The 144,179-nt window shown below is 43.5% G+C and overlaps 2 protein-coding genes and 1 long non-coding RNA gene across 3 annotated transcripts; all 3 read left to right on the forward strand.

The window, feature by feature from the left end:
- Positions 1 to 1,308: 1,308 nt before the first annotated feature.
- Positions 1,309 to 8,578, forward strand: LOC135976410 (uncharacterized). The gene is made up of 7 exons (XM_065571847.1): positions 1,309 to 1,496; positions 3,010 to 3,060; positions 3,655 to 3,945; positions 4,935 to 4,979; positions 6,201 to 6,302; positions 7,412 to 7,436; positions 8,470 to 8,578. The coding sequence occupies exons 1-7, from the start codon at positions 1,451 to 1,453 to the stop codon at positions 8,576 to 8,578; spliced, it is 669 nt and encodes a 222-aa protein (XP_065427919.1). The 5' UTR covers positions 1,309 to 1,450.
- Positions 8,579 to 8,970: 392 nt separating this feature from the next.
- LOC135976302 (uncharacterized) lies at positions 8,971 to 18,892 on the forward strand. The gene is made up of 4 exons (XR_010593465.1): positions 8,971 to 9,100; positions 9,800 to 9,831; positions 12,048 to 12,159; positions 18,404 to 18,892. It is a non-coding gene; the product is annotated as an uncharacterized LOC135976302 (long non-coding RNA).
- Positions 18,893 to 24,845: 5,953 nt separating this feature from the next.
- Positions 24,846 to 49,594, forward strand: LOC135976342 (uncharacterized). Its single transcript, XM_065571530.1, has 12 exons — positions 24,846 to 25,440; positions 26,248 to 26,301; positions 27,438 to 27,731; positions 33,139 to 33,189; positions 36,772 to 36,849; positions 37,750 to 37,774; positions 38,974 to 39,026; positions 40,809 to 40,840; positions 43,287 to 43,416; positions 45,406 to 45,437; positions 46,957 to 47,086; positions 49,412 to 49,594. The coding sequence occupies exons 1-11, from the start codon at positions 25,395 to 25,397 to the stop codon at positions 47,053 to 47,055; spliced, it is 894 nt and encodes a 297-aa protein (XP_065427602.1). The 5' UTR covers positions 24,846 to 25,394; the 3' UTR covers positions 47,056 to 47,086; positions 49,412 to 49,594.
- The last annotated feature ends 94,585 nt before the right edge of the window (positions 49,595 to 144,179 follow it).

Genomic DNA, 144,179 nt, shown 5'->3' on the forward strand with positions numbered 1-144,179 from the left:
ATCTGACCTCCTGTATAAGGCAGGCCAGAGAATTTCCCTGAATTCCCAGAGCAGATATTTTAGAAAAACATCCAATCTCAATTTAAAAATGGTCAGTGATGGAGAATCCACCACTGCCCATGGTAAATTGTTCCAGTGGGTAATTACCCTCACCTTTAAAAATTTACGCTTTATCTCCAGGCTGAATTTGTCTAGCTTCAGTTTCCAGCCATTAGATCATGTTATCTCTTTCTCTACTGGATTGAAGTCCCGATTATTAAATATTTGTTCCCCATGTAGCTACTTAACGACTAGGATCATGACCCCTTAACCTTCTCCTTGTTATGCTAAATAGATTGAGCTCCTTGAGTGCATCCATATAAGGCAGGTTTTCTAATCCATTAATCATTCTCCTGGCTCTTCTCTGAATCCTCTCCAATTTATCAACATCCTTCTTGAATAGTGGGCATCAGAACTGGACACTGCAGCAGTGTCACCAGTGTCAAATAAAGAGGTAAAATAACCTCTCTACTGCTATTCAGAATTCCCCTGTTTATGCATCCCAGGAACACATTGGCTCTTTTGAACATGGTATCACATTGGGAGCTCATGTTTAGATGATTATCCACCCTCTTTCTCCCCTACCCCAATTTTTTTCAGTCACTGCTTCCCAGGATAGAGTCCTGTCATCTAGTCTGACCTCCTGTATAACACAAGCCATAGAACTTCCCTGAATTAATTCCTATTTGAACTAGAGCACATGTTAGGAAAATGTCCAATCTTGATTTCGAGCAACTCCTGATTTATATAAGGGAGTACAAAAGGAGACCCAAGCTCAGTATGTGCAAAGAATTTAGGTGTGAGAAAGTCCATGTGAGTCTCATGGAGTGAAAGGCAGTAAGCGTCTTTCTGTTCTTAGTCTGAGTGGGGGACATAGGCCACAGACAATATAGGCCAGCAGCAGAAGTGGACTCACCTGAGCAGAGAGCGACTGAAGCCTCTTTTCTCATGACAACCTAAAGGAGAAGAAACAGCCTGTATGTGGAGAGCTCTCCACTGCAACCATCCTGCACAGAGAGGGATTGAGAGAGAGACTGCACATTCTCCTTCCAAACTGTTATAAGCAAGAGCAGGCTCAGAGCTCAGGCCTGCAGCAGCATCCGCACTGCTTCACCCCAAGAAGGAGAGAGATCAGTGTGGGAAGAAACTGTGGGTTTTCTTGCACCTACTCAAGGGAGCAGGGCGGAGAGGCTGCTGCTGAGCTGCACAAGCCTCCAGGAGAAGAGGGAGGTGCAGAGCAGACAGCTGAGGTGCACCTTATCCACCCACGACCAGAAGAGCAGAGGGTCAGAGCAAGGCTCAGAGCAGCTGCAGTTTCTCCACATCGTGATGCTCTGGAGGAGCTGGAGCAGGACGCAAGCCCTGCCGTGGGGAGCAGAGACCACTCCAGAGTTCTCAGGCTGCGCAGCCGATGGCGAATCTCGCAGGGCTTCTCGCACCGTGTCTGTGGCTTCTCTGTGAGTATCGTGACACTTGGCTGTGTTGTGTATGTGTGGACTGGATTCTGCTTTACACTAATGCCCCTTACACTAATGAGGTGTGCAAAGAACCTGTGAAGTGGGAGTGGGTGCATCTCTCTGGGGCCCCTGTGCCCTGCCAGAGGGCCATAGTGTAAATGAGAGGCTGGCCCTGCACCCTGGAGTGGGACGCTCTGCGATGCAGAGTTTAAAGAGTCACCAGTTAGAAGTGAGGTGAGGCTTGAACAGGCTGGATACAGCTGCTCACATGGGCCTGGCTCAGTCTATTTGATCCATTAACCCTCAAGTCAAATGCAAAGGCTCCAGCTTGGGCAGAATAGAGCATCTGCCTCCTCTGTGGGATGGGCACATCACCTCCATTCCAGTCCCCCCGGCTCCCAACCTGCATTCAGTGCCTGCCACGGGCTTGTCTTCAAAGCCACTAATGGAGCAGGTCCCAGCTACATCCTCGGCTGCTTCTCCATCCATCTCCCTCCAGGGGAGCCATGCTTCCTGGGACAACTAGCCCAGGGCAGGGTGTGGGAGAGCTGGAGACACGACATTGTCTGGCAACAGGACTCTGTGGGATGAGATCAGAGTAATACAAAGTCTGGTCACCTTTGGGCCTCTCCTCTTTGGTAAATTTTCCCACCATAACCAAAATGAAGGAGAAACTATCTTATACTCCCAGCAGAGCTCCCTAGAGCAAGGGAAGAAAAAAGAGCAGAGGCTACACAACAATTCTTCCTTTCCTTAAAAGGGTGCTTTTGAGGGACGTGAAGCAATCAAGTACCATGGTGATTAGTGCCATTGTGATAAGAGCTGGAGGGTTGTTTGGCTTTTTGGGGGGTGGGTTTGGTGGAAAATTCCACATAAAATGAAACAATATAGAGAGAGAAAGTTTGTCAAAAGTTTCCATGTAAAATGTCACCTTTTCATTAAAAAACAAAATGCCAGCACCAAAAAGGTTTATCTGAAAGAGTTTGGATTTTCAGATTTTTGGATTTGTCATGAAAGTCAAAATTTTCTGTCAAAATAACACATTTTCTGCAGAAAATTGCATTGAGCTAAAATCCCAATTTTCCATTGAACAGCTTTGATGGAAATTTTTCAACTAGCTACATCGATGTTGTATCATTCTTATCTTTCTTTTTGTCTAATTAAAGTATTTTTAGTTTAACTGACAATATGATTAACTTACTGGACATTATAATGAGAAATTTGCTGTTGAAAAGGATGAGGAAAAACATATTTCTCTGTGTAAAAAAAAGACTGAACATTTAATTTAAAAGATCAACATGTATAAAATGTGACCAATTCTAGATGTAGTTTAATAGCTACACTTCCTAAAGAACAGACAGTGGGGGTGAAATATCTTAGTGAATCTTAGTTTCTCTCATAAACTTCATTTCACTTGCACTTCAGGGAAGTTCTACCTTGTAAAATAAAATAAAATGTTTCTTCTTTTGTTTGTTTTCCTTTCCCTAAAATAAATTTGCTTTTCTTTCCCAAGCTCTGAGCTTTGCCTCGCAGCAATGGCAGGATTCCAGCTGCACTTCTTCTGGTGAGTGTTTGCTCAAAGCAGCTGAAGAAGTAAAACCAACTAATGAAACACAGTTAACCTCAGTGAGGTTTCTCCAGTGTGAGAGTAAAATTTGACCAAGTGCCAGATAAGCTCCAGATCCTGTTGTGAACTCTGTGAAGTTCATGGAGTCCCATTAATGTCAATGGACTCCACACAGGTGCAGAAGGCTGCCCCCGTGCAACTCATTGCAAGATCGGGACATAAAACTAAAGTAGAATATTACATTTCCAAAAGAAACTAAGGGCCCGATTTGCAAAGGTATTTAGTAACACTGGACATAGGACTGGAAAGATCCTCCTGGGTCATGGCCTCCAATGCCCTACTATCAAAGGAAACCCCATTAAAGAGACCTGTGAGGTTTAGGCCCCCAATTTCCAATCCATTTGAAGGCAATTTGAGCACCTAAGTCCTTTAGGCTACTTTGAAAATCTCAGTCTAAAGATTTTCTCTCTGACAATTAGACCAGTAATTCTAGCAGAGTGTGATCCTGCACTCATTCATGTCAATGGGCCCTTGGTTATGTGAAAATGAACTATTTAAGGATGTTGAGTCACTGAGTTTTTATTTTTCCAGGCACACTTCCTGCCGCGGAGATATTCCTGGGGACAGTCTCTGCTAATGAGGGGGACACTGTCAGTGGCAGATGTTTAATCCCCGCAGGAGCCCCTGTCACCATTGTTTTCTTTTGTAAGGATGGGATGGAAATTTCAAGGCTGCAAGCCAGGAGAGGAAAATTCTCTTACGATTTAGTTTACAGAGTGGCTGGCAGCTCAGGCAATATTTCCTGTGGATACATGTACAGAAAGGACAATAACCAGATGTTAAATTCTCTGCTGAGCATCGCTCGGTACGTGAAGATCACAGGTAAGACAGTGCTAATTACTTAAAGGATAAAACATTGCACTTATTTGTTATCAGAAATTAAAATGACTGTGAACTATTTTTTACAGGCAGTTTTGAATACTTTTCAGTTATTTCAAAATTTCCTGTGAAACGTTTCCAGTTTTTTTTATGAAAAAACAGAAATCAAAGATTTTGCTGGTAACATTTTTTGGTTTCAGTTATCTTTTTTTAACCAAATAATGACAGTTTTTAGCAAAACTCAAACATGATTACTGAAATTTTCATTGTTAAATGAAAAAATATTTCACTTTCAAAATGTTCACTTTGGTCGCAAAGGCATTTTTCATGAAGAAAAACATTTTCAGGGAAAAACATTATAGCAGCTCTAACATGTTGTAAATGTGGATGTTTAGGGACACACTTTGGTAACATGGGGACAGGTGAGCACCCAGTGTGCTCCCAATAAGCTTCAGTCTTTTTGGTAAACAGGCCACTTATTACCGTGTATAAATGGGAGCTGTGCTGTTTTGAAAATCTAGCCCATTCTGGCAACCTTGACTCTCCTATGCTGAGGGGGCAGTTCCCCCTCTTGCCCTAAGCACTGTGGGAAATCCAGCATAAAGTTAATATGGCCTGAGGCTACAAAACATTTCTCCAGTTCCTCTGCCTCATCTGGAAACACCCCCATTAAGACAAGGAGAGGATTAAGGGGCTGGCTCAGCATTTCCAAGGAAGGTCACTTATAGGATCATGGGGCACAGGACTAGACGGGGCCTCCTTCCGCAGCAAATCTAGCTCCTGCTATTGCAGATAACCCCATCTTATCATAGACTTACCAAGCTCTGTCTTCAAACTAGTGAACGTGTTTGCTCCCCATTCTTCTCATTGGGAGGCTCCCTCCTCTGATGATTAGAAACCTTCTTTACATTTCCAGCCTGAATTTGTTCCTGACCACTTGTCCCCATTTGTTCTTGTACCAACTATTTTCTGCTTTTGCATTATCTGCCCAGGTGCCAGTTCCAGGAGCAGCACGACTGAGAATCCACTTTATCAAGGTAACTGATTTGTATTTACTCTGATGCAGTCAGTAATTTTTATTATGGGCTAAGAGGCTGGAGCCCATTCTGGGGCTTAGTCTACACTACAAAGGTCTGCCAGCACAGCCATCTCAGCTTGGAGAGTGAAAAATTCACACACCCCGCTGGCAAAACCCTGGTGTAGATGCAACTATGCCAATAAAAGTGTGCTTCTGTCAGCCTGTCATTCGGGGAAGTGGTGTAGCTATAGCAGCCGAAGAACGACTTCTGTCAGCATTCAGTGCAGTTGTAGCCATGCTGGAACCAGGATATTATAAAGACAAGGTGGGTGAGGTAATATCTTTTATTGGACCAACTTCTGTTGGGGGGAGAGACCTGAAGAAGAGCTCCATCTGGCTCGAAAGCTTGTCTCTCACCAACAGAAGCTGGTCCAATAAAAGATATTACCTCATCCACCTTGTCCTTCTATCAGCTCACTCTGTGTCTCCACTGGACATGTTGCTGGCATAGCTACACTGGCCATGGCTCTGTAATGCAGACAAGCCCTGAGTGTCATGTTCCTTTCTCTTCACTCGCCTCTCACTTTCTTGAATATTAAAAGGATGGTTTTCCCTGCATGCCACTTAATAAGCACCATTTAGACAGTTTGGTGCATGGTGGGTAGTCACCCTAAGCCAGAGCAGATGTTGTTTCTACTGCTGCTCTCCCGTCTGGTTGATTCCCAGGGACTCTAAAAGAGCTGTGCCAGAACTTCATCCCTGTGAAATAGGGAAATATTGTCCCCATTTTACAGATGGGAATCTGAGGCCCAGAGTATATTACATGACTTGCTCAAGGTCACAGAGATACCTTTTGGCTGACTAAGGCAAACACGGGTCTCTTGATGCCCCATCCGCTGGTTACCCACAAAACCAACCTCCCCCCCCCCCCACTTTATCAATTATTGAAGGCCAGAAAGGACCATTATGATCATCTCATCTGACCTCCTGTGTAACACAGGCCATAGGACCTCCCTGAAGTCATTCCTGTTTCAACTAGAGCAAATCTTTTAGGAAAGAGTTCAATCCTGACCAAAAAACTGCCAGTAATGGACAATCCACCACAATCCTTGGCAAATTGTTCCAGTGATTAATTACTCTGACTGTTAAAAATGTGCACCTCTTGATCAAGTTTTTCCTGCCCTTCCTCTCCCTTGTTGTCTAATGCAATGTGAGTATCCATGTTCTTTTCATTTTCTAGGACTGGAAAATGATACAATATTGGCAATTACAATTCCTGTTTTGGTGGGTGTGATTTTGGCTCTTGTTCTGCCCCTGGTGTATTACCTTAAGAAGAAGAAAGGTATGTAAACATGGAAACCTCATTGTGTTCACAAATGAACAGGTATATGAAGCAAGCAAAAGACATAAAAAAGAGATTCCCACCTCACATGGTATTCTCAGATATGGGAAACCTGAAGAGAATAACATTTAAATAATTGCCATAGAGAAAATCTAAATCTGAAATGTGAACCTTTTCAGACGTTGAGGGTAAAGAGAGCAAAAGAAGGGTTAAACCCCAGCTCTGAACTAGAATCATAAGTCTGGAAAGGACCTCAAAAGATTATCTAGTCCATCCATGCAGGACCATGTAAACCTAGATGATCCCTGGCAGATGTTTATCTAACCTCTTCTTAAAATCCTCCGATGAAGGGGCTTCCACTACTTATCTAGGTAACCTATTCCAGTGCTTGACTATCCTTAGAGTTAGAAAGTTTTCCTAATACCTAACCTTAGAGTTCCCTTGCTGCAGATTAAGACCATTACTTGATGTTTTACTTAACAAACATGGAGAACAATTTATCACCGCCTCTTCATAACATGTACCTACAGTTTTGGTTTGAGATATATTTTCTGGATCTGATTTGGATTTGGCTTGACATGGAAGAAATCTTGCAAGAACAGCTGATTTTGTGAGACTTGCATGATTTGAGACCAAAATCATATGACCCACAGCTTGTCATATTTCACCACTGACCTTGAGTCTGAACTTAGGAGCTGGTCAATATTTTTCAAATGTCAAAAATTGGATGAAAATCCACCTTTTGATATTTGAAACATAAACTAGAAAAACATTCACAAAACATTTTTTCTTGATTTTTTTTATCAACTCTAAGGCCAGATGAAAGTATATGAATTTCAAAATTTTATATTTCAAAAAATCAGGAAAAAATCTAAATGAGTTTGTGAATTCTTCTCCAATGTTTGTGATAAGCTCTGATGAACTCTTCGCCTAGCCCTAACCCTAACCTAAATCTTAACAGAACTCCAGAAACAAACCCCTGTCTCCTTATCCCTTAAGTAGTTTGTTTAACATCCTCTCCCTCTCATTGATATTCTGGGGAGAGGCAAAGAATTTTTCTCTAAACCTTTCTAGTTTTTTTTTTTTTTTTTTTTTTTTTTTTTTTGCAGTTGTAACTAAAAGGAGAAAAGAAAGGTAAGAATGGGGTAATTCCATCATATCTTTCATGTTACAGACAGAAAGAAATTACTCCCACGTAATATATCAACTTGTGTCAAGTCAGAGGATTTGGTACCTACAGCAGCCCCCTATAAATGGTGATGCTGTTGTGGGATATATGGGGTACTTCAGCTGTTTACCTGGATTATGTTATGGCTCCCCATCATCACTATACTATCTAAGGTAATGATGATGCTTAATAGCTAGTGACTTCATTCATGAAATCAGGGTCCCTTTGGGTTGGTCACTGAACAAACAGGTAACAGAGAAGACTGTCCCTGCCACAGACAGTTTAAAGTCTACATATTGTTATTAATCATTAATAGTATGGTTGTTCTTGCTATTGTTATGATTAATCATTGCTATTGCAACAATGTCTAGAGGCCTCAAACAGGCTGGGTCCCATTGTGCTTGGTGCTGTACAAGCACAGCGTATATGACAGTCCCTGACTCTAAGAGTTGCAGTATAAAAGGGTGTGAACAAAGACAGAGATTAGCTCCATTAGTGATCTGGTGGCTGTGTCCACCTGTGAGAGTCCTTCCCCACCAAGAAAACTCCAGCTAGCCTAGGGCAAAATCCACTAACAAGTGGTAAGCTTTGCCCATGCAGTTCACCAGTTGTTACATACAGGTTGTCAGTGCAGAGGATGATGTGGCTATGAGCTGCCTCCCATTCCAACCCCCCTTCTGGTCAGAGGGAACAAGATAAGTTGCCTTCTCCTAATCCAGCGATACTGGGTTGCAAACCACTCATCAGAAAACAAAATTTCCATTGCACAGGAAATTCCAATATTTCAACATTTGTTTTCATGTCAAATAGGAATGAAAAATTAAAATGTTGATGTTTTCTGCAAAACCAAAATTCCCACAAAATCATTTTGGAAACATCAAAAGGTTTTGTTTTCATAACATCGAAACATTATACTATACTATGACATATTAGCTGTACGATTTGTAAATATAGCATATATAATAAACCATTAAAATTAATATTTTAACAATATAAAAGTCACAATCAAATGAATCAAAACAAAGTTGAAATGAAACGTGTTGGCCTTATTGAAGCTAAACTTGAAGTTATTGAAACAAAAAGTTTTAACAGTATTGAAATAAAATGAAAAAGTTGGACTAATTCATTTTGACTTCCTCCAGTCAAAAATTTTGTCAAATCCACATCTTCCCATGAAACCCTTTCTAGTTCAACATAACTGAATTTTCCAAGCAACTAATTGCTAAGGCATGGCATGGTAAGTGTGTGGCTCTATAGCAGCCTCTGTGTCACTTTTCTTGCATATACTTCTTAAAGAGAGATGGCCCTTAATTTCAAAATTCAGATGTGCAGCCGGAACACTCCATAGTTTGGGACTGTGGTGCTTCGATGCAGGGTTACATTCAGCATCCTGATGAGACAGGGACTCCTTGTGCAGGTCAGATGTGGATGCAGATTTGGATTCTAACTCTACACAGCCTCTATATTCAGTCTGCCTGAATTTCAGGATTTTGAGCCAAGTCCATCTCTTATTTTAGACTATAAATATGATTCACGTCTCCTGTTCACTTGTGCAACTTTTCTCTTGTTTTTATTAGGTTGCAAAGCCTCCGTGAGAGGAATGATAATCCCCCTGAAGATCAGTACACAGGTATGAAAATCAGACACATTAATCACTTCTTGCTCTGAACTACAGATACATTTGCTGTTTGTTTTTTGAAGGAAAGGGGAGTTTGGTGAAGTTTATGTGGTAATTCAGGGGCCAGGATCTCTGACAAGTCAGTTAAGAGATCATATTGTAATAATTACGGAAATTATTTCCACCAGCAGCAATTTTTAACTACCAGTGGTTCTGATTAACCTCGGTACTTAATTTATCAGCATGGTACCTAATGCCTTCCTCAATGATTAGAAAACATAACATCCTATTTTGCTCTCTATTAGCAGCTGAGTGGAGGAACTAGGACTAATCCCAGGTCTCTTGACTTTAACAGTAGCGACCAGTTCTCTGGGCCACATTGCCATTTTAAAGCTATGTTGATTATAACTGATTTCAGAAGTAGCTCTGTATGAATGTGCATCTGGCACAAATCGGGTCTGGAGTACAAATCCATCCCAAATGACCTCTTCCGGATGTATAGCTCAACAGGTTGATTTCAATAAGCAGCTCTGAGTTTAAATATTTTTAAAAAATCTTTTGGGGAACTATGTTGTGCCTATTACATTTGCTGAGACACCAGTTAAACATATTGTAAGGGGACAAATTCACTTTTTAAATCTCCTTACAGCAAAATCTTACCAGAAACCATGTTATAACAAAAATTGTTATAAATGTGACCTTTTTTTACAGATAACAATGGGGTTGCATATTCCCATGGCATGGTAAGTGATTATGCTGTGCTGTTAAGCCATAACAATACACTGAAAGTCTGACATATTACACAGCAATGGTTTCCTGTTTAAATGTATTTTCCTTAAAAAATTTCTAATAAATTATAATTTCTATTATGATAGTGCTTCAAGGCCCCAGCTGTGATCAGAGCCATTAGGCACTATACAGATACATAAGTAGAGACAGTAAATTTGTTGAAACAGCTTTTTCGTTTGAGAAATTATACACAAAATTAAAAATATAAAAAATGGTCAAAATTGAAACAAAGTGTTTCAGATTTATTGAAAGAAAACATTTGTTTGCCCCCAAACAATGTTTTCCCAGAATTGTGTGTCACAAAAAAAATCTGCAAATTTTTTGTTTTTCATCTTGATTCTGGATGAAAAAAAATTGAAGTCTCAAAATTTTCCATAGGACAGAAAACCTGTTTTCTGGCCAGCTCTATTTACCAGCAAGGTTTTTATCTCGGGGGGGGGGGGGGGGGGGGGAAGTTCCATTGGGATATCATGTGTTCAGGGGAATTAAGCAGTTTAGAGATATATCTCTTGCTATTTAGATATGTAAAAATGATCCTACTGTAATAGCAAGAAAACAGCACCCTGCTATAATTCCTCAGCTACCAATACATGTATTAGTATATTGCCAGGGTTTCCATGACTAATACAAAAATAATTAACATTGATATCCATTTTGTGGTCAATGCTTCATAGATGGAAATGTTAATATACTAATGAATACATCTACAGGGCGATCTAGGGTGATCTTAGTGATGGGCATTTTCAAACATGTATGAAGACAACAGGTTAGGTGAGATTGAATTTCCTTCTCTCCAATAACTAGTACTTATCCACAGAGTTTTTTTCACTTATACTCCACGGCAGGACTATATATTCTTATTTCATTTTTCAAGCCAGAAAGATACAAATCTGTACAGAGAAGCATCTCCTTCTGTGCTGAATTCAGCTGAATTCACCAAAGGATTGGCTATTTATCTGGTTAACGAGGACACATAGAATTACAGTAGTCAAGTTTTTTGGAAGAAATATAGCTGCCTGCTTCAGACCATCAACCATCCTGGAACAACTGAGGCTTAGAAGAGACTTTCCCTATGGGAAGATTATTTGCTAGCTGCCTCTTGCAGGATTTCATTTTTATTATTATTATAGCTGGTTGAAAATTTTGTGACAGGACAGTTTTCCATCAGAAAATGCTGATTCAACAAAATCAAAATATTTCATGGGAATTTTGTTGAAATTTTTGAAAGATTGTTATCAAAACATTTCATTTCAATATAGTAAAAAATGTGTTTCAACTTTATGGTTTCAACTTTTATGTTAGAATAGAATAGAATAGTCTAGGCATTTAAGCATTAATTATATTAATTATATTATATTATATTTAAGAGTCAAAATGATTAAGTCACAATGAATCATTCCAGCTTTTCAGAAACGAAACATTTTGCTAATGCCATTTCAATATTTCTGGAATGAAAAATTTCAGATATTTAATGTCTTGGTCAATTTTCCCATTTTGACTTTTCATTCCAGTTTTGAACAAAAATAAATTTCAAAATGTCTCAATTTCCCAAGGGACAGAAATCCAGTTTTCTGGCCAGTTCAATGATGCAGTAATGCCTTGAAGCTCTGAGCACTGATCAGCACTGCGCTCTGTACACACACATAACAAACAGATGGCCACTGAGCTGAGGAGCTTACAATCTAAGGCCTCCATCCTGCAAATTCTTATGCACATGCTTAACTTTATGCTGTGTGTACAGCCCTATTGAGGTCAATGGAGATGCTTGCAATGTATAATGTAAAACAATACATTCATCTTTGCAGACTGTGTAATATCCATTTTCCTCTGAAGCTTCTGCTGCCGGCGTCAGATTTGACTAGTTATAAAGTACACATGGGGTTGTTGGGGTTGATTAGCTACAGTTTGTACAGTATTCTGAGATCCTCAAGTGAAAGTCACAATGCGGTTTTGTCATTGACTTCAGTGGAATCAGTATTTCACCCAGTATGTTCATTATTTAGTTATTATCAATGAACAAAATTCCCCCTTTGCATTTAATAATGGGTATGTTCGATCACTCTCTGAGAGGCTACTTTGGCTGTGCCTTTAAATCTCAGCTTTCTGACAGTATTTCAACCAGAAAATAGCACCTTTGCACCCGGTATAATATGCCCCCATTGATTTAAAGGGCAAAGAAGCCCCGGAGCCGATCTATCAAAATTTTGATCTAGAGGATGTGCCTCATTCTACACGTCACTCGAAACAGAAGTATGAATCTGCCTTTCCGCTATATGTGAATGGTAAGTGATCCAGCCTACTGACAGCCTCAGCCCAGACTCAGCAAGGGACTTAAACACTCATATACATTTCACCAGGTATGTAATTAGTGGGATTGTTCATGTGCTTCAAATTATGCATATGCTTAATTACCAGGGCCTGGATCCTTGTCACTTATTCATACTGATGTAGAGCTTTCTCCACTGGGAGAACTGGGGTGAAATTGACCCCTTCTGCCCTAAGCTTGAGGAATCTGATTTTCTGTAGAAGTGGCGCAGGAAATAGAACGAGAACAATCAGAGGCAGATACAGGTCTCGCTCCCTGACCCATGGAGGAATGCATTCTAACATTCAGAAGGGTAAACTGGTGGGGAAAATGTTTCCTGTAGGCTGACTTCCACCAGTCAGAGATTTTGAAATCTCTGATTAAATGCAAACTGGAAATAAGGTTTTCATTTTGACGATGAGGGTGACTCACCTTTAAACCAAACTCCTCAGGGAAATGGTGGATTCTCCATCACTTGATATCTTCAGGTCAAGACTGGACACCTCTATGGATGATGCTTTAGCCAAACAAAAGTTATTGGGCTCAACTGAGAGGTAACTGGGTGAAATTCATGGGTCTGTGCTATACAGGAGGTCAGATTAGATGATCTAATGGTCCCTTTTTGCCTTAAGCTCTATGAATCAAGGAAACTTTGATCCAAGAAAGAGAAGAGAGACTATAAATATCAGACTGAATGGGTTTTGCTTCCTGGCACTTGGAGTCTTTTGGTCCTGATCAATGGAAAGGCTAGCAATAATTAGAATGAGTTCTGGGTCTTTGAAAACTCATGGTGACTGGGGGAGGTCCCGGATGATTGGAAAAAGGCTAATGTAGTGCCCATCTTTAAAAAAGGGAAGAAGGAGGATCCGGGGAACTACAGGCCAGTCAGCCTCACCTCAGTCCCTGGAAAAATCATGGAGCAGGTCCTCAAGGAATCAATTCTGAAGCACTTAGAGGAGAGGAAAGTGATCAGGAACAGTCAGCATGGATTCACCAAGGGGAAGTCGTGCCTACACGAACCTAATTGCCTTCTATGTTGAGATAACTGGCTCTGTGGATGAGGGGAAAGCAGTGGATGTGTTATTCCTTGACTTTAGCAAAGCTTTTGATACAGTCTCCCACAGTATTCTTGCCGCCAAGTTAAAGAAGTATGGGCTGGATGAATGGACTGTAAGGTGGATAGAAAGCTGGCTAGATCGTCGGGCTCAACGGGTAGTGATCAATGGCTCCGTGTCTAGTTGGCAGCTGGTTTCAAGCGGAGTGCCCCAAGCGACCCTTTCCTCCTCTAAGTGCTTCAGAATTGATTCCTTGAGGACCTGCTCCATGATTGGGGCCGGTTTTGTTTAATATCTTTATTAATGATCTGGAGGATGGTGTGGACTGCACTCTCAGCAAGTTTGCAGATGACACTAAACTGGGAGGCATGGTAGATACACTGGAGGGTAGGGATCGGATACAGAGGGACCTAGACAAATTAGAGGATTGGGCCAAAAAATCCAGATGAGGTTCAAAGTAAGTACAAGTGCAGAGTCCTGTACTTAGGACGGAAGAATCCTATGCACTGCTACAGACTAGGGACCGAATGGTTAGGTAGCAGTTCTGCAGAAAAGGACCTAGGAGTCACAGTGGACGAGAAGCTGGATATGAGTCAACAGTGTGCTCTTGTTGCCAAGAAGGCTAACGGCATTTTGGGCTGTATAAGTATGGGCATTGCCAGCAGATCGAGGAACGTGATCGTTCCCCTTTATTCGACATTGGTGAGGCCTCATCTGGAGTACTGTGTCCAGTTTTGGGCCCCACACTACAAGAAGGATGTGGAAAAATTGGAAAGAATCCAGCGGAGAGCAACAAAAATGATTAGGGGTCTGGAGCACATGACTTATGAGGAGAGGCTGAGGGAACTGGGATTGTTTAGTCTCCAGAAGAGAAGAATGAGGGAGGATTTGATAGCTGCTTTCAACTACCTGAAGGGGGGTTCCGAAGAGGATGGAGCTCGGCTGTTCTCAGTGGTGGCAGATGACAGAACAAGGAGCAATGGTCTCAAATTGCAGTGGGGGAGGTCTAGGTTGGATATTAGGAAACACTATTTCACTAGGAGGGTGGTGAAACACTGGAATGCGTTACCTAGGGAGGTGGTGGAAACTCCTTCCTTGGAGGTTTTTAAGGCCCGGCTTGACAAAGCCCTGGCTGGGATGATTTAGTTGGGAATTGGTCCTGCTTTGAGCAGGGGGTTGGATTAGATGACCTCCTGAGGTCCCTTCCAACCCTGATATTCTATGATTCTATGATTCTATGGGTAAGGCCCGTTACCACTAGAAGTGTTGCAATTTCCAATTAAACTGAATTTTGGATACCCTGGAATTTCATAATACAAAAACCAGCCTCCAAATCACAGATATGAACCTGCAATTCCTATATCATCATAAAATGTGTTCTACTGCCTTTGTGAAACAGGCTGGGATTCCTGTGTATTTTTTAGCGGATAAGTGGTAAAATTAGACCTGAGCTAATATCTAAAAATAGTGGTATTTGGTTGTTGTTTTTTTCCAAATATTTGCTCAGAAAAAAACTCTGGATTTTCCTTGATGGCATTCTCATCCGTCATACGTTTGCTTCCTGCACCACTCCATTGATGAGTTTGCTTCAGTACGCAAGAGTCAGAGAGAGAGAATTTCTAATTCAGCCATGAATGTTCACACTGCAAACCTGACTGTGTTACCCTCAACCAACCACTGAAGAGATTAAAATGATCTGTTAGATTTATATTATCAAATGCAATGAACTTCATATAAATGGGCTATGCACCAAGAATATTTAATTGAAATTGTTTAATTAATAAGTTCATGTTATTAATACATTTGAGATAATCACAATCTGTTTAGCCAATTTGTAAACAGAAAAAAAATTGTCTAACAAGTTAAAACTAATTTTTTAAAAGTGGCTCACAATTTTGGGCACCTACACTGATGCATCTTAGAAAAACCTGATTTTCACACAATCAGGCCCTTTTAAGGTGTCTTAATATGTGCTCCTAAAATTGCTAGCCATTTTTGAAACTTTAGGCCCAATGTTCTATAAATATCTGCCCCAGATTTAGCCATAAATCAGGAGACCCACCTCCACATTCAGCATGATTGTTTGTAGTCTCAACAAAGAGTTTACACTTAGAATGGGCAAATGCACTGAAATAGGGCTAGATTCTGCCCTTTTACTTATAGGGAGCAATCACATGCTATGTTCATAACTGACTTGTAGAGCAAGGTACAAGAACCAGGCCTGCAATCTCAGAGAATCATAGAACCATGGGGTCAGAAAGGACTGCAGGGGTCACCTAATCTAACCTCTGCCAAGATGCAGGATTTTTTGTGACTAAACCATCCAAGACTGATGGCTACCCAGCCTCTTTTTGAAAACCTCCAGTGAAGGAGATTCCACAACTTCCCTAGGCAGCCTGTTCCATTTTCCTACTGATCATACAGTTAGGAAGTTGTTCCTGAGATTTAATCTATTCTTCTATGCTATAACATCCCATCAGGTGGTCTCTGTGCGGGAAGGTTGAAGATAGATAATGTGATGGGTTGGATCACAAAACCCCCCTTGGGAACTGCCACCTGATGTGCCAAGACTACTTCTGCCCCTACTTTCCCGGGAATCCAGCACCGTGTCTTGCTGAGCCAGACACACCCGTCTGCTCCAACACAGACCTAGGGTCTGAACCAAGTGCCCAAAAGCTGCAGACTTAACTGAAAACAGTTTACAGAAGTGTTCTTGTCTTTAACACTCAGATGCCCAACTCCCAATGGGGTCTAAACCTAAATAAATCCACCCTCTATAACACTGATAGAGAGATATGCACAGCTGTTTGCCCACCCAGGTATTAACACATACTCTGAGTTAATTAATAGTTGAGGGGGAGGGATAGCTAAGTGGTTTGAGCATTAACCTGCTAAATCTACAGTTGTAAGTTCAATCATTGAGGGGGGCCATTTAAGTATCTGGGGCAAAAATCAGTCTGGGGATCAGTCCTGCTTTGAGCCAGGGGTTGGACTAGATGAGCTCCCCTCCAACCCTGATATTCTTAAAAAGTGATTTTATTAAATACAGAAAGTAGGATTTAAGTGGTTCCAAGTCATAACAGACAGAACAAAGTAAGTCACCAAGCAAAATAAAATAGAACATGCAAATCTATGTCTAATCAAACTGAATACAGATAATCTCACCCTCAGAGATGCATCAGTAGGTTTTTTCCTCAGACTGGACACCTTCCAGGCCTGGGCACAATTCTTTCCCAGGGTACAACTCTTGTTCCAGCTCAGGTGTAGTTAGAGGATTCTTCATGATGGCTCCTCCCGCTTTGTTCTGTTCCACCCATTTATATATCTTTTGCATAAGGCAGGAATCCTTTGTCCCTCTCTGGGTTCCCACCCCCTTCTTCTCAATGGAAAGACACCAGGGTAAAGATGGATTCCAGTTCAGGTGACATGATCACATGTCACTGCAAGACTTCATTATCCACTTGCCAGCACATACGTATACAGGAAGACTTACAGGTAAAACACAGCCATCTGCAGTCAATTGTCCTGGTTAATGGGAGTCATCAAGACTCCCACACTTTGCATAATTACAATAGGCCCTCAGAGTTATATTTCATATTTCTAGTTTCAGATACAAGAGTGGTACATTTATATAAATAGGATGATCACACTCAGTAGATTATAAGCTTTGTAATGATACCTTACACGAGACCTTTTGCATGAAGCATATTCCAGTTACATTATATTCACTCATTAGCATATTTTTATAAAATCATATAGACTGCAACATCATAGATAGATAGATAGATAGATAGATAGATAGTTTTTAAAGGAAATTGCATTGCTTCTGTATTGTTTATGCAGAGAGAGGATTTCATTCTTTAGGGACTGCATCATGCACCAATTTTACATTCACCTCCAAATAACTATAAACCAATTGCCACACTAAAATTGGCAAAAACTGGGGTTTGGCTCCTAGACCAGAATTTATTGCAGAGGTGGCTGATTTGATGTGCACATGGGGTGAATAAGGACAGACACGGGGATGGGATTTTGCATGGCAGGCTGCAACTTTATTAAACTTAACACAGGGGAGGGGCGCTATCTGCCATGTCATCCATACTCTCACTCACCAGGCATTTTAAGTGGTTACAGTGCAATGATTATAGGCTCCTACCACGTAACACATAACTCGGGGTAGACTCTCCTCAGCCGATCCCTAAGATTCAGGTTTCTCCTCTGAGTGTTACCACCACCACCCTGGTGAGGGGGACAGAGGGTCCTAGAAGGGGGACCTCAGCCCACAAAGGCCAAAAAATCCTCTCTCATGAACCCAAGGCCCCTCAGCAAATTCCCAGGTCTTTTACTTCTAGGAACCTTCCCTTTTAGCCTGTTAACCCCACTGGAAAATGGCTTCAAGTTGCAATGAACTAATATCCCTGACAAATACTAGCACAAATTACTAAATCCCATTCCTAATTAACCTAACTGTGCCTCTCAGGTGCTGAGAAGAAGGCAACAATCCCACCCTACCTCTGCTAATTTGGCCTGGGAAGAAAAATTCCTTCCTGACCCCCAAACAGGCCATCGGTCAGACCCACAGCACTGGCAAGACACAGCTCCGAAACTACCATTACAGGGGTGGGGCTGGGGCTGCTGAAATGGAGAAAAAGAGGCTCCACATTGCCCAGGCTAGGGCTTAAATTAACCAAAGGTGACAGCAAGGGACCAATCAACTTCCCTCTGTCCCCAGCTGTCCAAGAGGTGGAAAGAACCTCTGAAGTGAGTGCTCTCCTCCCACTTTCTACTGGGGCTGTCCCAATCACCCCTGGTCCCATCAAGTTTTCCACCCATTGAGGCAGGTGGGTGGCATCATCTCTCTCTCTCTCTCTCTCATTTTTGCATGGAACACTGGACACTGGAACCAATGTCCAGATAGCCATTGCAGGGGTCTGAGAGTCCATCTCGTCTCCTATTCCAGTGTCCAGTCCAAGTCACAATTAAACCTGTAATATTTACATTCTGTCTCTGGAATACAGGTTGTACAAATCATATCTCTCTCAGCAACCTTCACTTAAATCAACGGCGTGTTTTGTTTGGGATAGGGTGAAATTCCATGGGGATCAATGGTGTGAGATCTGCAGGTGGCTAATATGTTTTCCATGTTTCCTTCTCATTTTCCTGTAGACGTGTACAGGCCATGAGAGGTACAGGATGTTGGAAGATAAGCGTCTCAGTTTAGCTTTTTCAAAGTTTGATTTCAATGCGTCAGAGCCAGCAGAAGAGGAAAGAAGAGGACACTCAGACACTAAAGGAACATTTCAGAAATTTGGAAATATGCAGAATTTTTGGTTTTTGAAGAGAGAAATAAAGAGCAACATGAGTTTAACCTATCTGATTTCTTAACTGGGCATGAGGATGTGTGTCAATTTCAGACTAGTTCCTCCTGTGCAAAAGGAAACTGTGTTTGATGTAAATAGATGGTGCTGTATTATAAATCATAATTTTATTTCTGTTACATGTATACTGAATTGGAATGTATGAGAGGGCTCACTTTATTATTTGATCATATGAGTCAGAATTTTCTTTTTGTTATCTTTATCTCTATACAACTATTAATTTCAATTTCCTTTTTTTAATATATACAAAATAAAATTAAAATTAAAAAAAGAAAAACAAGTATTGTGCAGTAATGTGTATAGAACTGAGCAAATAATTGATTTTTTTCATCTCAGGAACCAAATAAAAAATTTAGTTATTTCAAACCAAAACTGATTTTTTGTTGTTTTTTTCACCAAAGCAAAAAAAAAAAAAGTTGTTGTTGGGGTTTGTTTGTTTGTTTTCCATTTTGGATGGAAAACATCCAAAACTATATGAAATGAAAAATCTGAATCTAAACTAATTGGGTGAGGATTATTTCTGGTTTTTGTTTTAATTCTGAGGTGTTTTTTATTGGAGATGAAACTTTTTTATTTATTTATTTAATTTAGTTTTCAAGTGTTTTTGCATCCCTTAAAAAATAAATATTACTAAAGTTCAAAATTAAAATGTCATTTTGAAATGAAAAGACACAATGTTTCATTTTGAAATGGTTGAAACAAACTGTTTTGACATTTTTTAAAAATCCATTTTTTCAGCCAAAAGTATTTGCCACATTCAATCCAAATTCATGAATAGTTTCAGTGCCTCCCCCATGCATTTTTTTCAGTTTATGTACTATTCCCCAAAAAAACTTTCACCCAGCTCTGAACACATGAGCATATTCACAGTTCCTCTGCTTTGTAAAAAACATATAGCTCTATTGATTTCATTGGCGCTTCACCACTTTTGTCCTTTTGAGTATTTTCCCCTTCACCAATTTCTTCCATTTGAGCATGTGGTCCGTAGAGGGTAAAACGCTAGATTAATTCTTAGCTTGCACTCCCTTCTGCTGTGACAAAACATGCACCCTTCTGCAGGTGGGTTATACAGCTCAGCACTGGGAAGACACCCACTCATTTCAAGTACCACAGTGAAGAAGAGGCAGCGTCAGACCTGGAGGGGTCAAAAGAGGAGTTTCTGGAGTAAGCTGATAAATTAGGGCCTTATCTAAAGCTTACTGAAATCAATGGAAAGACTCAACTGCCTTCAATGGGTTCAGGATCAGGTCCTCAAAGAGCAGCAAATTCCCGCCCCTGGGCAGGACACGACAGAGACCTGAAAGGACCATTGTGATCATAGATTCATAGATTCCAAGGCCCGAAGGGGCCACTGTGTTCATCTAGTGTGACCTCCTGTAGAACACAGGCCAGAGAACTTCTCCACAATAATTCTGAGAGCAGATCTTTCAGAAAAACATCCAATCTGGATTTTAAAATTGTTAATGATGGAAAATCCACCACAAACCTTGGTAAATTGTTTCAATGGTTAATTACTCTCACGGTTAAACATTTATACCTTATTTCCGGTCTGAATTAGTCGAGCTTTAACTCCCAGCCATTGGATCATGTTAGACTGTTCTCTGCTAGATTGACGAGCCCATTAGTAATCTTTGTTCCCCAGGCAGGTACTTATTGACTGTGATCAAGTCACCTCTTAACCTTCTCTTTGATAAACTAAAGAGATTGAGCTCCTTGAGTCTCTCACTATCAGGCATGTTTTCTAATACTCAGGATTCTTCTCTGACCCCTCTCCAATTTATCAACATTATTCTTAAATTGTGGACACCAGAACTGGGGACAGTATTCCAGCAGCAGTCGCACTGCCGCCAAATTTAAAGATATAATAACCTCTCTATTTCTATTCAAGATTCCCCATTTTATGCATTAGCCCTATTGGCCATAGCATTGCACTGGGAGCTCATGTTCAGCTGATTATTGGTCCTGCTGGTGTTGGTGTTGGTCCTGCTTTGAGCAGGGGATTGGACTAGATTACCTCCTGAGGTCTCTTCCAACCCTAATATTCTATGAAGGGGGAGAAATTGATGGCCAGCAGAGAAAAGCACATTTTTGAAGGCAAGAAAACATTTGAGAAACCAATATATTTGGTGAAAGGGAGGGCAAGTTTAATTAGTGCTCTCAAAAGAAGAATGGCGGTAGAACTAGATAAAACATGGTGTTATCTGGAAACAGGACTTTTGCAAGTTTCTTCCACACAGCTCTGCCAATCCAATAGCACCCTTACTATTTCAGTCTTGGATGTCTCCTAAAGAGAGAAGGCAGCAGCTGGGAGAAGGCAGCAGAGGCAGTTCTCAGTGGTGGCAGATAACAGAACAAGGAGCAATGGTCTCAAGTTGCAGTGGAGGAGGTCTAGGTTGGATATTAGGAAACACTATTTCATTAGTAGGGTGGTGAAGCACTGGAATGGGTTACCTAGGGAGGTGGTGGAATCTCCATCCTTAGAGGTTTTTAAGGCCTGGCTGGCTTCACAATGCCCTGGATGGGATGATTTAGTTGGTGTTGGTCCTGCCTTGAATGGGGGTTGGACTAGATGACCTCCTGAGGTTTCTTCCAACCCTAATCTTCTATGATTCTATGATTGTCCACCATGATCCTGAAATCTTTTTTCAGTCACTGCTTCCCAGGAAAAAGCCCCCCACATCCTTTGTTCCTAGATGTATACATTTACATTTAGATGATCTGGGTGTAATAGACCAGTGAGCCTCACTTTCTTACCTGGTTACACAAGTGGAAATTATAATTATAAAAAGAATTATAGGCCACCTTCATGATCATGACATGGTAGGGACTAGCCATCACGGCTTCTGCAATGGAATAGCATGTCTTTCTAATCCACTAGATAGTGGATAAAGGAGAACCAATTAATATAATTTATTTGGCCTTTCAATAGCCTTTGACAAAATCCCTTTTAGATGGTTAGTAAAGAAACTAAGTAAGGCTATCGATTAATTTCAGTTAACTCACGTGATTAACTCAAAAAAATTAATCACAATTAAAAAAATTAATCACGATTAATCGCAGTTTTAATTTCACTGTTAAACAATAGAATACCAATTGAAATGTATTAAATATTTTGGATGATTTTCTACATTTTCATATACATTGTATTCTATGTTGTAATTGAAATCAAGGTGTATATTATTTTTGATTACAAATATTTTCACAGTAAAAATAATAAAAGAAATAGTATTTTTCAATTCACCTCATACAAGTACTGTAGTGCAATCTCTTAATCATGAATGTAGATTCAACTTACAAATGTAGATTTTTTTTTGTTACATAACTGCATTCAAAACCAAAACAATGTAAAACTTCAACGCCTACAAGTCCACTCAGTCCTACTTGTTCAGACAATCTCTTAGACAAACAAGTTTGTTTACATTTACAGGAGATAGTGCAACCCTCTTCTTATTTACAATGCCACCAGAAAGTGAGAACAGGCATTTGCATAGCACTTTTGTAGCTGGCATTGCAAGGTATTTACTTGTTAAATATGCTAAACAATCAATTGGACCTTCATGCTTCAGCCACCATCCCGGAAGGCATGCTTCCATGCTGATGATGCTCGTTAAAAAAATAATGTGTTATTTAAATTTGTGACTGAACTCCTTGGGGAAGGATTGTATGTCCTCTATGCTGTTGTACCTACATTCTGCCACATATTTCATGTTTTAGCAGTCATAGACTATCAGGGCTGGACAGGACCTCACCTAGTCCAACCCCCTGCTCAAAGTAAGGCCAATCCCCAACTTTTTTTTTTGGCCCCAGCTCCCTAAATGGCCCTCTCAAGGATTGAATTCACAACTCTGGGCTTAGCAGACCAATGCTCAAACCACTGGGCTATCCCTGGCTCAGCTGATGACCTAGCTAGCACATGTTCATTTTAAGAACACTTTCACTGTAGATTTCACAAAATGCAAAGAAGGTACCAATGTGAGATTTCTAACTGACCCAAGGTTTAAGAATCTGAAGTGCCTTCCAGAATCTGAGAGGGATGAGGTGTGGAGCATGCTTTCAGAAGTTTTAAAAGAACAACACTCCGATGCGGAAACTACAGAACCTGAACCACCAAAAAAGAAAATCAACCTTCTGCTGATGGGATCTGACTCAGATAATGAAAATGAAAATGCATTAGTCTGCATTGCTTTGGATTGTTATTGAGCAGAAACCATCAACAGCGTGGACGCATGTCCTCTGGAATGATGGCTGTACCATACAGGCCCATAAGGGGGGAGGAATAGCTCAGTGGTTTGAGCATTGACCTGCTAAACGCAGGGTTGTGAGCTCAATCCTTGAAGGGGCCACTTACGGATCTGGGGCAAATTCAGTACTTAGTCCTGCTAGTGAAGGTAGGGAGCTGGACTCACTGACTTTTCAGAGTCCCTTCCAGTTCTAGGAGATAGGATATCTCCATATTTTTTATATGAATCTTTAGCACATCTAGCATGTAAATATCTTGCGATGCTGGCTACAACAGTGCCATGCAAACACCTGTTCTCACTTTCAGGTGACATTGTAAACAAGAAGCAGGCAGCATTATCTCCTGCAAATGTAAACAAACTTGTTTGTCTTAGCGACTGGCTGAATAAGAAGTAAGACTGAGTGGACTTGCAGGCTCTAAAATTTTACATTGTTTTATTTTTGAATGCATTCTTTGTACATAATTCTACATTTGTGAGTTCAACTTTCATGATAAAGAGATTGTACTACAGTACTTGTATTAGGTGAATTGAAAAATAATATTTCTTTTGTTTTTTACAGTGCAAATATTTATAATAAAAATAAATTTAAAGTGAGCATTGTACACTTTTTTATTTTGTGTTGTAACTGAAATCAATATATTTGAAAATGTATAAAACATCCAAAAATATTTAAATAAATGGTATTCTATTGTTGTTTAACAGTGCGATTAATCGCGATAAAGTTTTTTTAATCATGCGATTAATCTTGATTATTCTTTTTAATTGCTTGACAGCCCTAAAACTAAATAATCATTGGGTAGGAGGCAAAGTTCTGTCATGGGGCAGAAACTGGCTCAAAGATAGAAAGAATAGGACTAAATGATCAATTAAGAAGAATAGAGGGTGCCTAATGGGTCTGTACTAGGCCCTCTGTTGTTTAATATGTTTATTAATTATGTGAAAAGGGGAGTGAACAGTGAAGTAGCAAAAAAGGCAGATTGCATAATATGCTCAGGGTCTAGCAGGTTGCAATGTATGGGGTCAGGAAGGAATTTTTCCCGGGTCAGATTGCCAGGGATTGGGAGGGGTGAGAGTTGCTTGCTGGGATTATCTGGGTATTTCTCACCTAATCAGTTCCCAGCCATTGCAGCAGCCTTGGGCGCTGATGCACTACTATCCTTCCTATTGTCTGCCTGTGGCACACAACTTTCTAAGTCTCTTGCAGACTGTAATACTTTCGTCTGATTTTGTTTGTTGGGTTTAGTATGCTGGTGCTGGGTGGAGCTGGTGGCTTGTGATATACAGGAGCTCAAACTGGATAATCTGATGACTCCTTTTGGCCTGAACCTCTGTGACTCTTCTCAGAATAGCCAAGCCCAGAGAAGATTGTGAGGAACTTCAGAAGGGCCTATCAGAGCTGAGGGAATTTGTGGCTCAATAGTAAATAAATTCCATGTTGAGGCGATGCTTGAGGGGAAACAAGGCAGCGCACATTGGAGGGAATAGCTGGACCCACTTATACCCTTGCAGGGAGCTAGATTCGCTGTAACCAGAGCCCTGGGAAGCACTGGGCCCAGCTCAACAAAGCCCCTGTTCAACGTGCGCTCAGAAAACAGAAGCAAATGTTACATTGTGTAAATAAGTCGCTAGAAGAGACTAGTAAGAATATTAGAGTGTCGCTCTATGAACCAATGAGATGGTCCCACCTTGACAGATGTGCCCCAGGCTGGCAGGTCATGAGCATGCCATCTAAATGGTGCCTGGGCCTGAGGTTGGGGGAATTTGACCCCTAATGAATGGAGCCCCTGTCTCAGTCTCCGATGGTGAAAAGCTGTTTCTATTCTCATCCCGAGACAGCGGGAACCCTGTCTGGCTCACACAGACAGCAGAGAAGTGGAGACGCTAGAGCACAGAGCGACTGTGGCTTTCTGTCTATTTTAGCGCAAAGGAACAGAAACAACCACTCAGCTGAGAGCAGCCGCCACTTATGTGTTGGACTGACCATAGCAAGAGAACAGGGAGAGCAGCTGGGGACTGCAGTTTCCCCTTTACTGAGACCAGAATGAGCAGAGATGGTCTGGGAACAGGAAGCCTGATTTTCTGATATCCTGATCCTTGTGCTCTCATTTGCACCAGTACAAAGTGAGTGTGATACATTACCATCCTCTTTTAGCAGCCCTTTGCCCTGATGCAAACACAGCACCAGGTGCAGGGCAATAACAATTCAGGCCCGGAGAGCCACTGAAGCTGGTCCCTATCTAAACCTGAGGAGCAGAAGAGAGAGGTCACTGGAGAGAGCATCTAAACCTCAAGGAGCAAAGCAGAACACAGCAGCGACCAGCTGTGGCTTCCCATTGGCCTGAATCCTGCAGAGAAGAAGGCGACCCACAGCACCAAGTCACTGCAGCTCCTAGGCTGTGAGGAGCATCAGACAGAAAGGAGACTGGAGAACAGAGCTAGTCCTTTGTCTGAGACCCAAGGACTTGGAGGAGATTCAGAGCAGATCCCTTTGTTCTTGGGGAGCAGAAGCCACTGCAGAATTTGAAGGCAGTTGAATGAATGCTGATTCCAGCAATGATTCTTGCACTGTGTCTGTGGCTTGTTTGTGAGTACTGGGCTTTGTTTCCCCCTTAAGAAAAGTATGAGTAAAATTGTCCTGTCATGACAGAGCTGTTATATGCTACTGCAGAGCTGAGAGCTTGCCTCAGAAACTGTTCTGTGCTGTTAAGGCATGAACAAGGCCCTGCTCTCCTTATCTGTTGTGCGGTGTGCTGGAATGGCTCCCTTGTGTTTCTATAGCTTAACTCTTTTATGAGGCTAGGTTGGCTTCTTGCTCAACCACCGAGGTGGAGGACCAGTGTGCTACTTTTTGTCTGGTTCCTAGTGTGGCATATTGAAAATTCTGCTAAAATTGTGGCTGTCATTTAAAATGTCAGGGGTTTTTCCTGGTCCTGATTGCAGGCAGGGGGATCTGTAGAGAAGTGTGCAATCTGGGTCCAGCAGCAATCAGTCTGCAAAGACACAGCATACAGCAAGGTGGGGTGAGTTGGGCCTTTGTGCCTCAGGGAGCAGCCTGCTTTTTCTCTCTCTGTTTTTGGTTCTTGTGTATTAGGGTTCTGGATTCTAAGAAATAAATGGTATAATGTTGCAACCTTCCAACAAGAGTATTATGCCTTTATCTAATTTCTCTGTTTGTGTGCCATGAAACAGGACACACAAGCTTTCCCATCGCATCTAAGTGTTGTCCCCAGGTAGACAGTTCCCGGAATGCCCCAGCAAGGATTCTCCAGCCTCGTCCACAACCCTAACTGAATTGGCACCTTTTGGACATTCTGCAGCTATGAATCATTTTCAGATGAAAGGGGAAATGATGCTGTTTTTCCCTAAAGTAACTTTATTTTTTCTCCCAAAGCTTTGAGTTTTACATCCCAGCAGCAGCTAGCCTCCAACTGCATTTCCTCATCAGGTGAGCACTGACTTGAGTTGACTATGAAAATAAGGCTGCCTCTTGTATTCGTGCCATCCTTTTCTGACCACAGCTACATCTGTGTAATTGTAGAGTGGCCCAATGACATCCACTGGCCCTGCTTCTCCACTACCTGGCATCTTGTGTCATAGTTTAACCCTGAGAAATTGATTGTAAAATGCTGCCTTTCTGATCTGATAGAGCTTCATACCTACATTGTACTTGTGTGAATAGCTATACGAGAGACCTGGAAACGGAGAACTTACTTCAGCTAAGCTACGGCAGATTTAAACAATGTAACTGGGATACCCCTGAAAATCACAAAAAACTATCTCAGATTTTCTAAATTTTACCTTGATAATTGTGCAGTCTTGACCAGCTATTCTAGTCTAGTCTTTATAGTTTATTATACCATTCTCATCACCACAGTGTGTAAGCCCCTTCTTTAATCATCACACTAATGAAATTGTTTTTCAAAAGTGTTGAATATCCACAACTCTAAATGAAGTCCATGGTATCTGCAGAGGCTCATTGTCCAAGGTGCTGAATAGAAATAGAAGTTTCTTCAGTGAACAGCAAATTCACTGGGACACGGAATCTATCTGCAAATTTGGGTCAAACTCAGTGAATAGTTTTAACCCAAAAAGTTGAAATGGTTCATGTCATCTTTTTATTTTGAAATGGCATTTTGTTTCAAAAGTTAGCTAGTTTAAGAAAAAAAAGGGGGAGGGAGTTGAAAAATACCAAAAAAAATCCTAAAATGAAACAAAAAATGAAAAGAAAATGCTTGATTTGACCCAAAAGAAGTTTGTTTGTTTGTTTGAGAGCAAAAAAAGCAAAAAGAAAATTCAGCTTTGGTTCAAACTGAACTATTTCCCCCCCGCAGATTTTTCAGTTTTCCCCTCAAAACCAAAAATCAATTATTCGCTCAGGTCTAGCACTGAGCCCTTGCAGATCCCAAGGATTTCATTTCAAGCCCTGTGTGCTCAGGACTTTTGAAAATCAGGACTCTACAGACCCAATGTAGGCCCCAAGTTGGGTTGGGCCCTTTCTCTTCCACAGGAACTGGATTAGGCCCTAATCATCGGAAAGGGAAATCACTCATGTTGGGTGTTTTATGGTCTCTGTTTTTCCAGGGGATCTCCCTGCTCCTGAACTATATCGGGACAAGTCATTGGCTTATGTGGGCGACACTGTTCTTTATCGGTGTCTCACCCCCTCGGACGCCCCCGTGAGCTTCGCTTTCCTTTGCAAGGATGGCAAGGAAATGACCAGGAAACCAGCTGTGCCAGGGAAATTGTCCTTTGACTTTCCCCATCATGTGTCTGGGCAGAGTTCGGGCAACTATTCCTGTGGGTATCAGCACAAGAGCCTCCATAACCAAGTGCAGAGTTCTCACCTCAGCATCACCCGCTACCTGAGTGTCACAAGTGAGTAGGCGTCCATTGTGCAGAGGATAAAAATGCTTCCATTGTTTAGTATTTTGTTTAGTAGCATATTGTGATAACACAGGGCCCATTCCTGCACCCCTTGCTCCAGCAAGCAACTCTTTCAGTGGGGACACTCAGCATTGTATTGTTGGTTCACGAGAGTTTCAGAACTGAAGCATAGCAAGTATCTGTTCCTCAGAGGAGCTCAGTGTGGCTGGTGTGGTGCAGAGAACCCTTAATTGCCATGAGAGTGAATGGGAGTTTCAGATGACAAATATTTCTCACTCATCACTCAGCTGCTTTGCAGGACTGGGTCTGAAATGTCCATGTACTCTGGGATCTCCTCTTCAACAATGGCCAATGCTGGGCACTTCAGAGGAGGGTTGAAAACTACAGAGCTGGTTGAATAATATTTGTTGAATCATTTTTCCAATTACTTTTGTGATATTTTGCCAATCTATTATGTGAAAAATATTCACTAGGCTTTCTGCTGGGCGAAGGATGGCTCTGTGCTTAAAACCGTGGCTATAGCTTCAAGGCAGGTGGGTTTAAATCCCGCATTGGAAATTTTTTAATACATCTGATGTCTCAATCCATAAAAGGGAGAAATAATATTTCCCTATGCTCTGTCAGAGATATGTCATCAGGCTACATTTAAAATTACTTAGATACTCCCATGATAGGAGATGTTCCAGCTGTCGATAGGACAGGTCAGATAGAATCGTCCAATTATTTAATTAACTATTTTTGTGAAATATTTTATATGACATATTCAATGAATAACAAGTCCTATTTGCCCACCTTTGTGCATAATTTCAAAGGCCGGCACTGACGGCAGAATTAGGACCACAGAGTCGTATACTGAATTTGGATATATTTTTAATCATGCTTAGCTGTTGTACAGCACTTCCCATCTGTAGATCTTGTAGCACTTCAAACAGGACAGTGAATGTTATTGGGAAACTGAGGCACAGAGCGGGGAAGGGAGTTGCTTAAGCTCATAAATCAGGTCGGTGGCAAAGCTAAGATTGGAATCCAGGTCTGCTAATCCCTGGAACTCACCACTTCCACATGGGAGGCTCGTGAGTGGCTATGATATCTAGTGCTGAGCAGGGCCAGATTTACACCTTACGCGCCCCTATGAATTCTAGTGCTGAGGGAACTGAGCTGGTCAAAGATTTTTCATTGAAATGTGTTTTTGACAGAAAATGACATTTCCATCTAAACTGAAACATTTCAAAATGTGTCACATTTGATGAAAATTCCTGTAGAAAAAAAAATGTAAATGAGATTTGTTTGTTTTGAAATGTAAAGAGTCCCCCATGGAGCTGATTGAAACTCAGAATTACCAGTTCATGGGATTTCAACATTCTGAAATGTCTTTTTTCTTTCCCATTTGAATCAAAACCAAAAAAAAAAATCATAATTTCATTTTAGATTTTTAGAATTTCATTCAAACTCTTTCATTGTGACACAGACAGGAGACACTTTATCTAGAAAAGAAGAAAAGCTGTTCCAATCAGTACTAAGTAGCAGCTACCCTTAATAAGAACATAAGAATGGTCATACTGGGTCAGACCAAAGGTCCATCCAGCCCAGTATCCTCTCTTCCAACAGTGGCCAATGCCAGGTGCCCCAGAGGGAGTGAACCTAACAGGCATAGGTGTGCGCATGGGGTGTGCCGGGTGTGCCCTGACACACCCTAATGCAGGGGTGGGCAAATGACTCCACTCCCTGGCGCGGCAAGCCGCGGGGTCCGCGCTCCCGGGCCGGAGTGCCCGGCCGAACACAGCAAGCCACCGGCCCCTCCTACACCTTCCCCCCTCCCCTGGAGCCATGCCGCCGTGTGCACTGCTCTGGGGGCCAGGGCTCCGCAGGGAATCAGACACGCTCCCCCCTCCCCTGGAGACATGCCGCCATGCGCACAGTGCTCTGGGGGCCGGGGCTGTGCGCTCCCGTGGGGTAGTGTTTGGCTCCACGGGGAGGCTAGAAGCATCATCTCATGGTAAGATGTCTGAGGCCGGGGGGTTGGATAAGGGGTGGGATCCTGGGGGGTGGTGGTGGTTAGAGGCAGGGGTCCCTGGAGGGGGCAGTCAGGGAGCAGGGGGGATTGGATGGGGCATGAGAGTCCCGGGATCTCTCAGGAGGCAGGGGCTAGATAGGGGTCAGTGCAGTCAGGGGACAGGGAGCAAGGAGGGTCCTGGGGGGGCAGTTAGTGGGTGGGTCTCTGGAGGGGGTGGTCAGGGGACAAGGAGCTGGGGGGGTTGGATGAGTCAGGAGTTCTGGGGGGGCTGTCAGGAGGCAGGGGTGTTGAGAGGGGCTGGGGGAGGCAGGGAGCAGGGGGGTTGTATGGGTCGGGAGTTCTGGGGGTCCTGTCAGTGGGTGGGTAGCAGTTGAATAGGTGTGGGAGTCCCGGGGGTCTGTCTGGGGAAGGGGGTGTGGATAAGGGTCAGGGCAGTCAGGGGACAGGTAGGGGGTAGGGTCCTAGGGGGGCAGTCAGGGGACAAGGAGCAGGGAGGCTTAGGTAGGGGCTGGAGTCCTGGGGGGCAGTCAGGGGCAGGGGTCCCAGGAGGGGTAGTCAGGGCGGGACAAGGAGCAGGGGGGTTGGGGGTTCTGAGGGGGAAAGTGAGGGGGCGGGAAGTAGGAGGGAGGGGATGGGGGCAGGACTAGGGCAGGGGCAGGGCTAAGGCGGGGCTCCCTGGGTGCACACCCTAATGAAATGGGCTGCACATGCCTATGCTAACAGGTAATGATCAAGTGATCGCTCTTCTGCCATCCATCTCCACCCTCTGACAAACAGAGGCTAGGGATACCACTCCTTACCCATCCTGGCTAATAGCCATTAGTGGACTTAACCTCCATGAATTTATCCAGTTCTCTTTTAAACCCTGTTATAGTCCTAGCCTTCACAACTTCCTCAGGCAAGGAGTTCCACAGGTTGACTGTGCGCTGTGTGAAGAAGAACTTCCTTTTATTTGTTTTAAACCTGCTGCCCATTAATTTCATTTGGTGGCCCCTAGTTCTTGTATTATGGGAATAAGTAAATAACTTTTCCGAATTCACTTTCTCCACACCACTCATGATTTTATATACCTCTATCATATCCCCCCTTAGTCTCCTCTTTTCCAAGCTGAAAAGTCCTAGCCTCTTTAATCTCTCCTCATATGGGACCTGTCCCAAACCCCTAATCATTTTAGTTGCCCTTTGCTGAACCTTTTCTCATGCCAGTATATCTTTTTTGAGATGAGGAGACCACATCTGTGCACAGTATTTAAGATGTGGGCATACCATGGATTTATATAAGGGCAATAAGATATTCTCCATCTTATTCTCTATCCCTTTTTTAATGATTCCTAACATCCTGTTTGCATTTTTGACTGCATAGAAGTCTTCAGAGAACCATCCATGATGACTCCAAGATCTTTTTCCTGATTAGTTGTAGCTAAATTATCCCCATCATGTTGTATATATAGTTGGGGTTATTTTTTCCAATGTGCATTACTTTACATTTATCCACATTAAATTTCAGTTGCCATTTTGTTGCCCAATCATTTAGTTTTGTGAGATCTTTTTGAAGTTCTTCACAGTCTGCTTTGGTCATAACTATCTTTAGCAGTTTCGTATCATCTGCAAACTTTGCCACCTCATTGTTTACCCCTTTCTCCAGATCATTTATAAATAAGTTGAATAGGATTGGTCCTAGGACTGACCCTTGGGGAACACCACTAGTTACCCCTCTCCATTCTGAAAATTTAATGATTTTAAAATACAATAAAAATAACAGTATTTTTCAACTATTATCTAGTCATATAATGACTTGTCAGTAGTAATAGGAGTAGTGCAAAATGTCATTAAATTATGTAAAAATAGTATAAAAATAGTATAAAAATGAAACAAAATAAAATAAATTCCCCTCCAAAATGAAATTTCAAAATTCCAACACAAGCCTTTCTCAAATCCAAAATTCAGTATTTCCAGTTTATAGGGATTTTTTTTAATGTTTTTTTCCATATAGGAACAAAAAAGAAATTTCAAAATGTCAAAGTCCCATGAGTAGGTAATTCATACGTTCAATGCACTGTATGAGTAGTAGTAGATTAGGATGAAAGAATTAGATTTTTATCAGTAAATGTCAGTAAATGTTGATTTCACCATACACACACACACAAATAGATGAAACAAATATTGTCATTGATAATATCAAAATTTACAGATAGATAAAGTAAGAAAAATGCTCCTTCAGAACTTATTAGAGTTTGATGTAAGGATATTTACTGTATATATTTTGACTTGTGATGTTGACAGTTTGTGTTTTAATGGTATAAAGCTTTAACTTTTTGAATATCAGTATTTATGTCATTATATACTTGTCTGACCCTAACCCATAATTTCTTGTAACAGTGAAAATTTAAATTGGTAACAATAGAAAAAATGCTATAACGGAGTGAGACTCACCCCTGTGGCACCTCCTGCTGGTGTCCTGGGAATTAGCTCTTTTTCTAGCCTCCAGAGCGCCCTCTGCAGGCCGATGTCCTGCTGCCGCTGGCCCCCGTGTCCCTCCCGGGACCCGGTGCCTCTTTCCACTGGGGTGCTGCCCCCTGGCAGTAACCCCACAGTCTCAGGGTCTCCCCACTTCCAGGGGAACCCCCACCCCCTATCCCCACCTCCATCTTTGGCTACTGCCCAGTCTCCATCTAGCCCCCGTTCACTGGGGCAGACTGCAGTATATAAGCCATTCATCACAGGCAAGGGGGGTTTGGACCTGCTGCCTCTGCCTACCCATGGGCTGCCCCCTGCAATCCCAGTACCCAGTTGGCCTTCCACTAGGCCTGCAACCTGCGGGGTTTCCAGGCCAGAGCTCCCCAGCTCCTCTTGCTTTCCCCCAGTCCTGCTCCACCTTAGGTACCCAGGTACGCTCCCTAGCAGCCAGGCCCTTCTCCCTCTAAAGGCAGAAGGAGAGTGTCTGTGCTCCTAGCCCACTGCCCTCTTATAAGGACCAGCTGGGCCCTGATTGGGGCATGGCCACAGCTGAGGCTGCTTCTCCAATCAGCCTGGGGCTATTTGCCCCAGCCACAGCCCTCTCCCAGGGCTGATTTCAACCCTTTAGGCGAGGAGCAGGTGACCACCCCGCTACAATACTTAACACCCATAATTTGGTGCAACTGTGAAAATGTAAATGGATAAGTATAAAAATTCTTCAAAGTAAATACTGATATTATCGGATGAAATTATTTAAAAAAATCAGATTCTGCCAAGCCTAACTATGAGGGTCTCTTTGCATTTCAAAACAATGATTTGTTACCCTCTTCCCCAACATGGGAAACAAGAGACTGCCTCACTGTTAGCATATCTAAGAGAGTTTCCTGCTTTTGCTTTAACATTTTCTGCTCTTGTAATTTTTGAACAGACAAAACCACCAATTCCCACAGCCGTGATCCAGGGACGACCTCTCCCCATGGTAAATCATCTCATTTAGTCATGATTTAGGAGACTTCTACAGTGCCCGCTAGGATGTGAATTCCAGAAAAACAGAGCTCCTTCCTGTAGGAGCTTCTATCTTTTCCTCTCACTCACTTCCCTTCTTCTTGAAGAGTATACACACAGGACATCCATTGAATGGGCTGCATTCAGTTAGCCTGGTGCAATGGGGTATAAATCACCACCACCGCCATTCCCACAGTAAGACTGTTCCCCAGCAGGATTCACTTCAAGGGAGGGCAGACGGTGTTTCCCCAACCTCCAGCTTCCACCAGGGTGCTCCATGGTAGCTCTGCCAGCGGGAGCTCTAAGGGGAGTTAAAGCCTTCCTGGATCACTCTGAACCAGAATAAAGGACCTTGTGGCCAATTTGGGCTGCCACAGCCTCTGTCCCAAGCAGAGTTTCCAGTGCTAGAAACTCCAGCCAGATCTGGTCTGGCACAGAACTGGGCCCAGAATATGCCTTCCAACCAAGAGACACCTGGACAACACTGCTACTGAATTGGTTCTGTCCACTCAACAGGGGGCAGGCAAGGCACTCACACTCCAGTCATCAGCTTCTGAACTCTCCTTAGGCTTCCCACCTGACTTTGCCAGCTTACAAGAAGAAGTGGGGCCGCTTAAGACTGTAGATGGAGTGGAGATTAAGGATAATCTAGGCATGGCACAATATCTAAACGAATATTTTGCATCGGTCTTTAATGAGGCTATTGAAGGGCTTAGGAATAGTGGCAGCGTGACTGCTGGGAATAAAGGAGGGGGGGTTGACATTACCGTATCTGAGGTAGAAGCCAAACTCGAACAGCTTAATGGGACTAAATCGGGCGGACCAGATGATCTTCATCCGAGAATATTAAAGGAAGTGGCGCGTGAAATTGCAAGCCCATTAGTGGTAATTTTTAATGAATCTGTAAACTCGGGGGTGGTACCGTTTGACTGGAGAATAGCCAATGTGGTTCCTATTTTCAAGAAGGGGAAAAAAAGTGACCTGGGTAACTACAGGTCTGTTAGTTTAACATCTGTAATATGCAAGGTCTTAGAAAAATTTTTGGAGGAGAAAGTAGTTAAGGATCTTGAGGTCAATGGCAATTGGGACAAATTACAACATGGTTTTACGAAAGGTAGATCGTGCCAAACCAACCTGATCACCTTCTTTGAGAAAGTAACAGAATTTTTAGATAAAGGAAATGTGGTGGATCTAATATACCTCGATTTCAGTAAAGCGTTTGATATGGTACCACATGAGGAATTATTGGTTAAATTGGAAAAGATGGGGATCGATATGAAAATCCAGAGGTGGATAAAGAACTGGTTAAAGGGGAGACTGCAGCGGGTCGTACTGAAAGGTGAACTATCAGGTTGGAGGGAGGTTACCAGTGGAGTTCCTCAAGGTTCGGTTTTGGGTCCGATTTTATTTAATCTATTTATTACTGACCTCAGAACCAAATTTAGGAGTGGGCTGATAAAGTTTGCGGATGACACAAAGTTGGGAGGTATTGCCAATTCGGAAAAGAATCGAGATATCCTGCAGGGAGATTTGGATGACCTTGTAAACTGGAGTAATAGTAATAGGATGAAATTTAATAGTGAGAAGTATAAGGTTATGCATTTAGGGATAACTAGCAAGAATTTTAGTTATAAGCTGGGGATGCATCAGTTGAAAGTAATGGAAGAGGAGAAAGACCTCGGAGTCCTATGAGTCGGCAATGTGACGTGGCCGTGAAAAAAGCTAATGCTTTCTTGGGCTGCATTAGGCGAGGTATTTCTAGTAGGGATAAGGAGGTGCTGATTCCGTTATACAAGTCACTGGTGAGACCTCATTTGGAGTACTGTGTGCAGTTCTGGTCTCCCATGTTTAAAAAGGATGAATTGAAACTGGAACGGGTACAGAGAAGGGCCACTAGGATGATCCGAGGAATGGAAAACCTGTCGTATGAAAGGAGACTCGAGGAGTTCGGTTTGTTTACCTTAACCAAAAGAAGGCTGAGGGGGGATATGATTGCTCTCTTTAAATATATCAGAGGGATAAATACCAGGGAGGGAGAGGAATTATTTCAGCTGAGTACTAATGTGGACACGAGAACAAATGGATATAAATTGGCTGTCGGGAAGTTTAGGCTTGAAATTAGACGAAGGTTTCTAACCATCAGAGGGGTGAAGTTCTGGAACAGCCTTACGAGGGAAACAGTGGGGGCGAAAGACCCCTCTGGCTTTAAGATTAAGCTTGATAAGTTTATGGAGGGGATGGTTTGATTGGATAACGTGATTTTAGTCAGTAGGTCAATAATGTGCCATCACTGGTAATTAGTAACAATGATCAATGATGGGATATTAAAATTTACTACAGAGAACTTTTTCCGGAGGGTCTGGCTGGAGAATCTTGCTCGCATGCTCGGGGTTCAGCTGATCGCCATATTTGAGGTCGGGAAGGAATTTTCCTCCAGGGTAGATTGGCAGAGGCCCTGGAGGTTTTTCGCCTTCCTCCGCAGCATGGGGCAGGGGTAGCTTGCTGGAGGATTCTCTGCGACTTGAAGTCTTTAAATCATGATTTGGGGACTTTAACAGCTGAGTCAAGGGAGAGAATTATTCCAGGAGTGGGTGGGTCAACTTTTGTGGCCCGCATCATGCGGGAGGTCAGACTAGATGACCATAATGGTCCCTTCTGACCTTAAAGTCTATGAGTCTATGAGTAATGTAAACGTCCACCTGCACTAAGTGCCTGTCAGAACCAGGGCCAGATGTAGTAGCAGCTGTAGCTCAGGTGATCTCCTTGCTCTTTGCAGACTGGGTTGAAACCAACAATAAATCACTGGTCTCCTGGTACTACTGATGGAAAGGTCAATGTTTAATTGGGGTGTGTGTGTTTGTTTTCTGTCCCCAGCAGCACGTAGTGAGTGTCTCATATTTCAGGATATTTGCAAATGGGAACATGAAAACAAATAGAGCTCGTTGAAACAAAACAAAACAAAATTACAGAACAGTTTTTTTATTGAAAAACTCAGATTTGTCAAAATCAGAATGTTTCATGGGAAAGTATCAGTTCTGATGACATTTTGAAGGGAAAACATCCAGATGAATCATTTTGACTTTCACATTATATTAAATAAATATTGATTTTAACATAGTTTATTTATGATTTGTATTTAATATTATATTGAATATATTACAATGATTCAACCTATCTTTTACCTTAACAAAAACAATATCATTTAACATTATCGAAGCAAAATATTTCAGTAGTTTAGAATCAATGTTTTTAGCAATTTTCTTTTTGCAGGACATTTAAAATGTGTGGCTTTTTGTTCCAATCTGGAATGAAAATAAATTTTGAAAGGTTAGAATTTCCCACAGAATGGAAATTCTGGTGTCTGAGCTGCTCTAAAAATTCATTCTATCATTCAGTGAGTGGCCTGTGACAGACGTCTCTATAATATTAGATACTTATTTTTGGTCTAGCTGTTGAGGGGCCAGCCATCTTCAACATATTCTAGATTCCCTTTCCCTTTATTTCTAGTCTAATGTTATTGTTTTCCATAAATATTCATGTTGCTTTGGTTTTCTAGGACTGCAAATGATACTTGGAATTACAATTCCTTCCACCCTGGGTCTGTGCTTGGTTCTGTATCTAGTAATAACGAAAGGTATGTAAACACCTACACCTGTTAGAAGGTAGATAAGACAAACTTCAGAAGAAATCCCCAGATTCCATAACGTTCTGAAACAGGGACAGAGAGCCAGGATAGAATCACTGTTAGATGTTTGCATCACGTTTCTTTTAGAGAAGGGCCAAAGTCAGAACTTCAAATGTGAATCCAGCCCAAATTCAGGGGTTTGTGATTTGAATCCTATAATATTCTGGCAGCGTTGGCCTGAAAATTCCACCCGTTAGCAGGTGAAGATTCTGCTACAAAACATTAATGCATCTTTCTGATTCACTGTTGCAGGGGGCTTTTTACCCCACCTAGATGGAACAGAAGTGGGAGTGGCTCTAGAAAGAGATGACCTAGGGTGTGAACTAAGCGGTCCTTGCGGAGGAGCCCTGAAAGCAAAAAGGTTAAAGGAGGAGGCTTGGGCTGGATTTTGTTTATCCTTTATGAATAAAGCTCAATGCCAGGAAGGGGTTACATTCTGGCCAACTGCAATCAGCATGAACTGTAGCTTTGAGGTGAAGTAACTTGATCGCAAATTGCCAGTTTGGAATCTGTCCCTACAGCTTTGATATGTAGAAAGAGCCTAACCCAGAAGGGGATCTGTCTCTGATTTGGCCCAAGAGATCAGAAATTTCACAAGCCCAATTTCTCTTGTGAAATTTGTGACATTTTGGACCAAATTCTTATGAGAACAGCTGGTGAAACTCACACTGATATCTGGAGTGACCTGAAACTTGCACCCACAGCCCTAGCCTAAATCTAGATGAGGTCAGAACTATAGACTCTGCCTCCTTACCCCATACCTGGTTTGCTTTATGTTCCCTTTTTTCTTTACTAATGTTGTAGCTAGTCATTTAGACTATTTCACTAACATTTTCTCTGTCTTTTCAGCTGCATGTCAATGTAAAAACCAAAGGTAAGAGGATACTATTTCTTAACACATCCGATAGTAGGTACAGGAATACAGTATTTGATTTAGAATTACCCTGCCCTAAAGATGAAGATGCTGTTTCATGCAAACACTGATTATGACTGAAAAACAAAGAAGATAGGTTATGACTCAAATCACGGATTAACTCCACTGGAAATCTGGTAGCCATTATAAATGAATCCCTCTGTGAAGGTCCTTTCCCAGCTAGAGAACCCTCAGAAATAGTGGTCTTTGTTCATGTAGCTCTGTGCTAGTGAGAGGCAGTGGATAGTGGATAGCACACTAGCCCGGGACTTAGACGCTGTGGGGTCTGTCCCTAGTTCTGCATCTGGGTGACCATGGGTGAGTCATTTCCCCTCTATGTGCCTTAGTTTCCCCATCTATACAATGGGGATAACGATGCTGTCTTACTTTGTAAAGCACTTTGAGATCTACTGAAGAAAAGCACTTTATAAGCACTAGGTGCTATTAGCTGTTTGGGAAGCTGGCTCTAAAATTTTGAGGGTTTCCAGAAGATACATGAATACAAAATCGGCCTGTGCAAGGCAGTTCCTTTTCAGTCCCACTGGTAATTGGGGCAGAATAAGGCCTTACATCTTGTGTTGTGGTCCAGCTGCTGGAAGGGACGACTGGGTTTGAACTAGTATGCGTGGCCACAAACGAGGCCCAGTCAGTTACTTTTTTTTGTATGTTCTTAAATCCACCGCTGAAGATTTTAAAGATAAAGAGGCCCAGGCCTCAAAATTCAGACCCGGATCACCCGAAATTCTGGATGTGTTTGGATCCAGGACCTTGCTTTGATCTATTAAAAGGATATGAGTTGTTTGTGAAACTGAGGTCCAGCCCTGGGTTTGGATTCCAGGTCCATCCTCCACCAAAGATCAGAGGCATTTGTGTAACTTACTGTAGACACACAAACATACCATGGTCATCAGTGGGGTTTGCGCCCTGAAATGCCAGTGGAATAATCCTCTCCATTTGAGCCAAAGGAAAAACCATTACCTTAAGTAGCAAGCTGTTGTAAGTGCTGAGAACAGCCATTAGAGGGAGACATAGTCACATTCGCTAAGGCAGAGCATCACATTGGTGGATGGGATGTTAGTCCAGGCCTCTCTTGTTTTAACACAGTAAATACAGGTGACTTTCCACATTCACTCATGTAGCTTTTCTCTCATTTTCTATAGGGAGCAAAATGCAAAGGAGAGCACAGACAAAACTGCAGCAGGGAAGCTTATTGGTATGAAGTTCAAACATATTATTACCTTACCCCTGTGATCATAGAATCATAGAATATCAGGGTTGGAAGGGACCTCAGGAGGTCAGCTAGTCCAACCCCCTGCTCAATGCAGGACCAATTCCCAACTAAATCATCCCAGCCAGGGCTTTGTCAAGCCCGACCTTAAAAACCTCTAAGGAAGGAGATTCCACCACATCCCTAGGTAACCCATTGATCTACTGTTTCACCTAGTATATTTTGATTTTCAAGGCAAAACATGGGGAAAATGAGTTCAGTCTTTTAATTAATTCACAGGCCCAGGACACTGTAATATCAGCCTGCAATATAAACTGTTTTTCTCATCATCAACACATTTCTAACCACAGATCAGAGGATGAATATATTCTGCGATGTATGATGTAACTGTAGGAGCAGTGGCTGGAGGCTGGGATTTCTTCTGAAAAGCAGGTGGACAATGACTCATTACCTAGGCCTATTCTGTTCCATTGCAATGAGTCATAGATTCATAGATTCCAAGGCCAGAAGGGACCATTGTGATCATCTAGTCTGACCTCCTGTATAACACAAGCCAGAGAACTGCCATGAAGTAATTCCTAGAGTGGATCATTTAGGAAAAAAAGCTTCCAATCTTGATTTAAAAATAGCCAGTGATGGAGAATCCCCAATGACCCAAATCTAAATCCATGATCCTAGGTTCCATTTTTCGTGAAATGGATGCTCTCCAAAGATTCCAAAGTCACCCCAAATCACCTCTCCCATACATGTTTCAGGGTAGCAGCCGTGTTAGTCTGTATCCTCAAAAAGAACAGGAGTACTTGTGGCACCTTAGAGACTAACAAATTTATTAGAGCATAAGCTTTCGTGGGCTACAACCCACTTCTTCGGATGCATATAGAGTGAAACATATATTGAGGAGATATATATACACACATACAGAGAGCATGAACAGGTGGGAGTTGTCTTACCAACTCTGAGAGGCCAATTAAGTAAGAGAAAAAAAACTTTTGAAGTGATAATCAAGATAGCTCAGTACAGACAGTTTGATAAGAAGCAAGTGTGAGAATACTTACAAGGGGAGATAGATTCAATGTTTGTAATGGCTCAGCCATTCCCAGTCCTTATTTAATCCTGAGTTGATTAAACTAGACATTTTTTCTCTTACTTAATTGGCCTCTCAGAGTTGGTAAGACAACTCCCACCTGTTCATGCTCTCTGTATGTGTGTATATATATCTCCTCAATATATGTTTCACTCTAAATAAATAAATAAATAAATTGATGGAGATATCCCATCTCCTAGAACTGGAAGGGACCTTGAAAAGTCATTGAGTCCAGCCCCCTGCCTTCACTAGCAGGACCAAGTACTGATTTTGCCCCAGATCCCTAAGTGGCCCCCTCAAGGATTGAACTCACAACCCTGGGTTTAGCAGGCCAATGCTCAAACCACTGAGCTATCCCTTCCCCCCATCTGAAGAAGTGGGTTGTAGCCCACGAAAGCTTATGCTCTAATAAATTTGTTAGTCTCTAAGGTTCCACAAGTACTCCTGTTCTTCTCCCATACATGTGCTTCAAATGGTAGATTTATTGTTTAAATTGCTATTTATTCCTCTCAGAGCTTAGGTACTGAAAAGCAGTGTTTAGAAATGTCATCCCCATGATGTCTGAATCCTTCAGCACTACTCACACCTATAACAGGGATTGAAGAGATGTTTAAAATTCAGATGCTATTTGACCTGAACAATTACTTATAAAAATGGCTATAAATGCAGTATATATTTTTCAGATGCATCATCTGCTGGATGTTCCCATTACACAGTAAGTAAAAAGAGACGACTAAGGGGGAATAGGATAGAGGCCTATAAAATCATGAATGGTGTGGGAAAAGAGAATCGAGAAGTGTTATTCACCCTTCCACATAATACAAAAACCAGAGATCACCCGATGATATTAATAGGAAGCAAGTTTAATACAAACAGGAAGCACTTTTTCACACAATGCACATCTAACCTGTGGAACTCACTGCCATGGGATGTTGTGGTGGCCAAAAATATAACTGGGTTCAAAAAAGAACTTGATAAGTTCATGTCCATTAATGGCTATTAACCAAGATGGTCAAGGATGCAGCCACATGCTTGAGGCAACCCTAAATCTTTGCCAGAAACCGAGAGGGCAAGACAAGAGTGGATCTCTCCAAAAATGCCCTGTTATGTACACTCACCCTGAAGCTCTGATACTGGCCACCATGCAAGACAGGATACTGAGCTAGATGGATCCTTGGTCTGACCCAGGATGGCAGCACTTATGTTCTTCTCCCATAATAACCTCTGGTTTCCGGTAAGAATCTTTAGGATTTGGGGTTTGTTCTGGAGCTCATTTTGTCATTAACACCCCCTAAAAACTAACTAAATAACTAACCAACTAACTAAAAAAAACCAAAACAAAAAAGAATAGGTGTTTGCTCCTCCCACAGGTTTATGATCACAATACAAACTTGCATTCACAGTTCAATGACTTTACCTGCCTAAGAGAGACAAGCTGGGTGAGCTAATATGGCTACAACACTGCAAACGTTTACCTGCCTACAATAATCCTGCTCCCATTGAAATGAAAGCTCCAACAGGCTTCAGAGTTACAGGACCTTAATCTAAATGTTGTGTCTGGCTAATGTCTAATTTAGAGAGGGTTTAATATCAGTGATTATGAAATTTTGGTGGGGAAGAAAGTTACTGAGTAAATTTTTGTTTATTAAAAGTCCTTGCCCAATATCTGTTCCAACATATTAAAGACTTGAGGAGACCTAGCAAATGTCCAATACCCTACCCCCTGCTTACACTACCTTAGTGCTAGTAAAAGAAAAATCTTTAAATTGGCCCCTTCTTGTATAATTTCTGAGTTAGGATTTGATTTAAAGTCCATTGAAGTCAATGGAAAGACTTCCATTGACCTCAGTGGGCTATGGATGAGGCCTTTACACAGTGAGTTCAAGAGTCCTTTCCCCATAGATTCAGTAGAGCAGGGTCTAGTGTTTACAGAAGAGGTATGGATAGAGAGACAGAACTCCTGGGTTCTGTGCCCAGCTTTGAGAAGGGAGTGGGCTCTAATGGTCAGAGCAGGGTGGACATGACCAAAATGTTTTGAGTTGGAAGCTTTTTCAATTTGCCACAAAAAAAAAATGACGTTTTTGGTTCTAACCCAAAACTAAGTTATATTTTGATTTTTCAGAATTACCATTGAAGTGAAAAATCCATTATTCACTTAGCTCTGCTCCTGGGATCTGTTCCCAGCTCTGGGAGGGGAGCAGTGTTTAATGGGAGAACTGGGAACCAAGACTTGTGGGTTCTATCCCCAGCTCTCGGAGGGGAGTGGTGTCCAATGGTCAGGGCCAGCTCTAGCATTTTTGCTGCCCCAAGCAGCAAAAAAAAAAAAAAAAAAGCCATGATCGGCAGCAGCTCTACCGCCGCTTCATTCTAGGGCGGCAATTCGGCAGCAGGTCCTTCACTCCCAGAGGGAGTGACGGCCCCGCCGCCAAAGGGCCGGATGTGCCGACCCCCTCTTCATTGGCCGGCCCAGGCACCTGCTTGCTGTGCTGGTGCCTGGAGCTGGCCCTGCCACTGGTTAGAGCATAAAGGGCTGGGAACCAGGACTTCTGGGTTCTATCCCCACTTCTGGGAACGGAGTGGGGTCTAATGGGTTAGAGCAGGAGGAGCAGAGAATCAGGACTCATGGGGTCTAGTGATTAGATCAGAAAGAGCAGGATTCTATGTGGAAATTTGGTTTAACAGCTACTACAGGGTTTGGGGATGTGTCCTATCTATGGCTCTGCTATTAAATTGCTGCGTGATATGGAACATGTCATCTTTCTATGTCTCAATTCATGTATTTTATAGAGTGTACAATAATATACTACAACATCTGATAATAACCACAGGGATATTTGGACTTAATTAATTCTGGTTTGGTAAAGCTGTGAGATCACCAGACAGAAATTTCAACATACAGTAGAGCTGGGCAAATACTTTAAAAAAATTGATGACTGTGTCAGGGATTTGGTTCATTTTCACTATGTTCATGCCATTTTGTATCCCTGAATCCCACAGTTATTTATTAAACCAGTTTGGAAACTCACCTGTTGTGTTTATCAATGATGATTGATTATTATTTTTCTCTCCTCAGAATAACTGGGTTCTGCCATTAAATCTCAGCTTTCTCAGAAAGACACCAGCTCCTTTGCTTCATGTTAATATGCGTGTTTTATTTCCAGGGACCCCGGGGGAAAGACATGGATACAAAGACCTATGAATCTCTAAACACCAGAGCCCTGGAGATCTCTCCTTATTCTACACTTCATCTGCAACAGAAGAGTGAACCTGCTGTCTCTGCATCTGGGCTCAGTAAGTGACCCACTGCCTTAGGCTGGGATTATCAAAGGAATGTAAGGGACAGAGGCCCAGGTGCTTAAACCTATTTAGGCATTGCTGTGTTCAGTGTCACAGCACCCAGCTGATTTCAGAGCCTACATCTCATCTTCACAAGGGATTCAGGCCCTGAAGAGTCGAAGTTTCACTGACAGTGGATTTAACTCCCAAAGATTCTTTACAAATTCCAGGCAGGTCACTTACACTCAGAATAGTCTCATCTCCCAGCATCACTAACCTTGTCCAGTCATTGGTGACACTGGATCTTGTCTATTTCTTCCTGTCACATGGACACTGTGGTACAGATTGTCAGAGAGTGTGAATCAGCAAAGTGCCATTGACTCCAGGGGAGCGGGTCTGATTTACACCATCTGGGGATCTGGCCCATTGATTCCAGTGCAGTGACACCGGTTTATACCAGCTGGGGTATGGGCCCTATAACTGTACTTTGCATTTTCTGTAATTTCTGAAATCCCATCTAGCAGAGACATGTTCCCCCCTCTCCCCTGTTTCCCTGGACCACAATCCAATATGCCTCTACCAGCTTTAGTTGTTACTTCCCCTTGTTTAAGGCTGGAATAATCAGGGTTGTTCTGTGACAGCGCAGCTCTGGGGCCTGAGTGACATGCCCACGCAAGGAAGCAACAAGAACTAAAGCAGCCCTTACTCCATGGTTTCAGAGAAGCAGCCGTGTTAGTCTGTATCCACAAAAAGAACAGGAGTACTTGTGGCACCTTAGAGACTAACAAATTTATTAGAGCATAAGCTTTCGTGGGCTACAGCCCACTTCTTCGGATATATATATATATATATGTGCATCCGAAGAAGTGTGCTGTAGCCCACGAAAGCTTATGCTCTAATAAATTTGTTAGTCTCTAAGGTGCCACAAGTACTCCTGTTCTTTTTACTCCATGGTGTGTTCTACCAGCATCCCTGGGAGAGAGCAGCCACTATTTACCCTCCTGTGTGGGGGGGTGTCTGGGAAGTGGGCAGGCATAGTCCGGGAGTGGGTGGAGCTGTGGCCCCTCGACCAGCACAGCTGAGCCAGAACATGTGGGGAAGAACCAGCAACCACAGATTACTTCCCCACCCCCGGCAGGGGGAACCCACAAAGTAGAGTGTGCCCTGTGCTCAGGGTTTGTGGCAAAGCCAAAACAGAGCCGTCTTTATTTTTATATCTGTCTCTTCCTGCTCTTGTTCTCCTCTTCACGGTGGCTGTGGCCTCTGCTGAAATTACCCTTCTACTCGGAAAAGGAACTCTGCCTGGGGAATTCTCAGCCTGGTGCCTGCATCCAGCTCCTGCCTGCTTTGCTTTGCTGAGGCAGTACAAAGGGGTCAGAGCAGGGGCAGAGGATCTGTCCATGTGCCTGGTACTTAAATACAAAGTTTGGAAATGCACAGTCCAGGCATGCAAACAATCTTAACTCACCAGCCTCCAGCCTGCCTGTGTTTGTTCCTTTCACATGTACTTGGTAAAATGTTTTGGTCTTGGATCAAGGCCTTTTTCCAAGGGCTTTAAAAAGCCCATAGGCTGTGAGATCACGACTGATGTCAGAATCTGATAAAGTGTCAATTTTTCAAAGAGCACCTATGTGATTTAGGAGGTTAATTCCCACTGAGAGTGAATGGGACTTAGGCGCCTAATTGACTTGGACGCCTTTGAAAATTTGAGCCTTTACGGTTTTGATTCTAGCAAAAATCAGACTTGAGGTACGAACTGATTCCAAGCAGCCCTGTCTATATTTACTGCACAGAGGGGGTGTGTATTGTTACAACTGTTATTTAGTCCATTTTCCATTTAAATACTTTAAAAAATATTTAGAAATATTTCTTGCCTTTTATGTCTGCTTGGCTCCACTCACACACATTAGCAGGGACTAAACACACTTGTAAAGCTGGGCCAATGTTTAACTTACAGGTGCCAGAGCTACTAAAATTGATTACAAATAAAGTATTCTTTTCCAGATGCTTCATCTATTGGATGTTTCCACGAGATGGTAAGTACATAAGAATGCCTATATTAGGTCAGACTAATGGTCCATCTAGCCCAGAATGCTGTCTTCTGACAGTGGCCAGTGCCAGATGCTACAGAGGAAATGAACAGAATAGGGCAGTAGGGACATCTGGAATATGGGGTTGCATCCATCACCATCTTGGCTAATAGCCATTGATGGACCTATCCTCCAGGAACTTATCTAATTCTTTTCAGAACCCATTTATACTTTTGGCCTTCACACCATCCTCTGGAAAAGAGTTCAACAGGTTGACTGTGCGCTGTGTAAAGAAATACTTTCTTTTGTTTGTTTTAAATCTGCTGCCTATTAATTTCATCAGGTGATCCCTAGTTCTTGTGTTATGTGAAAGGTAAATAACACTTCCCTATTCACTTTCTCCACAGCAGTCATGATTTTATAGACCTCTATCCTATCCCCCCTTAGTCATCTCTTTTCTAAGCTGAACAGTACCGATTTTTTAAATCTATCCTCATATGGAAGCTGTTCCATACTGCTCATCATTTTTGTTGCCCTTCTCTGTACCTTTTCCAGTTCCAATAAGTGATGTTAATGACACTTCACTCTCTCAAGCTGCTCCAGAAAATGCAAGTCTGCAAGGAAAAGGATGGAGAAAGGGTCACAGAGGTGTTGAGAACATCACACAAATGCGAGCATCACAACCTGAGGGCAACTGCCAGAGTCTTAGGAACAGATTCTCATCTCCTTGCTCACACTGAGCAGTACTGTGATCCGTAACTAGCCCATTGATTTCAAAGAGAGAATTCCCAGAGTAAAGTACAATTCAGCGTGGGAGAGGGTATCAGAGAAACTGGTCCTTAATTACTACAAAAGAAGGCTGTGCTTCTACACAACCCAGCCAGGCCCTTTTCTGTATGAATTAGACACACTGCTCCCTTTGGGAGTCAATTTCAAGGGGAGAGGACTGGCTAAGCCCCTTATCCTAAGCTGCATCCTACCCTTACTATCTGGAGTCAGGGGGGACTGGGAGTCAAGACTCCAGGAGTCTGTTCCTGGCTCAGGGAGGGGAGTGCAGTCCAGGGATTAGAACAAGGATGTCTAGGAACCAGGACTCCTGGGTTCTGTTTCTTGCTCTGATTGGTGGCTGTGATCTTGGGGTAAGCACAAGGTAGATGAGGAGTCAGGACTCCTGGTTCTAATCTCAGCTCAGGAAAGTGATGTTGTTAGAGCAGAAGTTAAGATTTTGGGGATTAACTTGCTGCATAGCCTGGGACATACCACGAGTGTTAAAGTGTCTCTACTAATGAAAAGTCTGTGGAAGCTGCATGAACTATGATGTGCATAGTGCTTTGAGATCCTCAGCTATACATAGGCAGTAAGTGTTATTCCAGTGTATGGCATTCACCTATATGGCTCATATTACTTATTATCAATTTCCAAAGGGCTGCTTGGCTGTGTCTCTAACCGTCAGCTTTCAAACCGGTTCTCAGAAGGAGTGCAGCCCTGGTTGCTTTCTGTTAACATGTACATGTTCTGTTTAAAGGAACCAGCAGACAAAGAAGTGGCAGGTGAGGGGTATGAAATGTTAAACCCCAAGTCAGTGCAGAATGTGCTTTATTCTACACTTCATCGCGAACAGTGAGATGCTGCTATCTTATCCCCGTGTAAGCTCGGTAAGTGAGTCACTCCCCTCTGGAAAGAAGCTTTCTCAGCAAATCCTATTGATGCTAGAGCTTTCTCTAGGCTGAATTTCCCCCTCCTGGTCAAAGCTTGAGTAACTGAGTTTTGCATGAGTCAGGGCAGGGATGGGGGTCAGGAGCAAGGTGGACATTTGAGGAATGAGGATTATTTCAGTTGCATTCAACACTGTCCCACTCCCTGACCAATTCTCCTACACTCCAGAGAGTCTCCTTCCAGAGAGCAGCTGCACATTCGGGTTCCTGTCTAACATTCCTGAGTGTACATCGTTGTAACCATACTAGTCCCAGCCTAGCACCTTGTCTAATCACTTAGAGCCAGTGCAAAATGGACGTATATTGTAGAGAAACATTCCCAGTGAAAAGGAGATGTAGGCAAGGGCATTTCCTGAGGGCAGGACACTGCAGCCAGTCAACACTTTTTTGCTACAAAATGTGTGGGTCAAAAAATGGAGGGAAAAAACTTGTGGAAATTTTCTTCTTTTTTATGACAAATTTTGGGGATACTGTTCAAAACTGTGTCTTTTTTTTCAGTTTTCTGGATTTTGGTTAAAACCAACATTTTTCTGCAGAGAAGAAAAAGAAACATTTCCCAGCCAGCACTATATGACAGTCAAGTGTAAGTTAGAGCAGCCCTAAGGCTACTCTGATTTATGCCTGTTACAGATCCACAGGCTCTGTGTTACACCACAGCTTTTAAACAGTCCCTTGGAGGAATCCCTTCAGTGTTCCAGGCCCTCAAACGGTCCCACTTTTCCTTCAGGGTAGGCCACACAGCCTCACTGCCTCTGAGCCTGAGCCCTTGGGCTCTAGTACTCCTGTTTCACACCATGAGCTCTGCCCAGCGAGTCCAACTGAGATAGATTCCTGGTCCTGATATACACTCCTGGGACTAATGCACCTCAGCAGTGTTTACAAAGCAGTGATTATTACTCATCTGGGTGATCACATTGGAAGTCTTTAGGTTAGCACACAGCAACACAGGTTAAGATATAGTCCATCTGACAATACCAGTGCCATCTGCCAGTCAAGCTGCTACAGGCGTCATTTCAGGTTCTGTCTCTGGTTCCTTTTTCAATCCAAGGTGACAGCCCTGTCTCTCTCCCATGAGCAGAACTTAGCCCCATGACTGGACACTTTTCTCTTTGTTCCCAAGCTGGGGCCATTGCTGGGGAGAAAACCACCTTCCCCTGGGTCGCTGGGTGTGAATGTTCTGATCATTGGGGGGTTCCCATTGTCTTTTTCAGATTCTCCATAGATATGGGTCGGTTTCAGCAGGTTCCAGCCAGTTTCTTAACTATCCATTCATTCTGCCCCACACAGCAGCATGACACACACATCTCATGTCTCATGCTTTGCCCCAAGGACAGACTTAAGTCTTTATTCCACACTGGATAGCAATGCAAAATACAGAGGAAAACTGAGGCACACATAGGATTCTTGAAAATATTACAGAAAATTCCCACTTCATCAGTGCCAGTGCCTAAGTTAGCCACTGATTGGCCCCAGGGTCATGAAGCATAAAGATACCTCACAGGCACCTTTCCACACCTTTCTCATCCTGTGCCAAGCACAGTTTAGTGTGAGCAGAGAATCAGACTAATTGGATTCTCTTTGATTGTGTTAACAATCCATCTGGGTTCACTTTTCGCTAACATAGCAGAGAATGCATTTAGAGTGGGACATTCAAAGGATTTAGGGGAGTTCCGCATGAAATTCAATGGGATTTGGGCACTTAAGTTCTTCAAACTCTTTTGAAAATCCCAACCTTCCTGTTGGAGAAACCAGAGAATTTTCAGCTACTGTCAGGGAATGGCACAGAAATATATATATATTTTTTAATCAGTGCAAGTATTTGAGCCAGAAACTTGATTTAAAAAAAATACCACTTGTTTAGGCCTTAGATTACAAAGCTCTTAAACATTGTGCTTGGATTTAAGCACATGGATAGTCCCATTAAAGTCAATGGGATTACACATAGGCATAACTTTAAGAGCTTTACTGAATTGGGGCCCCGATCAGGGAACAGAAACAATAACATGTGATCTATGTGTCTAATCAACATGAACCAACACAGCTGAAATTTCAAATATCTGAAATCTGTGAGCAGGTCATTCCTGTGTTTTAATTTCTCTTCCAACCCTGCAAACTCAGCCTGGGAACTGAAAGTCTATCCAGCATACCTCAAATTGATGCCTCATCACCAATAATAAACTGCCTGTGATATCTGTATAGGCTTCTTTATGAGATACTAAAAGAATCTGGCATTATGTTGGCTGATTCCCTCTTATTTCCCCACAGATCCTTAAATGAAGAGTTTGGAGGAAAAGTGTTTCAGAGATTGAGTTCAATATGTGGGCCCCTGAACCACAGGAAAGAAGACACAGAGATGATGGAGAAATGTTTAAGAAATTTGAAAATATACAGAACAGAACTTGTCCATTTGTTGATTGAATGGAGAAATAAAGATTGACACAGATTTAACCTGTTTGTTTTCTTAAATGGCAGTGAGACTCCAGACCTATGTGGAAAGGACATGTGTGGTTCATATGGATAGTTAATGTAATTTTAAAAAAAATCTATGGTACGTCTATATGGATTATATGTAGCATACGAAAAGAACACTATCATTTCATTTGAAATAATATGAAAAAATAATAAAAAATCCAATATATAAAACATATGTAATCTACATGTTAATGTTACAAATGTCTTTGCTTCATAGACTAATAGGAATTGCCAGACCAGATCAGACCGGGGTTAGAAATTTTAGAAAAACTTCTCCCCCCCCCCCCCTAAAAAATTTTTTTCAAACAAAAAATGTTCATCTGAAATTTTTCATTTGAAATATTTCATGGGAAATTTTCAAAATTAAACAACATAAAATTTTCATTTCAAGTCAAACAGAAATACTTGTTTCAATTCATCTTGAATATTTTTTTAATTTGTCCTCAATCAAAAGTTTCATTTCATTTCGGTCTCCAAACCTTGCAAAGTTTTCAAAATTTTGAATTTTTATTTTTTCCTTTCTCCATTTTACCGCAACAAAATGCTTTCCACGGTTGCTTCCCCCCCCCCTTTTTTTTTTTTCAATTTTTTTTTCCTTTTTCCATTCTTAGGTTTTCAAAATATCTCCAACTTTCAAAAAGTTACAGAAGCAAAAGACAAAATGAGACTCCATGACTCTACCACTTAACTTATCCAAAGTTAGAGAAATTTGAAAAGTTAGAGTGGTGAACAAAAGGAAAAAGTGTGGTGAGATGGGAGAGGAACTAGGTGTCATTCATTCTGTTTATTCAGTTGCTAAAAAGGGAGAAGGAAAAAATTTCTAAACTCAAAAATTGTTCAGCTTTCAAAAACTAAAACAAAAACAAAATTTCAATTAAAAAGTAAATGAAACAAAAATGTTTGCAGTTAAGATGTTGGCAAAGAATTTCAGCAAAAATAACTGAGTGTCAGGACAATATTAATTCGTTGTGGGGCACTTACAGGACTCATCATATATGATATGTAGGAAAATGATCCCGGGTAATTACACATATAGACACTGTTTAGACCAGGTGCCTGCCTGTAGGAGATGACAATGTAAGGCCTTGATCCTGCAAACACACCACCTAACAAGTTCATGCTTAACTTTACCAATGCAAATATTTCCACTGAAACCAACTTTCCACTGAAATCAAATTAAGCATGATTACCAGACTGGAGACTAAGCAGATAGGGCCATGGTTAGCTCGGTGGACTTCAGTGGAGCTGCAGCCATTTACACTAGCTAAGGATCTGGACCCCCATGAAGAGGTGACGGCTCAGGGATGGGGCAGTGACATTTAGAGTGAAGTTTCCTTGTCTGGGGGAGGAGGGGTTATGTATATATCCTCTGGTAGCTATTTTATACAACCTGCTCTTGATAGGGGCCAACATTTTAAAAGGTTCTGGCAGAGGTGTGTTTAAGGAGGGACTTGAAGACAAAATTGGCTTTCTCTGTAGTATTGAAGAAAGGGCTTGTCCACGCAGGGACTGTAACTGTTGCAGAATAACTCCATGTGTGGACACGCTTATTCTAGAATGAATGCCTTTTTTCAAATTAACGAAATGTCTGGATTAAGCTAGTACAGAAAAAGCAACTCTTCTTTTGGAATAAAAGGGTCTATACATGCTATTATTCCAAAATAGCAAATCCCCTGCAAATTCACACTTTACCTTATTCCAGAATCACTTTCATGTGTAGAGAAGCCTTAGACAATGACCATGAGCATACAGTACTGTTCAATAAGAACAAATCTGTCTGTGTGGGAGGGGAATTTGATGAGAGTAGTGTCTTGGGGAGAGCACAGCTATTTCCAGAGGCAATAAGTTCCTTCACTGACTCTCGTATATTTTTTATTGTCCTCTAACCACATCCTGTAGCTGGGTTTCTGAGCGTGAATTATTGTGCAGTCAGCTTGTGTCTTCTGTACAGTTACATCAACTCTTCAAAACCACCACTCAGCTCAGATCTCTTTAGAGGGTTCCTGTTATTTCCACCACATTTTCATTTCAAACCTGATCATGGACATTTTTTACTCCTCTATATAAAGAGCAAAAAGAGGGGCTCTCATTGTTCACAATTAGGAAACTTACCTTTTTACCCCATTGTGGAACATAAAAGTAGCTGAGGAAATGTTGCTAGGAACTTCCTAACAAAACAAAGGATAAAGAAAAAGCATCTTTTGGTTTGAACCCAATCATGGAAAATTCTAGTGCAGCCCTGTGTTTTTCAGTGATGTACAAGCAGCATAATTAAATTATTAAATTTCTTCACCGAGGCTTTTTTTTTAATTGAAAAATGCATTTTGACTAAAACAAGCATATTTTTTGCAGAAAATTTTCATTCTTGTCTAAATTTTCTGGTTTTACAGCAAAAAGATAGAGACTGAAAATTTGTAGGCAAAAATGTTTGTTTGTTTTTTAAAAATCCTATTTTCAGTACAATTTTTTTTTTTTTTTTTTTTTTTTATGGCTGAAAATACCGAATGAAAGAGTTTGGTGGAACTTTGTATGCTCATAAGGGAGGACGGATTGCTTGTGGCTGGGAGTCATGAGTTCTGGCGGCAGCGGCTCTATGTATTTTGCCGCCTCAAGCACGGCAGTCAGGCAGCTTTCGGCGGCATGCCTGTGGGAGGTCCGACGGTCCCCGCCGCCAAATTGCCGCTGAAACCGCCCCCTGTGGCTTGCCGCTCCAGGCACGCGCTTGGTGCCCTGGTGCCTGGAGCTGCCCCTGAGTTCTGGATTCAGTTTCTGGCTCTGCCACAAACTCCCTGGGCATCTTTGGGGCAAGGCACAAACTGTTTATGTGACCAACAAAACCATCATGTCTGGGCACATTGCTGAGACATACAAAACAGAGGCACAGACTAGCTCCCCTGTGAGGAAGCACTGTTATCCCCACTGTACAGATGGGGAACGGAAGTTCAGAGAGACTGATCAGGCCAGCATTTTCACAAGGGTCCATTGACTTTGGGCTCCCAATTTCTGGAACATGAAGACAGATTTTCAGCATGTGCACGTCTAGATTTTCACATGCTCAGCACCCCCACTACGGGCCATATTTTCACAAAAGCTCAGCACCCATTTAAGCACCTAAATCAGGCACAGATTTTCAGAAATGCTTTGTACTCATTATTATTTCTACTACGATAGGGCCCAGGCACTGTACATTATTTATTACATGTATTACAGTACGGCCCAAGATCCCGAATCATGGCCCAGGACCCCGTTATGTTAGGTGCTGTACGTTATTTATTAGGAGTATAATGGTTGCATTAGGAGCCACAGTCAAGTCTGAGTGCACCATTGTGCTAGGTGCTGTACATTATTTATTAGGTGTATTACAGTAATGCCTAGGAGCCCGAGTCATGGCCCAGGACCACACTGTGCCAGGCCCTGTACAAACACAGAACAAAAAGACAGTTCCTGCCCCAAAGAGTTTACAATCTAACGATCAGACAGGAGACACCAGATATAGACAGACAAACATCCAGTCCCTTAATTAAGTATCTGAAGGGGAGGTGAGCTACAATAGGACCCCTAGGGGCCTGATCCTCAGACCGTTTGAGCACTCACAGCTGCTAATAACCATTGCAGCCTGGACATTTTCATCCTGGAGCTTGGAGCATCTGCCCCATTGCTAGAAATATGTGGCAGAAGGATGACCCGGTGCTTAGGGGAGTAGCCAAGCACTTGGGAGTCCTTGGTTCATGCCCTACCATAAAATGACACTTTTTTCTAAATTTCCCATGAAAAAATAATTGGTGCTTTTCCACCAGCTCTGATACTTTCCTGTCTAACACAAGAGACCTGATATTTTTCTGGTGGATTCTCTTTTGTCTTGGGATAAACATAAAATGACCACATGCTCTCTGCTCTAAACGCATCTTTTGGCTGGGGGCCCAGTGTTCTTTTTTTGGCTGCGCAGCAGAAACAATTCTCCTCATTCTCCTCAGTCGCTTGCAGCACAGAGCAAGGTTCACCAGTAGGCTATCTTCTTAGCTTTTCATGCATCAAGTTTGGGCTCAGGGGTGGGGTAGAGCAGAGTAGTGTGAATGCTTGAACGTGGCAAGTGGTGACAGATATCAGGGGGGCAGCTGCCCAAGAAGAGAGCATGACACCAGTCTGCAACCCTGAGGAGCAGAAGACTCGCAGCCAAGTATAAGCTGCTGCCTTGTACCTGCAGCCCAGAAAGTGCAAGGCAAACCACATCAGAGGGACTGTATCTGATCTTCTGTGAATCCCCTGGGGCAGAAGGAGGCTCAGAAACGAGACTCTGGACTTGTCTCTTAACCTGCACCCCAAGTGGCAGAAGCCACCGCAGAAATTTCCTGGCTGGTCAGTTGCCACCGATTCTCCCAATGATCCTGCCACTAGGACTCTGGCTTTGCTGTGAGTATGTGAAGAACGCTCTTTATTTCTAAGAAGAGACTGAGAACAAAACACTAGAAAATTGTTCCTTTAACTAATGAGCAAGATGTTAACGACAGGTCTAAATTAGACATTGGGAGAAGGATTTTCAAAAGTACCTAACTGATTTAGGAGCACAACTCCCATTGAAAGTTGGCAGTTATTGTACTCCCAAATCCCCCAGGGCCATGTTTTGAAGGTATTTAGGTGCCTCAAGTTGTAGATAAGTGAAAGTGGGATTCACAAAAGCACCTAACTAGGTACCCGGGCACATTTGACAATCCCAGTAGGCACATACATATCTGTATCTTCAAATGCATAAATGCCCCTGAAAATTTGGCCTTTGGGCACTTCTGAAAACTCCACCTTTTGTTTAGAAAACAAACTACAATTGTGCAGTATATTTAGGCTTGGAGGGCTTAGATTTTTATTGATAAAACTCAATTTCACTGTACGCTCACAAACTAATGAAAAAAATATTTCCATCAATACGTCAATAATCAAAATTTGCATACACTTGTAAGAAAAGTGCTGCTTGTAAACTTTAATTAGAGTTTGATTTAAGGATATCTATTATGCATATTTTGGCATGTGATGTTGACAATTTATGTTATAATGGCTAAAAGCTTCTTTTGAATCTCAACATCTACTGTCATTAAATAATTATTGTCTGACCGCTCCTATTGTCTGACCCACTCTCTAGAATTCCCACAACTGTGAAAATTCAAATTAACTTAAAAATTAAATGCTTTAAAAAAATTGATATTATCCATCAAAAGGATATTATTATTGAACCTTTAATGCATATATTTATATCCGTTTTGTCATTTAATATTTTCTTAATTCTGGAACTGATGGCAGAAGTCCATTGGGAAGATACAAATGAAACCTGGCTTAGACAAACCTAATCAGAGCGCATGAAATTCATGTGACTAGTTGAGTGTGTGAGAGATGAACAGAGCGGGTTGAAAAATTATTGGTGTAAAATAATTTGAATAAAAATTATCAAAATTCATCATGTAAATTATTTGAGATGAATTTGCTACAAACAAAAGCTGTAAGATGCCAATCAATGCTCTTATCATTTTCACGATATTTCTTTTTAGAAAAAGAAATCCACAGCTTACTATGAATATTAAGCTATTGTTCTGACAATGCAATCATGTGTATTTTATATGTATTTAATTATAAACATAACCATTTTTAAATTAATTTAATTTTTATTCAATTTCAACCAAGTCTACTGGAGTTATTTTGGATTTACATCAATGTAACTTTGATCAGAATCCAACCTGAACTCCACTGCAGTCAATTAGCGACTGTGGATTTATCCTAGGGTCAGTGCAGTCAACAGGTGACTCTGGGTTTAGCCAGGGGTAACTGGGATCAGAATTTGGGCCTCTGCATGCACCTGGCACTAAAATCTATGAATTGTGTGTTTATTTTGAAGGTATTGGTTTCACAAGCCAACAACACTGCAGCTCTCCAGGTGCGTATTTACCCCATGTACCTAGAGCAGAAATACAGAGATACAGCAGGAGAGAATATGAGTTCTGAGTGTTGGGAATAGAAATAAATATGGTGCTTTTCAGAGGGGCTGGAAGAGCAGAGAAAAGGACTTCATGGATTATAAGATAAATTTTGCTAAATTGGGAGATGGATTTATTTGCCATCGAGAGCTGGCTGAACACCATAGACAACTATCTGGCCAATAATTTATTTGTCAGGTAGCACACCCACTGATGGGCTGATCCGGCTCCTTTGAACTCAGTTGACTTTAATGGGAGCAAGTTCCAGCCCTGAATGCTATTCACCGAACAGCAATGTGCCAAGGGCTTGATCCAAAGACCAGGGCTGCAGTGGGCCTTGGATCAGGCCTGGCTGAATTGCGCTGAGTCAGCAAGAAAACCTTTGTATATATAGAAAGGATCATTTTTAAAACCAAAAAGAACAATTCTGGGACTGACACTTGAATCAGTGGGAGATTTGCCTGAGGCAGGGCAGCAGATTCCGGCCCTCTGCTCTTATCTTAAATAGAGCTTAGGCCTAAATATATCAAGAGGCAGATTTTAAAGACCCAGTTCTGCAGGATGCTGAACATCTCATGAGCATCCTCATCTCCTATTAATGTCGAGTGGGCCTGGGAGGCACTCAGCAATTGCCAGGAATAGGTCAGTGGCTCATAGGGCTGGGCCAGCTACTGGAGTAATTATGGTGTAATGCTGATGGGCCCCAGTCATTGGTGGGCGGGATCGAACCTGGGACCTCTGAAGTTTAGTGTATGAGCCTTTACTGCATGAGCTAAAAAGCCATAGGCATCTTAGCTAAGGCTGCAGCAGACTCCTCAATCTCTAGATGGTCTAGGTGTCACCCAAGGGGGACAGAGCGCCACACAAGCAGGCCTGGGTTACAGTAGCGTGCGCCTAAATAGACGCAGAAGCCAGACTGTTCAAAGTAGCTCAGTTCCCACATGTATGGCCAGAGGACTCAGCATCCTGAGGTCACATTGGGTGCTGAGTCCTTGAAAATCTGGCTCTGAGCTCTTGTGAAAATCTGGCTCTGAGCCCTTTTGAAAATCTGGCCCCCGATCCTGCAATCTGGATTTTATTGGCTCTGACCTTTAAATGACATTTACAGGCCTTTGTTTCTAATCCATCCAAATAGCTCAATAATGTTCTAAAAAGAACCCCAAGTGACTGAGCTAGCGACATTTTAAAGTTAGCCTCGCTGCTGGGCCCCTTTGCCATGGCAGTTGCACTGTGTAGCACTGTTTGAAGCATGACGACTTTTTTTAGGTTCTCAGCTGTTTAAAGTGGGCTCGGCCCACCCGCTGATGCTCCTGGGATCACGCTGTCCTGGGCCTCCTGAGACACCATGAAGTGGCCTGGATTTCAGAAAGTGCTGAGCACCCACTCCCTGGAAATCAGCCCCTTTGAAAGTGTGCCCAGTTGGGAGTTTTGGCCAGACAGTCTTTATTAGTATGCATTCCTTTTCCAGTGGCAATTAAGGACCCCAGCCAAGATCAGAGCTGTGTTGTGTTGAGCACTGTGCCAAACACAGAGCAAGAGCCAATCCCTGACGAGGTAGCAATTTAAATAGCAAGACAGGGTTAGGGGCTGACACCTCCTAGTATTTTCTTTGTTCCCCAAGGCCAAAGGGCTGGGAGGAGCAGGGAACCACAGAGGTCCTGGAGCCCCGGAAAGGGGGTGTAGGCTGCTCTGCACGGCTTTGGATCCAGGTTATTACTCCTGCCTCTGGGTCCCTTCCCTGTTCCAGCCTCTCTTACTCCCCAGCTTCTGAAAGGAAATCAGCCCGCCAGACAGAGTGCCATCAGCCGCATGTTCTGCGGGCATCAGCTTTTCAAAGCGATGGACTGGGCTCAGAGAGAATTGGACGACGCAAACATGAAAAAAAATCACTAAAATTTTCAAACACCACAAAATCCTTTTGCTGAAAATCTTTTCTCGACATTTTCTCAGAATATTTTTAATTAGAATCATAGAATCAAAGAATATCAGGGTTAGTCATCTAGTCCAACCCTCTGCTCAAAGCAGGACCAATCCCCAACTAAATCATCCCAGCCAGGGTTTTGTCAAGCCTGAACTTAAAAACCTCTAAGGAAGGGGATTCCACCACCTAGCCTAGGTAAGCCATTCCAGTGCTTCACCACCCTCCTAGTGAAAAAGTTTTTCCTAATATCCAACCTCCCCAACTGCAACTTGAGACCATTGTTCCTTGTTCTGTCATCTGCTACCACTGAGAACATCCTAGATCAATCTTCTTTGGAACCCCCTTTCAGGTAGTTGAAAGCAGCTATCAAATCTCCCCTCATTCTTCTCTTCTGCAGACTAAATAATCCCAGGTCCCTCAGCCTCTCCTCATAAGTCATGTGCTCCAGCCCCCTAATCATTGTTGTTGCCCTCCCTCGCTGGACTCTTTCCAATTTTTTTACATCCTTCTTGTAGTGTGGGGCCCAAAACTGGACACAGTACTCCAGATGAGGCCTCACCAATGCCGAATAGAGGGGAATGATCACGTCCCTCGATCTGCTGGCAATGCCCCTACTTATACAGCCCAAAATGCTGTTAGCCTTCTTGGCAACAAGGGCATACTGTTGACTTATATCCAGCTTCTCATCCACTGTGACCCCTAGGTCCTTTTCTGCAGAACTGCTGCCTAACCACTTGGTCCCTAGTCTTTAGTAGTGCATGGGATTCTTCCGTCCTAAGTGCAGGACTCTGCACTTGTTGAACCTCATCAGATTTCTTTTGGCCTAATCATCTAATTTGTCTAGGTCCCTCTGTATCCTATTCCTACCCTCCAGCATATCTACCACCCCTCCCAGTTTAGTGTCATCTGGAAACTTGCTGAGGGTGCAATCCACCCCATCCTCCAGATCATTAATGAAGATATTGAACAAAACCGGCCCCAGCACGGACCCTTGGGGCACTCCGCTTGATACCGGCTGCCAACTAGACATGGAGCCATTGATCACTACCGTTGAGCCCGACAATCAAAAGTTTTGTTTCTCCTTTTCAGTTTTTAAATAAAAGATTAATTAAAAAGTCTACTGTCAGTGTGCCCTGATCCTGTGAACACTCATACACATTACTCACTCTACCATTGCAGTAGTAGAATAAAGCACATGCCACAATCTTTGCAGGATAGGGCCTAAGTGTGTATGTGCACAGGGGTTAATTATTTCAAAATTTTAAAAAGCCATCTTTGAAATTTATCATTTAAAAGTGTCTTTTGCCCTTTATGCAACAATAATAATATGAAGGAACCACAGGGGCATCATGAGGCCCAAATTACTGTACTTACTGACTACACATAACTTCTCAGGCCTGTACTGCTGCTCAGACTGGTGTCTAAAAACACAGAACACAGTGAGTGTCACTAGAAGGCTCACAAGCTATATAAAGAGACACTACCCAATTCCTATACACTGCAATAAGCACCAAATTAAAAATGGTAAATTTTCAATCAAATTTTAATACAATTTCATGATGAATTCTGAAATGATTATTCAGAAAAAATTTCAGTGTCAAAAAATGTATTCCTCCCTCCCCCCCACCCCCCCAGCTGCATCTCTTCAAAACATTTCAACCAGCTGCAATTTGGCTGAATTTATCCCAGCAATGAATGGTATTTTAGGCGTTTAATATAATATATTTTCCCCATAGGTAGTCTCCCTGCTCCTCAGATATTTCTTGACACGGTGTCCAGTCACCCAGGAGACACAGTTTTGCTTAAATGTAAAGTACCTGCCTTGTCCCGTTTTACCTACGTTATCTTCTGTAAAGATGGGCAGGATCTTACAGTCCAGCCGATGATGGAAAGCAGATTTGCCTATAACCTACATTACAAAGTGAGTGCAAACAGCTCTGGAAACTTTGCTTGTTTGTATCAGCACAGAGATGGCCAGATGAAGAATTCGTTTCTCAGTGCAGCCTGGTACCTGAATGTCGCAGGTAAGAAACTGAACACCCCTGCTTAAGAAAAAGATATTTGTTATTCACAGAGCTGACCACAGAAAATGAAACCATATTTGGTGAAAAAGTTTGAAAATCGTTATCATCTATTCTAAGGCCATATGGGATCATTGCAACCAGCTAGAAGAAAAGGGGAAATCTTGATCTTGAATTATTACAGCTCTCGGCTGAACCCAAACTGTGCTATGTTCAGCCTGAACAGTGATAAATAAGGGGAAGATAAGAAGATGCAGGATGATGGGAATGAAATTAGGGACAGTAGTGATCATTCTATTCCTCTTCACAATGTGTATGAAACGTGATCCCTTTCTGAATGTAATAGATGGGCAGTTGTCCTGTGCTCCTAACTCTCAGGAAATTGTTAGACCCCAATCGCAGCACTAAATGAGGTGAGTGAATTTTTTCTTTAATTAGTAAATTCATAGAAGAATGCATTTTGGGGGGCACCAAAACTATTCACAAATTCAGGCTGAATTTGGCAAATATTTACAGCTGAAAAAAATGGAAATAAAAATTTGACTTCATTTCAAGGTGGCTTTTTGTTTTGAAATTTCACTAATTTTTTAACAGAAGGAAAAAAGGTGGAAAACAACCACAAGTGATATGAAAACTTTAAAACAATTTTGTTTCGAGAAAAACAAAACATTTTGGTGAACCCAATATGCATTTTTTCTTTGTTTTTTGTTTGGGTAGGAAAAAAACTAAAAATAAAAATCACTTTTGGTTTGAATTGAACCAAATTTATTTTCCAGTGTTTTGGTTCAATCTCCCCCCCCCCCCCCCGCCCCCGCAAAGGAAATCAATTATTCACTCAGCTTTAATTATCATTACCGTAGTGGCTACAGGTTTCTACTAAGATTGGGGCCCCATTGCCCTGGCTGATACACAAATGCATAGCAAGAGACAGACTTTACCCTGAAAAGCCACCATTCGGGGTGATGCAGTGGGGGTTCCGGAGCTAAACACGTGAACTGCTGCAGCTTGAGCTAAAGAGCCAAGACTCTATGGGCTTGTCTTCACTACCCGCCCGGATCGGCGGGTAGAAATTGATTTCTCGGGGATCGATTTATTGCGTCTCGTCGGGACGCAATAATCGATCCCCGAATCGCCGCGTGTACTCCACCAGCCCAGGTAGTAACCTCACAGCAGGGTAAGTCGGATCAGATACGTCAAATTCAGCTACGCTATTCCCGTAGCTGAATTTGCGTATCTGAAATCGATCCCCCCCCCCCCCCCCCCCCCCACCGCAGTGTAGACCCTGTTATGTTGCAGCGTAACACATTTATACCCTCTGTGGACTGGGCACAGAAAGGAACATGCAACACTTGGCAGTGGATTGTACATAAACTCTGAATAAAACAAGACGGACAAATGAAAATTTATTACCCCCATTGCACAGATGCAGAATTTAGGGACTGGTACCTTTGCTCATGCTAAGTAACTCTTTAATCTGCAAGAAGCTCTGATTAAATGAGCTCATGGAGTAAGATGCTACTCACTGAACAAGGGAACCAGAAGGCAGCCCAGTGAGATTAAGTGGCTTGCCCAAACTCATAGAATCCAGATCTTTTGTGCCTTACGCTCATGCCACAAGACCATCCTGGCTCCCGAGGACTAGCTATGGCAACCTGAAGCTTTATTCCTGTTATGGTTTCAGAGGTGGGCACTAAATGCTCCATTTTGAAAACACGGATATTTTAAAGTCTATTTATTTAAAGGATTTCAAATAACTAGTGACTTATGAATGAGCTGCTATATATTTTCTCCACAGCTAACATCTCGCAGGCTAATAACAGTAGCTCTGGAATGCAACCATCTTGCGAAGGTAAATGACTTTATTTACTATCATAGGACTTGAACTTGTATTCTGTAGCTCGTCTTCAAATGTATATTCAGAACAAGGGGAGGTCAGGTCTCTGAAGCCCGACCTCTCACCATCTGTCTGAGTAATGGGAAGTACAGAGAAGGCCAGATGATAATATGGTTGAGTTGTTAAAAAATCATAGATAGGCTGTGTTACCGGTTGCACTTTGATGGTAGCTGCAAAGTAAAAATACCCAGTCATTCTGTGATGTTCAGAGAAAAATTTAAGGGATAGTTGAGGGAAAGGTTCAATTTTTGGCATATTCAAGATGGAGGGAGGAGGGTAGGATATATTATAAGATGTTGAGCTGGGTAAATAATGGATTTTTTGTTCAGAAGCCATACAATAAAACCTAAGGGTGGGGACAGGAATTTGATTTTATTCAAACTGAAACAAATGTTTACAATTTTTTCATCAAATGAAAAAAACTAAAAAACAATTCATTTAAAATCAATCCAAACATTTCAGTCTACAATAAAAATATTTTTGTTTGTTTCAATTTGCCCAGTTTTGGTATTTTTCAACCTTTGTGCGGGTGTGGGTGTGGGTGTATTCCAAACTGTCCAAATTTAAAAATGAAATGCCATTTTGAATTCACAAATTGAAACTAGAGGTTTTGATTCTACATTTTTTTTAAACTGATACTATTTGTTGAATTTTTACTCAAATTTGGCAAATAGTTTTGGACACCAAAAATGCATTTTTTTTTTTTGGTAAAAAAGCAATTAGTTGGAAAAAAAATCACCCAGCTCGAATAAGGACTTGAAAATATCCTAATTTATTAAATTTAGCAAACCAGATTAGTTCAGTTTCTCCTTTATTTGGACCCCTCTAGCACATATATTACATTACAGAAATGGATGAGACCTGTTTTGCAATTTGGTGGGCACATAAAGTTGGGAATAATGTGTGCTTTGTCTGTTAGTGACTGCATTTTTACAAAGCATCATGATTTCCCTGGCCGGTAAAATAATTGTGCCAATTTCATGCTGCTAGATTTGCAAATGTTGACATTAAATATGACGAATAACAGCATTGCTCTAGTATTAGTACTTGTATATATAATGCCCTAAGAAAAGTATGCAACTAATCAGATTGCTCCTTGGTGGTCTGGCCATTAACATGACCATTCATGGCATGCATTCATTGATTATGTACTATAGTTCTGAACAGAGACTAATCAGTAATCACATGTGTAGGTGGTTTTCCATTTCAAATTCTGCAGGAAAGAGTTGAGCAAAAATTACCTCATTTGTTCGAAAATATGTGTAAATCTCCTTCCTACAAGAGACATTCAACATGCAGTGAGACAAAAGCAATATAATACCAATTTTACAACTTTCCGGTGTCACTTTCCTAATTACTTACATTTTGATTGATGTTTCTGTTCTAGAAATGGTCCTTTGGTTAATATTGGGATCTACAATTCCTTCTGGCCTGTTGGTAATTTTGGTGTGTTTCCTACTGATGAAAAAAGGTAGGTAACAGTGACCAAGACTGGCCAAATCAATGTCCAAGACTACAGAGACAGATGTTCAAAAGAAGGTTTAAAATGACCATAAGGCATTGAAATCATTAAACATTCAAAATTTCACCCAATGAAGAACATTCTTGGCAGAGAATAAAATACTTTACAATTCCAGATTGCTAACAAATAGTAATCCTCATGTCTGATTTTATGATCCTCATATATAGCTTAGTAATTAATGCAAATACATAAATATTTTCAACTGCTTATAACTGTTGAAATAGAAATTAATTAATTAAATTATGCATAAATAGTTAAAACTATTCCACAATGCATCTTTTACTTCAGGCAAAATTCATCCTTCACTTCATATATATGTAGGACAGGTCGAAAATTTCATTGAAACTTTTTTTGCACTGAAAATCAGGCTTTCAACTAAAGGAAAATGTTTGCATAAAATGAACGCATTCCTCAAAAAATTTAAATGTTTAATTGGAAAGCTGAAACTCAAACTGTTTGGGGTTTTTTTTTATAGTTGTCAACCCAAAATTTTCAATTTTAGGCCAATTTTTGTTTGTTTGTTTTTAGCTGAAAATGATCAGTTTGTGTTTACAGACACCCAAAAAATATTCAGTTTGGGGGTTTTCTGTTTTTGGGAACAGTTGAAATTTCCCATGAAATAAAAAATCATCCAACCTGCTCTCTCTTTATGTTAAAATGATGGCTATTGCACAGAATGAGCAGTACATATGTATGCAAATAACTCAATGTGCCAGTATTTGGAAGACAACATGGGCAAGTAATGGATTCATACATAATGCAGAATTTGGAGCCAAACCTCGTGCTCAGATTGAAAACACACGTCCTGTTCAAACAAAGGACATTACATGACAATCATTTCTCTTTTTAGGTCTATCTAAATGCAGACATACAAGGTAGGCAATGCTCATTCTTTTAGCCTTGGGCTATTGTTCCACCACCCAAAACTTTGTGTGAACCTTCAGAATGCAAGTACAGAAAAGCCAGTAAAATCCCCTTCAAGATGATGCCATCTTCCAAGACACCTCCCATGCCCACCCAGTCTCCCCAGCCACACTGGTACACTGGTACACAAGCCCTGCAATCTCCAATCCTATATGTATGGCCAGAAAGTCTAGCCCCTTCCCCCACAGCAGCTGGAGACCTTTCTCTAACTTTCAGCACCATCTATGTGTGGGTATGATGCCAATAAGCACCAGATGTCATCTTGTTCACCCTCACCTGAAACGACCCACTGCGCTCTCATGTGTCAGACTATATTTTAACACGTGTGTCAGGGGTCAGCTAAGAAAGCTTCATGTAGGAAATCAGTGTGTGTGTCTCCAGGGCACAGAGGAATCTATGGGAAGCATTCATCACTGTCCAGAGTGCTGATGGACATTTTTATTTGAAACTTTTTTCCCCAATCAAAAATGGGGCCTTTTTAAAAATAAAATCTGAAACCTTTCACAAAAGTCTTTGGGGTAAATTTTGTACAAGTGCTTAAGTGAGTTAGAAGACAACATTCCATTTTCAAGAGTCATTTAAGTGATTAGGCCCAGATCTTCAGAGGTCTTTAGGTGCCTAATCCCCATTGATTTCAGTAGGTGTTAGGCACCTACGCACTTTTGAAAATCCCTTTAGGCACCTATCTGCGTTGTTAGGCATTTCAATACCTTTGAAAATCTGGCACTCAGGGCTGGTCTCCACTTAGTCCGGACTTCGGACTAAGGTACGCAAATTCAGCTACGTTAATAACGTAGCTGAATTCGAAGTACCTTAGTCCGAACTTACCGCGATCCAGACGCGGCCGGAAGTCTCCCCCCGTCGACGCCGCGTACTCCTCTCGGCGAGCTGGAGTACCGGCGCCGACTGTGAGCACTTCCGGGATCGATCCCAGAACATCGATGGCGTGCCGCCGGACCAGCCGGTAAGTGAAGACTAGGCCTCAGGTACTTTTGAAAATTTTACTGTTTGTGTTTATGTGTGGGTGGGTGGGCGTTTGGTTGGTTTTTAATGTTATTGTTGTTCATTATATCTGAATATTTCAAAAATTTAAACATTTTTATAATGATTAAAATTTGAATTTTGGGGTCCCCCCCTTTCTCTTCTGCTTTCCACTGAATACAATTAAGTGAATGAAGTCTAGGTGTCTAGGGTTTGTGGGGTTTTTTTTTCTTTTCTTCCCCTCCATCCCATCCCCCCACTTTTTCAATTGTATTTCTTTTGGGGGTTGGTTGGTTTGTTTTTGCTTTGTGGGGGGATATTCTTTCTTGTTTTAATTTTCTGCATTGTAACTTTTCAAAACTTCCTTAACTTTGGAAAAGTTCCCAAATGAAACTCTGTAACTGTGCCACTTGGCAATTGTTTCAAAGTTGGAAATGTTTTGAAAAATTAGAGTTGCAAAAAAAAAAATGAAAAAGGGGTGTGGACCCTGGACTTCATTCAGTTTATTGCCCTCAGTGGGTACACAGGGGGGAAAAAGGGGGTGGGAGAGAAAGACAAATGATATATATTTCAAAATGTGAGGAAAAAATATTTCATAAGAAATTTTTAAAAATTGGTCTGCTTCAAACCCTGAAAAATGGAAAGCTTATCAAATTTTCATTTTTTTTCGCACACAGTTATTGTTTTTAGACCCACTCTAAACTTGCACATGGAGCTGCACATCTTCCAGGGACATGCTGACATAGGTTTGCCTCAGATAATCTCGAGGGTCCCTTCAGCAATGCCAGTCTCTACTCCCTGTTATTGATATCTGGAGGAGAACCACAAACAAGTGCAGCTGCAAGTCTTCACTGTGGTTATTGTTCTTTTATTTTCTGCAGAATACAAGATCACAGTCACAAAAGCAGGAGCACTGAAGATCAGCCAGGCAGTAAGAAAGCAATATTTAATTATGTATTACCCTGATCAGTTTAGATTTTTATTTATTTACAGAGGCAAGCAAAAGAGAGAAGAGAAGAGAGAATGTCCAAAAAGTCATATCATATTTACATATTTTAATTTACTTGTATTGACTTTTTTAAATAATTTCAAGTGGCTTTTCAAAACCACTTAAAGGATTTGAATGTCTAATTCTCTTTGGAAATTGTCACAGTTCAAGGCAAGTGTGCATGTATTGCCCCCTCCATGGTCCAGCATGGGAACATACTTACAGGCTTCTGGCTCCTAGGTTGTCACCTCTCTTAAGTGGGGACCTGTGATGCGCCTGTCCTGGGCTTGTTTTTTTCCAGGCTGCACAGTTCCCTGCCTACCCTGATATCGCCAGCAAGCAAGACAGACTAAATAGCCAGTGTCTGCCCATTGCTTTCTCTCCAGGGGCCATGAACAGCTGTAATTGCCCGCAATTACATGTCACCGCAAGGATCTTTCTAAGCAAGCATGTTTGTTTATTTTTAAGGTAAAGCATTACAAAAAAAAACATATTAAAACATTAAAAGAATGTATTCACATGTTAATAAGCTTGGCAGAGATCACCCCCAACTCCAGCAAAGGATCTGGTAGCTGATTAGTTCTTCAAATCCCACACAGGGTTTTTTTTCTGGTTATAAGTTTCTAACCACATTAGCTCAGAACCAGAGAACCCAGGGACAGTTCATTCTTTTATTTATACAGCTTGGGGCTTTGATCCTCCTGTAACAGGTGATCAGCAAACAAAAGTCCTTTCCTCAAGACATAGCTTCAAACGGCTGAGTTTTTGAATAATTTGAGGGAGGTGAATTGACATTCAGCTCCCGCTAGAGTGTTCCAAGGAAACCCACTTAACTTTGTTTATCCCAAAACTTCATTTTTCTCTGGCCCATTGTTTCAGATGGTCTTGTGAAGCTCATAATACTTGGCTAGTCAAGAGGCAGACCATGGGCCAAATCCGGACCACCAGAAACTTTTGAATGGACCGCAACGTCTTTTTATTTACTTATTATTATCATTATTGTTATTGCAGTGTGAAAAATGTTTCTCTGGAGTCTGGACCTTGACTCTGTCTTGACCGAGAAATTTGATCCTAGACCAAGAAATTTGAACTTTGACAAAAAAATAATTGACTACCCCTGTCATAACACTTCCCAGGGTTTACAGTGGTCACACCTTCCCCTACAGAAGTTACATACAATTCCTCAATAATATATACACTTTGAATTTTTAATACAATGGACTCCAAAGCTACTGAAACTTAATTCAATAAGTTTTTTCAAGGATATTGCAGGAAATTGTCAGTTCTGTCACAAAAATCAACAGGAATTGTGAATCAAAATCCCTTTGGCTGCTTTGAAAACTTGCCCCCGCCGGGCCCTGCTCCTGCAAACACATGTGCATATGCTTAACTTTATTCCTGAGACTAAGACTGTTAACGTCAAAGGCATTTTTCACAGTAGGAACATTAAGCACTAGAGCTAGTCAGGAATTTTCCATTGGAATGGATTTCCCACAGAAAATGCAGTTTCTCAAAAATCTAAATTATCTGCAGGATGCAGGAAAATTGATTTTCCACCAGGAAAATTAAAATGAAATATTTCACTTCAGGTCACAATCAGAATATTTCATTTTGCCCATGGAAAAAAGTAAAATGTATAAGTGGGTTTAATATTCTTTCTCTCTGAAAAGAAAGGGAAAATATGGGATTTTTCTATGAAAATGAAACAAAAACTTGAAAAACAACATTTTGCAAAGCAAAAATTAAATTTAAAAAATCAAAATGTTTTATGAAAGGCCCAAAACTTCTAAGCAAATAAAATTATATATATATATATATATTTTCACAAAGTGTGTTCACAAAACAAACTTACAGTTTTTCAGCCAGCTCAACTTACCACTGCTAGTGGCCCAGTGAAGTCAATGGAACTGCCCACCAGAGTGCTCAATAGTGCTTGCAGAATGAGATCATTTAGTGATTGTGGCTGGTTATTTTTAATGTGAAAAATTAGGAAAGGTCACATTTATTGAAAAAAGAACAATTGGAAAATGTAATGTAGAGGGTCACATTATTGACCATAAAATATCCTATCCCTCCTTCAAGAGACTGAGCATTTATTAACATGCCAAGAACCAAGTCTGCTATACACCATTGCTAACAACAATCTCTATAAATGCAGTCTAATTATTGTTTTCAGGTGCATCTCCCATTGGATATTTCCAGGAAAAGGTAAGTGACTCAGAGATTCCAAGGCCAGCAAGGACCACTGTGATCATCTAGTCTGACCTCCTGTATAACGCAGGCCAGAAAACCTTATCCAGTGATTCCTCTATCAAGATAATACTGTGATTTGTAAAATATGTGATGCTGATCTGCATTCAGAAATACACTCAACAGTGTTAGTTTGCTTTCCTGCCTGACATCTAAGTTATGATTAAAGCTGGTTGGAAACTGGAGTCCAATATTTCAAAATGTGTTTTCATTCCAAAACTGAAATTTTGAAATTTCCCATGGCATTAATTTTTTTGTAAAAATCCAATTCAGGACCATCAAAACATTTTGTTTTGTTAGAATTGAAGCATTATAATATAAAATAACATCTTTAAATATAATATATAATATTAAAATGAATATTTATTATAAATAAGCATCTAAATGAAGTGAGCCGAAATGATAATGTTGACATGAAATGAGCAAGGCTACATTATTTTTTCAACTTATTCTTATTTTAATAATGTCAAAGTCAACAAGTTCCCGTGAGACATTTCTATTTTGGCCAAACTGAATTTTTCAACAAAAAACTGTTTCACCAATTTTTTTTCTACTAGCTCTACTTATGGTACCCTTACACACACTGACTGCCTCGTGCTCTCCTCTGTGAGTAAGCACCAGCCCAACCTCTCACTTTTGGAGGCTACATTTTGCCTTAGGCAAAGACCTGAGCTAGGAGATGTGCATAAGCTGCATCACTCTAGAGGTAATCCTGTGCTTCAGAGACAGCGAGTGAGAATACCTCTTCTGCTTCCTCCGTGAGCCTGGGAGCTAGTCATTTATGGGTGGCCTTTAATACTGCACTGGCTCAGCTACTGTGGCCATCAAGAAGGGATAGCCAAGTCTTTTCTTATTTCTGACCCACCCAGTCCCCTCCCACCTGCTCCAGACAGAGAGTAAGGAATGAGCAGGTAAGTAGCTCTGCTTATGTCTACAGTCCTAGAGTATGTGCAGCATGTGGAGAGTTATACAGTGGCTTATTTTACTCCCCTCCCCGGCCACAAAGTCCAACTCAGAACCCAGCCCTTGGTTCTCAGAAGATTTACCAGCTGAGCTGGTCAAACATTGCACTTAATTTTCTAGGACAATTTTAGAAGAAAATTGAAAATGTTTCATTGTCATGGAAATATCTTGCTGAGGTTTTTTTCAGATTTTTCTTTGCAAAAACAATGGTTTTCAGTTATTGTATTTAAAAAATAAAGGTTTTGGTTGCCAAAACTTCGGTGGAGGAAAATTGGTTTGATTTTTTTTCTATGAAAATTTTATTTAATTTTATTTTTTCCAAAAAAAGAAATTTTCTCTCAGAAACGTCCATTTTTCTCAAAAAGCGTTTTTTCCATGAAAAGTTTTTTTTTGGATGAAATCTGTTTGACCAGCGCTATTGGCCTGGAAGCCCCTTTGCACTGGAATACGATGTGTACAGGGAGCCAGATTCTGATACCACCGGTCAGAGGGAGTCATCACTCTACCCCACGATGAATTCCACTGAAATACAGGGGCCCACCCCTGAATCTTTTACTCACTGGTGAATCTTTTACTCACACAGAGAGTTCCGCTGAAGTCAGTGGTGTTGCTCACTGTGAGTTGGTAACCTGGCCTGAAGGGATCACTCTTGGAGTAAGGCAATCTCTGAGAGGATAGCTGGCTTCTCTTTCAGTCTTGGCTTTCAAACACTTTCTCAGGACAAAAGGTAGCCGCTTCCCCGCATGTTAATGTCCACAGGTCTGGGTTTTTGTTTGTTTGTTTTGCTTTTGTTTTTGTTTTTTGAAGGCACCACAAGGTAACAAAGATATTGATGGATCATATGAAAGTTTGAATGCCATAACCATGGAGGACACACCCTACTCCACACTTCCTGTGATGGATGCCCCTGCCTCACCGACCTCTGAGCGCCGTAAGTGATCCACTCCCTTTGGACTTTGTATTCATAGAATCATAGAAATGTCAGGCTGGAAGGGAATTTGAGACGTCATCAAGTCCAGGCCCCTGCACTGAGGCAGAACCAAGTAAGCCTAGACCATCCCTGACAGACTTTAAAGACATCCCTGTCTTTAAAACCTCCAGTGACTGATATTTCACAGCCTCCCTTGGAAGCTTGTTCCAGAGTTTAACTACCCTTATAATCAGAAAGTTAGATAGATAATTAGACATCCAGAGGCGTAGCGAGCGCCCTCCGTACCCTCCGACCGGAGGGGGCCCCGCAAGGAAGGGGCCCCTAAAAGTGGCAAAATAAATACCGCATTCCAGTTTCTGCATTGTAAGGGGCCCCGCCCGGACATATGTTCGGAGGGGGCCATGTTCGGAGGGGGCCACGTTCTTTGTTGCTACGGCCCTGCTAACATCTAACCTAAATCTCCCTTGCTGAAGATTAACCCCATTAGTTCTTGTCCTACCTTCAGTGGGCACTGAGAACAATTGATTCCCGTCCTCTTTATAACAGCCCTGAACCTATTTGCAGACTGTTATCAGGTCCCCTCCCAGTAGGCCAGTAAACTGTCATAGAAGGAAAATAAGTTGGTTTGGTATGATTTGTTTTTGATAAATCCATGTTGGCTATTGTTTATCACCCTGTTATCCTCTAGGTGCTTACAAATTGATTGTTTAATAATTTGTTCCAGTATCTTTCCAGGAATCGAACTTAGCCTCTAATTCCCTGGGTCTTATTTGCTCCTCCTTTTAAAAATAGGTACTATATTTATTGACTTCTATTGAGGGCAGGGCTTCCTCCCATGAAGAAACAGGGTGAAATCTGCCCGCCCCTGTACACATCTCAACTAATTAGCCTTTCTGTCGGGCATTGAGCAGTGGTTGGGCTGGGGTGTGATGGGAGATGGAAATGAAGATAACATTCAATTCTCACACTCTTTGGCCAGTTTGCATAGGCAAGGGTAGCCTCCTTCTCTGGAGGGACTGCATCAAGATTCATAGACAGTAAGGCCAGAAGGGACAGTTATAACCATCCGGTCTGCCCTCCACCATCACAGAGCATCCCACCCAGCAAGTCCCGCATTAAACCTAGTAACTTCTGATTCAGCCAAAGCAGATCTTTGAGAAGGCTATTTAGTCTTGATTTAAAGACTTCAAGTGACAGAGAATACACTATGTCCCTAAGCAAATTGTTCCAATGATTCATTCAGGCAACCCTCCAAGGTGCTAAATGCAGCTTGCTGACATGCAGCCAATTCCTTCCCCTCTCCCCATAGAACCCAATGTTCCATTCTATGAAGAGGCAGGAGACTTTGCAACTCAAATGTCTCAGTGCAGCTCTTCAGAGAGTGATGGCTATGAAGGAGAGCCAGTGAGGAGCTGAGACCAGAGGATCAAACAGCCATGGAGCAGCCCTCTCAGCTGTCCTGGAAGGATCATCACATCCAGCAATAAAACTTAGCAACCTCCATGCTCTCTGTTCTCAGTCAATGTCCCACATGGATGGAAGGAAGTACCAGCAGGGCAGGTGCTAAGAGCTTAAAAAGACAAAAGAACCCTGCACACAGAGTTTCCTGCAGTACACAACAACAATGCCCTTTTATTGCTCCTAGAACACCCAAGAGCAATGCTATGTATTCTTGCATGTCATGTATTGGTGCATTATCCATCTATGGAATCTATAGCTGGAATTTTTCCAATGGAACATTTTTCCATCAGAAATGCATTTCCATGAAATTCAAAACACCTCAAAGAAACTTGTCAATTTTGATAAAATTTCAGGTAGAAAAAAAAAACTGGAAAGGGTTGTTGCCGTAAGGAGAAAAGGGAACATTTCAATTTTCCCTTTAAATTTATTTTTGTCTCACTTTTTGAAGGATATATAACAGAATATAAAACTACTGTCAGTTGTTGGCTGTGTGTGTTCTCTCTGCGTGCTGCAGTGACTCTGGCCAAATAACCCATACAGTGGACTTCCATCAAACTGCCCAAGAAGATGATTCAGTAGCGAAGGTGCTCGGCCACGTTTATTGTTAATAAACACAGTATTAGTGCCCTATCCAAGCTACAGGTACACTCAATACATGTTTGTGCGTGACAATGGACTCAGTGAGCAGCAGGACTTTCTGCTTCCCCCTAGGCTAGATAAAGACACCCCCTGTGACCCTCTTTTATACACTGATACAAACACATTACATATCACCCCTCTGATGTGGTTAGTTACCACACTTTACCTTATACCTGTTGGTTCAATCAAAACATCTCTCTTGTACCACCTCTGGAATGTGTTTACGTGCCTAGGAGTACTTGTGTTTTTGCAATGCCAGCACTGCTCTTGCCAAGTTCATGTATCAGATAATGAGCCTGCAAGCAGGCATCTGCTTTGTAACAGAGCCTGACTTTTGCTCATAGCCTGACTCTTGCTAATTTGCTTTATATCAGCAGGTCCTGACTTTAGTATGGGCCTTAGGCCTTACACCAGGCCCCTCAGACCAGGCCTCCTGTCTCAGGCTCTCTCTTTCTACTACAAAAACAACAAAAATGTGAAATCAGAAAAATGTTTAGATGGTCCAGAAGAAAAAAAAAATCCAGAATTTCATTGTGTGGGAAATTTCAAAAATCTGGGGGCATTTGTTTAATTTCGTAATGGAAAAAAATTCATAACCCTGTGATTTCCTGCAAATATGAAACTCCAGTTCCTGCACAGCGCTACTAGCTAACTAACTACAGACCTCTCTCCTGTAGCACACTCTAGTAACGATCAGAAAAGGAATCTATCTGCCAGATCGGAGCTTCCTTTTTCCCCTTGGCAACAGCACAGGGAGGCAGGAAGCCCAAGAGCTTTTGGGTTTTCAGGTAGAGGACATGATGAGCCTGCTGCTAGACTTTTCTCTGGAGAGGAGGTGGAAGGGGAGCAGCCCTGAGCTGCTGGGCTGCTCATGGACTGGGGACTAAACTCCCTCTTCCCCCATCCCCTCCTGAGAAGTATCCCAGCCTGATCCCTCTGACCTCCCCCATCTCCTCCCAGTTATCTGGGCTAACTTAGCTGCTTCTTAGAGGGCCCTGTGGAAAGGTGGGGCCCTCCCTGAATCAACTGTAGTGAAGGAGGGAGACAGTGGGCAAAGTAAACCAACCGCCTTTGTGGGGGCTGCATAAATGAATTGTCTCTGGGCAGAAAGGGCAGGGAGCACCCCTCCTTCCCAACCCCCTGCCCTACTGCGCCTAGGAGAAGTCCAGGCAGGGCATGGATCCCCTGCTTGAACCAGCCAGCCCCAAAACCACCAGAGGTGCTGACTTCCCGAGTTCCTGGGGGGTGCTCAATCCCTGCTCTGCCCCAGGCCCCACCCCTTCCCAGAAGCCCCCACCCTTGCCCCGCCCCTTACTACCCGGTTCCACCCTCTCCCCCACCTCTTCCTGCCTCCACTCATCCCCCTCCCACCCAGCACCTCCTGCACACCGCTAAACTGCTGATCGCGGCGGGTGGGAGGAGCTGGGTGGGAGGGAAAGGAGCTGATCGGCAGGGCCGCCAGCAGGAGGAAGACTGGGGGGGAGGCATAGCAGGAGTGGATCCGTGGGGCTGCTGGTGGCTGCTGAATTCCCACTATTTTTTTTCCCATGGGTGCTCCAGCCCCGCAGCACCCACAGAGTTGTCACCTATAACAGCAACACTCTCCCCAGCATCCCCTCATGGGGTACAGCTGGCAAAACCTCTTCATTATAAATCACACCATCAGGAGACATTTTAGGAGCAGGACTCGTAGTTAAAGAAAAGTTACAAACTGCCAGTTATGGCACAGTGGCAAGAAAACCCAGGTGTTCTGCCAGTCAGTCACTTGTCACACAGATTGTGGTCATCGGCTGCCATGTAAAAATTGAGAGGTGACATGTGGGGGAGGGAGAAATACGCTTGAAACCCCAGAAACAAACAGTCTTTGAAGGGACACATTTACCTTGTCCAAAAAGGAGGGTTTGTGTCACTTTTCAGATCAGGTGGAAGACAAGGGTGTGTGTGTGTGTGTGTGTTAGCCAAATGGGCTCGTTTCCCCCTGGAGCTGCCCAATTACCCCAAGGAGGCACGGGAGTTTAGAAGACGGCTTTAAGTTTTTATTGACCAGTTAGCTGAGTGGGTGCTCTCCTCGGCTAATGCCAGAGAGAGAGCCCCTTACAAGTACAGAGCAGCCTTTTTATACCTAGCAACAAACAACTTAGCATGCATACCTTATACGTATAGGAAGGAACATTTCAAAGGGCCTTGTATGCAGATTGAGAGAGGGGCAAGGGAATGGATACATAACAGGATGCGGTTTAACATTTTACTTGAACTTATCACCTCTTTCCTTAGCACCCCCCTCCTCTCCCCCCCTGCACTCCACTCTGAGGCATATGTTAGACTAAAATAGCAGTGCCTGTCTGTCTCACCTAGGCTGGTGGTTTGGCCACCTTGTCTTATCGCATAATCTTGCTGCACAGAGGGCTGCAGCGGGTGTTTTGCAGAGACAGCCGTTGCTTCTGATATGACAGCTGGGCTTATAAGAAAATAGTTGACCTGTTGCTCTAACATGTGTGTGTGTGATGTACAGAGGAGTACACTGGACTCCTCCTTGTTTTTGTGGATACAGACTAACACGGCTACCCACTGATACTTGAATAATCCCATTGTAAATTAAAATCTATTATACATGTGTGTACACTGGAACATTTGGAAGTTCAATTTCCCATTAATTCTTGACTCAAAGAGATGTCAAATATGCAAACTATCTGCTGTCTGTAACATGAATATATACGTTACTTTTAATGCCTGGTCCCTAAGAGCCCCAGCGTGCTAGGTGCTGTACATACACAGAGTGCGCTCACTGTTTGGCTAGACAACAGAGGGATGATTGACCCCATGTCACAGTGGGGAAAATGAGGCACAGAGAGATTAAGTGACTTGATCATGGTCACCTGTGTGGTGTTCAGGGCTCCGCCAGTGCTTACAAGAACTTAGTTTTAGTCTGAGTCTGGTTCCAAATGACCGTTCAGAGCAACAACCTGCAGCAGAACCACAAACTGAATTTAGATTTGTCAGTTCTACTCGCAGGCCTGGAGCTTTAACCACAAGAACGTCTTTCCTCTGAGAAGTATGGAAACTGCCACAGCAAACCAGGCCTAAGTCTAGCCCAGTGTCCTCTCCAGCGCCAGCTGCTTCAGAGGCAGTTGCAAGAAAGCACGAATAAGGGCTAAGTTGCCCATGAGGGTAATATCCTCCTACTCATCCACCCCCAGCAACAACAGCACGGCAGGAGGGATGGCAGATCTCGCTTGTATTTGTATGTATGCTGACATAGGTTGGACTAAACCTTGTGGCCCCCACCTGCCATTCAGAATCAGTGCCAAGAAGCCATTGTAACAAGGCAGCTGTAACAATGGGAGTCACACCCCAAAACCCAGGCAGGTGGGCATGCAGAGTAGAAGCTGAATCACGTTGCTCAGGGGGCTTTAAATACAGAGGTGAGGGCATTCCTTACTCCCCGTCTGGAGCAGGTGGGAGGGGACTGGGTGGGTCGGAAATGAGAGAAGACTTGGCTATCCCTTCTTGATGGCCAGAGTAGCTGAGCCAGTGCAGTATTAAAGGCCACCCGTAAATGACTAACTGGTGGAACAGCTGTGTGTGTGTATGTGGGTGCGTGTGCAGCAGGCAGATTGACACAGGGCAAACTGGAGCGCAACTGCCTGGGGCAGGCAGAGGGGCAGCCTAGACAAAAACAGTGTGCGACCCTGAAGTCTGGGGTAGGGGGTGGGGGAAGAGGAAGGTGTTTGTTAGGTTTTGTGCTGACTAAAGAGGCTTGGGGCTGGGAGCAAAGAAGCTACCCCTTGGTTTTGGTTCCTTCTCCATTCACAGAAGCAGATCTTTGTTCATTCCTTGTAACTAAACAAGATGGCATCCCAGAGAATGCCAGACGCCATCATCAGTTTCTCCTCCCAACTGGAATATCCCCAGGGCTCTGATCTTTCACTAGCCACTCCGGTAAAAAAGGGGTAACAAAACATATTTCTATTTAACTCTGCACAACCTGGGCAGGTGTCACTGAAGCAAGCACTGACGTAAACACATTTGATCACTGGACATGGCTGCCCCGGCACCAAAGTGAATTTCCATGTGTTCAGAAAGTCATGGATTTCCATGGATCTCATTAGGATTTAGCCTGTTAGTGTTATTAGGCAGGGAGGCTGGTTAGCAGGAGCTCTCACTTGAGGGAGATGGAGGGAGGCAACTAACCAATGGGGGAGCAGGGAAGGACACCAGGATTTAGGGGGGCTGGGCTGGAAAAGGAGCTGGGAAGATGCTGCAGCAGATCCAGACTTGCAGAGGATGAGGTGGGGGAAGGAGACAGAGGTTGCATTGCACAGTAACAGAGCATGTCACACACAGTAGATGCACTCTGGGTACAATTGAGCTGTTTAGAGCTGTCCAGGAAATGGAATTTTCATCCTGGAAAAAAAATATATATAGATATATAAAATTTTCGGGGGGGGGGGAGGGATTATCCTGACTCAGGACAAAAAGTCAAAATCTAGAAATTTGTCATTAGACTGTAATTCCGCAGGAATTTACTTCAGAAACACCAAAACATTCCTGCTACCCGGATTGCCTGGTTTCATGGAGGGTGGGAAAGCTGCCTAGTTTCCCGGCCAGTTTACTAGCTGCCCAGGGATCGGCCACTTGCTGAGCTGTGTATCACGGGGAGCCAGCCAGCCAGGGAGCAGGGCAGCCTGCCAGATGGATAGCTGGGGAACCAAGCAGCCCGGGGAGCCCGTTAGCCCAACTGCTCAGCCAGAGGATGGATGTGTGGTTGACTGGCAGGAAACCAGGGAGACAGGCTCTCTGGCCAGCCCAGACAGACCTCCGGCTGGGTTTCTGCTGAAAGTTTTAACAGAATTGACACCTCCCCAAGGAATGTTTGGATTCTGTCCAATCAGCATTTTCCAGTAAAACAATTCCACCAGAACACGTTCCACCAGGCCTCCTGCCGTATGACCAGTTAAGCCCCAATCTTGCTAACCTGGTACGTTTGTAACTCCCTACTGCAAACCATCCTGTTTCCCTGGGACTCCACCTGACTGGAGCTACTCACATGAATGAAGTTACTCATAGGCGTCAATGTTTTCAGGATCAAGGCCTTAGTATGTCCCGCTGTATTTGTTTCACAAGTAATGAAGGACACAGATCATATTTCAATGGCTGCAGCATTCTGGCTGAGAAACTCTGCTGCACCTGAGTTTGGAGTTACTTATTAATGCTTGGTTGCTTTGCTTGGGGAGAGGAGGGATTTGGTGTTTCCTTTCTTTCTGAAACATAAACAAACAACCCTCCCTCATCCAAAACTAAGTGTGCTAGTGGAACTAACACATAACCTCCTGGGACTGAAACTATCTGGCTAAATTCTCAAGTTAATTTAGACACCACCAAAACGGTGCAGTCACAAACCGTGAACTGAGTCAGAAGACATGATCAAAGGTGGCAGAGGTCCACTGTGCTCATGGCATATAACGTTCTGGATAATGGTCGGTGATGATTAATTTGCTAATTAAATATAATATACATCCATTTACATTTAAATATAAATTTATATGTGGTGGCCACTTGCAGACATTCATCCCTAAGCAATCAAAAATCATGAGTCAGGTCCCAAAATATCATGAGACTGGCTTAAAAATCAAGAAATTGTAAAGATAACAAATCTGAGGGGGGTTGTTATAGTGCCCTTCTGGGGTTTCAGATTTTCCCGCATTTCTGCACAATCACGAGAGCTAGAAATGTACTCTAAAAAAAAAAAAGGAAGTCTGAACTACCCCTGTAATAATCACGTGACTCCAGTGGCTGGGGCTTGAAGAAATAGCCCAAAATATTAGACTTCCATGAGGGACAGCATGAGTATAAAGTCAATGGACTGAGATCTCCACCATTGTGCACCTTGTCATACCAGTCACTACCCACTGTCCACTGATTTAAGGGCACTTTCCCCAAGAAGGTTTTAACAAGATCATAATGATGGAGCTATAGAGTGTGGCTTGATCCATAATTTTTATTTTGAAATCTACATTTCCTCTTGACTCCTGAGATGGGCTGGAAGTTCTACAGGCCTCCTGGAAGACTTGAAGGAGTCTGGTGGCACCTTAAAGACTAACAGATTTATTTGGGCATAAGCTTTCGTGAGTAAAAACCTCACTTCTTCGGATGCATCCGAAGAAGTGAGGTTTTTACTCACGAAAGCTTATGCCCAAATAAATCTGTTAGTCTTTAAGGTGCCACCAGACTCCTTGTTGTTTTTGTAGATACAGACTAACACGGCTACCCCCTGATACTGGAAGACTTGGTGTGTTAAGGAGCAAGAGAGACCAGATTTCTCTAGAGAATGGAAGAAACACAGAACATTCAATAAAGTCAGTACAGTGCATGGAAATACTGCCCTGCTGCTAAGTAAGGAAGTCAGGGTGGGTGGGTGGATGCAGTACATGGCTGGACAAAGTCTCTTTGGTCTGACCCAGTATAGCCGTTCTTATGTTCTTTTCACTGACTATATTTGTGTTCCTCTAACTATATCCTGTGGCTTCTGAGGCTGTGTCTCTGAGCGGGAGTTATTATGCAGTCAGAGACAGGATTACATCAGTTCTGCAAAACCACTGTGCAGCTCAGATCTATTTGTAATCATCACATCTGTATGGAACCTTTACAAGCTGCAGCAAGCGGGGGCTAGCCACTCTACCCTGCAAAATGATTGGCACCCACAAAGGCAGGCATTTCTGGATGCATTTATTCATGCTGGCTGAAGGAGTCATGCCATGGTCAGAGCAGAGCCAGGCCCAAACTGGGCCCTGAGCAGTTTACTGCTAGCTGGAGTAGAGATAAGAGCCAACCTGCTGCCTTTGCTGAAGCAATCAAGCAGTCATTTCTGCCTGGTCTACACAGAATGAGCTGTGCATGATTAGCTAAGACCCGACTAACTCTGTGGCCAGGTTATGAACTCAGAAAAGGCCTGGCTTTCAATCGCATTAGCTAAACTGACTTAGTCTAACTCCACATAGAAGCCCTCTTAATGCTTGTTAAGATGCCGGCTAGCACATTTAAAGGTGAGTTAGCTGGCCACATTGAAGCCTAGACAACCCACCAGGCTGCAATACAGCCAGCTACAATGCCCGCTTTCTCCCTGCCTCATAGCATGGAGGGGACCATTCAATGCAATTGAAAGGTGAGAAATTCCAAACTGATTAAAGGAAACACTTCTCCACACACAGTGGGTAATAAGACACTGGAACTTACTGCCACAGGAAGTTGTTGAAGCCAAGAATTAAGAAGTTGCAAAAAGGGAGTGGATATTTATCTGGATAACAAGGATATCCAGTTACAATAGTTACAGACATTTGGAAGGGACATTGAACTTCCTGCTTCAGGACTTAAACTGATCTCCAACTCATAGCGGTTAGGTTGTGACCATAGTGGGAGGGGTTATACTATTTCCCCCACACACACACTGTGGGGTTTCTCTGAAACATCTGAAGATGGAAACTGTCAGAGACAGGATGCTGAGCTAGATGGACTCAAGTCTAACCATGTCTGGCAATCCCTGTGTTTGTATGACTTCAAACATCTTAGCCTGTTTTACCAATAGGTCTGGCTGGGAAATAGCAATTCTCTTTCACAGAAGAAATTGTAGGTTGTGGACATTTGTTTGCCTTCCTATGTGGAAACAGAAAGGAGACATTCCTACATTTTTCAATACACAAATGTACGAGAGAAAGATCTCTACCCTGGAGTACTCAATTGTCCAGCTAAGCATGGTAGACCTATGCTCACATCTCTGGTCCAAACCAGATAGGGTCTCTCAGACCATAGGTGTACACTCTAATGGGCTATTGCTTATTTGATAGGCTATAGACCACTCTTTCATTCACTCATGTTTTGACTAGAAATTTCCCCCTGGGCCTGAGAAACCCAAGGATATTTTAATCAAAACAGACCTATTTCCGTGAAACATTTTGGTTTTGACAAAATGGCATTTTTTGGCAAAAGAAATTATTGTCAGGAACTTCCCAACCAGTTCTATTGAACAAGGATTAAGACAAGGCCTGAGCTGAACTCAGTCCTTCCCTGGCCTGTCCCCAGAGGGAGCTGGGAAAGAAGAAAAAAACCTGATCCCTGAGGGTGTGTCTACAGTTTATGTTGAGGGTATGATTACCAGTTCAAGGAGACATACCCGAGCTAACTCCGAGTGAGCCAGTGTGCTAAAAATAGGGAGTAGCTGCTGCAGTGGGACAGGCCAGTTACCTTGAATATATGCTTTGTGTCTCATCAAGGTACACACGCGGGCTGACTAGCTCCTTGCACCGCCATCAGCTACACTCTATTTTAGTTCACTAGCACAACTGGAGCTAGCGCAGGTATGTCTCCTCAAGCTGGAATTTACACCTTCCAGCTGGAAGTGAAGACATATCTTGAGTATAGTTAGAAGGGGGGAAATCTGGCTGCACTCACTCCACAATCTCCTGAGGCAATGTGCTGCCAGAGCTTGCTTCCAACAGTATCTTCCATTGACACATACCCAGAATAACAGACCCTCCAGTATGTCTGGGAACATCCTTGGCCCACTGCCACCTGCATGACCCCACCCCCACTGGCATGATATTGCACTGGAAAGGCACAAGGGACGGAGGGCACCTGTGTGAGGTCACACCAGAGTGGGCAGGGTGGCATGGCCTTCAAAAGGGCATCCTCCATCCCATGTGTGATACTGGACAAACCCACATCCGGTTTTATATCTGTGAAAAAAAAACAGGATTGTTAGCTTAAAACTGGACAAATGTCCTGTTTAAAGAGAGGAGATGGGGCTAGGGGGAGTGGAGGATTTGGAGGTGGAGAGTGAAGGCAGCAGAGGATGTGGCTGAGGGCTATTTGGAGAAGAGGGAGTCAGTGAGCAATGAATGAATAGGGGGATGGACAGAAAACAAATGGAGAGGCTGGGGGTCAGGGCCGTCCCTAGCTATTCTGGGGCCCTACGGTGGGGTGGGGCCCCACGCCTCTGTGGGGGTATGCAGGGGGACTGGCCCCAGGACTCCATGTGGGGGGGTGCTGGCTTGGTTTGGTCAGTGAGTGCAGGCCCGGCCTTGCTGCAGAGCTCAGGGAAGTGGGGGCGGGGCTGGGCAGGGGTGGGGCTGGGACGGAGCAGGGCGGAGCAGGGGTGGGAAGAGGCGGGGAAGGGGGGCGGGAAGAGGCAGGGCTAGGGTGGAACAGGGGTGGGGTCCTGGGGAAGAACCGGAGCAGCGACTGGAGCAGCACGCAGCTGCGCAGGGCCTACGCAGCTGCGTACTAGGAGAATGTGTAAGAATGGCCCTGCTGGGAGGAGAAGGAGGAAGAGAATTTTTCACATGCCCACCACTCTCCTGCTCCTGACCTGAAGGAAGTGTTTCTGAAAGCCATGCTCTAGGTTTACGTATGAGGCACAAATCTGTCACCTGCAAACTGTCCCCCAGGAGCAGCCATTTCTGAACCCCAGTCAAACCCCACAGGGGTAATGTGCCGTGATGTCACATAGTCACAGGCGAGCAGTCCTTAGCCTTTGCTGAAAGCTTAGAGTTTGCTACTGAGCAGGCTGTGACCAGAGTCCTAGGGGGGCCACACTGAGGTTGCTCAATCAGGGCAAACTGGAAAGAATGGGGCAGATGATCCCCAAAGCTAGTGGCTATTTCTAATAATTAGATTAACCAAAACATCAACAAAACAGCTTCTACAATACCTTACTGGTTTCCCAGAAGCCAAAAACACAGTTCCTTTAAAGCAACCCAGCCCTGGGCTCCCACTCAGACAGCCAAGTCAAATATGATAAGGATTACTGAAAATCTTGTTCATCATATATACAGTTCTACCAATCCCAAAGGATCGGACACATTGACCACAGGGACAATGGATATTTCAGATTTCACACACAGATTTCACAGTTAATACAGCCAATTCTTATTAACTAAATTAAAATTTATTTAAAAGGAAACTGGAGAGAGTATAGGTTAAAAGATCATTATACATACAGACATGAATAAAATTCTTAGGTCAGGTTCATAGCAGAGTTGGTGAGCTTTAGAGTTGCAAAGGGTTCTTTCAGAATTAGTTCCATAGGTTATAGTCCAATGCCCAATATCAGGGTGATCCAGACTGGAGCTGGACACCTCAGTCTTGTGACACAAACTTCTCCTGATGAAGCTTAAGCGGATCTGAGATACAGAATCAGGGACCCAGAGTTCTTTTCTAGATCTCTGGCAAGCTAGCGATTGCCTCTTGACAGCTAACTTTAGACATCCAAGTCTGACAATATCAGTCCTAGGAACTATGAGTTTCACAACATGCCCTGAAAGCCAATGGACAGATCATAGCTTGGGACTGTAGTAAAAGTAAAAAAGAAACTTAGCTATCACAGAATCATAGTGCCCCATCACCATCCTTTTCCTACCTACCTTGTTGCCTCCTCTTGTTTGTTCCCCTTTTAATTGTGGACCAGGTTTTGCCAGTCCCATTTACACTAAGACTGGGTGACTAGGGCCTCATTGAAGTCAAGAGGATTACTTGCAATAACTCTCAGCATCAGAATGACAGAATCTGGTCCTTAGATTGGTAGCTCGCCAAGATACGGACATCCATCTTTATTTGTACTTTAAAGACCATTTTTTCTTCTTCTTCTGGTTGTTTTGAGGTTTTACTTTGTCTTGGAAGAAATGTAGAATTGTAACCACTCTGGACCATTCATATGGTAGTTATTTTGTATATTTCAGACCAGCCTAGAAGTCACCACCTGAGATGAGCACCCCATCATGGAGAAAGTGAACAGGGAAGTGTTATTTACCCCTTCACATAACCTAGGAGTAACCCAATGAAATTAATAAGCAGTGGATTTGAAAACAAACAAAAGGAAGACCTTCTTCATACAACACATGGTCAACCTGTGAAAATCGTTGCCAGGGAGTGTTGTGAATTCAAAAGTACAATTGGGTTCCAAAAAGAATTATGTACGTTTATAGAGGATAGCTCCATCAATAGCTATTCGCCAAGATGGTCAGGGATGCAACCCCATGCTCTGGGTGTCCCTAACCCTCTTCCAGTCAGAAGCTGGGAGTGGACAACAGGGAATGGATCACTCAATAATTACCCTGTTTGTTAATTCCCTCGGAAATGTCTGGCACTAGCCAGGATTGGAAGACAGGATACTGGGCTATATGGAACATTGGTTTGATCCAGTGTGGCTGTTCTTATGATTGGAACTAGTTTAAAACATCCAAAGCAATTGCTTAAAGATTTTTTTTTAACTCTTAGGCCAAAGCAGAAATCTCCATAGAACATTCCTTAATTAAAATTCAAAGTATGGTTCCTTGAGGTCGCCCTAGAAAAACTGCTGACTCAACAAGGGAACTTTCAGTTACTTCTGTTAAAGAACACCAAGAAAAGCCATTGGATCTTGTTAGATTTTTGTCTGCTACAATGAAGAGCCCATGATCAAATATTTGCTTCCCATATAGGTACTTACAGACTGTGATCAAGTCACCCCTTAACTGTCTCTTTGTTTAGCTAAATAGATTGAGCTCCTTGAATCTATCACTATAAGGCAGGTTTTGCAATCCTTTAATTATTCTCATGGTCCTTCTCTGAATCCTCTCCAATGTATCAACATCTTTCTTGCTTGATCAATCAAAATCTATTAAAATCAGGAAAACACCACATCCCTGATATGCCCATAAATGAGTGACTGAACTGAAGTTCAAAGTTCTGCACAAAATCAGGGTGCAATTCTTTTGCCAGCAACATGTCTTACCCTCCATAGAAAGTCTAACTGAAGTGGAAGCCAATATCATAGCTCACTGGAGAAATCTTCATGTTGAAATCTACTTTCAGATTTGGCTGTCAAATATCATGGATAAAACTTCTACAGAATAAGTAACATCTAGAGCTCATTGAAATATAGGGGGTGGGGAGGGGAGATCTGCAAATGTTTTGTGAAACTTTTCTTTCCATTTTTCCACTGAGATTTGAGATTGTAATGTAATTAATTCTTACCAGCTCTCGCCATAACTTGTTTCATGACCCCCCATTCCTTAGCAAGCTTCTGAAGAATCTTCACAGTATTTTTCAACTTTTTCCTATGATTTGTTTCTCTTAAAAACTTCCTTTGGTTTGATGATTTCTTCATCACATATAAAATCTGACACACAAAATATGAACATTCTCTGAAGCCTAGTCAGTGTCTTCAGTTGTTATTCTCACCTGTTGTACTTGTTATGTACTATACTCATGTTTCTAGTTATTCACATGTTTTCATGAGCCCCATCCACTTGCTGGAAAAGCAAGAGAAAAAAATGTATCAACACTAACAAGGATAAGCCTATAGAATTCATCTTTGTGGGAAGTTTGAGAGGTTGTGTATGGGGTACAGAGGCAAGATGTTCTTTGCTTTAGATTGTAATAAAGTTTTAAATCACCCTGATAGTCTTCCAGGACCCACACAGGAGTCACAACATTTTTTGGACAAAACTTTTTTTTTTTTTTTGCCAAAAGAATGCAGATTCCGATTGACCAGAAATTTTTGCGAATATGTGTTGAATTATTTCAGTTGAAAAAAAAAAGAAAAAAATTCCAAAAATGTCACAGCTTTTCATTTCTATATTTGTAAAACAAAACATATTGACTTTCTGATTCAAGATCTCTTTCTGTTTCAAATTGTACTTCAATTTTATTTTTAAAACAAAAAAAACCCCTTGAAAATGAAATATTTTTTTATTTGACCCAAAATGATTTTTTTCAACTTTTCCTCTTCTATCACTGAAACTAAAAATCGTTATTAATACAGCTGTATTTGCAACCCACCCATTGAGAAATACTGTGCTAGACCATGGACAAACATTCTAGGCCACATTCTACTCTCCCACATGCTGGTGTAAATCCTGAGTATCGCTGCTGAGCTCCCTGACGTTTACTCTCTCCTTTTCACCCCAATTAGTCTTCAGTAGAGCTACTTGGATTTACACTGGTATAAGAGAGAGTATATAGGTTGATTTCTTCAAACACAGTTAAAGGCTTTCTTATTGTATAGCAGGAGAGATCTTAAAACACCCCCGATACACCCACTGAAAGGAAGGTCTGTTAAATGTGTGAGTTTACTGAAATGCCTCTTTTCCTGTTTATTCGGCCATTCAGCAGGTGTGACTGACACCCAGACAGTTCACTACTATTGTCTGTGATTCAGATCACGGTTATCGCCTTAGTTTCTCAGGTATCATGCAAGAAGCAGGGGCTGAGGGATGGTGCAGAGTAGAATGACATGAACATTTGTTGCATACAGAGAGAGGCAACACAATCCCCAAGATATAACAAAACCAAGCAGTCTGCTGTCTGAACCCTGAGGAGCAAAAGGAGAAGCAGAGCTGAATGACAGCACCTTCTCTTGTACCTGCCTGAAGTAACTCAGGTCACAGGGACTATGTCTGACCTTCTATGAATCCCATTGGGCAAAAGGATACGCAGAACAGAGACCCTGGGTTCTCTCCTAACTGGTGACTCTCTCAACTGAAGCACACAACAAAAGTTTGAAGTTCTCACCAAATCTCCTGCTTATCCTGCGACTGGTTCTCTGGCTTTGCTGTGAGTAATTTATGGATATTCTACATGTTATTTTTAGATGAGACTGATGACAAAATATTTGAGCCTTGTCCCCTTAATTAAACAGGAACATTTTAATGACTGGTCTAAATTAGAAATTAAGGCTAAGGTTTGCCAAGCCACCTAGGGGATTTGAACACACAGTTCTCATTCATCTTAACAGGAATTGGGAGTCCAGATCCTTTAAGAAGCTTTTAAAATCTCAGCCTTAATTTCATAAACACACACACACACACACACACACACACACACACATATTAAAATTATATCTTTAATTATAAATCCAGAGTAACTCCACTTTACCTCAACAGAGTTACTTTGGACTTTGATCTGTATAACTTTAGAGCAGAATCTGGGCCTAAATAAATACCACTCATTGAATAAAAATATCTCTGTTTAGGATCAACCACTGTGGAATGGAACTTATTTTGGAAGATTCATAATCTTTAAATTAAAGAGATCTTTTTAGTCATTTAATGTTTTGCAAATGACGGAACTTCCATTCTATTGGGACACATGCAGTATACAAACTGAATAGGTAACATGAAATCCACTTGAATAATTCAAAATGTAAATGAGCAGGAGTCATGGTAGTGAAAGGTGGGCTGAATTCCAAATATATTTATTTGTGATATTAAAAAAAAGGAATCAGATTAATTATTTATAATAAATAATCTGATCAGTTTCAGTTGGCAAGTAAGAAAAAATACCATGCCAAGTATTTATTTAAATCATTGGAAAAAATATTAAATTGTTATACCTACACTGTTTTATTTATTAAGCACAAGTCTTTTCCTTTTACATGCTTTCAGTGGTCTAGCTAGCAAGCATTGTGACTTTAATGGCTGAGTTTAAGGAGAGCACAATGGGGGCTTTTGATGGTAGTGAAGGTTCCAGTAGTTGAGAATATTGTTCTTACTTCATTGTTCTACCTCCTTTCACATGCTCAGAATTTCCTTAAAAAAAAATCTCCCTTTCAAACTCAAATATCTATGCTTACTCACAGCCCACAAGGACATTTTTTAATTTTTATTGTTTGAGCCAAATCCCTTAAACCGTGTATGTGACAACAGAAAAACAGGCATTTCTCTCCAAGCAATAAAAGAAAATATGACTGACTAATTTTCACATGGAGAATTCATATGTAGCGGAACTTTAGAAGCTGCAATTTTCCAGGTGACTAGGCCTCCATCTGATATTAAATAATTTCAGAATGGCCCAATTTTGTAAAAGAAGACAGCATGGAAGGAGTTACACTAGAATTTAAAAAGGGACACATTGTCTAGAATACTGCAAAGAGGGAGTTAAACTTCTATACTCATACAGAGCCACAGAAACTGGGATTGAGACCTTAGTTTGAATCTAGGCTTGGAGAGAAGTGGTGCCCCTATCTATAATGTTATTATATCTCCTTATTTACCTAGTAGTATGTGATGTTACTCAGCCTCATGTGTCAAGTAATGAGAATGTTCAAGGGGCAGAATAAACTCTGGATTTTCTTTTCTTTTCTTTCTTTTTTTTTTTTTTTTGTATTTGAAACATCAGAATAGCATTTTGCCCAACCACACCATTTCTGCGTTACCGTGGTCTTCAATCTTTTTTTCATTTGATGACCCCTAAAAAATTTTGAATGGCGATGCAGACCCCTTTGGAAATCTTAGACATAGTCTGTGAACCCTCAGGGAACTGCAGATCACAGGTTGAAAACCACTGTTCTATGGTAACAACAAACTTTCGCGGACCCCTTAGACATAGTCTGCCAGCCCCTGGGGTCTGTAGACCACAGGTTGAAGATCATTGCTGTTTTGCATTGCCTTTATGTCTCATAAGAGAAAATAATATGCAGATAAAAATATTATCTCTGGGGATCAGAGATCAGAATCTGCCCTGACCCCGTTCTAGCCACTGGCGACTCCAGATTTATCCAAGAGCAACAAAGAACAAAATCTGAGCCTCTGCCTTTACCTAAAACTAAAATTGTGCCTTTCATTTAAAGGTTTTCATTTCACAAACCAAGAAATCAAGAAATCTGCAGCTCTCCAGGTGAGTATTTGCACCACATACCTAGAGCAGAAATCCAACCACACAGCGGAAAAAACCTGCAGTTTCTGAAAGACTGGCAATTAATTCCGGGGACAGAAATTGTGAAGAGCTCTATGGGGTTACATGGATTTGGTTAAAAAATATTAACTTATTATTAGATGAAGTTCTCTACATTGAGTGAATTATTTACCCCAAATTGCACTGGAACATCTACTAAGCTGGAAGATCACTGTGCATAAAGTCTTTGGCAGATAATTAATTTGATAGCAATGGTGTAATTGATCAAACAGCACATTGACTGAAGGTTGGTCCGCCAATGGTAGCGATGCATGTGAATTGCGCTTAATCAGCAAATGCTCCTGGATTCAAACAGCTAAAAAAGGATGGCAGTAAAATTAAAAGGAAATCCCAGGGCCAGACAGGAATAAAAATAACAAATAATAATGAAAAGGATGATTCAATGGGAATTTTCCCCCAAGCCAAGGCCTCAGGCTTCTGTTCCGGATCCAGGTCCATGCAGTTTTTCACACCTGCTCTGCACCCCTTGGAGTGTCTGGCAACCTCTATAGGGAGCTGGAATATAGCGGACTTTTGCACAAGATCCTTTCAACCTCATTTGGAGACAGCGGGTATCATAATACAGCTCAGTAAACCCAACCTACTGCAAGCTACTGCACTGACAAGGCAGGTGTGTTATTTTGCTTGTCTTAGACAGTGCCTGTATCAAAAATAGCTCGAACTTTCCTCCCTAAACCTCCAGTGATGGAAGGATAGGTCACTGTCATTTGGAGATTTGGGGAGGAAGGATCTGGCCTGTAATCAGGAGTAGGGAACAACAGCTTGCAGTCCACTGTCTGTCTAAACAGGAATTTGAAACTCAGGACTGTCTGTGACTGTCTATGACTTTAGGAATTGGAACAACCTCAGTACAGTTAAAATTATGGCATCCTATCTTTTGTGGCCACAGAAAAATTGGAACAGGTTTTTTTCAAATGTTTGATTTTCTTATCACTCTATCCTCAGTTCTTAACTTTCTGCCTTTTTATTCTCTCTTCTTTTACTAACTATAAATGTCTACATGAATTTTTACCCATAGGTTACTGATATCTACTCTCAATCTTTACTTTGCCTGCACAAAGTTTTAGTCTGGGAGTTGCCTTAGTTGAAAAAACAAAAATTGCTAACATAGGAATTGGGAGAGCAGGGGGCTTGAAATGGAAGGATTAGGGTTCCTGCTGGACTTATGAGGACCAAGACCACAGCAAGCAAGGATGTGGGGGGCTGCCTTGTGTAATTAGGAAGGTGCATGCGAAAGAAGGAAGCCCTTCTTAGGTTAATGAGGTCTGCAGGTATGGAACATGAGTACAGCAAAGGAGCTGTGGGAGACAGGACATCACCCCACCTTCATTCCTATGGATCCCCTGAGGTCCACAACCCAGATCCAAAACCCACTGGAATCAATGGAAGTCTTTCCACTGACGTCAACAGACTTTTGACTGGCCCATGTCTGAGGAGAGCCCCACTTCAACAGACACTGGAAAAGGCAGGGGGCAGGGATCCAGCTGGGTAATTGCCTCAGCCCCCTGGCAAGCCTGAGAGGTCGGCATTGCCCCCACCTGTGGCACTAGGAGACTCCTTAGGGATCACCTAAACCCAACTTCCTTCCTCATAGACTCATAGACTTTAAGGTCAGAAGGGACCATTATGATCATCTAGTCTGACCTCCCGCATGATGCAGGCCACAAAAGCTGACCCACCCACTCCTGGAATAATTCTCTCCTTTGACTCAGCTGTTGAAGTCCCCAAATCATGATTTAAAGACTTCAAGTCGCAGAGAATCCTCCAGCAAGCGACCCCTGCCCCATGCTGCGGAGGAAGGCGAAAAACCTCCAGGGCCTCTGCCAATCTACCCTGGAGGAAAATTCCTTCCCGACCCCAAATATGGCGATCAGCTGAACCCCGAGCATGCGAGCAAGATTCTCCAGCCAGACCCTCCGGAAAAAAGTTCTCTCCTCCACAGGTAGGAGGCTGACCATGTGTCCCCATTCCTCCATGAGCTCTCTGGGCCAATGTTGCTGTCAGAATTTTATAAAGGCCCCAAAATCAGGCTGGTTGCCTCATACATTGGGCCAAAAATCTCTGCTAAAGTCTTTGGAGCACTGGCAGGTTACACCATCAAGGAATTAGACCCATTGTATTTAGCATAATGTTTTGTCTATTTAGGTAACCTCCATGCTCTGCAGCTACTTCTAGGCAAGGCATCCAGTGAGGAAGAGGACACCGTGGTGCTGAAGTGTAAAGTACCTCCCCTTTCTACTTTTTCCTGTGTTATTTTCTGTAAAGATGGGAAGGAACATGCAAGTTGGCCAATGCAGGAAAGTAAATTTGCTACGACTATAAAATGAGGGCAAACAGTGTAGGGAGACTTACCTGTTTGTATCAGCACAAGGATCATCAGAATCAGGAAAAGAATTCACTTCAAAGTGCCACCCAGAACCTGAGTGTAACAGGTAAGACACTAAACTCATCCTATTTATTCAAAAATTCTCCAATATTAGGTGTAACCCCGATGGATTACATAAGAATGGTCATAATGGGTCAAACCAATGGTCCATCTGGCCCAGTATCCTGTCTTCTGACAGTGGCCAGTGCCAGGCTCTTCAGAGAGAATGAACACAACAGGCAATCATTGAGTGATCCATCCCCTGTCATCCACTCCCAGCTTCTGACAGGTGGAGGTTTAGGGACACCCAGAGCATGGGGTTGCATCCCTGACCATCCTGGCTAATAGCCATCGATGGACCTGTCCTCTAGGAACTTAACTAGTTCTTTTTTGAACCCTGCTATTCCTTTGGACTTCACAACACTCATGGCAATGAGTTCTATGGGATGACGGTAAGTTGGAAGTACTTCCTTGTGTATGTTTTAAACCTGGCACCTATTGATTTCATTGGGTGACTCCTGGATAGCAAGTGAGATCAAATGGGCCCATCCAAATCTCCTGCAAATGGCTCAGGAATGTTGTTGTTTATGGACTGAGGGCGATAAAGAGTGTAAAGGTGACCCTAATTTTTCAGGGCACCGGTTTGCATGGGGATGTCTCTGCCAGGGGTTCAGGAATGTGTGTCACCCTTATGTATTTTGGAGTGTGCTCACACACAGTTGAGCAATCTGCACTGACTATTGTGGTCTCAGGCGAGATAGCAGGGCTACCTGGTTCCTGATACAGGCCCCTTCCTATGTGCTCCCAGACACAGGTGCCCTTTGCACTAAGGGTATTCCCGAGAGGACTTATTTCTCCAGTCCCTTTGCATCAGCCTAACTGGAGTGAATGGACCAGCAGCAATGAATTAAACCCAAAATGTTTAATTCAATTATTAGGCCACAGAAAATGACTAGTGGCCTGAATGGGGTTAAATAGGACACAGCCTTACTCACTGGAGTCTTGTGACTTTCCGGCTCTGTTCATGATTTAATGTATTCCTCTAGACTTTCAGGAGACTGAAGACCCAAACAACAACAGCTAAGAAACAACTGTTCCATTTCAGACTGTCAATTCAAAGCCTGGCAGAAAATAGATCCACTAGAAACATCTCATTCTGGCTTTGTCAAAATTGAAATTTTCCATAAGAAATTGTTGATTTTGAGCAATCTTTTTTTTTGTGCTCAGTAAAATTGAAATGAAAATGTAGAATCACGCCATGTTGTTCTGAGTCACTGAAGTGTTTTCATTTTGACAGTCCCCATTTGAAACTTTTCAGCGTGTTCTGTTTCATGAATATTTTTGATATTTCAATTCTTCATTCCAATTTAGAATGGAAAGTGATTTTGAAATATCAAAATTTCCCATGAAAGAAAAAATGTGTCTTTCCAACAGCTGTAGTGGAAACCACTTAAATTCTCTGACTAAACTTATTGAACTGGAGGGTTTTATTCCTTTCATTATATTGGTCACGAGCAATGACTATTTCATTTTAAGCATTATTGTAGTTTCAAAGCAGATTTATGCAAGAATTTCAGATGAATGCAGTAATTTATACATGACCAGGTCTGCATCCACTCCACAGATGAAACACCCACTTCCAACAGAACTTCCCCTCTTTCCAATGGTAAGTGAAAATAGTTATGATCATAGGTGGCTTGCATACAACATATAAAGCTGTTTTTGTAAAATATAGGTAATCCCAGCCTAGGATTGGGTCAAACCAATCCTGAACCCAGATCCACCATCATCAATCTACCAGAGTGTTTAATTAACTTCTGTGCCGAAATCCAGTACTAGGCTTTGAGAACTTAAATGCATATACTTTGTGCTGGCCCAGGTATGAATTTCTCTCATTGTGTCTTTGGCATGGCATTTCTCTAGCATTGTTTAGTCAAATAATGTCCTGAGAAAAACCATGAAGAATGAATAAATCTGTAGCAACTATTCTGACCCTTCCTTTGTGGTTTAGCAGTTTCTCTGTTGGGGCAGCCAGTGTTCAAATGGACCTAATCACATTGTCTGTGGCAGCCAGCCTCCAGTCTGAATTTTGGCTGGAAGGAGATGAGCAATACAGAAATTGGTTCCCCCTAAAATATGGACCATTTCATTTTTTCTACATTGATCTCTGTGTCCTCTTCAGTTGCCACATGTCATCATGGGAGTCCCCTGACCACAGGGCATTATGGGAGATGTAGTCTGTCCAGGGAGAATGGAGGCATGACACATCCAAACTACTGTTCCTATGTAGGCACCACAGTAGCTCAGGCAGACTAACCCTGAACTGAACTGAAACATTTTATTTTGATTTTCCCAATGGAAAATTTTAAAGAATCAACAAAATCTACATTTTCACATGGAAAATTTCAGCTTGCCAGAAATCACTTTTTCATAAATATCTTGATGGAAAAATTCTGACCAGTTCTAGTTGTACAGCAGATGCCTCATCTACCTTGATACCTGATATGTCTCCATATCCTGCTCCCATGTCCATGCCTTCTCCCAGGCTGTCACCTGTGTGTGGAACACCCTGTCCTTGCCAGTTTGCCACTGCATCCTGCTCTCTACATTCACATCCCTCCTCAATCCTCAGCTCGGCTCCTCTGGCCCATTGGAACTCTCTACAGTAAGAGTGAAACTTGTCTCTGCAGAAGACAGAACTTGCTTGGGGTGCGGTCCTAGACTGTGCAGTAAACTTCTCCAGGAACTAAGGACCATCACAAACCTCTGCATCTTCCACTCCAAGTGCCAGGTGCATTTCTTCCACTTGCCGTCTCCAACATAAATACCAAGTAATATGTATATTTTAAAAAGCCCTGCAAAACAATACTCTTCACACACTTCTTCCCCTAGGGAAAGGATGAGAGAACAAACAATGTTTCAAAGTAACAGCCGTGTTAGTCTGTATCCGCAAAAAGAATAGGAGTACTTATGGCACCTTAGAGTGAAACTATGCATCTGAAGAAGTGAGCTGTAGCCCACGAAAGCTTATGCTGAAATAAATTAGTTAGTCTCTAAGGTGCCACAAGTAGTCCTGTTCTTTTTGTAGAACAAACAATGTGTGACAGATGTGCAGTCATGTCACTTAATTCCCTACTGGAAGGTGCTTAGATACTACAGTGATGAGTGCCACATAAAAACCTATATAGAATAGAATAGAATTAAGAAACCCCCACAAAAAGAGAGACAATAATATTAATGATAGAAATACACATGCAATTTCTCCCTTTATTTCTCTGCTAATTTCTGTTTTTTTTCCCCCCGATGTCTCCTTTGTGCTGACATTGTACCATTTCTTTCCTAGGATTAATACTGGGAATTATCATTCCTTCTTTCCTGCTCCTAGTAGTGGTGTGTTCCCTTTTGGCCAGAAAAGGTAAGAGTCACGTTTATCACTGTCCATAACAGCACAGACAAACATTGAAAAATAGTTGTAAAATTGGTGTAAGGCTTTGCAACCCTTCAGTATTAAAATCCTGCAAAGGAGAACTGCTGGCAGGACAATGCAGCAGCTCAGCTAACCAATAGCAAGCACCAGTGTAGATGTGATGAATAATTTGTCTGACAATAATTAATGTAAATGATCGTAATTAATGTAATGTCATGCTGAAAGCTGGAGATGGGGGCGTTGTCATGGTGACAGAGCCAGTGCACCTCTGACCCTTTCTCTGAGTCCATCCCCTTAGGTGCCAGGACTTGTGTCTTTTCCTCTCTTGCAGTAGAAGGATGCAGTTGTCCTGCTCTCAGACTGGGCCCAGAGCTACAGCATCCCATGTATCTATTCTGCTTATCCAAAAGGTCAGACTGGGTTCAGAACTGGCAGTTAGAATCATAGAATCATAGAATATCAGGGTTGGAAGGGACCTCAGGAGGTCATCTAGTCCAACCCCCTGCTCAGAGCAGGACCAATTCCCAACTAAATCAACCCAGCCAGGGCTTTGTCAAGCCTGACCTTAAAAACCTCTAAGGAAGGAGATTCCACCACCTTCCTAGGTAACCCATTCCAGTGCTTCACCACCCTCCTAGAGAAAAAGTTTTTCCTATTATCCAACCAAAACCTCCCCCACTGCAACTTGAGACCATTACTCCTTGTTCTGTCATCTGCTACCACTGAGAACAGTCTAGATCCATCGTCTTTGGAACCCCCTTTCAGGTAGTTGAAAGCAGCTATCAAATCCCCCCTCATTCTTCTCTTCTTCAGACTAAACAATCCCAGTTCCCTCAGCCTCTCCTTATAAGTCATGTGTTCCAGCCCCCTAATCATTTTTGTTGCCCTCCGCTGGACTCTTTCCAATTTTTCCACATCCTTCTTGTAGTGTGGGGCCCAAAACTAGACACAGTACTCCAAATGAGGCCTCACCAATGTCGAATAGAGGAGAATGATCACGTCCCTCGATCTGCTATCAATGCCCCTACTTATACAGCCCAAAATGCCGTTAGCCTTCTTAGCAACAAGGGCACACTGTTGACTCATATCCAGCTTCTCGTCCACTGTAACCCCTAGGTCCCTTTCTGCAGAATTGCTTCCTAGCCATTCGGTCCCTAGTCTGTGACAGTGAATGGGATTCTTCCTTCCTAAGTGCAGGACTCTGCACTTGTCCTTGTTGAACCTCATCAGGTTTCTTTTAGCCCAATCCTCTAATTTGTCTAGGTCTCTCTGTATCCTATCCCTACCCTCCAGCATATCTACCACTCCTCCCAGTTTAGTGTCATCTACAAACTTGCTGAGAGTGCAGTCCACGCCATCCTCCAGATCATTAATGAAGATATTAAACAAAAATGGTCCCAGGACGGACCCTTGGGGCACTCCGCTTGAAACCGGCTGCCAACTAGACATGGAGCCGTTGATCACTACCTGTTGAGCCCGACGATCTAGCCAACTTTCTATCCACCGTATAGTCCATTCATCCATCCCGTACTTCTTTAACTTGCTGGCAAGAATACTGTGGGAGACCATATCAAAAGCTTTGCTAAAGTCAAGGAATAATACATCCACTGCTTCCCCTCATCCACAAACCCAGTTATCTCCTCATAGAAGGCAATTAGGTTACTCAGGCATGACTTGCCCTTGGTGAATCCATGCTGACTGTTCCTGATCACTTTCCTCTCCTCTAAGTGCTTCAGAATTGATTCCTTGAGGACCCGCCCCATGATTTTTCCAGGGACTGAGGTGAGGCTGACTAGCCTGTAGTTCCCCGGATCTTCCTTCTTCCCTTTTTTAAAGGTGGGCACTACATTAGCCTTTTTCCAGTCATCCGGGACCTCCCCCGATTGCCATGAGTTTTCAAAGATAATGGCCAATGGCTCTGCAATCACATCCGCCAACTCCTTTAGCACCCTCGGATGCAGCGCATCCAGCCCCATGGATTTGTGCTCATCCAGTTTTTCTAAATAGTCCTGTCATAACTATAAAGGGAAGGGTAACAGCTGTCCTGTGTACAGTACTATAAAATCCCTCATGGCCAGAGACGCCAAAATCCTTTTCCCTGTAAAGGGTTAAGAAGCTCAGGTAACCTGGCTGGCATCTGACCCAAAGGACCAATAAGGGAACAAGATACTTTCAAATCTTGGGGGGGGGGAAAGGTTTATGTTTGTGCTCTTTCTTTTGGGAGTTCGTTCGCTCTTGGGACTGAGAGGGACCAGACATCAATCCAGGTTCTCCACATCTTTCTAAACAAGTCTCTCCTATTTCAAACTTGTAAGTAAATAGGCAGGCAAGGCGTCTTAGTTTTACTTTGTTTTCTCAACTTGTAAATGTACCTTTTACTAGAGTGTTTATCTTTGTTTGCTGTACTTTGAACCTAAGACTAGAGGGGAGTCCTCTGAGCTCCTTAAGTTTGATTACCCTGTAAAGTTATTTTCCATACTGATTTTACAGAGATGATTTTTACCTTTTTCTTTAATTAAAAGCCTTCTTTTTAAGAACCTGATTGATTTTTCCTTGTTTTTAGATCCAAGGGGGTTGGATCTGTATTCACTAGGAGTTGGTGGGAAGAAGGAGGGGAATGGTTAATTTCTCCTTGTTTTAAGATCCAAGGGGTTTGGATCTGTATTCACCAAGGAATTGGTGAAAGGTTTCTCAAGGCTTCCCAAGGAAGTGAATTATCTTTGAGATGGTGGCAGCGGACCCGAGCTAAGCTGGTAGTTAAGCTTAGAAGTCTTCATGCAGGCCCCCACATTGTACCCTAAAATTCAAAGTGGGCATACAGCCTTGACAAGTCCCAAACCACTTCTTTCTTCACAGAGGGCTGGTCACCTCCTCCCGATGCTGTGCTGCCCAGTGCAGCAGTCTGGGAGCTGACCTTGTTTGTGAAGACAGAGGCAAAAAAATCATTGAGTACTTTAGCTTTTTCCACATCCTCGGTCACTAGGTTGCCTCCTTCATTCAGTAAGGGGGCCACACTTTCCTTGATTTTCTTCTTGTTGCTAACATACCTGAAGAAACCCTTCTTGTTACTCTTAATATCTCTTGCTAGCTGCAACTCCAAGTGTGATTTGGCCTTCCTGATTTCACTCCTGCATGCCTGAGCAATATTTTTATACTCCTCCCTGGTCATTTGTCCAATCTTCCACTTCTTGTAAGCTTCTTTTTTGCGTTTAAGATCAGCAAGGATTTCACTGTTAAGCCAAGCTGGTCACCTGCCATATTTACTATTCTTTCTACACATCGGGATGGTTTTTTTCCTGCAACCTCAATAAGGATTCTTTAAAATACAGCCAGCTTTCTTGGACTCCTTTCCCCCTCATGTTATTCTCCCAGGGGATCCTGCCCATCAGTTCCCTGAGGGAGTCAAAGTCTTCTTTTCTGAAGTCCAGAGTCCGTATTCTGCTGCTCTCCTTTCTTCCTTGTGTCAGGATCCTGAACTTGACCATTTCATGGTCACTGCCTCCCAGGTTCCCATCTACTTTTGCTTCCTCTACAAATTCTTCCTGGTTTGTGAGCAGCAGGTCTAGAAGAGCTCTGCCCCTAATTGGTTCCTCCAGCACTTGCACCAGGAAATTGTCCCCTACACTTTCCAAAAGCTTCCTGGATTGTCTGTGCACCGCTGTATTGCTCTCCCAGCAGATATCAGGGTGATTAAAGTCTCCCATGAGAACCAGGGCCTGCGATCTAGTAACTTCTGCTAGTTGCCAGAAGAAAGCCTCGTCCACCTCATCCCCCTGGTCTGGTGGTATATAGCAGACTCCCACCACGACATCATCCTTGTTGCTCACACTTCTAAACTTAATCCAGAGACTCTCAGGTTTTTCTGCAGTTTCATACCAGAGCTCTGAGCAGTCATACTCCTCTCTTACATACAACTCCCCCACCTTTTCTGCCCTGCCTGTCCTTCCTGAACAGTTTATATCCATCCATGACAGTACTCCAGTCACATGAGTTATCCCACCAAGTCTCTGTTATTCCAATCACATCTTAGTTCCTTGACTGTGCCAGGACTTCCAGTTCTCCCTGCTTGTTTCCCAGGCTTCTTGCATTTGTGTATAGGCACTTAAGATAACTTGCTGATTGTCCCGCTTTCTCAGTCTGAGACAGGAGTCCTCCCCTCTTGCACTCTCCTGCTCGTGCTTCCTCCCGGTATCCCATTTCCCCACTTACCTCAGGGCTTTTGTCTCCTTCCCCCGGTGAACCTAGTTTAAAGCCCTCCTCACTAGGTTAGCCAGCCTGCTTGTGAAGATGCGCTTCCCTCTCTTCGTTAGGTGGAGCCCGTCTGTGCCTAGCACTCCTCCTTCTTGGAACACCATCCCATGGTTGAAGAATCCAAAGCCTTCTCTCTGACACCATCTATGTAGCCATTCATTGACTTCCACAATTCGACGGTCTCTACCCAGGCCTTTTCCTTGCACAGGGAGGATGGACGAGAACACCACTTGCGCCTCAGACTCCTTTATCCTTCTTCCCAGAGCCACGTAGTCTGCAGTGATCCACTCAAGGTCATTCTTGGCAGTGTCATTGGTGCCCACGTGGAGAAGCAGGAAGGGATAGCGATCCGAGGGCTTGATGAGTCTCGGCAGTCTCTCCGTCACATCATGAATCCTAGCTCCTGGCAAACAGCAAACCTCTCGGTTTTCTTGGTTGGGGCGGCAGATAGATGACTCGGTCCCCCTGAGAAGGGTGTCCCCAACCACCGCCACCCTCCTCCCCACCACCACCCTCCTCCAGTTCTTCCTTCAGGAGTCTGTTACCAGTGGGGAATAGAGTGACTCAGAATCACCAGCCTTCTTCAGACACGTGTTATTTAATTTTATACAATAGGCACAAAGCATAACGTCAGACGATCAGGACTTTAAACCAACAGCCTGCACACCTGTCTGGCTTACCTAAAGCCCAACCCCCCATGACGGTGACCCAGGCAGGTCTAACCTCTTCAGATATTCCCCAGCCAGTGCCTATGTCAGTCTGACCAGCTCCCCAACTGTTACCACCTTCCCTAGTAAGAAAGTCACTTTTATCCAGCCATAATTCCTTTGTCTTCTCCAGTTCTGGGCTTTTGGGCCCTGCTAATCCAAAGCCAATTGGATGGGCCCAGCAGCCTGTCTCCCCAGGCCCACAACTCTGCCATTGTCCTGTAATGACTCTCAAGTGTTTGCTTATGTTTGCATAATATCTTATCTCAAATAATTGCTTTGCTTTCCTGCATGTTTCCCAATAGTCCTGCTGAGATAGTGCAGCATAGCCATATAATAAGAATCCCAATAACTGGGTCAATATGCAGTATCCACAAAGTATGGCAAAGCATTCCCAAGTCACTCACAAATGTGACTTAGCATGTTCACACACAGACTAAGGTGGCACAGTGCATTTGTCTAAGGCAGGATTGTCAAAAGAGTTTAAGGGGTTTAGGCCCCCAGTTCCTGTTTACTTTCAATGGGATTTGAGTTCCTCAGTTGGAGAGGGCTCAAAGAAGAGCCACAAAATGATTAAAGGGTTAGAAAACCTGCCTTATAGTGATAGAGTCAGAGCTCAATCTATTTATCTTAACAAAGAGAAAGTTACAGTCTATAAGAACCTACATGGGGAACAAATATTTAATAATGAGCTCTTTAATCTAGTAGATAAAGGGCTCATACAGTCCAATGACCCCAGACATGGGGATCAGTTAGACCCTAAGCAAGTGAGCAAGAACCAGCCAGCCAAGCACCTCAGAGAGATGATACTCTGTGCCACCTCAGAGCCCCGGCCCCCCTGTCAGGAAGCGGGGCCTGCAGTAAAGTCAGTCTCTGAGCATCCTAACAAGTGCAGTAAAATCCTTAACAAATATCACATCCAACCAGACCAGAACACACCAACTCAAAGCTGTACCAGACCCTGTCAGAACAACAGGTGCAAAAGCTGCAAACATATTTCCCCTACTATAATGATCAACACCCCCACAACACACCTTTCATGATCCATGGGTCCTACACCTGCCTAGCATATCATGTGATGTACCTCATCCAGTGCACTAAATGCCCCAATAACAACTATGTCGGTGAAACCAGACAATCACTACACTTTTAAATGAACTCACACAGGAAAATGATAAAAGACAAAGCCAGCATATCATCTGTGAGTGAACACTTTTCACAGAGCGATCACTCCACAACCTCTCAGTCAGCCTCAAAGGAAACCTGCATAACACTTTCAAAAGATGAGTCTGGGAGCTTAAATTCATAACTTTGCTCGACATTAAAAATCATGGACTAAACAGAGACACTGGATTTATGGCTTACTACAACAGTCTGTAACCCATTAACCCACCTTTTTGTCCTATGACTACATGGGAGTAAATGAGCCAAATCACCTTCAATGGTCCCTTAGAATATGTCCTAATGACTTATGCTAAACTATCTATTTGATCTTGTATTTATCTGTGACACTGAGTACCTTTCCAAGGTGGGAAGAAGAGCTCTGTGTAGCTAAAAAGCTTGTCTCTCTCCCCAACAGAAGTCTGGTTCAATAAAAGATATTACCTCATCCACTTTGTCTATCCATTATTCATAATTAAAAGTTTCACCAGGTCTAGTGAATGAATTGACTATGTATAGTGGAGAATCTGCTAAACATAGCTGCTCTACCAGATCATTTTGGATTTTCTAGCCCAGCAATAGAACTAAATAATATTGAAAGAAGGGTTTTTTTCCAAAAACTATTTACATTTCTGTTCTATCTAGGTTCTTATTTTGCAACCATCACTGTAGTATCTGAGCATCTTCCAGTCACGCATTGAGCAATGTGACTGCACATCTGTCACATGTATGGTTTCCCATCTTCTCCCAAGGGAGTGAAGTGTGTGCAGTGGAGTGGAGTGGAGTAAAATGTTTTTTCATGGAACATTTCAGAGTGTAAGAATCCTGTGTACTAATGGGGTTGACAGGGATGGATGGATAAATTCACTATATAGATCAACAGCGATAAACAATATATATATCACTTCTACATACATACCTAGTCTTGTCCTGTTCTCATGGAAAGCAAAAGCAAGATAGCTGTGAGGAGCCACAGACTGTGTGCGCTTGTGACTGTTGTTTAGTTCATGGGGTAATGTGCACAGACTTTACATAACATTTTCTGTTTATTTTTCAGTTCTATCGAAGTAGAGAGATACGAGGTAGGTTGCGATCACCCCTCGGCTAACATGTCTAGCAAATATGTGGCCCACACAAACACCCGTCATGGAGACTAGCTTTTCAAAAGGGCCTAAGGCAGCAAAGGGTTCTAAATCCCAAATTGATGGGAGCTGAGTGCCTAATTCCCTTAGGCCCCATTGAGAATCCCAGCCAGAACGGTAGCGTTCAAACCACCACACACCATGACAATGCCTCCCAGGGGGGCTCGTGGGATGAGAGTTCTCCTTCCTGGTTCAATCACTTCAAACTGCAGCTTCCTCCATCCCCAACATTAGCACCAGGGGCTACAGAGCACCATATGGGGGTGGGAGGGGGCACAAGGAGTGGGGTTGGGTTCTGCCCCTGGGGGTGGTCTGGGGTGGGGCAGGAGTTGGAGATCCAGCCCAACCCCCAGCATCTCCTGTCCCATAGGGCTGGCCCGGCTCCCCACTCTGGCCTGTTGGCTCTCCCCACTGAGTGCAGGCGAAGTTCTCTCCTGGCAAAGCACTACAACAGCCAGCCTGTCCCCTTCCTGGCCCTGGCACCGCCAGATCGCCTGCCCCTATTTGGGCTGTGGCTGATCAAAAAGTGGTTGGGCCATGGCCTGGGTGCCCCTGGCTTTGCAGCTGATGACTAGCACCAATCAGAGATGGTCAGGACATTTTTGACAATTTTGTCAACAAATGTTGATTAATGGAAACCTAAATTTTTGCTGAAATCTATAGGTTTCAGTTACACTTTTCTCAGGAAGGTTTCCTAGGTTCCAGGATGGAATTGTTGATTAAAGACAGTTCTGTCCTACAACGTCCAATACCCTCATGGTTAGGCCATTCCCCTAGGCTGTGGGAGACCCAAGTTCAAGTCCTGAATAAGACTGTGCCCTCACCCAGGTTATGGAGCCAGTTTATCCCTTTGCCCCAGTGACTCTTCAATCAGTTATACCCAGTGGACAACCTTCAACAGACGACACTGAAGGTGCCCCGTGGCAGAATGTCCCATAGCTCAGTTGTCAGGCTGTCACCCAGCTTAAGTCTCTGATCCATATTGAGTAGAGCAGAGATGTGACCTGGGCCTCCCATTTCCCAGGGGGAGCACCACAAGCAGGGGCAGCTGCTGACCTTCTTTTGCTATGTTGTGCTCACATTTTTCCACAGGGAACAGAGTCCAAATGAGGAGAGTGCCAAGAGCCCTGTAGATCGGCTTGAGTGTAAGATGCTGCTTAGATTGGTGTTTGGGTAAAAGGGTGGGGGACAGGAGAATCAAAGCAGGGTGACAACCAGGCTACAGGGACTTCACAATGATACTAGACTTGATGCCAGGTTTGAAGGAGGAGCTGAAATAAAGGTTAAGTAGAGCTTGTTGTTAATTGCCAATTATGGGGGGATGGGGAGTGAAAAATGTCCATTTCCCTCTGAAATTTCCTAAAAAAAAATGTTTGTTTTTTTTCAACAAAAAGAAAAGAAAAAAAAAGGGGGGGGGCAGGGGATTGTTTTTGAAATCATGTAGTTTAAAAAAATCATCCAAAAAAATGGAAAAAATTTGGACCAAACTGAAAATTTCCTGCAAACATTTTCATTTTGGTCAAATAGCCATTTTAAAATATATATTTTTTAAAAGTTTCAGCAGTTTCATTTGAACCAGCTCTAGGGTTAACAGGAGTTCTTTGGCATTTCAATGGAAGGTGATACTGATGTATTAATGTCTTTCCTCAGATGCCATGATTGTTGGATTTGGCAGGGCCAACACTACAGTAAGTGAAAGCCTGAAAGTTATTAATTATTTATTGGCATTTCCATAGTGCCAGGAAACTGCACAGTTCAGTCTGCATCTGAGTCATCATTTTGTAGCTGATTTATTGACCAGAAAGTGTTAAAATGTGAAACACATCAAACCCTAACAGTTGGTCTGACTGGGGTCTGGCTCAATGCATCAGAACACTTGTGCCATTGGCAGTTTTACCATTGTTTCCTAGGAAAATAATTGTAATTCTCATTCCCCCACCAACCTCCCTCTTCCCCAAATCAAATAAAAAAGAACACTACAAGGCCTCTCCACAGCAAGGCCAACAAAACAAAATAAATCTGGCATCTGAAAGCCATGCTGTTTTGGATGTGTCAGCCAAAAATGGAAACCTCCAGATCTCCAAAAGACCTTATCCAATTTTAACCAAACTTTCAAAAAAAAAAAAAAAAAAAAACTGTCCCACCCCCTTGGGGGAGATGTGCCATACACAGCATCAGATGGGTTGGTTTGATATCGCTGAAGTGAGAGACGTGAAGGTTTGGGGTGGAGGCTAAAACTGGACTTATAACGAGAAGCTGGCTTCAATATAACAGAGGAAATTGATTAATAGTAGGTAAAATTTTCTAAAGTGCCAAAGTGACTTAGGTGGCTACATCCTATTCAAAGACAGTAAAATGTAGGCTCCTAATCACATTGGGCTTGTCTACACAGCATGGCAATACACATCAAAGTGCAATGAAATCTAAAGCATACCAATGTATTACTCAAGATAGTTAAGTCCAAAGCTATTACTCAAGATAATTAAGACTTCAAAGAACTACAAAGGGATCTCACAAAACTGGGTGTCTGGTCAACAAAATGGAAGATGAAATTCTATGTTGATAAATGCAAAGCAATGCATATTGCAAAACATAATCCCAACTATACATATACAATTATGGGGTCTAAATTAGCTGTTACCACTCAAGAAGAGATCTTGGAGTCATTGTGGATAGTTCTCTGAAAACATCCACTCAATGTGAAGCGGCAGCCAAATAAGCTAACAGAATGTTGGGAATCACTAAGAAAGGGATAAATAATATGACAGAAAATATCAAAATGCCACTATATAAATCCATGGTATGCTCACCCAGAATACTGTGTGTCGTTCTGGATGCCCCATCTCAAAACAGATATATTCAAATTGGAAAAGGTGTAGAGAAGGGCAACAACAATTATTAGGGGTATGGAACAGCTTCCATATGAGGAGAAATTAAAAAGACTGGGTCTTTTCATCTTGGAAAAGACACAACTAAAGGGGGATATGATTGAGATCTATAAAATCATGACTGGTGTGGAGAAAGTTAATAAGGAAGTGTTATTTACTCCTTCACATAACACACAAACCAGGGGTCGTCCAATTAAATTAATAGGCAACATGTTTAAAAGGAAGTTTTTCTTCACACAACACTCAGTCAACCTTTGGAACTCCTTGCCAGGGGATGTTGTGATGGCCAGGACTATAACAGGGTTCAAAAAATAAATAGATAATTTATCTATAATGGAGGATAGGTCCATCAATGGCTATTTGTCAGCATGGTCACCCCATGCTCGGACTGTCTTTAGCCTCTGATTGTGAGAAACTGGGAGTGGATTACAGGGGATGGATTACTCACTGTTCTGTTCATTCCCTCTGAAGCACCTGGCATTGGCCACTGTCAGAGGACAGGATACTGGACTAGATGGACCATTGGTCGGTCCCAGCATGGCCATTCTTATGCACTAACTGGCCCAAGTACACCCTGGTGGCATGCATTAAAAGTTTCCTAGTGCACGTTAGCAGATGTAAAGGTAGCCATCTTACAGCAAAAAAACTTCAGGACCAGACTCCAAAGAGAAACTGCTGAGCTCCAGTTCATTTGCAAATTTGACACCATCAGATCAGGATTAAACAAAGACTGTGAATGGCTATCCAACTACAGAAGCAGTTTCTCCTCCCTTGGTGTTCACACCTCAACTGCTAGCAGAGCACCTCACCCTCCCTGATTCAACTAACCTCGTTATCTCCACACTGATTTATACCTGCCTCTGGAGATTTCCATTACTTGCATCTGAAGAAGTGAGGTTCTTACCCACGAAAGCTTATGCTCCCAATACTTCTGTTAGTCTTAAAGGTGCCACAGGACCCTCTGTTGCTTTTCATTACAAGTTCTTTTCAACTTTCTTTCACGTTATTAGTATCAAAAAAGCACTCTCATCGTCTGACAATACATACTTTTAAAAACGTATCCTGCTTATTGCTTATGGTTCTACTATCTTCAAATAGTACAATTTACAAAAGTGCCTAAGGAGGTTAGGAGCATAATACTCCTGAATGTCAGAGATGTTTTTAAAACATCTGAACCTTGATTTTAGTAACTAATTTTCCCCCACAGCTATTATTTTATTGTTCTTAGCTAACACAAGTTATTCAGTACCTCGGCCTTTTTGATTAAGCATTAATTTTGTCCCTTTTGTTTATTTGTTAAGGGGTCTACTTCATTTTTCTCCTGATGAACATATAAAAGCCTTTATTTCCCCTAACTTCTTTGCCTGTGTCACCCACACCTTGTCATTACTGCACTCAGTCCCCCTCTAGACCACCTGTGATGATCCCCGGGGTACCAGAGTTCCGAGGCACCTCGCTAACGCCTGCTGTTAACTTTAGGAATCTTCTCTGTACCTGCTAGGGATCAACTGCCTGACGCCACCAGCCACAGGCAACCCACATGGGCTCCAGTGTCTCTCAGGCTGGCAAGCGCTAGGCCAGGGGTCAGCAACCTTTCAGAAGTGGTGTGCCGAGTCTTCATTTATTCACTCTAATTGAAGGTTTCACGGGCCAGTAATACATTTTAATGTTTTTAGAAGGTCTCTTTCTAGAAGTCTATAATATATAACTAAATGATTGTTGTATGGAAAGTAAATAAGGTTTTTAAAATGTTAAAGAAGCTTCATTTAAAATTAAATTAAAATGCAGAGCCCCCCGGACTGGTGGCCAGGACCCGGGCAGTGTGAGGGCCATTGAAAATCAGCTTGTGTGCCGCCTTTGGCATGCGTGCCATAGGTTGCCTACCGCTGCTCTAGGCAGACTCCAACCCCTGAGAACTCCGAGCGGCCTCCTGTGGAGTCCAGCCACAGAACCACTCACAGAATGACCAGAGCTGCTGTTCCCAAAGGCACAGTACTCCACAGCTTATTAGTTACACCTTAGAAAACAGCTCCATGTAGCACACAGCACTTAGTTTATGGAAAAAGCACATATACATTTATTTAACAAAGAAGAGTGATTCAATGATAGCCAACAGAAATCCTGGAAACAAAAGGGTTGCATATAAATCAAAATCATAATACGCATTGTAGAGCCTAGAGACTCAGCTAATGAAGGCATTGCTCACCCAAAGTCCTTCTCACGACATTTTTTTAACCCAGGTGGCTGAGACCCTCCTTTCATGACACCAAGCCCGCTGGCAGCTTGAACCCTCAGGTGAAGGATACCAGGGGGTCTTTCTGCACCCCTAGATATAATAGTATCATAGGACTGGAAGGGATCTCCAGAGGTCATCTAGTCCAGTCCCCTGCACTCATGGCAGGACTAAGTATTGTCTCAGGCCAGTCTTTCTTTCTTCACCTGTAAAGCAGCTACCCCATCCCCGCTTTTTACCTCTTCCTGATTATTTTTTGTTCTGAAGTCCCCGCAATCTCTTCATTAGCATGTGGCTCAGTGTGCTAATAGACTTCTATTGTAAGACACACAAAACACAATGGTCAGGTATGGAAATAAGCATCTCCCACATCCTGTCTGGTAGAAACGGTCTCAAGGCGCGCTACCTCTGGGTGACCTGCCTTTAACTACAAGGCCTTAAGAACATAATTTCCAATATACACACGTCTTCTTCCATAATACTCGCACATACACTTCGCACAGGTTATAAGGACCAGTGTGACACAGGCTTTCAGTAGAATCCTCACATGACGCTCTTTGATGAACTAGAATGTAAACACCAGCCCTGTGGGACCCCTGTAACCATTATGCCCCCTGTGCCCTCTGCTAGTTGGCAGCAAGAGGTCTGTGGGTTACACCACCCATCCAGGTTAATAAACCTGCTTCGGACTTTAGCTGAGGCCGTAGATACTCCCAGTTTTAGATCCAGAAATCCCATAGACAATCCCCACTGCTGACAATTCCCCAAGAGATTACACCTGCTTTTCATCCTCACTTTGCCCTTATATGTGCTCTGCAGCCTTAACAGACTAATTTACACACTATTAATACATGTGCATATTTTCCGCAGCACTCACAGCCCAGCAGAGACATGGCAATGACCCACACAACTGTAGGTCATTGTACAGCACCGACAGCAGGTCATTTGCCAGCTGGGGAAACAGAATATGACATACATCCATATAGCATTGGTGAGCACATCTGGCAAGTATGAACCCCTTTGACCCCTCTTTGGGGAGGGACCCAAGTCACACAGTTTGGTGCTGGAGACAAATCTTACCCTGAGCTTCCCCAAAGTTCTTAGGAGTTCAGATTTGCTATTCTCATTGGTCCATTCTAGAGCTGCTGTTCTAGTCTATGTAGGTTCTTATCCCAGTCTCCCCAAAATGGTATCTGAGCGCCTTCTAGTAGTGCATTAAGCAAGATGACTGATGTCTGTCACGCATGGTTCATTCTCTCTCTCATCTGGTTGGAAAAATGGATTTTCTGTCCCACAAAACATTCTGAGATTTCCCAAGAATTTCATCTGGAATCAGGACAAGCAACCTAATATTTTGAATTTTGTGCATGAAACAAAATTAAAAAAAAAAAGTAATTTTTGGTCAACTGAAATGTTTCATTTTGAAAAAAATCAAACCATTTCCTTTTGATTTGGACCCTTTGGGGAAAAAATGTTTTAATATAAAATAAAGTACATTTTCAAATGAAAAGTCATTTTGAAATGAAAAAATCAAAACTTTTATTTCCAAAAAATGTTGAAATGGGATTCCCCCCCCCCCCATTTTCTCATATTATTCAAAAAATTTTAACAAACTTCATCAAAATTAATACACATGTAGTTAATCAGGAATAGCTATTCTGGAAAAACTCCCCATGTAGACAAGAAACAAGAGGAGAAACAGGTCTTTTTTTTTTTTTTTCCAGTAATGCATGTACCGAGAATGGACTCATTCCCCCTGCAAGTGGTTATTATTCACATGAATATTCCCATTGCAGTCGGTAGGGCTTCTTGTGAGATTAGGATTATAACACCATCTGCAGCCAGGTAGCACTAGAGCTGAGTGAATAAATGGATCAGTGGCCAAACCAAAAAAAACTGGGGAAAATAGTTTAGTTCATAATCAAAACAGATTTTTTGTTGTTTTGTCTAGCTGAATGTTTGGATTGAATGCATGTATACATGACTTCATGTGAAAAGAAAATGACAAAATGAAATATTTTGACATTTCCCCCAACAAAATTAGATTTTTGTTTGTTTTTTTACTGAAACTATTTGCTAAAATTTGACCTGAATTTGCAGAGTTGGAACCCTGAAAATATATTTTGCGGAATAATTATTTGCTAATTTTCCCCAGCTCTAATTAAGACACTAAAGTACACAAACACCAAGTGCCCCTCAAAACTTCAGGTTTAGAAACAGATAAGTTCTTGAAGCAAGATTTATCCCACACACATATAAATATAAATGTGTGTCTGTCTGTCTGTCTGTTTGATGTATTGTGAAATATGTGTATGCATTTCAATTCAGAGTAAGTACCTCTGGTTCTAACTTATAGATTGCAAGGCCAGAAGGGACCATTGTGTTCATCTAGTCTGACCTCCTGTACAACACAGACCAGAGAACATCCCTGAAATAATTCCTAGATCAGCCCTTTTAAAAAACATTCAGTCTTGGCCCATCCAGTCTGATGTTGCAGTGAGTCTGAAATGAACAAAGGTTTGAGTTAACAGCCCATATTCCTTCTGGAGTTCAGGTTGGGCAGTTGAGTTGCTGTGAGTGTTCATTTTTATGACGAAATGGGCATTCACCCATGAAAGCTTATGCTCCAATACATCTGTTAGTCTTAAAGGTGCCACAGGACCCTCTGTTGCTTTTTACAGATCCAGACTAACACGGCTACCCCTCTGATACATTTTTATGATGTTTCTCTCTCACACCCTTTGCAGGTTTTGGTCTCTAATGTGGCTTCTCTGAGAACACTGGCACAAGGCTCAGGTCTTGCAAACTCTTTGGATTTGTTTTCCTTTTTGTGCATCAGATTTTTTTTTTCCTTTTGGGAACATATTACAGCTCTGAATGACTGATCTGCTTCAGAAGAACAGCAGCTCAGCTCCCCAAAGAACAGAAATCTGGACCTTAGCATCCAGTAACTCCTGTCAGTCAACCAATAGCTATGACTTTTTTTGAGCAAATGGCACATGAAAAACACAGAATTTAAGGTAGATGAGAATTTCCATGTTTCATATTTAACATTATATCAAACTATTTAATACAGCATGGCCTGGACTGGGAGCTGGGCTCTTATCCTGGCTGTGCTGGCTGGGTGACCATGGACAAGTCACAGCCCCACTCTGTAACTCAGTTTCCCCATCTGTAAACTGTGGAGAATGACACGGAACTCCTTTGTAAAGTGCTTGGAGACCTAGAGAGGGAAAGCACTAGATACACTACTGATGGCCAGATGCTGCAGCCTCACTACTAATGAGTAGTACTCTACTCCATGAGTGGTTGCCTTGAGGCCTATATATCACTTACACAGGGGGTAAGAGGCACATAAGCAGTGCCTAATCCTTGTGGGAAGGTGTGAATTTCATCCCATGTAAATAAGGGCGAAGCATCCACTCTGAATGCTCTCTTTCTCCAATACACAGTAGTTTGCAAACATGTGCTTTCATTTCCCTTCCTATATACTCCAGAGTTGATGATTTGGCCACTTTCCTTCTTTGAAGGCGTCTGCTCTCTTTGGGCTAATACACATGATGCTACACGTTATAAACTGCCATGCACTGTGTGATGCTGGAGAAATGTCTCCACCAGTTACACTACAGACATTTTGCCTGTTCTCTTTCCCTTTCCATGTTCACAGCTACGGCTATTTATTTATGAGGTAGTTTTGCTGTCCAGAGTGTATGTGAGCCACCCCAACCTGAATCTTTATAGCACAGAGATATTGACAGCAGGGCCAGCTTTAGGCCGATTTGTCCGATTCCCTGGAATCGGGCCCCGCGCCTAAGAGGGCCCCGCGCACTCACCCTGGCAGTGGTCATCTTCGGGGGCCCCGCTCCCCTGGCCAGAGTGACGGCCGGAGCGCGGCAAGCCCCGTGGCCCCGTGACCCCGGCTGGAGCATGGCAAGCCCCGCGACCCCGCTCTCCCAGCTGGAGCTCCGGCCAGAGCGCGGCAAGTCCCATGGCCCCGCGGCCCCGGCCGGAGCGCAGCAGCCCTGTGGCCCCGGACGGACCGCTGGCCGGAGCGCGGCAAACCCCGTGGCCTCCCCACCCCCAGCCGACAATCCAAAGTGCTGCCCAAGGAATCAGGCCCTGCACTTGCTAAAGCCGGTCCTGGTTGACAGAGTTGCGAATTCTGGAATTTCACAAATGTAGATTGTTGAGATGAAATGTAAATGTTGTCCTTCACGTAAATGTTGCTTTAGCCCTCGATCTAGAGCCTACTTTTGTCTTTTGTCTAGTGTGTAGCCACAAAGGAAACACAACACTCCCACTTGCTGGATCGTGCTATTTATCATTAATATTTATTATTTATTATCAGGATGATCTTTGTGGTGAAAACACTCGTTTGGGACCCAGAAATCTGGGTTCAACTCTCAGCTCTGACACAGAGGTCCTGTGTGTTCTTGGGCCAGTCACTTGTGGGTGGATTTTCACAGATATTTAGACACCTATATGGTACCTAATAGGTAATAGACATGCCTGCAGACGAGCACTTAGCGGGATTCGCAAAAGCTTCTAGGCACCTAATCCCAGTAGGTGCTCTTCCAACTCCGACTAGATCCCCATTTACATCTCTAGGTGCCTAAATACCCCTATGAAACTCTGGCCCCAGGTGTGACTCCTCTGGCCTGAAGCGCTGGGCATGAGGATTGGGGGTGGACAGTGGGTGGGTTGGATTATGCTCTCTAAGAAAGAGACCAAGACGGGTGAGCTGCAGCTCATGAGAAAATTCCGCCCCCACTGGAGGGTCGGCTGCCTAGCAGAGGTTTTTCCTGGCTCGCCCCTGTTATCGTCCCCATTACGGCTCAGCTTGAGGCAGCAATGCCAGGTGCTCCTTATCACTACTCTACCTCTGGGTTCTTATCTTCTGGCCTCTCTGGGGTTTGGTGCTTAGCTCAATTCATTATTCAGACACCTCTGGAGACGGTGACTAGAGAGTATCCCTGGTGAGCAGAGAGCTGCCCTGTATGGAAAATCACCCAGTAATCAGGGAAATGGACGGAAGAATCCCATGCACTGCTACAGACTAGGGACCGAATGGCTAGGTAGCAGTTCTGCAGAAAAGGACCTAGGGGTCACAGTGGACGAGAAGCTGGATATGAGTCAACAGTGTGCTCTTGTTGCCAAGAAGGCTAACGGCATTTTGGGCTGTATAAGTAGGGGCATTGCCAGCAGATCGAGGGACGTGATCGTTCCCCTTTATTCGACATTGGTGAGGCCTCATCTGGAATACTGTGTCCAGTTTTGGGCCCCACACTACAAGAAGGATGTGGAAAAATTGGAAAGAGTCCAGCGGAGGGCAACAAAAATGATTAGGGGTCTGGAGCACATGACTTATGAGGAGAGGCTGAGGGAACTGGGATTGTTTAGTCTGCAGAAGAGAAGAATGAGGGGGGATTTGATAGCAGCCTTCAACTACCTGAAGGGGGGTTCCAAAGAGGATGGAGCTCGGCTGTTCTCAGTGGTGGCAGACGACAGAACAAGGAGCAATGGTCTCAAGTTGCAGTGGGGGAGGTCCAGGTTGGATATCAGGAAAAACTATTTCACTAGGAGGGTGGTGAAACACTGGAATGCGTTACCTAGGGAGGTGGTGGAGTCTCCTTCCTTGGAGGTTTTTAAGGCCCGGCTTGACAAAGCCCTGGCTGGGATGATTTAGCTGGGAATTGGTCCTGCTTTGAGCAGGGGGTTGGACTAGATGACCTCTTGAGGTCCCTTCCAACTCTGATATTCTATGATTCTATGATTCTATGAAATGGAGGGCCAAAGGGCGGTATACCCGGAGCTCTGAGCGTCTCTGTGAGGAGGTTGGGATGACAGAGATTGGAGGGCAGAACTGCTGTTCATTAGAATGAGATGCAGTATAATAGCCAATGGATTAGTAGATTTCTTATCTTGGCTGATAATTATGAAGTTAGGAGGCCTAGCTGCAAATTGTCTATCTAAATTATTGTTTGGTAGAAAAGTGGATTTTCAACTAAACAAAAAGTTTTGCGAAAAAGTATCAGCTTTCCTCCAGCAGTTTCATTTCTTTTTTGGTGTATCAAGAGCCTGAAAAACAAACATTTTCAGCCAAAATAAAAAAAAAGTCAGCATTTACCAAGATGCAAAGAGGGATTGCACATTTTTATGGATAGCAAGAAGATCCAGAGTTTATAATAGTTACTGCTAAATCAAAGAGTATGGAAGAGATTCTATAGGTCATGATTCAGGGCTTAAACCAACCTTTAACTACCTGAGTTCAGGATGGGACCATCAGGTTCACCCATCACTATCTGTTGAAGGAGTTCTACACCCTCATCTGAAGTATTTGGTTCTGGCCAAAATCAGAGACAGGCTATGGCACTAGATGGACCTCAGTTCTGATCCAATCTAGCTATTCCCAGTGGGTTTGTCTAGACTATAGCCTGTGGCCCTGTGGTAACTCAAGTTAACTCATTACCAGTTAATTCAAGTTAACTACCACAGTTAGAAGTCTAATCCAGACACTCCACATGCATTTGTGGGTGACCCAAGTGCAACCACAGATTCTCCATGTGTCTGAAGCAACCTTTTGTGGGTGTCTAGATGAACATTTGCAAAGGTGTTTTACCTACCTCCAGTTAACTGGAAATCAAGAGTTCCAACAGGTCCCAAACTCTAGTCTGGACACAGTGAAAGGCAGTGCAGTCCCATGGTATAATGCTTTGTACTCCAGCTCTGAATCCAGCAACTGGAGTATAAATCTCAGACAAGGTCTACACTAGGAAATTAGGCTGGTACGACTATGTCACTCAGGGGTGTAAAAAATCCATACCCTTGAGCCATGCAGTTAAACCAACCTAACCCCTGGGGTAGACAGCACTAAATCAACAGGAGATGGATTAACTACACTGATGGAAGAAGCCTCCCATGGACTTAATGGCGTCTTCACTGAAGCACTACAGCACCACAGCTGCAGGGTTTTAAGTGTAGAGCTGCCCTCAGCGGGACATCTGTGTTTCACAGCCTGATTTTATTGGTCCCTCAGCACTGTGTGGCTGGACATCTCAGACTGATTTCAAGGGGCAATGGAATGGCTGGGTTTCGGTGACTGTGTAGCTGAATTGCTGTCTGGTTGCACCAGAACATTAAGGATTCAAACACCTTATTAGACTGACTGCTGTTAAATAGTGTTTCACTTTTACTCATGCCTGGCTTTTCGGTTACATTATCAGAGCTATCTAGAGCACAGGGCTGTGCTGTGCTCAGCTGACTGCTGGAACCCCTCATTTGCATGGCAAATGGTCACTGCTGCAGCTAATTCAAAAGGGAAACAGAAAAAGCAGGGTCTAGGATGAGATGATAGGATTAGGCAGCAGGCTGGCTGGGCTCCATTCCTGGCTCTGGGAGGGGAGTAGGGTCTAATGGTAGAACGGGGAAGGTGTGGATGCCCGGACTCCTGGCTCTATTCGAGTGGTGGAGTGAGACCCAGTGGGTTAGAACAGGGGACCTGGGAGTAGGGTGACCAGATCACTGACATGAAATATCGGGATGCGGGGAGGGCGGAGGAAAAAAAAAAAAAACACCAAAAAAAAAGCCGTTTTGCAGCTGCCGGGGGAATTAGCAGGCCCCGGGCACATGCAGTGCGTCTCACCACCCCGTGGGGAAGGAGCCGCTGGAACCCAGCCGAGCGGGAGAGGCGTGGGGCTCCGGGCCGCGCAAGTGGCCACGTAAAGTTTATCGGCGGGGGGGGGACCCGGCCGGATCCTTGCCCGGCCCTGTAGGGGGGTAGAGTCCCGGCCCTGTGCCAGCATGATTCGCCGGCTGCCGCAGGCCAGGTAAGGAGCCAAGTCCCCCCTCGTCCTGGCTCCTCAGCTGAGCGGCACTCCTCCTCCCTCCCAGGCTTGCTGCTGTAATGCCGGCGCAAGCCTACGGGGGTGGCTGGCTTCCAGTTCCTGGAGCTGGAAGCACTGGTGGGCAGGCAAGGGAGCTGCTCCCCCAGGAGGGAGATGGGGGGGGGGCTCAGCTGAGGAGCCAGGGGGTGGGAGGACTTGGCTCCTTACCACCCCCCTACAGGGGCGAGGACCGGCTGGGGTCCACCCCGAGCCGATAAACTTTACATGGCCACTAGTGCAGCCCTGAGCCGCTCTCCCCCGCCGCTGCCGGGGTCCAGAGCCCCGGAGCCTCACCATCTCCCTCCTGGGGAAGCAGCCCCCTCGCCCACCCGGTGCCCGTACTCACCAGCTCCAGGAACTGGAAGCCGACCACCACCCCCTCCCTCCCAGGCTTGCCGCCATTACAGCGGCAACCCTGGGAGGGAGGAGGAATGCCACGTGTGTGGGGAAGAGGCGGGGATTTGGGGAGGGAGCCAATGGGGGAATGAGGGGGCGGGGTGGGGGTGGGGCGAGAGCCCTTCCGGGAGGGCAAAATTGCTTGTTTGTCCAGTGTCCCGACTGCACATTGGTCGGGACGCGGGACAGACAAGCAAATATCGGGACAGTCCCGATAAAATTGGGACGTCTGGTCACTCTACCTGGAAGTCAGGACTCCTGGGTTCCATGGGGACTGTTTGTAAATTACATAATGCTTTGCAGGGGCAAGGTGGAGTCCTTAAATTTACATGTTTGTTTCAGTGTTACAAAGTGTTGGTGGATCTTGAAAATCACCAAACAATGTGTTATGTACTTTATGGACATCCCCTAACTCTAGTTCTGGCAGTTGCATGGGAGTGGGGTCTCAGGGTTAGAGAGTGGGTGCTGGGAGTCAGGACTCCTGGGTCCTGTCCCCAGCTCTGGGAGAGGAGTGGGGTCTAGGTGAAAGCTCAGAGCTAAGACCTTTGGCCGTGGGGTGGGAGGCGCCTGTCTGGGCAGAAAGCCATGCAAACCACACAAGAGATTCAGACAAGCCCTGACAGGGAATCCAGAGGGGGAATGGGACAGTCAGAACAAACAGCCAGCAGGAAGGCAGTGGGGCTCTGGCGCCATCTAGAGTGGAGATGGAAGCCCAATAGGGACCCCAGCCTTCAGCAAGGTCCTGGGAGGTTCCTCACCAAATCCGCAGCCTGGCTCTAGGCAGGGGATCAGTGACTCCCTCTGCTGTGCATGCACCCTGCAGGCCAGGATTTGGGGGAGCTGCCGCCCTGGCTGAGAGGGCCAGGCAGTGACAAGGGGCTGCCTGGGCCCAGGAATGGAGAACTGACCCCAGCTGCAGCACGGAGGCCCTAGGCATGCCCCAGCTAGGGGGCAGGGAGAGGGAGACTGAGAAGGGAGAAGCTGCTGCTACCTGTTATTACCAGGCTGCTGGGCTGTGCGGCATCCCTGCTCCAGGCCAGACTTCAGTCCAGGATGGCTCTGCTCTGGGTCCCATGAGCAAGTTTCCGGTTTGGCAGATGAGAGCTCTGAGATTAGGCCCCTGCTGTCCATGTGCCGGCCAGCTGGGCAGTACTGTGGCGGGACAAATGCTAGGGCCCATGTATTTGAGTTTCACACACTGAGGATGAAGAGATGCTTGGAGACCTTCATCTCCCGTCGTGTGCTGTACCCAGCACCTTCCTGGCCGGCCCAGGCCTGTGGGGAGCGCAGGGTCTATGGCTTGGCAGAACTCCATTGGGAGCCGAACTCCTGAGAATCCAAGAAAGAATCAGCATTGCACAAATTCACACTGCAGGTTTATTGCTATGGGAATAAACACGCTGACATCTACCCTGGTGTCTAGAAAATTCCAAACAACGGAGGGGAGCAGGGATGGGTAGAAGGGGGCTAAGAGAAATGCACGGAGACAGTACTGATATGTTGGAGAGCAGGTAAGAGCATGGACGGGTCTGAAGACAGAGACACAGAGCAGAACGACTTCCCCTAAAACTTTGCAGAGTTCTAAGGCTACTCAGCGACAAGCCCATATAGGAGCCACAGGCGTCTTTGGCACCCACTATTTCAGAGTCGATGCACATGGGAAGTGCAGGCTATGCTGTGTTTCAGAAGCCAGAGCATTAGCTGGTCTTGCCGCGGACTTTCCCTATGACGGCGTATGTTGAAGTCTCGTTTTCCTGCACCCGAGGAAGCTTTAAAACAAAAATAAAATCCTGTTATTCCTCTGCTAACCCCCAAACCCCAACAGAGAGAGACTGACACCACAGCAGAATAGCCAGTCAGAATATGGAGAAACAATTTTGCACAGAATACATGGATTTGTTACCTTCTCACTGGTTCAAGATGAATTTGGTTTTTATTTTTGCACAATTCGCCATTAATTTTTTTTAATCAGAATTCTCAACAAATGTCATCAAAATAATAATTTTATTTGTTTATTGAAAACCTAGTTCTCAGTAAACAGACAATTTTAGCGCCACTTTGATATGTGTCCACCAAATTTTTGCAAACAGAATAGAAAATTTCAAAAGAATCCTGCATTTTTTGTAAAAATTTTGATTAAAAAAAAAAAGCTCATTTTTCTACCAAACATGTTTTTGTTCAAAAATTTTCAATCAGCTCAATCACAGGCAGGAGCAGGCAGAGATAGAAAACTGGGCAGAAGGAGAGAGAAATCTTGTCTTTTTCATGGGTAGTTAAAAGCAATAATTGCAGTGGTAGATGTTCTGGGAGGTACGCAGGAATCGCTGGGTGAGACCCTGCAGGAGCACAGACCAGGCCATCACAGCGATCCCTTCTGCATTACAATCTCTGAGGCTGCTCCCTACTCAAAGCAGGACAGAGAGGGATGCAAATCCCGGCTCCGCCCCCCCCCCCCCCAGCACTGGGGTCAGCCCTGCTGCGCTCCAGCATTGGACAGTGTCTCATGGTGCAAATTCCTGTTAGGATGTCCCAGGACCTGAGCCTGAAATTCATGGTCAGGATTCAATCGACACCACCACTCACCCTGGCTGCACCAAATTGGCCGATCGTGGCATCTGGGGAGAGAGTTAGCAGAAAGCAGGGGGGGTAAGTACTGCTCCTTGGGGCACACACACCCCGCAGCCCACCCCCACTAGTCACCCAGCACCCCCAGGGGACACTCACAGAGCCCCTCATCCTCTCCCATTCCCACACAGCCAGTGCCACAGAGGGGCCATGGTTGGAGGGGCAGGAGAGAGGCTATCCTGGCTGGGGATGACTTGTTCTCAGTCTCTCTAGGGCCCAGGGCAAGGGGATGGGACATTACTACTTCAGCAAAGGGGTCTGAGGAGCTGTGATTCTTGCGTGGGCCCAGCTCCCCAGGTGCCTGTGTTTAGCTCAGTACCATGCTTTGATTTGTGGGTGTCTCAGACCATGCCTCAACTCACAGCAGCCTGCAGAGCACTAACACAAAGGGTGCCAGAGGACATGCGGGACCAACCCCAACCCCAAATGAGCCAACACCTCCGGACTGCACCCCCTTCTGCAGAAGCGGGGTTGCCTTGGGGACATCAGTGGATCTAAGTTCTAGTTCTCCACCTACTTATACGGCCCCCAGCACCGCCCACGCTCGTGGGGTATTCTTCCAACCCTGCCCTGTGCCGTCGGACGAGCCCGTGGTTACACATGGGGAGTGGTGGCACAGAGAGAGCTAAAGCACTGGCGTGCCCTCCCTTTACTCACGCTGAACAGCTCCTCACTCTGAGAGTCACCCCACTGAGTGCTGGCGAGAGCTCACGGAGTGAGGTATTATTCACCACGGGCCTGGGTGGAAAAACCTGGTCTTAAGTGACTTACCCAAGGTCACCCAGGGAGCCTGAGGCAGATCCAGGAATTAAATCCAGATCTCCCAAGTCCCAGCGACCCAACCACAAGACCAGCCAGCCCCTCTGTCGGGAACTTGTATCCACAGATCAGTGGGATCTGCCACGGCTTGGTGGGACCCCCTGGGGAATGTCCCCTAGGCTGATCCTGCCCAGAGCTCCCACCCCGACCCAGCACACGCAGATCCCCGCTGGGCAGGTGCATACAGCTGCTGCCCTGGAGTCCATGAGCTGGGCGCATGATAACACCTAGCACAGCCTTCTTTCAATGTCCTGCTGTCACTCGCCTAAGACTTACCGCTCTCTCGGCACCAGCCCAGCAAGGGGAAGTGCTGACCTCACAGAGGGAGAGGTTTATCTATTGCTAGATCTAAGTGTTCAACAATAACACACCCTAGCACTGACCCCAATGTCTGGTCACAGCTTTAGACTATACGCCGTGGGGTCTGTTCACACCTCTCTCCCCCAGTACGATCAGTGCAGCGCTGGCTCGCGGTCACAGCACCTGCTCTCCTGCTGAACGTCAGAAATTCTCCTCCCAGACCCAACAGCTTCTTTAAATGGACACATTTAACCGGGGCCGTTTGTTCTATTTGGGGCTGGATTTGAAATGGAAACTTCACTGAATTAAAAACAGCAGCAGCACCAGGAGCCTAGAGCTGAGCAAAACAAGTGAGTGCTGGGGACGATCAGGCTTTTGCTGACATCTCTGCAACCTTAATTGCATCACTACATTTACACAGGTGCAAGTCAGAGCTGAAATTTCACCCCTCTTAGATTTTATTTATTATTGGTTTTAGTTAACATTTCTTTTGCACTAGCCTGTAAAGATCACAACTAGGTTGGGTCCCATTGTGCCAGGCTCTGCAATGCATCATGGAGACCTAGGGCACGAGGATCTCACCTTTCAGACGTGTAGCCCTCCCCATTCCACAGATGCTGGGCAATGAATTGGGGCCCGAGGGAAACACAGCGATGTAAAAAGGAGTCATAGTTATGTAGTTTAAGGCCAGACCGGACCACCAGATCATCTAGTCAAACCTCCTACATATCACAGGCCAACAAACCCACCCAGTCACTCCTGCACTGATCCCAACAACATGGATTAGATGAAGGTATTACAGCTCTCAAGAGACTAACTGTTGTGCCCCACAGGCAGGGAACAGGAGGGACTGAAGTGCACCAATGCCCAAGGCCTCTGCAATGGCAGGGAAATAATTCAATGAGATACACCCAGATAATCCTGGCAAGTGACCTGCACCCCACGCTGCAGAGGAAGGTGATAAATCCCCAAGGTCCCTGACATGCTGAGCTGGGGGAAAATTCCCTCCAAACCCCGAAAGAACCAGCCAGCCAGGCACCTAAGAGAGAGAATGCTTAGTGCCACTTCAGAGTACCAGCCATATGGTTCTGTGTCCTGTCTCCAGTCACGGCCTTCTCTGATACTTCAGAAGAAGGAAAAAATAACCTAAAATTCACTAGGGGAAAACATCCCTTCCTGATCCCTACAAGTGACTGGCTGAAGCCCTGAAGTATGAGAATATAAGGCATAAACTGGAAGACACACCCAGGACTGCTGAGCACTTCCCCCTACCATCACAAGCAGCCCCATCATACAATTCCACTCATAAATTTGTCAAGCTTCATCTTAAAAGCCTCATGATCAGTTGAACATGAGCTTCCAGTGCAATGCAGTGGCCAGAAGAACTAATACAATCCTTGGATGTATAAACAGGGGAATCTCAAGTAGGATAGAGAGGTTATTTTACCTCTGTATTTGGCACTAGTACGATCGCTGCTGGAATCCTGTGCCCAGTTCTGGTATCCACAATACAAGAAGGAGATTGATAAATTGGAGATGGTTTCAAGACGAGCCACAAGAATGACCAAAGGATTAGAAAACCTGCCTTGTAGTGATGAACTCAAGGAGCTCAAGCTATTTAGTTTAACAAAGAGATGGTTAAGGGGTGACTCAGTTGCAGTCGGTAAGTATCTACATGGGGAACAAATATTTAATAATGGGATCTTCAGTTTAGCAGAGAAAGGTAGAGCACGATCCAGTGGTTGGAAGTTGAAGCCAGACAAATTCAGACTAGAAATAAATCATTCTTTTACAACAGCGTGGGAAATTAACCATTGGAACAAGTTATCATGGATTTTCCATCACTGGCAATTTTAAAGTCAATATTGGATGTTTCTCTAAAAGATCTGCACTAGGAATTATTTAGGAGACATTCTCTGGCCTGTGTTATACGGGAGGCCAAACTAGATGATCACAATGGTCCCTTCTAACCTTAGAATCTATGAAAAAAAGTAATTAAGTTGTTTGCCCCTGTCATAACTATAAAGGGAAGGGTAACAGCTGTCCTGTGTACAGTACTATAAAATCCCTCCTGGCCAGAGACTCCAAAATCCTTTTCCCTGTAAAGGGTTAAGAAGCTCAGGTAACCTGGCTGGCATCTGAACAAAGGACCAATAAGGGGACAAGATACTTTCAAATCTTGGGGGGGGGGGGGGGGGAAGGCTTTTGTTTGTGTTCTTTGTTTGGGAGTGCGTTCGCTCTCGGGACTGAGAGGGACCAGACATCAATCCAGGTTCTCCACATCTTTCTAAACAAGTCTCTCCTATTTCAAACTTGTAAGTAAATAGCCAGGCAAGGCGTCTTAGTTTTCCTTTGTTTTCTCAACTTGTAAATGTACCTTTTACTAGAGTGTTTATCTTTGTTTGCTGTACTTTGAACCTAAGACTAGAGGGGAGTCCTCTGAGCTCTTTAAGTTTGATTACCCTGTAAAGTTATTTTCCATACTGATTTTACAGAGATGATTTTTACCTTTTTCTTTAATTAAAAGCCTTATTTTTAAGAACCTGATTGATTTTTCCTTGTTTTTAGATCCCAGGGGGTTGGATCTGTATTCACCAGGAGTTGGTGGGAGGAAGGAGGGGAATGGTTAATTTCTCCTTGTTTTAAGATCCCAAGGGGGTTGGATCTGTATTCACCAGGAGTTGGTGGGAGGAAGGAGGGGAATGGTTAATTTCTCCTTGTTTTAAGATCCAAGGGGTTTGGATCTGTATTCACCAGGGAATTGGTGAAAGGTTTCTCAAGGCTTCCCAGGGAGGGAATCCATTGGGAATGGTGGCAGCGGACCAGAGCTAAGCTGGTAGTTAAGCTTAGAAGTTTTCATGCAGGCCCCTACATTGGTACCCTAAAGTTCAAAGTGGGGATACAGCCCTGACAGCCCCCATAACTCTGATTGGGAGGCTTCTTCTGAACCTCACCCATCTGACAATTAGAAACCTTTTTCTGGTTTCCAGCCTCAATTTATTCCTGGCTAGTTTATCTCCATTTATTCTTGTGCCAACGTTGTCCTTTAGCTGAAATAGCCCTTCTCCTTCCCTCAATGTATTTATAAGGAGTTATAAGATCCCCTCTCACCCTTCATTCTGCCAGACTAGACAAGCCAAGCTCTGCTAGTTCACTCTCATAGGACAGGCCCTCTGTGCACCTGATCATCCCCGTAGCTCTTCTCTGCACCTGTTCCTGTTTGAATTCATTTTGCTTGAACATAGTAACTGGAATGGTGCACAGTATTCCAGATGAGGTCTTACCAGTGCCTTGTACAATGGCATTAATACTCCCTATCTCTACTGTAAATACCCTGCCTTGGATCACATTTGCCTTTTTCACAGCCGCATCACATTGGCAGTTCATTGTCATCCGGTGATTGACTAAAACATTTGATTATTTCTCCTCCTGTGTCACTTTCTATTGATGAGCCCCAGCTTGGAGCAGAAATTTTTGTTATTATACCCTAAGTGCATGACCTGAGATTTTGTACTCTTGAATTTCATCCCATTCCCTTACTCCAGTCCTCTACCTCATCTAGTTTTTCCTATATCATATTCCGATCTTCCTCTGCATTGATAATTCCTCCCATCTTTGTGTCATCAGAAAATTTCATTTGCACCCTCCTACTTTTTGTGCCAAAAATATTAAATAATTGAGGTGGGATATTTATTTTTGGTCAAAAAAACAAACTTCTGAAAAATCAAAATATTTCAGTTCTGAAATGCTGCCACTGTCCCTCTTGGGAATTGTAGTTTGGTTTCCTCAGGCTTCCATTCTCTTCTACTGTGGGGCTCCCCATCTCGCTTTTATCCCCCATGATGCACTGTGACCAGGGCAGTCCCAGGATGCACCAAGAGGGAGTCCATGGTGCATCATGAAAGATGCAGTCCAACCACAGAACCAGTGCATAAAGGAGAATGGAAGCATGAGATACCTGAAGTACAATGATGCACCAGAGAAGCATTTTTACATAAAGCTATTTTGGTTTGGAGAAACAATATTTCTAATTTTTATTTTCCCCCCAAAATATATAAATTTTCATCATAAACCTTTCCATGAAAAAAAAAATTCTGACCAGCTCAATTCTAAAATACCAGGATGGGATTGAAGTGCTGCCATTCTTTTGATTTTTAGCTAGATCAGAATCAACCCAGATGCCACCAATGGAGAATAAATGTTAGAGATCAAGGTGCCATATGACAGTTCTCACAGCTTCACCCCCAGGCAAATAACATGAACCACCAGCAGCTGGCAAGGAATGACGAGGGACAACACTGACAATGGGAAATCAGTAGCTCTTAGACTTCACAGCTGCTGGCTCCTAGAACTCACTGAATTCTCCACATCTGGTTCTAAAGATACTTCTTGTTCTGCAAGCTGCTGGCAAGGCACATGCGCCCCCGTTGTTAACTAGCACGCTGACCACCCAGCTGGGGATGATCCAGACCCTGTGCATGCGGGAGGGCACTGGGCCTTACCCATCCACAACTGAAAAGGGAAAAAGGCAGGTTCTTACAGTGAATCACATCATCTGTGCCCATGTTCTCGGAGCTACTGCTTAGACCTTGTTCTCTGCAGAAAGCAAGAGTGAAACACATCAGTGCAGCTGGGAATTTCTCTGTGTTTATGCCACACACTCTGCCCTCAGGCAGTGAGGTGTGCAAAGGGATCGCTCTCCCTGGGTAGTTGTTTCTCAGACTGGGTTGTGGCCCCCACAACTAGCATTGGCATAAGAAGAGCCACACTGGATCACACCAATGGTCTATCTAGCCCTGTATCCTGTCTTCTGACAGCAGCCATTGCCAGGTGCTTCAGAGAGAATGAACAGAACAGGTCAATTATCGAGTGATCCATCCCCTGCTGTCCAGTCGCACCATCTGGCAGTCAGAGGCTTAGCCATCTTGGCTAAAAGTCATTGATGGACCTATCCTCCGTGAACTTATCTAATCTTTTTTTAACCCAGTTGCACTTGACCCCAAGGGAAAAGCAGGGCAATCCCAATTGACCATAGGAATCATAGAAATGCAGGGCTGGTAGGGACCTCAAGAGGTCATGTAGCCCCTCCACCAACGCTGAAGCAACATGAAGTATCCCAAGTCTCTCCTGGACAGGCGTTTGTCTAACCTGTTAGAGTTAGAAAACATTTCCTAATAGCTAACTTAAACCTCCCTTATTACAAATTAAGCCAATTACTTCTTCTCCTGCCCTTGGTGGACATTAATAACAATTAATCGCCAGCCTCTTTATAGCAGCCCTAAACATATTTGCAGACGGTTATCAGTTTTCTTTTCCACAGACTAAACATGCCCAGTTTTTAACCTTTCCTCATAGGTCAGGTTTTCTAAACTTTTTTTTTTTCATTTTTGTTGCTCTCCTCTGGACTCTCCTCCAGTTTGTCGACATCTTTCCTAAAGTGTGATGCCCAAGACTGGACACAGGAGCTGACGTCAGACCAGTGTTGTTTAGAGCGGGACAGTTACCTCCCATTTCTTGTATATGACTCTCCCTGTTAATACACCCCAGAATATTAGCCTTTTTCACAACTGCAATTTGTCATCCTCTATAACTCCCAAATCCATTTCTGCAGTACTACCTCCAGTTTGTCCCCATTTTGTAGTTGTGTATTTGATTTTTCCTCACTCAGTGTAGTCTTTATTGAATTTCAGCTTGTTTATTTCAGACTAATTTTCCCTTTTATCAAGGTCATTTTAAATTCTAATCCGGTCTCCAAGGTGCTTGCAACCCTTCCCAGCTTGGTGTCATCCACAAAATGTATAAGCATACTCTCCACTCCATTATCTAAGTCATTAATGACAACATTAAACAGTACTGGACCCAGAACAGACCCCTGTAGGATGCTACTAGATACGTCTTCCCAGTTTGACAGTGAACCGTTGATAACTTCTAATTGAGTACAGTTTCACAACCAGCTGGGAATGCATTTTTATAGTAATTACATCTAAGCCACATTTCCCTAGTTTATTTATGAGAATGTCATGTGGGACCAGTATTCCCCTGGATCTTCTTTGACCCCCTTTTAAAAGACAAGTGCTATATTTGCCCTTCTTAGGTCCTCCGGGACCTCACCGGTGCTCCAGGAGTTCTCGAGGACAACTGCTAGCAGTTCTGAGATTGCTTCAGCAGTTCCATAAGTAGCCTACGATGAATTCCATTAGGCCCTTCCGACTTTAATATATCTAACTTTAATATATCTAACATGCTCTGTCCCTATTCTGGCTTGTGTTCCTTCCCTGCTATTGTTAATATTAACCATGTTAAGCAACTGGTCACAACTAATTTTTATTAGTGAAGACTGGGAGTAACTGCTATGACATTCACCAGGGAAATTCCAGGGCAGCTGAGCGCTCAGTTTCCTTCCCTGCCCCATCCCCGCCCAGCTCCCTTCATCACACACTAAGGAATTATTTCTTCCTACCTTTCATGGCTCTGGTTAGGTGCAACTAAAACAAAAAGGAAAACAAAATATTATTGGCTAGCGCCCCGGCAAAGAGACGGAATCAGCGATGTTGTGACCAGGGGCTGGACTCTGCACCATGGTCACATGGTATGGGCTTTTAAAAGGAGCCGAAGGGATTGAGAGGCCCAGTTCCCAAATTAAAGAGTCCAAAACCCCAAAGCAGGTTTGACAATTGCGGCATGAATGTAACTGCACATCTACCTTCAATGGGCCAAGCACAGCTCCATTTAACCACCTGGTTAGTATTAGTATTTGTATTACGGTAGCACTTCTCAGCCAGAAAGGAGAGCAGAGAGCAGGATTTCACCCTATCTATCTCTCAACAGCTGATCACGACTGTCTCCATTCATCCTTATTGCTTTTGGTACTCAGCAGCAACTAGGCATTTTGCATAAAATATAACAAAGCATGTAAATCAATTAGGAGGCTAAGCAGTGTCGCCACCCCCAGACATTCAAAAATCATGTCTCAGGCCCCAAAAATCACGAGATTGGCTTAAAAATCATGAGATTTAAAAAAATAACAATAAACATATTTTTAAATTTTATTTACTCTCTGGTTTCTCAGCCTTTATTGGACTCAGGTGACATTTTCAAGGTTTTCTCTGCAACAACAAGGGATAGAATCTTACTTAAAAAAAAAAAGAAAGCTGAGATTCTCACAAAATCCGTTGATTCCACCAGCTGGGACAAGAAGGAAAACAGCAAGTTCTGTGAGAATCACAATTAGAGCTGAGCAAATAGTTGATTATTCAGTTCAGGGGCCAAACTGAAAAAATCCCCCTCCCCCCAAAAAATCAGATGAACTTTTGCAGTTTTTCTTGCCAGAACGAAAGGGGTGAAAAAGTAGTTTGAATTGAACAAAACGTTTTATTCAACCCCAGACAATCTGGGGAGATGGGGGCTTTGTCTCATTTCTGGTCATTTTGGGTTATTTTTCATACTTAATTACTAAATTTCTAGACAAAACTGTTTCAAATGGAGAAGTTGAAATGTTTCATTTCGAAACACCAAAACAAACTACTTCAATTAAAAACAAATATTTTTAAAATCCATTTTTTCCAGGAGAAGCTATTTACTGAATTTGACCCAAATGTGTGAATAATGTCTGTGACCTGAAAAATGCCCAAAAAATAAATTTGCCCAGCTCTACGCATGGTAAAATCACAAGAGATGGCAGCTCTGCCAGAGCCCAATCGAAACTCTCACTTGAAACTCGCACCCCAAGGCTTTCAATGGAGCCTTGGTTCTTTGGAAAATGTTACCATTCATCTCCCATTGGCTGACAGGGCTACCTGTCTGTCAGGAGACAAGATAGTGGGCAGTCTGACCTAATGGTGGAGGCAGGAGGCACGTTTAGTGGGTGGAGCGAGGGTCAGAACGTGATGGAGAGTCCAAATGCCAGAACCAAGGGTTGAGGCAGAAGCAGAGCCAGAATTCAGAGCCCAAGGTCAGAACATCACCTACCTTTTTTCACCAGAAGATAAATTACTGGAGCCAGAATCAGAAAGAAACCAGCTACGATGCCCAGTACAATCTCTAGTCTCAGTCCTGGGGAAAGGAGATAAACATGAAGTGTCCTGTTCTGACAGAGAGCCAATACCATAGGTCTCACTGCCCCAGGGAGTCTTCTGGGTTATTACTGGACAGTGCATACAACTGCTGTAACCATATGTTTGTGCCCTCTCTTCCTGCCCACACTGACCCACAAATGAGACAGCTGTTATGTTTCAAAATGTCCAAACAGAGAAGATAAATAAAAACACAAATCCTCTTGCTGGAAGGTTGCAACATCACACTACTTTATTTATTAGAATCCAGAAGCTTAACTTACAAGAAACAAAAACAGAGAGAGAGAAAGCAGGCTGCTCCCTGAGGCAGAGAGGCTGAACTCACTCCAACTTGTTCCCAGCTAGCTCTTGGCAGACTGACTGCTGCTAGACTCAAATTGCATGCTTTCCTACAGAGCTCCCTGCATGCAAGCAGGACCAGGAAAACCCCCTGAAATTGAATGTTACAGCTTACAATTTAACATGGTTTTCCATACCCCACACCAGCAAAGCCACAGCAAGAGCTAGACAAGGCTGGAATGGGACCTCAGAACAAATACCCAGAAGAGCTAGGGCATTTCAGAGCCACACAGCACATTCAGCACCCATGGGAAAAATCAAAGCAACTGGAATAGATCCCTAGAGAGACCAAAACCAGTGCCTGCAGTTCAGGGGGGACATGGTCCCCTGGGATGTTCTCTAGCAGAGGAGAGCTTGAGGGGACAAGGGAAAGAGATAACATGGTTGGGGGAGGGATCATCGAGGGATGGAGATATTACACAAGAGGCCTGGGGCACAGAGGATACTGAATGTGACTGGATGATCCACACAGTTTTTCTCCCCACATTACAGCCCCATTTCCCTGTCCTGGACACACCCAGAACAGTGCTGGGCATTTTGGACCCCTGGGCCACTGACCCCAGATGGAAGGGGCTGGGCAGACCCTGCTGGGGGAGACAGAACATCTTTGGGCCAACCAAGATCGGGGCCCAGTGTGCTAGGTGCTGTACAAACAGAGAAATAGATGGCCCCTGCCCCATAGACTAGACAGACCCAGGGTGGGGGAAAGAGCAGAGGGCACCAGCAGAATGAGCAGTGTGATGGCAGCAAACAGCCTGTTGGCGCCAGTGTGGGGTTTTTTGGTTGGTTGGTTGGTTGGTTTTTGGTGGATTTAGTTAGAAGGGGCCAGCAAAATGGGAAAAGCGAATGCTGCTATTCCAGCAGTACAGGAGGCCCTTAAAGGGGCTGAAGATGCCTTGACTGGCTGGGTGGCAGTGGCCCCTAAAATGTGCCCTGTCCCTCACACAAGCCCTGGGAGACACTGCCAACTGTGGGGGGTGGAGGGAGCGGCTCTGGGGAGAAATACAGTTAGAGTCTCTCCCAGCCCTGGCCACTCTGGTGTGTGCTGCTCCCCCCATGCTCCCTGCTGAGTGGCAGGTTGAATGGGGATTGCTCAATGACAAGCTGCAACAGGACACCCCCCTCCCATCTCTGAACATGGGAGGCACCCGGCATTTGGGCCTGACCCACAGCCCACTGGACTGAGTGCCAGGGTCCCCTGTGGCTCGGACACTGAGGGGGGGATTTTGAAGAGCTCTGAAGCCAACGTGCTCTCAGCGTGCTGAGCACTGTGGAAATCAGGCCCATGGTGAATACAATCACTCACCTTCCTGAGGTGGAGTTTTCTCAGGCTGGCCAGTGACAGGGCTGTCATCAGGGGGAGCCTTTCTGTCTGGGCAATAAACACAGGAAATATCACAGTGTCTTTGCTGGGAATGAATTCACGTGGTAGTCTGCATCTTACCATGTCTGAATACCTTTACATGTCTGGTTCCTGGCTTCCCTGTAGCCATAACTCGATCTTTCAATACATGTGAAATCTCCAAACTGCCATCTTTACTACAGTTTTAACTTGAGTTAGTTAATTCTAGTGGAGGAGATGTTTGTTTTCCTACCGAAGGCACAGCTTTGGGGCAGAAAATGATACAAAGACACCTGAGGGGGAGGGGTAGCACAGAATAACTTACTAAATACCTGATACCTGCCACTTGAGCTCTTTCCCCTGCCCACAGTGTGTAGCTTACAGCCACTCACCTGTAACCTTCAGTTGCAAGGGGGCACTGAGATTGGAATTGGACACCTGGTTTTTCTCATCCTTGTGCTGATACCAACAGGAGTAGTGCCCTGCACTCTTCATGGAGGTGGTAAGGAGCAAGGTATAACTAATTTGTCCTGGTTTGAATTTTTGGCTGGAAAGATCCACCCCGTCTTTGCAGAAAACAACTTTGGTAACACGAGAGTTCGGAAGATCTGCACATCGGGCTGAAACTGGGTCCCCATCCTGAGCTAACGTCGTATTCAGGAACAACCTAGGTGCAGGGAGATCCCCTGGAACAACAAAGAGACACGGACACGTGTGCTTGAGAGGGGAATGACAGGGAGCTGAGCGTTAGCGATCACTGAGATGAGAAATGCAGTGACTGTGAAAGAAGAAGGGTCTGTTTGTTCACTTGGGAATTCACATAAATATGGAGTTTAAAACAGCAAAGCTGGGTGCCATTTGGGGCAAATCCCTGATTGCATTCATACACCAAGACACGTGTCAGACTTGCTTATTTAGTCTGTTTTATTTTGGGGGGGTGTGAATTCTTGCTATGCTGGCCAGATCCCCAGCTGCTCTAAACCGGCGTCGTTCCACTGGAGTCAATGGGGCCAAATCCCAGCTAGTGTAAATCAGCCATATCTCCATTAGAGTCAATAGGACCAGAGCCCCAACCTGTGTAACTCAGCCATAGCTCCATCAGAGTCGATGGGGCAATGACCCATCTAGTGTAAATTGGTCCCACTCCATTGCAGCCAACAAAGCTACTCCAGTTTACACCATCTGAGAATCTATCCCAAACACATTTCCTTTTCGATAATGTTTATGGTTGGCCACTGTGAGAATGAATTGCTTAATTAACCATGTAATTAACAGGATTTCAGGCAGGGATCGCACAGAAGGTTTCTCCCCTCCCATCTCCTCCCACTGCAAGGGCCTGGGAATTTTTTTCCTTGCTTTGCCGTTCTTTTCCTTCCCATGTTTCCTGTGCTCACACACTTACCTGGGGAGCTGCAGAATTCCTGGCCTGTGACCCCAGCACTTGCACCAAACAGCAGAGATGGTGAGTAGCAGACAGGGTGTCTCTATCAATAACTAGCCTGCCCTGGGGAAATGCTAACATTGACATTTGAGCAAATAACTATTAGAAAATCCAAGCAATCAGAGGCCCCTGTCCTGCAGTTAGATCCATGCTGGTGTGGGGTCCTCACGCCCAGATCTGATGGCAGGATCGGGCTCTTAAGTGCCCTTTCCATACCCTCATGACACCATGGCTTTCAGGATCACACAGTGCTCACAGCAGTAAGAGAAGTGTGGTGTTAGACCATCCCGTCCAAACCCCGCGATGGCCAGAGCAGAATATTCTGTAGTGTTTGGGCCACCTTTGTCTCTGTGCCCCACCACCATAGTGTCTAAGCACCAAACATTAATTATTTGGGTCTGGTGAGATGGGGGAGTATAATTATCCCTGTGTAACAGGTGGGTATTGAGCCACAGAGCGATCCAGGGTTCACACAGGGACTCAGTGGCAGAGTCAGAAATTCATCCCAGATCTCTCGGAATCCCAGACTGGGCGTTAACAACAACCCCAGCTGCCTCCCCTTTCTCCGAACAATTTCTAAAAGTCCCAAGCGATGGGGTCACAGCCATGTGCAACTACAGACCCAAAGCCTGAATGCTGAAAACCTCAACTCACTGAACTAGACCAATGAGCACTCATTACTTTGGTAGAGGTTTCACAACAGACAAATGTTAATAATTGTAATTATAATTATTAATTATGATTAGTATTGAGGTTGCACCCAGAGACTCTAGCTCATTGTGCAAGAGGCAGAACACAGTCATAATTAGATTGGGCAGAATTCATTTTTTTTTTTATAGTTTCAATGGATAGTAATAAGAGATGTTTATTTTTAAGCATTTTTTTTCAGTTTTTGTCCTGTTAAATTTTCACAGTTGCAGGAAATTATGGGGGACAGATAATATTTATTTAATTACAATCAGTGCTGAGATTCAAAAAGTGAAAGACAAATTGTCAACATCATATGTCAAAATATAGAGAGTTAACATCCTTAAATCAAACTGAATAAATTCTCAGGCAGCCCTTCTCTTACTTTGCCTAGCTAGACATTTCTATTATTACTGATGGAAATATTTTTTCATCAGTTTCTCTGTATGTGCAGTGAAATCAAAATTTATTGGCACGTGCTGATAAAAATCTAATCCCTCCAAGCCTAGTCTTAATAAAAAGACAGTCACTGTCCTGGAGAGCTTACAATTTATGTAAATGATGCATAACTTTAGCCCCTGGTCCTTCACACAGTTAAGCACATACATAACTTTACTCATGGGAGTAGCCCTGTTATCTTCAAAGGGATTACTTACAGAAGGAAAATTATGTAAATGCAGAAGTGATCGCAGGCTCAGGGTCTCATTAGTTAGCGGGTGTTTTCCTTCCAAACGAACAAAGCCGGGATTCCTCACTGGGGTGTGGCCATGTGGAAAAGGTGACATTTTAAACTTTATCAATTTAAGCTCAAACTTCATTGTAACAATGTTTTTTGAAGTGAGAAATGTCACTTTTTCCTTCTTGTCTGTCTCTAAAACAATTGAACAGCCTTGTAGTATTAATTGGGGGAGGCTCTTTGCAAAGTCTCCCAGTTGATGTAGAATATTCTCAGATTTCTTTTCAATATCATAGCCTTATCACTGTAGGTCAGTGTCTGTATCCCCATTGTACAGATGAGGAAACGAAGGTTAGATGAAAAATTGGGAGATGTGGCAGAGGGAATGAGCAAACATTTTGTCTAAAATTTTCCCATTTATTTGTAAAGTTTAAAATATTGTCAAAATGTTGACCCTCTTCAATGACATTGTTTTCTGCAGACTTGATTAATTTCCAGAATGTTTGATAGCAAACAAGTCACAATCAGTGCACATCTGATAGGTTTCAATGCAGATAACGGTGGAAAGACCCAGTTAAGAATATGACAAAGTCTGGCTAGTTATAGGGGAGGAATATAAAGTCTCCAGTAGAGTTTGAGGCTTTGATCAGAAGTTGGTTGAAGTCGATGGAAAAAACTCTCTTTGACATCAATGACACTGTAAAAAAATTATCTTTAATAAGAAAGAATCCCCATAATTATCTGGGAAACTCACAACATGAAGTATAGTAAAATTTTCCAATATTTCTACCGCTTAATACTGGCATTTCCTAACATCAGAGTTTTTGAGTTTGAAACCTCATCCTTTTAATGTAGTTTCTGCATATGTATTGTTAGTATTCTCTACTGCAGTAGCACCTAGGAGCTCCTGTTATAGACCAGGACCCCATTTTGTGAGGGGCTGTAAAAACGCAGAACAAAAAGATGGCTAGTATCCCAAAGAGTTTACAATCTAAGTAAACTCAGAGGCTCAAATTTTCAAAGCTGTCTAGGGGATTTGGATCCAAATTGCATAATTTTCAATGGGAAATGGGTGTCTCAACCACTACGCTGCTTTGAGCGTATATTAGCTATGAGCCTATGAAGCCTTCACGAGGGCATTACATGACATGTAGAGCAGGAGGTTATTACAAACATTGGAAGAAGACTGAAAAATCATGTCAGACATCACAGGAAAATGCGCACCATGAATTTATAACCAGCTTTTCAATCTGAGATGAAATAACCGTCTGGATCCCAGTGAAATAGCCACGTGGAGTCACTATTTCAACTACTCAATATTTTTAATATAATTCTGGCCCCAGGCCGGTCCCCACATCCCCTCAGCCTAAGCAGAGCCATAAACCTACCTCTCTCCCTGCTCCCCACACCCAGAGACACCCCCACCCCGAGCCCATTGGCAGAAAGCTCCCCAAAACTTACTGAGCAGCCACAGCAGGATCATGGGGAGTGGGATCCGGTGACTGAGCCAGGGGACTCTGTAGCAGCGTCTGGGCCTCCAAGGAGAACCCCTGAGGCTCTGTGCCTCCAGTCCCCTCCTCCCCAGGGGGAGCAGCAGAGGAACCAGTAGGTTGTGATCTTTTGTAGCATGTCTGGGAGCAGCCCTGATGTGTGTGTGGCCAGAGGGGCCCTCCCCCCTTGAGACATAAGTGGAAACATTATCCACCATTCCACTCCACCCCACCCCAGACTGGTCTCTGTGTCTGCGATGGCTGAATGCATTAGTTTTCCATTTACATTTCGCATCACACAGATTACTAACTGGGTCAAGGCTGGTCTCATTCACAGGGATTAGTCATGTCCTCCCCACCCCCAGGCCAGTGCTCCCCATGTCTCCAAGAGAGACCCCCTGGCTCACAGCAGGGACAGTGACCTACACCAATAATGTGAAATCCACAGAGTTTCAGCATCACAAACAGGGGCACTTTCCAAGGACAATTTTTCGGATCATGAAATAATCAGACAGGACATGAGCTGGTGTCTGTCCACAGAGCTCCGGTCTCCACAGTATCCCAGGCACAATATACCCAGAGGAGGAGCTTAGAGTGTGAGTGAGTTTATCAGCAACCACTGAGCGAGTGACATTAACATGAGCTCTGACCTCCAACTCTGGTCAGCAGCCCTCATCCACTGCTCTTCACCTCGCACCCTCAGCCCAGCCCCCTGAGTGCCCCTCCAGGGGCCATGTGTCCCTTGTCACACACAACTAGTCCTGCTTGGCCCAGGCACACAGCTTATACAGACACCGTGTAACTGTAAGACAACCAGACATGTGTAAGGAGGGAATGAAAACCTGGCACATCCCAGATGTTCGGGCATCCTATGTAAAACAGGAACTGTGCTGCTAATACAGGACTTGTGGTCACTGCACAGCACTCCTATTGGCAGGGGGTGATACAGCAGCTGCGGATTGGATGGCTTCAGGAAAGTCCTGGCCATGCCCCCATTCCCAAGCCAAGTTCACCTTCTCCAGGTTCAGGGTGATACACTAGTCAGGGATTGGCTGGGCAGAGGAATGTCCTGGCTCTGCCCCCTTTCCCAGGCCACACCCTATGCCAGTAGCTAGTTTGTGGCTAGTCCAGTTGGCAAATGCTGCTTTGAGTTACTAGCACAGCTGGTGCCATGGGAACGGGGACAGTGAGGGAAGAGGATCCTGCACTGCAAACACTTCTGATAATACAGTGAGCACAGATGGGGAGGGGCCTGCGGCTTGGTCTCTGGGTCTGTATATAGCGCAGACAGGCAGGTCCCTAGATGGGTCAGTAACCACAGCACCATCTATATTAGTTTACAGGCAGCTCCTATTTTGGATCTCTCCTCCATCTACTTTTGCTTGTTATATTTATGAAACTTCTTTAAAATGTGCCTTGGAGTTTGGCCTCCTTATGGGGTGTTTGCACAGCCCGGGCTCCACAGATCCATGGAGGTTAAGGTCAGAAGGGACCATTGTGTTTCTCTAGCCTGACACCCAGCATCAACCAGGCCAGAGAATCTCACCCACTGAGCCCTGCGCCCCACCCATAGCTTGTGATTGAGTTAGACTGTGTCTTTTAGACACAACCATTTTGACTTACACACTCCAAGTGTTGAAGAATCCCCCATGTCATAAAATCATAAACACGTAACATCATCACTGATAAAGTTTGCAGAGGACACAAAAGTCGGGGTGACTCTATCCTGGGAAGCAGTGACTCTGACAAAGATTTGGCTCACGGAGGATAATCAGCTGAATACGAGCTGCCTGTGAGATGCTATGGCCAAAAGGTCTAATGTGATCCCAGGATGCATAAACGGGAATCCTGAGTAGGATTAGAGAGGTTATTTTATCTCTATATTTAGCAATGGTGCAACCACTTCTGGAATACAGTGTCCAGTGCTGGTGCCCACAATTCAAGAAGGATGGTGGTAAATTGAAGAGGGCTCGGAGAAGAGACACAAGAATGATTAAAGATTAGAAAACGTGCCTTATAGTGATAGACTTCAAGAGCTCCATTTATTTAGCTTAAAATAGACAAGGTTAAGGGGTGACTTGATTACAATCTGTAGCTATCTACATGGGGAACAAAATTTTTAATAATGGGCTATTCAGCCAAGCAGAGAAAGATATAACATGATCCAATGGCTGGAAGTGGAAACTAGACAAATTCAGACTGGAAATAAAGTGTAAATAACATGCTACATTGAGTGGCCCACAAGGGAAAATATCAATCACAGAGCAGACTGTTAAGAAGTGGGGCACAAACCCCAAACTGGTTGTGAGGTCTGTACTTTGATTTTACCAACCCCGTAACAAGTGCAAACACCTTAGGTACTATACAGCCTTAACATGGAGTCACAGACAGTCCCCTTGGGCACTCCAGCCAACCTTGCCACTCAAGAAAGCTTGACGCTGTGATAGATGGTCACTTTACACCAAAGATCACAAAATATTAAGGTTACTCCCAGTCCCAAAGGCTCAGTCACTTACCCCAGGTCAATTTGCACCTTAGATCTCACACCAAAATAGCGCTTGTAGCCAATCCTGTAGTGAACTAATTCAGGATTTATTAACTAAGAAAAAGAAATAATCAAGTTATTTACAAGAGTAAAAAGGTAACATACACACACAAATGAGTTGCAGTTTTAGGGTCCAGATGGTAATAGAGCTGCTGAAATCTGCCAGCCCTATATGTCCTTAGGGCTAATCCAAGTTCATCCTAGGGATCTCTTGCTTATATTTAAGAATCTTTGACCCTTAGAGTCTGAACAGCATCATATGTCCCCAATTCCTTCTGGTCAGGGATTTTTTCCCCCATTTCCCTAGAGTCCAAGCTTATGAGATGAGCACATTCCCCTCTTCATGGGTGTGCTGCCACCAATCAACAAAGTCCTTCTTCTTTGATGGCTTGCAATGGTCCATTTGGATTCAATAGACCTTCCTGATGGGCTGGAGGTAACCCCTTTGCATGGATGCAAAACCAGTACTTCTTTCCTGACTGGATTTCAGTTTCAGAGCAAACATTTCTGCAGTTACAGAACAAACACTTAAGCATTATCTTATAGCGTGGCTTATAGATATTATAAGTGAGATTAATGCAGGCAGCAACTTACAAGTATTTCATAAAGTCTAAACACTAAACCCATTGTTACAAGTCAAATACCTATTTTAATGCTACTAACACACTGGTGAGTCAGACTGGTTTCCAGCTCTGCATTTGACAATGTTCACTGGAGGCCTTGGGACCTTCCCAAGAGCTGGCATATGACAGGGGCTGGATCGAGAGCTCTTCAGGCTTAGCTCCTCCCCCACTGCACTCTATCCACCCACCTCCCCAGCTCATTAGCATATGCGCACCATCCCCATTGCACTCCCGTTTGCACTGACACTTTTAAGCACTTGGTTTTTCCTACTCATTTTCATGCTGTTTTTCTTCCCGCTCCCAGAAGCTGCAGGTGGGTGTGATGCTGTGCCCTGGGGGCTCTGTGGGGCTGGGCACCTGCACTCCCACAGCTGGGTGAGCCCCATACACTGCAGCTGTATTTATGTGGGGACTCTGTGGAGCTATGTGTGCTCAGAGAGCCAAGCCCCATGGGAGCAAAGAGGTTTGGGTGGGTGTGTTATAGCCTGATAATAAGCTGATAAGTAAGAGTCAGCATGGATTAGTCTGCAGAAGAGAAGAATGAGGGGGGATCTGATAGCTGCTTTCAACTACCTGAAAGGGGGTTCCAAAGACGATGGATCTAGACTGTTCTCAGTGGTACCTGATGACAGAACAAGGAGTAATGGTCTCAAGTTGCAGTGGGGAAGGTTTAGGTTGGATATTAGGAAAAACTTTTTCACTAGGAGGGTGGTGAAGCACTGGAATGGGTTACCTAGGGAGGTAGTGGAATCTCCTTCCTTAGAGGTTTTTAAGGTCAGGCTTGACAAAGCCCTGGCTGGGATGATTTAGTTGGGAATTGGTCCTGCTTTGAGCAGGGGGTTGGACTAGATGACCTCCTGAGGTCCCTTCCAACCCTGATATTCTATGATTCTATGATTTGTCAAGAACAAATTGAGTCAAACCAACCAAATAGCTTTCTTTGATAGGGTGACAAGCCTTGAGGATTGGGGGAAGTGGCAGATGTGCTCTATCTTGTCTTTAGTAAGGCTTTTGATACTGTCTTGCATAACAATTTCCTGGTACAAGTGCTGGAGGAACAAACTAGTGGCCGAGCTCTTCTTAACCTGCTGCTCACAAACAGTGAAGAATTAGTAGGGGAAGCAAAAGTGGGTGGGAACCTGGGAGGCAGTGACCATGAGATGGTTGAGTTCAGGATCCTGACACAAGGAAGAAAGGAGAGCAGCAGAATATGGACCCTGGACTTCAGAAAAGCAGACTTTGACTCCCTCAGGGAACTGATGGGCAGGATCACCTGGGAGAATAACATGAGGGGGAAAGGAGTCCAGGAGAGCTGGCTGTATTGAAAGAATCCTTATTGAGGTTTCAGGAAAAAAACATCCCAATGTGTAGAAAGAATGGTAAATATGGCAGGTGACCAGTTTGGCTTACCAGTGAAATCCTTGCTGATCTTAAACACACACAAAAAAGCTTACAAGTAGTGGAAGCTTGGACAAATGACCAGGGAGGAGTATAAAAATATTGCTCAGGCTTGCAGGAGTGAAATCAGGAAGGCCAAATCACACTTGGAGTTGCAGCTAGCAAGAGATGTTAAGAGTAACAAGAAGGGTTTCTTCAGGTATGTTAGCAACAAGAAGAAAATCAAGGAAAGTGTGGGCCCCTTACTGAATGAGGGAGGCAACCTAGTGACAGAGGATGTGGAAAAAGCTAATGTACTTAATGCTTTTTTTGCCTCTCTTCACGAACAAGATGAGCTCCCAGACTGCTGCACTGGGCAGCACAGTATGGGGAGGAGGTGACCAGCCCTCTGAGGAGAAAGAAGTGGTTCAGGAGTATTTAGAAAAGCTGGACGATCACGAGAATAGGATTATAACACCATCTGCATCTGGAAGGACTAGAGGTGAGAGAAGAAGTGATTTTTTTGGTTCAGTGGACAAACCAAGAAATCTGGGGGGAAATATTGTTTAGTTCACAACCAAAACTTTTTCTTGTTGTTTTTTCTTGCTGAATGTTTGAGTTGAATAAATAGTTCATGTATTTGTGACTTCATGTGTGAATGTCAATTCAAAAGAAAATGTCAAAATGAAATGTTTTGACATGTCCCCCTGAAAAAATTAGGGGGGTGAGGTTGTTGTTGTTTTTTTACTGAAACTATTTGCTAAAATTTAACCTGAATTTGCAATGTTTTGGAGCCCTGAAAATACATTTTTTGGAAACAACATTATTTACTATTCCCCCCCCCCAGCTCTAATTAAGATACTAAAACACACTCATACCAAGCGGCCCTCAAAGCCTATGGTTTAGAAGCATATAAGTTCTTGGAGCGAAATTAATCCCACACATAAATAAATTTGTGTCTGTCTGTCTGATGTATTTTGAAAAATTGTATGCACTTCCATTCAGCATCAGTATCTCTGGTTCTAACTTATAGACTCCTAAATTGCAAGGCCAGAAGAGACCATTGTGTTCATCTAGTCTGACCTCCTGTACAACCCAGGCCAGAGAACGGCCTTGAAATAATTCCTAGAGCAGATCTTCTAAAAAACATTCAGTCTTGGCCCATCCAGTCTGATGTTTCCGTGAGTCTGAAATGAACAAGGGTTTGAATTAACAGCCCATATTGTGCAGTTGAGTTGCTGTGAATGTTCATTTTTATGATGTTTGTAGGTTTTGGTCTCTAATGCGGCTTCTCTGAGAACACTGTCCCAGGGCTCAGCTCTTGCAAACTCTTTGGATCTGTTTTCCTTTTTGTCCACCAGTGTTTTTTTCCCTTTTGGTAACATATTCCAACCCTGGGTGACTGATCTGCTTCAGAAGAACAGCAGCTCAGTTCCCCAAAGAACAGAAATCTGTTCCTAGCATCCAGTAACTCATATCAGTCTAGCAATAGCTATGCCTTATTTAGAGCAAATGGTACATGAAAAACACAGAATTAAAGGTAGATCAGAATGTCCATGTTTCATATTTAACATTATATAAAACTAATCAATGCAGCATGGCCTGGACTGGGAGCTGGGCGCTTATCCTGGCTGTGCTGGCTGGGTGACCTTGGACAAGTCACAGCCCCGCTCTGTGACTCAGTTTACCCAACTGTAACCTGTAGATAATGACACTGACCTCTTTGTAAAGCCCTTAGAGATCTAGGGAGGAAAAGCACTAAATACAAGCCAACTATTTTACTACTGATGGCCAGATGCTGCAAGCCTCACTACTAATGAATAGTACCCTACTCCATGAGTGGTTGCCTTGAAATCAGTCGGACTTCTTGGAATAAGATGCTATGAAATGTGTGGTATTCACTCCTCTGCAGCTCACAGCCTATATATCACTTACACGGGGTGTAAGAGGCACATAAGCAGTGAATAAGCCTTGTGCAAAGGCATGAATTTCATCCCAGGTTAACAAAGGCAGAAGCATCCATCCTATAGTCTCTCTCTCCAATACACAGTAGCTTGCAAACACGTTCTTTCATTTCCCTTCATACTCCAGTATTGATGATTTGACCACTTTCTTTCAAGGAAGCTGCTCTCCTTGGACTAATACACAGGTAATGCAACAAGTTACAAACTGCCATGCACTGTGTGATGCTGGAGAAATGTCTCCACCAGTTACACTACAGACATTTTGCCTGTTCTCTTTCCCTTTCCATATTCACAGCTACGGCTATTTATTTATGATGCAGTTTTGCTGTCCAGAGTGTATGTGAGCCACCCCAGACTACCACAGGCACAGGAGACAAGGGTTATAACAAGATCATTTAATGTATAACCCATTTTAAGGGATTTTTTGGATTGAATCTTTCTAGCATAAAATATTGACAGAGCTGTTAATTCTGGAATATGGAAAATGTACATTGTTGATATGAATTTTAATGTTGTCCTTCAAATAAATGTTGCTTTAGCCCTCGATCTAGAGCCTACTTTTGTCTTGTGTCTAGTGTGTAACAACAAAGGAAACACAACGGTCCCACTTGCTGGATCATGCTATTTATCATTAATATTTATTATCAGGATGATCTTTGTGGTGAAAACACTCGTTTGGGACCCAGAAGATCTGGGTTCAACTCTCAGCTCTGACACAGACATCCTGTGTGTTCTTGGGCCAGTCACTTGTGGGCGGATTTTCACAGGTATTTAGACACCTATTAGTACCTAATAGGTAATAGACATGCCTGCAGATGAGCACTTAGCGGGATTCGAAAAAGCTTCTAGGCACCTAACCCCAGTTGATTCCAATGGGAGTTAGACTCACAGGTGCTTTCCCAACTCCCACTAGGCCCCTTCTGCATCTCTAGATGCCTAAATACCTGTGAAACTCTGGCCCCAGGTGTGATCCCTCTGGCCTGAAGCACTGGGGAGTGGATAGGAGGATGGGCTGGATTTTGCTCTCCGAGAAAGAGACCAAGATGGGTGAGCAGCAACTCCTGAGAAAATTCTGCCCCTGTAGAATTAGGCTATGAGCTATGAGAAGCTATGAGCTGCTAATTGCAGCAGTGACACACACTGGAGGGTTGGCCACCTAGCAGAGGTTTTTCCTGGCTCTCCTCTGTAATCCTCCCCGTTATTGCCCAGCTGGGGGCAGCGATGCCAGATGCTCCTTATCACTGCCCTGCCTCCCCGGGTCCTTATCTTCCTGCCGCAGGGGTTCGAAGTCCAGCAACGGCCTCTCTGGGATTTGGTGCTTCAGCTCAATTCATTATTCAGACACATCTGGAGATGGTGAGCAAAGAGAATCCCTGGTGAGCAGAGAGCTGCTGTGTATGGAAAGTAACCCAGTAATCACTCTGAGCGTCTCTGTGTGGAGGTTGGAATGACAGGGATTGGAGGGCAGGGCTGCTGTGCATTAGAATGAGATGCAGTGTAATAGCCGATGGATTAGTAGATTTCTTCTCTTGGCTGATAGTTATGCAGTTAGCAGGCCTAGTTCAATTTTTTCTATCTAAACTTTTGTTTGTCAGAAAACTGGATTTTGAACTAAACAAAAAGTTTTGCAAATAAGTATCAGCTTTCCTCCAGCATTTTCATTTCTTTTTTGGAGTACCAAGAGCCTGAAAAACAAACATTTTAAGCCAAAATAAAAAAAAATAAAGCCCAAATATTTTGGTTTAGGGGATTTTCAGCGGTTTTTGTTTGTTTGTTTGTTTGTTTTTAATGAAAAGTCAGCATTTACCAAGATGCAAAGGGGGATTAGACATTTTTATGGATAACAAGAAGATCCAGAGATTATAATAGATTTCTGTTAAATCAAAGAGTATGGAAGAGATGTTATAGTCCATGCTTCAGGGCTTAAACCAACCTTTAACTACCTGAGTTCAGGATGGGACCATCAGGTTCACCCATCACCGTCTGTTGCAGGAGTCCTACCGATTCATCTGAAGTATTTGGTTCTGGACGCAATCAGAGCCAGGCTACGGCACTAGATGGACCTCAGCTCTCATCCAGTCTCGCTATTCCCAGTGGGTTTGTCTAAAGTATAGCTTATGGACCTGTGGTAACTCAAGTTGACTCATTGTCACTTAATTCAAGTTAACTACCACAGTTAGAAGTCTAGTCCAGACACTCCACATGCATTTGTGTCTGATGAAGTGGGCATTCACCCATGAAAGCTTATGCTCCAATACATCTGTTAGTCTTAAAGGTGACACAGGACTCTGTTGCTTTTTACAGATCCAGACTAACACGGAGACCCCTCTGATACTTGACACATTTGTGAGTGACCCAAGTGCAACCACAGATTCTCCATGTTTCTGAAGCAACCCTTTGTGGGTGTCTAGATGAACATTTGCAAAGGTGTTTTAGCTAGCTCCAGTTAACTGGAAATCAAGAGTTGCAACAGGTCCCCAAACTCTAGCCTGGACACAGTGAAAGGCAGTGCAGTCCCATGGTGTAACGGTTAGTACTCCAGCTCTGAATCCAGCAACTGGAGTATAAATCTCAGGACAGGTCTTGTCAAGGCTGTATCCCCACTTTGAACTTTAGGGTACAAATGTAGGGGCCTGCATGAAAACTTCTAAGCTTAACTACCAGCTTAGCTCTGGTCCTGCTGCCACCATTCCCAATGGAATGGGAAGCCTTGAGAAACCTTTCACCAATTCCCTGGTGAATACAGATCCAAACCCCTTGGATCTAAAACAAGGAGAAATTAACCATCCCCCCTCCTTCCTCCCACCAACTCCTGGTGAACACAGATCCAATCCCCTTGGATCTAAAACAAGGAGAAATTAACCATTCCCCTCCTTCCTCCCACCAACTCCTGCTGAATCAAGATCCAAATCCCTTGGATCTTAAAACAAGGAAAAATCAAACAGGTTTTTAAAAAGAAGGTTTTTAATTAAAGAAAAAGGTAAAAATCATCTCTGTAAAATCAGTATGGAAATTAACCTTACAGGGTAATCAAACTTAAAGAGCTCAGAGGACTCCCCTCTAGTCTTAGGTACAAAGTACAGCAAACAAAGATAAACACTCTAGTAAAAGGTACATTTACAAGTTGAGAAAACAAAGGAAAACTAACATGCCTTGCCTGGCTATTTACTTACAAGTTTGAAATAGGAGAGACTTGTTTAGAAAAATGGAGAGAACCTGGATTGATGTCTGGTCCCTCTCAGTCCCGAGAGCAAACGCAACCCCAAACAAAGAACACAAACAAAAGCCTTCTCTTCCCCCCCTTCCCCCAAGATTTGAAAGTATCTTGTCCCCTTATTGGTCCTTTAGGTCAGATGCCAGCCAGGTTACCTGAGCTTCTTAACCCTTTACAGGGAAAAGGATTTTGGAGTCTCTGGCCAGGAGGGATTTTATAGTACTGTACACAGGACAGCTGTTACCCTTCCCTTTATAGTTATGACACGCCCCCCAAATCACAGAGAGTGTTGGACGTTCAGTTCCACACTGGCTGTGATTTCTTCCTGGAGTTCTAGGAGAAAACAGAGTTAATAAGACACATGTACCTTTAGACATACTACTGATTATATAAAAACTAACAATATGTTTTATTCCAAGAACAATTGTTAACCAGTTAACTCTGGGAAACTTTCCCGGGAGAGTGCATCAGCCACTTTGTTAGAAGCTCCCGAAATATGTTGTATTTCAAAATCAAAATCTTGGAGAGCTAAACTCCACCGAAGAAGTTTTTTGTTATTTCCCTTGGCAGTATGAAGCCACAGTAGCGCAGCATGGTCTGTTTGTAGTTGGAAACGCCGTCCCCAAACATATGGGCGTAGCTTTTCCAGCGCGTACACAATGGCGTAGCATTCCTTTTCACTGATTGACCAGTGGCTTTCCCTCTCAGACAGCTTCTTGCTGAGAAACATGACAGGATGGAATTCTTGATCTGGTCCTTCCTGCATTAAAACTGCTCCCACGCCTCGCTCGGACGCATCTGTGGTTACTTGGAACGGTTTGTCAAAGTCTGGGAGCCTTAGCACAGGGTCAGACATGATTGTTGCCTTAAACTGGTTAAAGGCCTTTTGACACTCATCAGTCCACTGAACTGCATTTGGCTGGTTCTTTCTGGTTAGGTCTGTCAGCGGGGCGGCGATTTGGCTGTAGTGGGGTACAAATCGCCTATAATATCCAGCCAAGCCTAAGAAGGATTGGATCTGTTTCTTAGACTTTGGAACCGGCCACTTTTGGATAGCATCCACTTTGGCCTGTAGGGGATTTATAGTTCCTCGACCCACCTGGTGCCCCAGGTAAGTCACTCTGTTTTGGCCTATTTGACACTTTTTAGCCTTAACAGTTAGTCCTGCCTGCCGGATGCGCTCGAAGACTTTTTCCAGGTGCTCCATGTGCTCTGCCCATGAATCAGAAAAAATGGCCACATCATCGAGGTAGGCAACTGCAGATTCTCCCAATCCCGCTAGGAGACCATCTACAAGTCTTTGGAAGGTGGCAGGTGCATTTCGCAACCCGAACGGGAGTACATTGAATTCATACACCCCTGCCTGGGTGACGAAGGCTGACCTTTCCTTAGCGGGTTCATCTAGTGGTACATGCCAGTACCCCTTGGTTAAGTCTAAAGTAGAGATGAATTGGGTATGTCCCAATTTCTCCAATAGCTCATCTGTGCGTGGCATTGGATAGTTGTCAGGACGAGTTACAGCATTTAGCTTACGGTAGTCCATGCAAAAGCGTATTTCCCCATCTGGTTTGGGAACTAGAACCACTGGAGATGCCCATGCACTATTAGAGGGGCGGATTATACCCATCTGTAGCATGTCCTGGATCTCCCTTTGTATAGCAGTTTGGGCATGAGGTGACTCCCGGTAGGGTGGGGTTCTAATTGGGTGAGCATTACCTGTGTCAATGGAGTGGTATGCCCGTTCGGTCCGTCCTGGAGTGGCTGAGAAAATTGGTGCAAAGCTTGTGCACAGCTCCTTGATCTGCTGTCGCTGCAGACGTCCAAGGGTCATGGAGAGGATCACGTCTTCCACGCCACCATCCTTTTTTCCTTCGTAGTAGACACCTTCAGGCCACTCCACGTCATCTGTTTCCTGGGCTATAAACTGGCAAACGTTTAATTCTCTAGAATAAAAGGGTTTAAGAGAATTAACATGGTATACCTTAGGCTTTATGTTGGAGGTGGGGGAGGCTATGAGATAGTTAACAGCTCCTAGGCGCTCCTGGACCGTGAATGGTCCTTCCCACGACGCTTCCATTTTGTGGGCCTGGAGCGCCTTTAAGACCATGACTTGGTCTCCTACTTTGAAGGACCGTTCTCTGGAATGTTTATCATACCAGGCCTTTTGCTCTTCCTGAGCATCCTTTAGGTTTTATTTAGCAAGGGCTAAAGAGTGTCGGAGGGTGCTTTGTAGGTTGCTTACAAAGCCTAGAATGTTAGTTCCTGGAGAAGGCGTAAACCCCTCCCATTGCTGCTTCACCAACTGTAATGGCCCCTTAACCTCGTGGCCATACACAAGTTCAAATGGTGAAAACCCTAAACTGGGATGTGGTACAGCCCTGTAGGCAAAAAGCAATTGCTGCAACACTAGATCCCA

Source organism: Chrysemys picta, chromosome 17 (genome assembly GCF_011386835.1).
Source record: "Chrysemys picta bellii isolate R12L10 chromosome 17, ASM1138683v2, whole genome shotgun sequence".
In the NCBI taxonomy this organism is placed as follows: Eukaryota; Metazoa; Chordata; order Testudines; family Emydidae; genus Chrysemys; species Chrysemys picta.

Bases quoted from the DNA above. Each gene is read 5' to 3' on its own strand.
- LOC135976410 (XM_065571847.1), top strand. From the start codon at position 1,451: ATGGCGAATCTCGCAGGGCTTCTCGCACCGTGTCTGTGGCTTCTCT. The intron at 6,303-7,411 runs GTATGTAAACAT...TTTTTTTTGCAG, and splicing joins TTACCTTAAGAAGAAGAAAG to TTGTAACTAAAAGGAGAAAA. The intron at 7,437-8,469 runs GTAAGAATGGGG...ACAATATAAAAG, and splicing joins ACTAAAAGGAGAAAAGAAAG to TCACAATCAAATGAATCAAA.
- LOC135976342 (XM_065571530.1), top strand. From the start codon at position 25,395: ATGCTGATTCCAGCAATGATTCTTGCACTGTGTCTGTGGCTTGTTT. The intron at 25,441-26,247 runs GTGAGTACTGGG...TTTCTCCCAAAG, and splicing joins ACTGTGTCTGTGGCTTGTTT to CTTTGAGTTTTACATCCCAG. The intron at 37,775-38,973 runs GTAAGAGGATAC...CATTTTCTATAG, and splicing joins TGTCAATGTAAAAACCAAAG to GGAGCAAAATGCAAAGGAGA.